This window comes from Geotrypetes seraphini, chromosome 15, assembly GCF_902459505.1.
Source record: "Geotrypetes seraphini chromosome 15, aGeoSer1.1, whole genome shotgun sequence".
Lineage (NCBI taxonomy): Eukaryota > Metazoa > Chordata > Amphibia > Gymnophiona > Dermophiidae > Geotrypetes > Geotrypetes seraphini.
Window position 1 is genome coordinate 35622943 of NC_047098.1, and position 130076 is coordinate 35753018.

The window sequence follows — 130076 nt, forward strand, 5'->3', positions numbered from 1 at the left end:
CCGGCATCGGCAGCAAACGTTATGTTGCAAGTGGTGCTCAGTCAAAAGCTTCCCCTCTGAAGCAGCTTCCTGTTTCTGCCTGGGCGGTTCGTGTCAGAGGGCAGCTTTGGCTGAGCAGCAGCACCACTTGCAACAGAACGGTTGCATTAGGGGGGGGGGAAGGGAGGGCGCGTTGCCGATCTTACTTGCTTGCTGATCTTACGTTAAGGCCAGGCCTGTAACCTGTCGCCGTTTGAAGACAAAAAAAAAAAAATCAGAAAGGTGAGTGATGTGAGTGAGTGACCTTCGCGGAGGATTTGCTCAGAGATGTTTGGGGGTTACATAGAAGAAAAACTATACACTGGCACTGGTATGGTCATTTTTGCTGTTTGTTTTGAATTTTAAAATAAAAGAAAAAAAGAAATACAAAAGGAAATAAAGAAGTAAAGTTTCAAGTTTATTAAAATTTTGATTGCCTATTGTGATTTCTAGGTGATGTACAATAAAAAAGGATATATATAATCATTTAATAAAAAGCATAAAAACAAATTTAAAAACAGGTAAATAAATGGGGCAGGCCAGGGGGCCCAGTATACTTGTGTGCCTAGGGGCCCTTGAAGAATTAATCCTGCCTGGACGTCCAGAAAGACGATTGGGGGTGGTGGGAGAGAGAAAAATTCTAGATGTTTTTCTTCGAGAATGGGCATTTTCCCACTGCTGACTTTGGGTGTCTAGCGCCATACAACCAAATTCGACTTAGACGTTTGTTTTGATTATGCCCCTCAAAGACTCCAGCTGTAAGAAGAGTGCCGTTAAATTGTAGGGTCATGAAATGGTTAACTGTTGTTTAAAATATTGCTCTGGCCTACATAGCTGAAGAAAGTTTACAATCTATTGACTTCATCTGCCTAAAATGTATGTCCCTGCCTTACCACATTGTAAGCTAAATAGATAAGAATTTGAGCCATGATGTACCCTGCCCTTCTGTACATTTAACATTTAGAACTTTAAGAGTTAGATAAGTGACCTGCTAGTGTGAGCTTAGGACCAATAATAATTGTAGAAAAGTTATAGAAGTAACAAATGAAAATTGTAGTTTTTGCATATATTAGTTTGCGAAAAGGGCATAAAAGTCCGTGTATTTCCTGTTTCTGACACTCTAGTAGGCAGGCTATTAACTGCACTAGAGTCCGGTATACCGTAATAAATCTCTTGTACTTTCTTCACGCCTCTGACTTTGTGTGTCCAAGTGACCTTTCATTTGGCTTCCGAACAGGGACTTGAAGGTCACTTGACCACTGGTTACTCGATTGGTCACTTGTTTCTGGTCCTACGGCTGACATGTCTGCTTAGCCGGCTGCCTTCCTTTTGGGGGGTTGGCAGACCTCAGGACGTTGGACCGCTTCAATTGACTTATCTAGTCTCAGTTTAAAGTACAAGAATCTGTATCAGTTTAATTCTGTCCTGGAGTGGCCACCATCTGGTAAGTGGGGATTGATCATCCCTATCCTGTCTCTATTCTCCTGCCTAGTAAGCCACTTGATCTGTCGCTGAAGTTGTGGGGAAGGATTCTAGGAACTGTTATTTTCTGTTTGAGTAACTGAACTGAAATCTGTTGTGTTTTGTGTGTTTGAGGACGAAGCGAGTGTGGACCTGTTAGTATTGCGTTTCCCTAGTCCGGAGACGGGCAGGGCCAGGAATTCAGGGAAGTGTTTTTGTCCTCCATTGCACAATGGGGGGATGTCTACCTGTGGGGATCCCTTGATATCTTTAGCTAATTTTAAAAAGAGATTTGTCTCTGATTACACTTAACAAATCAACCCTTATTTGTCTGTGCCAGTTAGAATGGCCGATATTTGGTGTGGGCTGGCCCCCTCTGTCTCCCTGGAAGAGGACATAACCCATCAGGTTTTTATGCATTCGTTTGCTGTCGGTTCCTCTTCCAGTCAGCCCATTTTGCATTCCAATGGGAAAACCCTTCCACTGGACAAACCTCCCAAACCTGGACTCGTCTACCCCAGGGCTTTAAAAATAGCCCCACTCTATTCAGCACCGCCCTTGCTTCAGACCTTGCCAATTTCTTCCCTTCATCTGATTCCCAAGTCCTGCAGTATCCCGGGTTCTTTATGAGTTCTGTCTGTCCAAATGTATCAGTGAAGTTTAAACTGCCAGTTGTTCACAGCATGAGAGGAGAGTACTTTTCCTTTTGTGCTGATAAGGGCCATGAAGTGTGTGGCACTTCAAATGCGGTTTCTCCTGAAACAGATAAGTGGTTTTGCATTTGAAGTTTTTGGCTATGTTATAAAATTTTTATGTATATTCAAAAATGTATGTAAACGAAAAATATGATTTCTGGAACTTATATTCCATGCTAAAAAGTAGTTCTTTGTCTAAATTTAGAAGTTATTTGTCTAAATTTAAAAATTCTGAAAAAGACTACATCTGTAATTTAATCTCTTTGATCTTTAAGCACTTCTCTCTCTCTTTTGTGAAATTCTGTTGGAAGGGGGAGTAAGTCTCTACTGAGACCCATGTTGATTATAAAAAATAAAAAAAATGAACAATGTTTAAACTTGTGAGTACAGTAAAACCTTGGTTTGGGAGCATAATTTGTTCCAGAAGCATGCTTGTAGTCCAGGGCACACGTGTACAAAAATATACATACTTGTATTGCAAGCCCTTGCTCGTTTGGAACAGTCACTGCATTCCTGCAGCGTCATATAGAGGAACCATTGGCTCAGTTGTGAAAATGGGATGCTTCTATACAGTATGTACGTGTATTGCAAGACGTTGCTGGTATAGCAAGTTAAAATTTAATCATTGCTTGTCTTATAGAACACTTGCAAACCAAGTTATTTGCAATCCAAAGTTTTACTGTATATTCCAATCTTTATTTTGTATTTCTGTTTATAAATCATGTAAGTTTAGGTATAACAATGTAATTTTTAGGAATGCTTTTGTATTGAAGTAAATATTTTTGCCAGTCAGCTGATAGTGAAGGGACTACTGCTTTAGAGAGCACTTGTGTCAGACTACCCTGCTTAGTGGGTGGATCCAAAACTGCATTTTACTTAATTTTTACAAGTCAGCTCTTTGGGGTAGGAACCTGATACAGATAGTGGGTCTGCCTTTTAAATTTTCCTGTGGCCATATTTACATTGATTTCAAGTATGCCTTCCTCGTGTCACCTACCTTGGCTTTCAAATCTCCCAGGGTACCAGGTCCCTTCCTACACCTGTGTCCAGGCTGTCTGTAGTCTCCCTGTCCCTGATAACTGCAAGGCTCTGAGCACCTTTCTCAGTATTGAAGGATACTGTCCCATCTGGATCCCTGATTTCTCTCCTATTGCCCACCCTCTGTATGATGCCTCAAAAACTTCTGACTCAGGCCCCTGCCCTCTGGCACTTCCGCCCAAGAAACTGAGCTGTTTGCTCTCACTTCTGCCCTGCGATATTCTGCTTCTTTAGTCTTGCAACATCTACACTGACTCCAAATATGCTTTCTTTACCTTGCATTCCCATAGGGCCATCTGGAAATATCGAGATTTCATTACAGCCTCCGGCCGCCTGATCCATCATGCTCCCCTCATTCTTGACCTTCTTGAGGTCGTACAACTACCCTCACGTGTTTCTGTTATGAACTGCCATGCTTATAGATGCGTGACGGACCTTGTCTCTCGTGGCAATGCCCTTGCCAACTGCACAGCCCGAGCTGCCAGTCTCTGCCCCCTCCTTTGGCTCTTCTGTATACCATCATTCCTTTTCTGGACTCCCTTACATCCCAATACACTTCTCAGGAACAGACTTGGGCACGCACTCTTTCGGGCCAGTCTGTCCTGAAAGGGGGGTGGATACAAAATGTGCCAATGCGCCAATTCAAGTGCCAGTCTGATACTTCAAACGCAAGCACAGCGGGTACCTTCATATTCATTCTTCAACACCTGGCCCTCACGATTGTCACAAGATGCATGATTTGGCACACTCTGGAGAACCCGCTATAAAATTGACTCTCAAGAGACATTTCTTTATCATTCACCTTGATCAGCTAGTCCGGAATATGGTCCAACAGTGTGTTGTCGGTTCTAGAATAAAATTCCCAATCAGATGACTGCCACCTCTTGGATACCAACCTATTGGAACATATCCGATGCAGGTTCTGTCTGTAGATTTTACCCACATGCCCATTTCCCGTTCCCTCAGTCACTTCCTAGTCTTCACAGACACCCTGACTAGATGGGTCAAAGCCTTCTTTACTTGCACTGAACGCGCCAGAGACGTAACCAAACACCTCCTGAATAATTCCGTGCTTTGGTCTCCCTGTGATAGGCAGTGATAATGGCCCTGCTTTCATTGCCGATGTTGTCCAACAAATTGCTCAGGCCCTCCAAATTGAATAGAAATTATATGCTGCTTACCATCCTGAGAGCTCTGGTCAGGTCGAAAGAATGAACAGAACTCTTAAGACCATTCTCACGAAATGAATTGAAGAAACTAATCTGTCCTGGCCTGTCCTGCTGCCTTCTGTTCTTTTTCAGATTAGATGCACCCCATCTAAATCCCCATTTGAGCTCATGTTCGGCCGGCCACCACCCATTGTGAACCCAGATCCTGGTTCCTTTGCTACTCTGGGATCAGATATCCTCCAGAGTCAGGTCCAATCTTTAGCTAAGGCCCTTCAAGAGCTCCACAAATGGGTCCTGGAAAGGGCCCCACTATCGATAGCTACACAAGTCCATGGATACATCCCTGGAAATACAGTATGGCTAAAACTTGGAAGTCAGATCCCCTGAAACCTAGGTGGATAGGTCCTTTTACTGTCCTAATTTCTTCTCTTACAGTTGTCAAGGTGTCCGGACATGAAACTTGGTTCCACTACAACACAGATCTTCAGCTGAAGCTTTCTAAGACCTCAAAAGTTCTGAATATTTACCACTGTACTTAGCAGGTGTTCTGAATATAATTCTTTATAAGTGTTTGAGTTTAATTGACTGCCTGTGGTTCACCACTGCCTTTAGCAAGTGTCTTGAGTATAACTGTTTGAAGTTTTCAAAGTTGTGCCTGAAAGAAAAATGAGTTTCCTCTGTTAGTATATATAGATATTTGTGTTGCCCTCACTTATGTTTCTTTCTTCTGTATTTTGTACTTAACAAGTGCCCCTAGCCCTTTGCATGATGTTTGTTTGCATGAAGGAGTTAAGTACAGAAAGTGTCAAACATCAGAGGGTATTTTCTGTTTCCAACCTACTGGTGTTGAAGTTTAAAAGTGGGCGGAAATCTGCATTGATAATGTTGAGGGTCCACTTATCAACTAGACTCTTATTGTAGACCCCACTCGCCCGGTGTCTTTGTATTATGATACATGTGTGTTATATGATGTTTCTCAAGGTCATGGTACTACCCCTAATACAGTTTTGTGTGGCTCCCTAGATTGACAGCGTTATTATACCAAAAGTGCTAAGTATATATGTCTGTATAGCCTTTAAGAACTGCCCCTATGAGGAAACCTTCACTAATGGTGGAGCCTGTCCTTCATGAGAAAGTGTCTTGTGGGCTACCTACGATAACCCACACAAATATCCCCCTAATACCCCCTCTGCCTCCCTTACTATAGGTCCTAGCTCCGGCCCCTTGTGTACTACAGGCTACTGTAATCCCATGGTTTTCACTCTCACTGACCCATATAACTGGAATGCCAATGTCCAAGTCCAGAAGGCCAGAGACCGCATGGTATTGTATATTGATGGTAAAAGGTGAGACCCAGGTACTGTTGTATATGTCCGAATTGTATCCCGCTCATGTGCTCCTGTCTATCACTCTGTGGTGTTTCCCCAGTTTTATGAAAGTAGATACTGATATCCTGTAATCACTAGAAATCTGTTTATATAGTTTGCTGAAACTATATGTCAGACTCTTAATGTTAGCAATTGTTTTGTATGAGGAGGGACTGGTATGGGAGAACAGTGGCTATGGGAGGCAATGCAGCTGGACATGTTAAACCTGACTTCAAAGACCCTCACTTTTACATCAGATCCACGACCTTCACGATGAGCCTTGTGAACCTCCATTGTTGCTTCCCGCTATCTTCAGCGCCCTTCAGACACTGCTTAATGGAACTTCCTATGAATGATGTTCAGCTCCTGATATTTGATATTGGCTCTGTGATCTGTTTGCCTTCTCTTGGTTGCCTGCTAACTAGACTGGTACATGTGTACTTTGCATGATCCGTCCCAGCTTCTTCCTGTTACCGCTGGCCGATGGTGAACACCTGGGAGCCCCTGTATTCAACACCAGGGGTCGCCAAAAGCTGTCTACTTCCACCAATTCCCTTAAAATAGGTGAATGGGGTAATGACTGTCCTGCAGAATGGATCATTGTTTACGGACCAGCCACATGGACCGAAGATGGCACATGGGGCTATCGGACCCCAATCTATATGCTGAACTGCATTATTTGTCTACAAGCTATATTCGAACTGATAACTAATGAGACCACCTGAGCTTTGAGTACCGTTGTCAGAGCGAATGCTAAAATGCGCACTGCTATCTATCAGAACTGCCTAGCTCTAGACAGAAGGTGGTGTCTGTGGTAAATTCAACCTCTTCAACTGCTGCCTTGAACTTGAGTAAAGTAATTGAGGACGATGTGGATCGTCTCACCAAACTGGCTCATGTTCCTGACCAGACCTGGCGTGACCTTACTGCAGACTGGATCTCTGGTACCTTCAGCTCCTGGTTGCCCTCTGGTTCAGCACTGAAGATCATCTTGCTGGTTGCCGCCCTGTCTTCTCTGCTCCTTTGCTGCCTGACCTGTGTGGTCCCCATAGCCATAAAGCTGCTCCACTGAACTATGGACTCTGCTGTCAACTGTTCCACTGCTGCATTGGCCCTTGTCCTCTCCCAGTATCGTCCCTTACCCACTGGGGACCCAGACTTTCCTGACCCCTAACTTTATTTTGTCAGGCTTGGCTCCTTAGGTATGCCAGCCTGAAAGGGGGGAATGTAGGGTCATGAAATGGTTAACTGTTGTTTAAAATATTGCTCTGGCCTACATAGCTGAAGAAAGTTTACAATCTATTGACTTCATCTGCCTAAAATGTATGTCTCTGCATTACCACATTGTAAGCTAAATAGATAAAGAGTTTGAGCCATGATGTACCCTGCCCTTCTGTACATTTAACATTTAGAACTGTAAGAGTTAGATAAGTGACCTGCTAGTGTGAGCTTAGGACCAATAATAATTGTAGAAAAGTTATAGAAGTAACAAATGAAAATTGTAGTTTTTGCATATATTAGTTTGCAAAAAGGGCATAAAAGTCCGTGTATTTCCTGTTTCTGACACTCTAGTAGGCAGGCTATTAACTGCACTAGAGTCCGGTATACCGTAATAAATCTCTTGTACTTTCTTCACGCCTCTGACTTTGTGTGTCCAAGTGACCTTTCAAAATCACTCTTCCCCCCCCCCCTCTTAATTTGCAAAACATTCTGTGAATTTCTTTCTGTAAAAAAACTGGGAAAGCAACCAGACAAACAAGTTTAGACTAACTTCCTTTTTCTAAGAAACTTCGACGACTTTGTCGCTCTTACTTTCGAGCCCAATTAAAGCCCCGGAGACAGGAAGTGGCGGTTGCTAGGCGAAGGCCGGAAGCTGGGAGGCGGGGCCGCTGCAGCCCCCGGCGCTCGCTGGCCGAGTCCGAGGCGAAAGAACAATGGCGGGGGGTGGTTTTATGCTTTTGGTGGTCCTGCTCTCTGATGTTTACGCCAGCCCGCATATTAAGAAGGAGATGGCGGAGTCTCCGGAACTTTATAACCGCTACTATCATTATGAGGAGCTGAGCGAACGGCTGCACTCCCTGGCGGAAACGTACCCGCACCAGGCCCGGCTCTTCAGCATTGGAAAGTCAGTGCAGGGTCGTGAACTCTGGGTGTTGCGCATCACGGGCGAGCCGGAGGCTCAGATACCCGATAGGCCGCAGGTTAAGTATGTGGGGAACATGCACGGTGACGAGGCTGTGTCCCGCCAAGTGCTGATCTATCTGGCTGATTACCTGCTGCGAGGCTACGGCCATGAGCTGCGCCTCACTCGTCTCTTAAACACCACCGATATATATATCTTGCCGAGTCTCAACCCCGACGGCTTTGAGATCGCCTCCGAAGGCGACTGCACCAGCAGCCGAGGAGGACGTGAGAACGCCCGGGGTCGAGACCTGAACCGCAGCTTCCCTGACCAGTTCTCGCCCGACGCTCACCCCGACCTGAGCGAAGTGCCAGAGGTCAGCGCCATGATCAATTGGCTCCTGAATAACAGGTGAAACTCACAGTTTGGCCGAAGGACCATGATCTTGAAACTCGGCAGCTTAAAATGTTTATGGGAGAGTGTGTTCAATATGTAAGACTAAGCTGGCTTCATAAGGCCCCAGGGGGTGGGTAATTGAGGGCAACAACCTAGTCGAGTTTTCAAGATTTCCACCATGAATATGCATGAGATTGATTTGTATGTACTGTAGTGCTTTCATTATATACAAATAGATGTCATGCATATTCATGGTGGAAGTCTTGAAAACCTGGCTGAGTTGTGACCTTGAGGGCTGTGGTTGCCCACCCCTGGGCTAGACATGTATGTATTTAACTGACTTATGAGGCTTGGCAGTCATTAAAATAATGCAACAGGCACCATTAGTACTGTCCATAAGAACATAAGAATTGCCGCTGCTGGATCAGACCAGTGGTCCATCTTGCCCAGCAGTCTCTTTCTATTAGTACTGTATATACTCAAATATAAGTCAAGACCCCCCAAAGGAGGTAAAAAAATAAATGGTCGACCCGAATATAAGTCAAGCGGCTTAATATTCAAGTGTCCTGCCCTGCCAAGCTCTGCACCCAGCCCCCTTCCCTCCCCTGTCAGGCACTGCACCCTTCCATCCTCCCCTCCCCTGTCAGGTTCTGCACCCAGCACCCTTCCATCCTCCCCTCCTCTGTCAGGCTCCTCACTCAGCACCCTTCCTTCCCTTGTCAGGCTCTGCACTGTCCCTCCCAGGCTCTTCCCTCTGTTCCCCCCTCCCTGCCCCATTTCAGGTAACTGTTGGGAACTCAGTTTGGTTGGAGAGCGTTGGCGGCAATTTCCCATACAGGAGAGCTGAGGCCGCTTTCACAAGAACTGTCACAGTCATGCACGGCCATGTTATTCCACATGGGGCGACCAGGGGGTGCACCAGTTATCCGTTTGACTTCGGTCAGTGGGGGGTTTGAATAGTTTCTATTTCCTGCTTGGTCACTATACGGGTGCTGTGTGTGGTGGTTGGTTGCAGCGTGTTCTTGGTTGCTTGAGTGTACCGGCGCTTACCAAGTTTTCTGTGGCACCGGCCAGTTTCGGGTGCATTTCGGCAAGGTGTGGGTTCAGATCCCATGCTGCTACTTGGGTCCCTGGGCAGGTCACTTACTCCCTCGTTGCCCCAGGATATCGGTAGGGCAGTCAGTTCCTCCGGTCCCACCCTCCCTAGCTATTTTGCGGAGGGGGGGGGTTCTTTCGGAGGTGATTTTCTTTTGCCTTTGGAATGTGCGGGAAGTTTTTCCTTAAGGCTTCGTAGATGGTCCCTGCGCCCGTCTGGGTAGGCTGTTGTGGTGGCTACATGGTGTGTGTATGTGTGCGGCAGGCGGCTGACAGCTGAGGGCTCTACCTCTCCTGTTTCAGCAGGAGCTCGCTATAAAGTTGGGCTCGGGTGCATTGAGGCAGCTCTTGCCAGGGGTAGGCCGTATAGTTTTTCTGCTGTGAGGTTCACGGGCCTGCCGGCGAGCAGCAGGCGTTGAGTGAGAGGGGTACCTTTAAGCATGCCTATGGAGGTTCCTTTGGCTTCAGTGGCTTGCTGCTAGCCAAGACCTTTGGTAGTACAGGGGCCATGGGTCTTGTCCTGTCCTGGCTCGGTGTGGGCAGGTCTGCCATCAGACAGGGCGAGCATGTAGCATTATACTAGTAGCTCTTGGTGTTGTTTTGGACGATTGGTGACATGCTAGTGGGCAATGAATACACTAATGGTTACTGCTTCCCTGGGTCTTAATGGGCTGTTGTTCTGACTTGGGGGGGCATGAAGATTTTCTTTCATATACATCATCTTTGGGACTCTGATGGGTCTCTTGGTCCACCGTTATCCCATGTACATCCCTTAGATTGTATTCTCTCTTTAAGAATTTACAGTGCTATCTTCCTTAGATTTTTTAGGAGACGGACGTGGGTGGCACTATGTGCTTGACTCTTCGTTTATCAGTTTTAGGGTGGTGCCCTTTCTCTGGAGTTGGCGCTGGATTCTGGCAGTCTCTTTAGGGGCAGTAGCTGCCTCCGACACACGGGTGAGGCTGGATGTGTGACATTTACATCTGGGTATCTTCTTGATTTCCAGGATTGTTTGCCTTAGAATCTTCAGGTGGCAGTCTCACAGAGGGCTGGTTGCACGTGCTCTGTTTCAACATAGCACCCTTTCTCTATCTACATGATCTTGGGATTATGGGCTACTGCTAGAGGGGCTGTTATTTTCTACACTCTTATGATGGCATGTTATGTCACCCTACTCGTTCATTGCAAGCTTGGTTACCGCCTGTCTTTGAACAGTTCTCTATGCGACCTGGTAACCAGGGGGAGGACTCTTGAGTTTTTGTCTCTTCTCCCTCTTTGGCAGGTCAGTGTTTCCGTTTGATGCTGGCTAGCACCAGGTTCATTCAGGTGCTTTCATGTTATTCATGCAGGTCTTCCCTCTTGGGGGGGGGGGGAGGTTTGGCCCTTCTTACTTCAGATAAGAAGTAAGAAGGCCAAACCCCTTTGGGGCTTCAGATAGGACTAGGTATTTTGGATCTCTGGTCCTTATCAAGCTAGTTCTCTCCAGGTTGTTCCCTGGCTTTCCCAGGTTCTCTGGTGTCCGTTCCCTGGTGTGGCCAGGGGACAACCTCTCTGTAAGTTACCTGATGATTCTTTGGTGAGAGGACACTCCGGTGCTCTGGCGTCTTGGTTGTGATATAGCAGCTTTATCTTTCTCTATCCAGAAAAAGTCGACTCCTACGCCGTCGCTTTGGACATCTTAGTTGGGGCTGTTGCGAGGAGTATGGGCCTAGCAGGTACTTTCTTTTCTGGATCTCTGGTCTGTGTATTTGGGTAAGTTTTTCTTACCGTTTTCTCTCCTCATTTTCTATGGAACTTGGGGTTGGTTACCGTTGGTACCATCTTACCTGGTACTGTTCTACTGTTTTATATAGCTCATACTTTGGTAAGGTCGGGGATTGCAGACCTTCTCGGCACAGCTAGTTGAGCTCAAGGGATGGTTTACCCTGTGTGTGTTTGTGTGTGTGTGTGTGTGGGGGGGGGGGGGGGGTTTCTCCATCTGCAGGTTGTACCTTGGATTTTCTGTGCCATTTTCACAGCATAGCCGATATAGGTAGACTGCATTCTACCCGCTCACTTCGGATATGGTCTAGCCAGTCCGTACGATTTTACTTAAATGGAAGTTATTTCTTTCCAGTAGTATCACAGGTTCTCATTTTAGCTGGGTTGGTTTCTCTATGTTAACCATCTTTCTTCCATTATTATTCTCTCAGTTGCAGTGTATCAGCCATTCTCCATGTGACCTCATGGGCATCTTGTAAATCGCCTTGAACCTATACTGGGAAGGTGAGGTGCTGAAATTCAGGTTCAGCCATACCTCTTCTGTAGCATTTGGGGTATACGGGTATGGGTCATTTTCTCGCTTAGGTGAGGATTTCTACTTGAATTTGTTCAGCAGTTAACCTTTTTTGAGAGATCCGTTGACCTCGTACTTAGAATGGCATCTTCTTTAGGTGGTGTGCCATCGCTTGTTGTATTTACATGCTCGGTGTCCTAGAACCTTGCAAGGGGAAAGGGGTCTGGTATGCGGTGGTGTTTTTGTTTTCTGAATGACATGGCTTTGCCTTAGTCTAGGACCATTGCCAGATATAGCGGATTCAATCAACAGGAATTTTGTACGGAGCCTTGGAGTCATGAAAGTCTGGTGCTCTGCAGTCATACTATTCATGGAGGAGCACTGCAGCTGTGATTTCTGCAGCTGTGATTTCCGCAGCATACTGTTCTCAGGCGATGATTGCTTCTGCTCACATGTGTGCTGAGGGTTATCCTCTGTATAATCGTGGGATACATACACTCTGTGTTTGCATATCTCCCTGGACGTTGCTGTATGGCATGATTTGGAAGCGGAAGATTTCACAATAGCTTGTTTATTGTTCTCTTAAGTGTCCACAGTGGTGGTCTGGATGTAGGGCTACTTATGGAGTGGGCCGTTGGTGCGTTAGGTTTGAGAGAGTGGTGTTTATTTCCTTCCCTGCGTTAGGACTGCTTTGTTACATCCCACTAGTCTCTGAATTAATCTGCTGTTGATGACAAGGAAGGAAAAATTATGTCCTTACCTGATAAATTACCATCTAGAACGATCGTTCATAATTGGTTAGTTCAAGAAGAGAGTGCTCCGTGAAATGGTGTTGACGGAAGCCGATTTGGCGTGGATGAAGAGCATGAATGTACTCAAGATATTCAGACAATTGCGCAGCTACTACTTTCTCTAAGATTTTGGAAAGGAAAGGTAATTGACATCAGCTGGATCAGACTTCAAAGATTTAAGAACAGGTGTGATTGTTGCATGTTTCTAAGTTACAGGAAATGTTCCAGAATCAAGACTATTAGAGACCATAGCAAGCAAGGGATGCAGTAGACAATCCAAAAATCTTTTAACAAGGAAAGATGGAAATGAATTATTTGGGGAAGATGGAGTATGTGAGGAAGAAACCACCTTCTTTACCAGGCAAGCAGATGGTAAATTGAAAGCTGAGAGTTTGGAAACAGGAACCATAGCAGTGGATGAATCAGTACTGGAAGACAGAAAAGGTACCTTTACTAATAAGGTCTCAAGCCAAGGAACTCAGCAGAAAAACCTTTGTGAAGTCATCAGAACTTAAAGTTCTGAGGTTGGGATGTTGAGTTACAAGTCTTAGAAGAACCAGAAAGGGAATAGAAAAGACGATGCAACTGGGAGTTGTTCGTGTCACGTTATGTAAGGAAAAAGAACAAAGCCTTGAGAGATATTTAAAGCATTTTTCGGATGACACTGAAGGCTTTTTCCTCCATAGGTGTTGTGCAATTACTCATACCTGTTGGAAGAGATTTACTATGGCTGTGAATAAACTGGCTGCCTGTCTTACAGCAATTCAAGAATGGGCCAAACACAACAAATTGTCTCTAATCCCCAGTGATCACGTCTGACATCAAAATCCCTTTTGGAGAGTTATGAGTCCCCTCTCCCCAAACCACCCCCCCTTAAATCATAGGTCAGAAGTCTTGGAGTAAAGCTGGATTCAATGCTTATGAGGATAGTCAAATTGAAACAATCTTCAGGAGCTGAGTCTATCACTTATGACAACTATACTGTCTTAATACACTGAGAAGGCAAAACTAGTCACAATGGTTTATCCTGTGATACCTTCAAGGCTCAATTTCTGTAATGCACTCTATATTGGTGTGACTACAAAGGGTTTGCACTAGTTCCTGTTGATTGAGAATGCCAAAGCATGTGTAATGAAATGTTGTAAATAAAGTGCTCACATTATACCATTTCTGCAAAAATTTTGAGCTACCAGTACAGACACGGTTAAATTTAATATTTTATCTCTGATCTTCAAGGACCTTAAAGGAAATGGTCACAGAACTTGAAGAACAGGATTTCCTTCTATGCACCATTAAAGTTTCTAAAGTTTTCCCAAGCAGCATCTGTAATGACATCCTTTCTAAAGGAAAGCAAGTGTTCTTAGGAGTAGTTTTCACAATCTGGAACACATTCCTAGAAAGGCTTTGCCTAACCCAAAACTATATCTACTTTAGGAAGCAGGTGAAAATCTGGTTCTTTTCTTAAGCATTTAATGAAACTGGAAGCCAACTAGCTGGTTACAAAAATAAGGACTGACATTGACTTCACATGCTGCAGCAAGATTTGCTTACCATATGTAAGGTAGCTGATATTAGTTGCTTGCACTTTTTCTGACTGCATGTCAGGATGGATCTCATTTAAGTCAAACTGATTTTAAATAAGACTTAAATCACTAGTCAGACTTGATTTAAATCATGGTTTTCTATAGACTCATTCTTACTGGTATAATCTTAATATTTACAACCAGATGTCATCAGTAGTTCAGTTCTTGATATACTGCTTGGTTCCACTCATTCTTTACAGAGCTGCTGCAAAATTATTTTTATGGAAGCATTTAGCAATTTCAACTATATTAGTCTGTTTCTGGGACACTAAAGTCTTTGGCTAGGAAGTGCAGCAACTGAACACTGCAACCATATATTATTAGTTTGGTATTCTCTTCATGCTCTTCTTAAGATCTCATCTTAGATACATTTGCAGCATTGTCTATGACTAAACGGCATACTAGATGTTTGAATTTTTGCTGATATTTTATTATAGTTTTTGTTTCTACTTCCTATAGATATTGTGCTGTTTATGCATTTCCTGAAGTATCAATTGTTTCTGCAAGAAAGACATTCCTTTGTTATACAATCATATACAGCAGGATCATTGTGGATATTACTCCACCTATCAAGATTTACTTAAAAATGTAAACATTGCTTGAATATACAGCCTTATGCTAAATAATAAAAAAATAATCCTTATTTCATGATGAATAACTTTTGGTCTATAATGTATCTTAAATAGAAAACTATCTTTAGACTAGTGTTTAAGCCCGTTACATTAACGGGTGCTAGAATATATGGCTGTCTGTCTTTCTTTATTTATGTCTCTCTCCCTGCTCCTGTCTCTTTCTTCCTTTCTTTCTGTCTCTCTCCCTCCTGCAATTTTTCTCTCTCTCTCCCTGGCACCCTTTGTCTGTCTGTCTTTCTTTCTGTCTCTCTCTGGTCCCCTGTCTGTCTTTATTTCTGTCTGTCTCTCTCCCTAGCCTCCTTTGTCTGTCTGTATTTCTTTCTGTGTCTCCCCCCCCCCCCCCACTTTCCTTTGCAGAAGCAGCAGTGATATTTCCCTTCCCCTCCAGATCCCTGTGAAGTAGTAGCAGCATTTCCCCCCACCCACCCCCATTCCCTTCTCTCCCCCCCCACTTTCCTTTGCAAAAGCAGCAGCGGTATTTCTCTTTCCCTCCAGGTCCTTGCTGAAGCAGTAGCAGCATTTCCCCCCACCCCCCATTTCCTTCTCTCCCCCCCCACTTTATTTTGCAGAAGCAGCTGTGATATTTTCCTTCCCCTCCAGATCTCTGAGAAGTAGTAGCAGCATTTTCCCCCACCCACCCCCCATTCCCTTCTCTTCCCCACCACCACTTTCCTTTGCAGAAGCAGCAGCGGTTTTCCCTTCCCCTCCAGGTCCCTGCTGAGTAGTAGAAGCATTTTCCCCCATCCCCCATTCCCTTCTTACCGTGAGCTGCCCTGCTCCATTCGGCCCCTCCCCCTTCCCTTCCTGCATGCTGGCCTGCTGCGGCTGAAGGTTTTTTTTCGGTGACTCCTGTTAAAATTGTAATCCTGTTAAAACTCACCCCCCCCCCCCCTTTCCGCAAACGCTCCTGTTCAAAGCGACCTGCTGAGGTTCGCGGCCGCTGTAACGAACCTCGCAGGCCGCTCTCCAACTCGGTAGCATGTTCCCTCTGACGCGATCGCGTCAGAGGGAACGTGCTACCATGTGGAGAGTGGCCTGCGAGGTTCGTTACAGCGGCCGCGAACCTCAGCAGGCCGCTTTGAACAGGAGCGGTAGCGGCTGTTGCGGGAGGATGGGGGGGGAGTCGTTGACGTGCAGGCCGCTGTGAACAGGAGCGGCGGCAGGACCATGAGGCGGGAGTGAGTTGTTCGGCTTCCCCTATTTGGGGAAACCGCCGTGCCGAACTGAGCTGCGCTTCGGGAGTGAGTTGTTCGACTTCCCCTATCTGGGGAAACTGCCGTGACGAACTCAGCTGCGCGTGGGGCCGTAGTAAGCGCGGGGCATGCTGCACTCTTGGCGGCCACGGACATACGGATCATGGAAGCACGCCGATAAGAATGCGCATGCGCTGCCTACGGTTTTATTATATAGATAAGTGGAGGGGCATAATCGAAAGCGTGCCTGTCTGAGGTTGGACGTTTGTGCAAGACGTCCAGAAACCCAGTAGGAAAAATGGCCATTTTCAAAGCTGCCAAACATCTATCTGTTATTTTTTGAAAATGAACTAGGTATAAGTTTTGGTCCTTAGGATGTCTACCTTTTTTTTTTTTGCCTATTTTCAAAAATAAAAATGTCCATGTGAAAAACGTACAAAAGCAAGTTTTGTAGATGTACCCACCAACTACTTTGTCTGATTGCAGCAGAAGGAATTCTCATCAGCTGAGACGGTTTTAGGAATTTCTAGCGGCTCAGCTGATGGGGATTCTCCCTGCCAAAGCCCTACACCCCTCCCTCTGACATCTTCGCCCCCCCCCCCACACACACACGTACCCTCAACATTCTTGGGCCTCCTCCCACATCCCCGGACCCCTCTGTACCTTCAGATGAGAAAATGGCAGAAGGGAAGCCTACTCCCTCCTGCCTACAGTGCTGCGTGCTGCAAATGATGGAGCTTGGGATGCAGTGGAAGGGACTGAAGGCCCTTATTGGCTCGAAATGAAGCCCACCCGATTCCCGCCCATAACACATCTCCCAACACGCCCCTTTGATCTCTGGATGCACAGCATATTAGAAGTGCTGCTGCTGCATGTCCAGAAAGATGGTTTGACGACCAGGCTGGTTGTTGGACATTTTAAAAGTTTTGATTGAGTCCCATATTTCCTCAAAGAAGCATTGTATTTAAAAAAAAAAAAAATCTCATTTTTATATATATATATATATATTTTTTATCCATCCTGCTGCATGTGCAACTTTTCCTCAAGTTATTCACTCTTATCTAACTAAATTCCTATTACTCTATCTAAATTCCTGTTGTGCTCTTTTATCTGTTTACTCTACTTTGTCCCCTTTGAGATGTTTTAATGTGTGTCATGTTGATATTATAAGTAGCATACTCTCATATGCTGCAATGTGCACAATTTTGACTAATTTGCTGTTATAATTGTGACCTGTGTCTGGATTAAACTTGACATACATTGGCCTTGGGATGAATTTCTTTAAGATGATGATAGACAAATCCAAATAAATTTCAGTTAGTGTGGATTGCTATTTTAATATCCAGTGTATTAATAGCTCTCCAACTTCAAGACAAAGTGTAATAGTTTACTGCTGCACTAAGTTGTAGTCTGATTTGAAAATCAAGACTTTGTGCCGTGGTGTTCAAGGTTCTTTGATGTTTTGCCAGGTGCTTTATTTATAATATTTTTACTATTTCTCTATCCTGTTTTATGTACTCTTATTTTATTTTAGGTTTTTGCTCTCTGGTAACTTGCATGGTGGCTCAGTTGTGGCCAGCTATCCTTATGATGATTCCCCATCGCATCCAACTTCTGGTTTCTACAGCAAATCTACAGATGATGAAGTGTTTAAATACCTGGCAAGAGCCTATTCTGCCAACCATCCCATCATGCGTACAGGTGTTCCTAACTGTGAAAGTGATATGGAAGAGACCTTTAAGGATGGAATCACCAATGGAGCACAGTGGTATGATGTACCAGGTACACTTTGTTATAGTTTAATTTTTAAGCTCAACTATTTCAGTATGGAAATACTTTGATTGGTCATATTTATAACAGTTAAGTATTTGATCTTGCTTTTAATTGCCAGTGTAGCTGAAGCTGCATTAATGATTACTAGTGTAAAATGTATATTATCCCAGGACAAGCAGGCATGATATTCTCACATGTGGGTGACGTCATCTACGGAGCCCTGATGCGGAAGCATTTTCAAGCAAACTTGATTGAAGATTTAAGTTTGCTCTGCTGCTCCACGCATGCGTGCCTTCCTGCTCCACTAGGGGGTGCATCCCCTCGTGGTCTCCAGTTCAAAATTTTCCGCTGAGCCTAGAAGTCGTGTTTTTTCAGGCTCTGCCCCAACTGCCTTCTAGCACTGCGATTTTTCTTGTTTTTCCTCGATTAAGTCGCTGTGCGCGAAATTTTTCTTTTTCAATTTGATTCCTGCTTCGTTTTTGACCGACCCGGAGGCTTCCGGGTCCCCGTGGCCGCGTGGCTACTCGAGCCGCGGCCACTTTCGATTCTATGTCCCGGCCTTTGACCGGCTTTAAAAAGTGCACCCGGTGCGAGCGGCTTCTTTCCATCACAGACCCGCATCGCCGGTGCATCCTCTGCCTGGGGGCCGCTCATCCAACCGACTCCTGCCCCCAGTGCGCTACTTTCCAGAACTGGGCCCTCCGTCGAAGGAAAGCCCGCATGGCGGATCTTTTCGCCCCAGACCAACCCTCTACCTCGGCCTCGAGGTCGGCCCCGGCCTTGACCTCGAATACCTTGGCATCGCCTCGAGACTCGACTCCGAAGTCCTCGGGACAACAGAAAGCCTCGGCTCCGGGTAAGTCCCCTCTTCCCTCTTCAGGTTCTGTACTAGCGAAGAAACCAACCTCGGGGACACCGGCGACGCATGGCGGAAGTCCCATGCTTACAGCCCCGGCGAAGCCCTCCAAGCCTTCGGGCCGTGCCTCCACCACACGGGAATACTCTGATACGAGGTCGCCCCCGGTGGAGTGCACCGAGGCAGTGGACATGCCTTCGATGCTGTCCGTGCCCGTCTTGCAGGACCTACTCCGAGCAATGATCTCGTCGGAGCTGTCCGCTGCAATGGCCCATCTACAACCGGCCTTGACCTCGACCACGCATGTGCCAGACCAGCCTGAGCCTCACGTCGAGCCACCTCGGGGAAAAGTGCGCAAGCTTCGCCGCATCTCATCCTCCTCGGACTCCTCGCCGAGGCACCCGAGGCGCTCTCCCTCCACAGACCGCCACAGGGCAAAACGCCGTGCTAAATCGACAGAAACCTTGAACCGCCGTACCTCCAAGAAGGCCCGGGGTTCCCCCACTCTACGAGGCCGTTCCCCTACACCTCGTACGGGACCGCTCAGGGTGGCGGAGTTATCACTCTCCAACCCGCGCATCCTCCGAACTCCCCCTCGGACCGGGGCTCCGATCCGAGGTGCCAGGCTTTCACCGAGGGAGTCCGGGTCGAGGTCACCGACTCGACATCGATCGGTACCCCGAACCCCGGCATCGTCTACGAGGGGCTCCTTGAGATGTCGGAGATCTCCGACCCCGGAACACTTTCACAGTGCTTCCCCGGTCTCGGAACGTGGATCGGAGCAGGAACCTCGATACTCGAGGGAAGCCTCCCCGTCCTTCTCCACCCGACGGATGTCTCGTTCACTGACCCCACACGGGGCCTCGGGAACATCCCGCCCATCCTTCACTCGCTTTATCCAGGACATGGGCCACGCTTTGGACTTAGACCTCCAGTCCGACTCCAGATACTCAAAAGAGTACCTAGCGGAGCTGGACATGCCATCACTGCCCAGAGAGTCCCTTCGCTTACCGCCTAATCCGGTACTCCAACAGGCTTTCTTCAGGAACCTGGAAACCCCCTATATGGTCACAGCCGTCCCCTCCAAAATGGAGGCCAAGTACCGTACGGTACCCTACCCGGGGTTTGAACAACCGCAGCTCTCCCACCAGTCGCTGTTGGTAGAATCGTCCCTGAAAAAGGCTCACCCCTCCCGGGTCTCAGCCACGGTCCCCCCAGGTCGGGAAGGCCGAACCCTAGACAAGTTCGGCAGGAGACTATATCAAAATGCGATGATGGCCTCTAGGGTGCAAAGCTACACTTTCACCTTCACATCCTACCTCAAACACCTCATCGGACTACTGAGAGCCTTTGAGACTGACTTACCAGCCTCTCGCCAAGGAGCGTTTAGCCTGCTTGTAGAGTCCCTCTCCAACCTACGCCTCCATCTATTCCACGTGGCCTACGATGGCTTCGAACTCTCCTCCAGAGAGGCAGCCTTTGCTGTTGCCATGCGCCGACTAGCTTGGCTGCGCCTGGTCGACATGGACCCCATCTTGCAGGACCGGTTGGCTAACCTCCCCTGCGTGGGAAAAGAGCTGTTTGACGACACTATCGAGGCGGCTACAAAACGCCTCTCTGAACACGAACGCTCATTTGCCTCCCTCGTCCGGCAAAAGCCAAAACCGCCCGCGTCCAGGCCGTTCAGGGCCCCTCCGCGCCGCTACCCGCAAAAATCCACTCTTGCCTTCTCCAGGCCTCCGCCCAGGCGTCCGCAAGGCCACCATCGGGCCCCACCCAAATCCCAACCGCCTGCATCTACCAAACCATCCCCGTCCTTTTGACAGAGTTCCAGGCTCCCTGCCCATCGGGGGCCACCTCAGAGCTTTTTACCCTCACTGGGAACAACTCACGTCGGACGCATGGGTCCTTGGCGTGATCTCATCAGGATACTCTCTCAACTTTCGAGCCATTCCTCCAGACAGGCCCCCAGGGAAGTGCCCTCCCAACCGAACGCTGCTACCCCTACTCCTCTCAGAAGCTCGAGATCTGCTTCACCTGCGAGCAGTGGAGGAGGTTCCTCCCGACCAATGGGGGAAGGGCTTCTACTCCGTTACTTCCTGGTACCGAAGAAAACGGGAGACCTACGCCCAATACTAGACTTGAGACGACTCAACAAATTTCTGGTACGGGAAAAATTTCGGATGCTTTCCCTACCGATCCTCTACCCCCTGATCGAAAAAGGCGATTGGCTCTGCTCCCTCGATCTGAAGGAGGCGTACACACATGTTCCAGTGCACCCCGCTCACCGCATGTTCTTGCGTTTCCAAGTAGGGGACCTGCACCTACAATACCGAGTCCTCCCCTTCGGCCTAGCATCGTCACCCCGGGTCTTCACCAAGTGCCTCGTGGTGGTCGCAGCTGCCTTACGCTCCCAGGGTCTTCAGGTATTCCCCTACCTGGACGACTGGCTGATCAAAGCACCGTCCAGGGAAGGGGTTATCTCAGCGACCCAACAGACTATTATCTACCTACAGAGTCTGGGGTTCGAGGTAAACTTCCCAAAATCCCAACTGAGTCCCTCGCAGTCCCTGCAGTTCATCGGGGCCACGCTGGACACGGTTCGCCTCCGTTCCTTCCTCCCCCCTCCGCGTCTAGAGGCGTTAGTAAATCTGAGTCGAAGGATCTCACTGCTACCCTCGGTATCAGCTCGACAGATGATGACTCTACTAGGCCACATGGCCTCCACCGTCCACGTCACACCATTCGCCCGTCTCCACCTGAGAATCCCTCAATGGACCCTAGCATCTCAATGGCGTCAAGATCGGGACTCGATCGATCGCCCCGTGACAGTGACTCCTTCCTTGCAACGATCGCTCCGCTGGTGGGCCGACTCTTCAAATCTTTCCAAAGGTTTGATCTTCCTCGCCCCCCCACACAACAAGGTACTCACCACGGACTCATCGGAGTACGCTTGGGGAGCCCATCTGGATGGCCTACGCACTCAAGGGATGTGGTCAGCAGAGGACCGTCGCTGCCACATCAACGTGCTAGAGCTTCGGGCCATCTATCTCGCAGCTGTAGCTTTTCAACATCTGCTCCACGACCGGGTGGTTCTCATCCGAACCAACAACCAGGTAGCAATGTACTACGTAAACAAACAAGGGGGAACAGGGTCTTGGCCCCTCTGTCGGGAAGCCCTGCGCCTCTGGAAATGGGCAATCTCCAACAACACCTTCCTTCGAGCGGTGTACATACAAGGAGGACAAAACTGTCTGGCGGACAGACTCAGCCGCCTCCTCCAGCCACACGAGTGGTCACTGCACTCTCAGACCCTACGACAGGTGTTCGAACAGTGGGGGACACCTCAAATAGATCTGTTCGCATCCCCCCACAATCACAAACTGCCTCTCTTCTGCTCCCGGATGTACTTCCCGGACTGGCTCGAGGCCGACGCCTTCCTCCTCGACTGGGAGGGAAGGTTCCTGTATGCGTTTCCTCTGATACTGCGGACGCTTGTCCACCTGAAAACAGTACAAGCCACCCTGATCCTGATTGCTCCTCGCTGGCCACGCCAGCCTTGGTTTTCCCTTCTACTTCAACTCAGTGTCAGAGATCCACTGCCTCTGCCTCGGTTTCCCTCTCTACTATCACAGGGTCAGGGTTCGCTGTTACATCCCAATCTTCAATCTCTTCATCTGAATGCTTGGTTTCTTTCCCCCTGACTTCTCTCCTCGTGTCTCAATCAGTCAAGGAGATATTGGAGGCCTCTAGAAAGACCTCGACGAGAACCTGCTACTCCCAAAAGTGGACCAGATTCTCAACCTGGTGCTCCTCCCACAGCCAGGACCCAGTGTCGGTCCCTGTCCCTCTGGTCCTTGACTATTTACTTCAATTATCTCATTCCGGCCTAAAGACCAACTCCATTCGAGTACACCTCAGTGCGATTGCGGCCTTTCATCAGCCCCTGGAAGGGAAAGCCCTCTCGCTCCATCCCTTAGTCTCTCGCTTCATGAAGGGTCTTCTGAATGTCCACCCTCCTCTCAAACCCCCTTCGGAGGTTTGGGACCTTAATGTGGTTTTGGCTCAACTAATGAAATCTCCATTCGAGCCCCTAGACAAATGCCATCCAAAATTCCTCACTTGGAAGGTAATTTTCCTGCTTGCACTCACTTCCGCTCGGCGAGTTAGTGAGTTACAGGCTCTGGTAGCGGACCCACCCTTCACGGCATTCCATCACGACAAGGTGGTACTCCGCACTCATCCAAAGTTCTTGCCTAAAGTAGTGTCTGATTTTCATCTCAATCAGTCCATTGTTTTGCCTGTGTTTTTTCCCAAGCCCCACTCACATCCCGGAGAGGTGGCGCTCCACACTCTTGACTGTAAGAGAGCGTTGGCCTTCTACCTCCAACGCACTCAGTCACACCGGAAATTCCCGCAATTGTTTTTGTCCTTCGACGCAAACCGGTTAGGTCACCCAGTTTCCAAGCGCACCTTGTCCAACTGGTTGGCCGATTGCATCTCCTTCTGCTACGCTCAGGCTGGTCTCACACTGCATGGTCAAGTAACGGGACACAAGGTCCGAGCGATGGCAGCCTCCGTAGCGTTCCTCAGGTCCACACCTATTGAGGAAATCTGCAAGGCTGCCACGTGGTCTTCGGTTCATACTTTCACCTCCCACTACTGTCTGGACTCACTGTCCAGGAGCGATGGCCGGTTCGGCCAATTGGTTTTGCGAAATCTATTTGCTTAAATTGCCAACTTCCCTCCATCCGTTTTCAGTTAGCTTGGAGGTCACCCACATGTGAGAATATCATGCCTGCTTGTCCTGGGATAAAGCACAGTTACTTACCGTAACAGGTGTTATCCAGGGACAGCAGGCATATATTCTCACAACCCGCCCACCTCCCCGAGGTTGGCTTCTTTGCTAGTTAAGTGAACTGGAGACCACGAGGGGATGCGCCCCTTAGTGGAGCAGGAAGGCACGCATGCGTGGAGCAGCAGAGCAAACTTAAATCTTCAATCAAGTTTGCTTGAAAATGCTTCCGCATCGAGGCTCCGTAGATGACGTCACCCACATGTGAGAATATATGCCTGCTGTCCCTGGATAACACATGTTACGGTAAGTAACTGTGCTTTTCTTGAATTGGTATTTTTCAACTTTTTATCCTAATCTTGCTGTAGTGAACTAATAACAAACAAATATACAAAAAATGAAGAAAAGGTTCAGCAAATGTCTAAATCAGTATTGCTAGTATCTTCAGGTTTCTACCATTTTATGTTAGCTGAGTAGGCAGTAATTTATTAGTGCTGCCTTTTTAAGATGATACCATTATAATGCACTTGTAGGAAGGCCTCCTTCAGGTACCAGATTTCTTGAGTGACTAAAGCTATGCACACAGGGAGCAATTCATTAACTGGACACCTTCATGTAGGTGCCCCAAGGACATGTGATGAGATCCTATTTTATACTGCCACCTGGATGCCCCCATTCTGTTACAGAATACTAGTATTAGCATACCTTATGTTTGTGTCTGAGGTTTCCTTAGCAACAGCAGCAGATGAATCCAGAGACTAGTGGGTTAGCACACATCTACCAGTGGGTGGAAATAGAACCGATTAACTGGTGCACTTCTTGGATGGCATGTTCCCTGTACCTTCAGTATCAACTATCTCCAGCAAGTGGATGGTCGCTATTTCACAAGCTCCTGGCTTTTGCTGTGCAATTCCAATTTTTATTCTTGAGGCTCCTGTTGAGTGTTTCTCTCCAGTGAGATAGGGGTGTCTGGCTGAGCGGTGCCAGCTTTAAGAGTTACACCTGCCCCCCCCCCCCCCCAGGTCCCTATTCCACCCTCCCCTCCAGTGGATTGAGGAGTTTGGTTGGTACTTTTTTTTTTTTTTTTCTTTTAAAAGGAAAGAGGAAAAATTAGAGTCCAACATTTGTTTAGCTGGGCTGTACTTTTCTGTCAGCTTACAGCATATAACTCACTCGGTAGGTGTAATAGTGAAATTAATACTTCTAGAACACACACTTAGAATTCAAAAATATGCTCAGAGACATGAAGGCAAAACCATAGAGCCGTAGCCCCAAGAGAAAATTGCCTCACCATCCAATCATTGCATATTGTAAATTCCAGTGGAAAACAAATTAATTGCTGCAAACTAAAATAGAAAAAGTTCTTATACTTTGAACTGTCACAAGCAAGCACTTAGCTTGATCAAAGGTTTCTATACCGTTTACAACTAAACGGTTAACAGAATATGCATACATAATTTTAAAATAGACATATAAGACATACTTCATAGTACCCAAGAAAGGGGGATTGGTAAGGCCGGTGCTGGATCTCAAAACGGGTCAACCAGTTTCTCAATATCAGACATTTCAGGATGGAAACTGTGAGATCAGTCATTGTAGCGGTTCAGCCAGGGGAATTCCTTATGGTGCTCAAAGGGCAGGTAACAGGTGCATCCATCACAGTGGCCTCAAACTCAAACCTTTTGCAGGACCACATTTTGGATTTGTAGTTAATGTCTTATTAAAGAAATGATATTTTTGTATGAGGTAAAACTCTTTATCCCAGGACAAACAGGCATGATATTCTCACATGTGGGTGACGTCATCTACGGAGCCCCAGCGCGGACAGCTTTTCAAGCAAACTTGATTGAAGTTTCAAGTTTGCTACACTGCACCACGCATGTGCATGCCTTCTTGCCCACTAGAGGGCGCATCCCCACCTCGTGGTCCTCAGTTCAGTCTTTTCCGCGGAGCCAGAAGCCCTGTGGAAATTGTGCTCTTCTTGTTTAGCCTTCTGACACAGCGGCTGAGTGTTTCCCTCTCGGTCGCTGTGCTTACTTTGTTTTTTTTCGTTGATTGTGTATCGGTTTTCGTCAAAAAAAAAAACAACTTTTATTTTTCTTCCGTTCGGCTCCGGGGGCTCCCGGGAGCCGCGGCCGCGGGACCTCGTTCGTTCCCGGCCGGGTTTCGTGTCCATGTCCCGTCCCTTGACGGGTTTTAAAAAGTGCACCCAGTGCGATCGTCTCCTTTCGATCACCGATCCTCACCGGTGGTGCTTACTTTGTCTGGGCCCTGAGCACCCGACCGACTCCTGTACTCGGTGCTCTACTTTTCAAACCAGGGCCCTCCGCCGCCGTCGCGCTCGTATGGCGGATCTCTTTGCGGTGGACGCCGGGGCGGGGAAGGCCTCGACGTCGGCCTCGGCCCCGGCCTTGACCTCGGCCTCGTCTCCATCGACCTCGCCCCGACAGCCCGCTTCGTCGAAGCCGGTCTCCTCGACCCCGAAGTCGACGAAGGTCGAAGAAGCCATCCTCAGGATCATCGACGGGGGCGGGTGGGTCGTCCTCGGCCCCGCCCCAAGCGTCGAAGTCGGGTGCCCCGCGGGAATACTCGAGACCGAGGTCCCCCTCGAGGGAGCACCCGCCAGCCCCGGATCTACCTGCCATGATGGGGGTGCTGGCCTTTCAGGACTTACTCCGTGCGCTCATTACCTCGGAGCTGTCCTGTGCCCTCGCGCACCTCCAGCCGCCTTCGGCGGCCCCGGCGTCGGCGGCCTTGGTCTCGGTACCCTCGACTTCGGCCCCCGGGACGGCTTCGGCCTCAGCCCCGGCCTTATCCTCGACCTCGGCTGATCAGCCTGAGCGGAGCGTGCGGCCTCGGGACAAGGTGCAGAGGGTTCGGAGGATCTCCTCCTCTTCCTCCTCGTCGAGATCCTTCCGGGGCTCCTCGCCCTCGGGTCGGCCTCGGGCAAAGCGTCGGTCGAGGAAGCCCAAACGTCAACGGGTCTCTCCTCGACGACGCGGTCGCTCCTCGCCGACCGGGGCCGAGACCCTTCGGGTCTCCGAGCTTCGCCTCGATAATCCGAGACTTCTCCATTCCTCCGAGGTTGAGTACTCGAGGGACTCTTCGCCAAGACGGAGGGGGCGTGCCTCGGTCCCCCATATCCCGGGGACCTCCCGAAGGGGTTCCTTGGGGCATGGCCGGTCCCCGACCCCGTCGAGGTCGCTTGGTGCGGCCTCTTGGGGTTCGGGTTCGGGCACGGGGAAGGAACCTCGTTATTCTCATGAGGCTTCCCCTTCCTTCTTGGCGACGAGGGCTTCTCGTTCTCCCTCGCTGCCTTCGAAGCCCTCCTCCTTTTCACGATTTGTGCTGGATATGGGGAGGGCTTTGGACCTTGATCTGGCGTCAGGGTCGCAATACACGAAGGAATTTCTGGAGGAGCAGGATTTGCCCTCTCCTCCCAGAGAGACTCCCCGGCTGCCTCTTAACAAGGTTCTACACCAGACCTTCCTGAGGAATTTGGACTCCCCTCTTACAGTCACAGAAGTTCCATCTAAGATGGAGTCTAAGTACCGCACAGTCCCTTGTAAGGGCTTCGATAGAGCGCAGTTGTCTCACCAGTCGTTGCTGGTGGAGTCGGCGTTGAAGAAGTCCCAGCCTTCTCGGGTCTCTGCTGCGGTTCCCCCCGGGCGGGAGGGGCGGACCCTGGACAAGTTTGGTCGTCGCCTCTATTCCAACTCCATGATGGCTGCCAGGGTCCTTAATTACGCATTCACCTTCTCATCCTATTTAAGGCAGATGGTGAAGGCGTTGCCCAGTTATTATGGGGTCATGCCGGATTCCCATAAGGAGGATTTTGGAGCCTTTATGGCCAATTTATCTCAGCTGCGTCTCTATCTTTTTCACGCAGTTTACGATGCCTTTGAGTTGGCCTCTCGCATATCCGCTTTTGCGATGGCGATGCGCCGTCTCGCATGGCTTCGTACTTTGGACATGGACCCGAACTTGCAAGAACGTCTGGCCAATCTCCCCTGTGTTGGCTCCGAGTTGTTCGATGAGTCCTTGGAGGCGGCGACCAAACGCTTGTCCGAACATGAGCGCTCTATTGCCTCATTGGTCCGTCCTAAACCCCGGGCTCCGCCGCAGAAGCCGTTTAGACCTCCTCCGCGGCGGTACCCGCAGAAGTCGACGCTGGCCTTCTCGAGGCCTCCGCCCCGGCGTCCCCCGCAGCAGGGCAGAGCGTCCCAACCAAAGCCTCAGGCGCAAGGAGCGTCTAAGCCCGCTCCGTCTTTTTGACGTGATGCGCGGTTGGGGGCGGGCCCCCTCCGCACTGTCGAAGGACCCCCTTCCTATCGGGGGCCGATTGCAGGCCTTTCTTCCAGCCTGGGCCGAGATCACGTCGGACGCTTGGGTGCTCCGGATCATCTCCGAAGGTTACTCGCTAAACTTCTTAGCCAGTCCGCCGGAACATCCGCCGGGGGCTTCTCTTGGCTGTCGAGACCAGCTTCCTCTTCTTCTGTCGGAAGCCAAGTCCTTGTTGAGCCTTCGGGCGGTGGAGCCTGTTCCCCCGAACCAAAGGGGACGGGGGTTTTACTCCCGGTACTTCTTGGTCCCGAAGAAGACAGGGGACTTACGCCCAATTCTGGACCTCCAAGGGCCCAACAAGTTTCTTGTCCGGGAGAAGTTCCGTATGTTGTCCCTCCCAGTCCTGTACCCTCTGTTAGACTCGGGGGACTGGATGTGCTCCCTGGACCTGAAGGAAGCATATACTCATGTTCCGGTGCATCCCGCCTTCCGCAAGTTCTTACGGTTCCAGGTGGGGGAGTTGCACCTCCAGTATCGCGTCCTTCCCTTCGGGCTGGCCTCGTCTCCTCGGGTTTTCACGAAGTGTATGGTGGTGGTCGCGGCTGCCCTGAGATCCCAGGGGCTGCAGGTCTTCCCCTACCTGGACGATTGGCTGATCCCCTTCTTCCCGGGAGGGGTTATCTCAGCGACCTGACAGACTATCATTTTTCTTCAGCGTCTGGGGTTCGAGGTAAATTTTCCCAAATTGCAGCTGTGCCCGGCTCAATCCCTTCAGTTTATCGGGGCCGTGCTGGACACGGTTCGCCTTCGTGCGTTCCTTCCCTCGTCGAGACTGGAGGCTCTGCTTTGCCTGGCCCGTCAGATTTTGCGGCAGCGCTCCGTTTCTGCACACAGGCTGATGATTCTGCTCGGCCACATGGCTTCGACAGTTCATGTCACGCCGTTTGCCCGATTGCATCTGAGACTCCCTCAGTGGACCTTGGCCTCCTAGTGGCGTCAGGATCGAGACCCGCTCTCCCTTCCTGTAACGGTGACTCCTTCCTTGAGACGATCGCTCCGTTGGTGGACCAACTCTTCCAATCTTTCCGGGGGTTTGCTCTTTCTCGTCCCTCCACATCGCAAGGTCCTGACCACGGACTCTTCGGAGTACGCGTGGGGAGCTCACCTCGACGGTCTGCGGACTCAAGCGCTATGGTCGGCGGAGGACCGTCTTTGTCACATCAATGTGTTGGAGCTTCGTGCCATTTTTCTGGCAGCTCGAGCGTTCGGTCATCTGCTGCGCAATCAGGTGGTCCTGGTACGGACGGACAACCAAGTGGCAATGTATTATGTCAACAAGCAAGGGGGGACGGGCTCTTGGTCCCTGTGCAGGGAAGCTTTGCGCCTTTGGGAATGGGCGACCTCCCAGAACATCTTCCTGCGGGCGGTTTACATTCAGGGAGAGAAGAATTGCCTGGCCGACAAACTCAGTCGTCTTCTCCAGCCGCACAAGTGGTCGCTAAACTCCCGAGTCCTGCGCGAGGTCTTCCACTGCTGGGGGACTCCTCAGGTGGATCTGTTTGCCTCCCCGGAGACTCGCAAACTGCCCCTCTATTGTTCACGGATTTACTCCCAGGACCGTCTCGAGGCAGACGCCTTCCTTCTCGACTGGGAAGGGAGATTCCTTTATGCGTTTCCTCCTTTTCCTCTGATCTTGAGGACGTTGGTTCACCTCAAGTCATCCAGAGCCACTATGATTCTCATTGCGCCTCGTTGGCCTCGTCAGCACTGGTTCTCCCTGCTTCTTCAACTCAGTACCAGGGAGCCTCTACTTCTGCCTGTGTTTCCCTCTCTGCTGTCTCAGAGTCGGGGTTCGCTGTTGCATCCCAATCTTCAGTCATTACATCTGACGGCTTGGTTCCTTTCCCCCTGACTTCGGCGGTCAGGGAGGTGTTGGAAGCCTCGCGCAAGGCCTCGACTCGGCTTTGTTATTCCCAGAAGTGGACCAGATTTTCATCCTGGTGTGCCTCGCACCATCTGGATCCAAGTTTGGTTCCGGTGTCCTCGGTTCTGGAATATTTGTTGCATTTGTCCAAGTCTGGGCTGAAGACGACTTCCATCCGGGTACATCTCAGTGCTATTGCTGCTTTCCATCGGCATCTAGAGGGACGTTCTCTCTCTCTTCATCCTCTGGTGGTTCGTTTCATGAGGGGTTTAGTTAATGTTAATCCTCCTCTGAAACCTCCTCCTGTGGTTTGGGATCTTAATGTGGTCTTGGCTCAGCTGATGAAACCTCCTTTTGAGCCGATTGATAAGTCTCTTCTTAAGTTTCTCACTTGGAAGGTGGTCTTTTTACTTGCGCTCACGTCGGCTCTTCGGATTAGTGAGCTACAGGCTTTGGTTGCGGACCTGCCCTTTACTGTGTTCCATCATGACAAGGTGGTTCTTCGCACCCATCCTAAATTTCTACCTAAGGTTGTGTCTGATTTCCACCTCAATCAGTCTATTGTTCTTCCGGTGTTTTTCCTGAAGCCCCACTCTCATCCTGGAGAGGCGGCGCTTCACACGCTTGACTGTAAGAGGGCGTTGGCTTTTTATCTCCAACGTACCAAGTCTCATCGGAAGGTTCCTCAATTGTTTTTGTCCTTTGATCCTAATCGGTTGGGACATCCTGTTTCCAAGCGCACCTTGTCCAACTGGTTGGCTGCTTGTATTTCTTTTTGCTATGCTCAGGCTGGTCTCACGCTCCATGGTCGAGTCACGGGGCATAAGGTCAGGGCTATGGCAGCTTCTGTTGCTTTCCTCCGGTCTACTCCTGTGGAGGACATATGTAAAGCTGCCACTTGGTCTTCGGTTCATACATTCACCTCCCACTACTGTCTGGACGCTTTGTCCAGAAGCGACGGCCGGTTTGGCCAGTCGGTGTTACGTAACCTGTTTTCCTAAATTGCCATCCTCCCACCTGCCCTTTTTTGGTTGGCTTGGAGGTCACCCACATGTGAGAATATCATGCCTGCTTGTCCTGGGATAAAGCACAGTTACTTACCGTAACAGGTGTTATCCAGGGACAGCAGGCATATATTCTCACAACCCGCCCTCCTCCCCGGGGATGGCTTCTTTGCTGGTTATGGAACTGAGGACCACGAGGTGGGGATGCGCCCTCTAGTGGGCAAGAAAGCTTGCACATGCGTGGTGCAGTGTAGCAAACTTGAAACTTCAATCAAGTTTGCTTGAAAAGCTGTCCGCGCTGGGGCTCCGTAGATGATGTCACCCACATGTGAGAATATATGCCTGCTGTCCCTGGATAACACCTGTTACGGTAAGTAACTGTGCTTTATAGTTTATAAATCTTTCCTTTTGGCTAAGTCTTAATAATAATATTGTAATTTATAGCTAAAGAGACATATGATCAAGAAATTGTTTTATTTTTGTGATTATGAAAAACATACTGAGGGCCGGGAGTTTGAGACCACTGATCCAGCAGGATGTGTACCTAGGGTGGAGGTTGTCTGTGCATTTCCATTTGTTGGAAGAACTGATAATGATGATTATGTGGCATAAGAGAAAGGTGTTTGTTTAGTTAGCAAAGTTTGAAATACATCCAAAACTAACATAAGATTTATGGACTTAATCTTCCTTAAACTCAGCTGCATTAATTGGCTCACACTTTGTTGTAGAAATTTACACAAAAGATTCTTCTGCAATATTTTTAGTGCATATGTCAGTTTCTGTAAATGGTGAACATTGAGCTAGCAACAGTGAACCCCTTCTCCCAAAATAAACACAGAGGCCCCGATGCTCAAAAGCTTTCTGTGCTGGTAAGACTCATTAAACTAGTCTTACATGGCACCGAAGCTCTACCTCCGATGCTCAAAAGGGTAATGCACAGCAAGGAACTCCCACCTCTTACTATGCAAACTTTCCAGCAGGACTGGAGTTATTTGGTGACTTCCCTGCTAGACTTCTGAACTTACCACAGCAAAAGAGGTTTTAGCTGTAGCTGGAAGGTTTTCTTATCCTTGGACAAGCAGGCAGCATATTCTCACATGTGGGTAACGTCATCCATGGAGTCCAGTACAGTGTACTGTCACTTTAAGCTTTTTTAAGAAGAGTTGAGATTGCCCACACCGTGCATGTGTGAGTGCTTTCCGCAACTGAAACTTTGGGAAAGTTGTACCAAAACCAGAACGAAATGGAAGGCTTTATTTATGATTTATAAACAGTTGTACAGAATATTGTCCTTTTTTATACTTTAATAAAAAAATCTAAGATATAAAATCACAACTGTTCAAGGCTTGTGCAAATGAGGACAGAGTCTTTGGGGATGGGGCAGAACTCACAGGGACAGAGCCTGTGGGGAACAACTTTGTCCCCATGTCATTCTTTAAATTTGTGATATCCTTAACCAAATGAGAAAACATGCAGAAGCTAGTAGAAAATGACAAATATTGGGTACATCAGATTTAATTTTTTGTCCAATGTTCATCTATAAGCTTGTTCAGTGAGCAATTCTAGAGGAACATGAAAAATTTTACTTTTCCTTCTTTGATGCAGGTGGAATGCAAGACTACAATTATGTGTTTGGTAATTGTTTTGAGGTGACAATTGAATTGTCCTGTTGCAAGTATCCAGCAGCTTCTCATCTGTCACGGGAATGGCAATATAACCAGGAGTCTCTGATCACATTCATTGAAAAGGTAGAGAGCGGGAATGTTTGTTCATTGTTAACAGTCATCATTTTTGTGTCCCATTAATATCACTTAAACTGCAGGAAAAATGCTAACACTGATATAAACTGAGCATTGTATTAGGGCATTGTTTTCACTCTGCTATGGATAAATGGTTTTAGGGTTTTTTCCACTGGATTATTACATACAGAGCTGCCAGAATTAAAAGGCCAGTATTATGTTTTGTTATGTTACTCAGATTTTTTTATTCCGTCTTTTATATATTCAGTTAAGAACAGATTACAAAACAAGATACCAGACTAACTTGTCAAGGAATTACAAAAACAAGTTTGAAATCCACTTACTCTGATATTAACTCAAAGATAAATCATAACTTTGAAAATTTCTAAATTTAAAATAATGCCCACATGAAAGCTAACTAAATGGAAGTTAGTTCCATAACTTTGCTATTGGATACAGAAAAAGTTGCCTCATGATGTTGGTTCTGGTCGTTATCTTTTCTTGATTTATAAGACCGTTGGCTAACCGGCATAGATCATTATCCCAGGACAAGCAGGCATGATATTCTCACATGTGGGTGACGTCATCTACGGAGCCCCGATGCGGAAGCATTTTCAAGCAAACTTGATTGAAGATTTAAGTTTGCTCTGCTGCTCCACGCATGCGTGCCTTCCTGCTCCACTAGGGGGTGCGTCCCCTCGTGGTCTCCAGTTCAAAATTTTCCGCTGAGCCTAGAAGTCGTGTTTTTCAGGCTCTGCCCCAACTGCCTTCTAGCACCGCGATTTTTTCCTTGTTTTTTCACGATTAAGTCGCTGTGCGCGAATTCTTTACCTTTTAACTTGATTCCTGCTTCGTTTTGACGACCCGGAGGCTTCCGGGTCCCCGTGGCCGCGTGGCTAATCGAGCCGCGGCTACTTTCGATTTAATGTCCCGGCCCTTGACCGGCTTTAAAAAGTGCACCCGGTGTGAGCGGCTTCTTTCCCTCACAGATCCGCATCGCCGGTGCATTCTCTGCCTGGGGGCAGCTCATCCAACCGACTCCTGCCCCCAGTGCGCAAATTTCCAGAACCGGGCCCTCCGTCGAAGAAAAGCCCGCATGGCGGACCTCTTCACCCCGGACCAACCCTCCACCTCGGCCTCGGCCCCGGCCTTGACCTCGGCCCAGGATACCTCGGCATCGCCTCGAGACTCGACTCCGAAGTCCTCGGGACAACAGAAAGCCTCGGCCCCGGGTAAGTCCCCTCTTCCCTCTTCAGGTTCCGTAACATCAAAGAAGCCAGCCTCGGAGACAACGTCGACGCATGGCGGAAGCCCCATGCTTACAGCCCCGGCTAAGCCCTTGAGCCTTCGGGCCGTGCCTCCACCACACGGGAATACTCTGATACGAGGTCGCCCCCGGTGGAGTGCACCGAGGCAGTGGACATGCCTTCGATGCTGTCCGTGCCCGTCTTCCAGGACCTACTCCGAGCGATGATCACGTCGGAGCTATCCGCTGCAATGGCCCAATTTCAATCGGCCTCGACCCCGAATGTGCCAGACCAGCCTGAGCCTCGTATCGAGCAACCTCGGGGAAAGGTGCGCAATCCTCGCCGCATCCCATCCTCCTCGGACTCTTCGCCGAGGCGCCCGAGATGTTCCCCCTCCGCAGACCGCCGAGGGGCAAAACGTCGGGCTAAAACGACAGAAACCTCGAACCGCCGTACCTCCAAGAAGGCCCGAGGTTCACCAACTCTACAAGGCCGTTCTCCCACACCTCGTACGGGACCACTAAGGGTGGCTGAGTTATCACTCTCCAACCCGCACATCCTCCGAACTCCCCCTCGGACCGGGACCCCGACCCGAGGTCACAGGTATTCTCCGAGGGAGTCCGGATCGAGGTCACCGATTCGACATCGATCGGTACCCCGAACCCCGGCATCGTCTCCGAGGGGCTCCTCGAGACGCCGAAGATCGACAACCCCGGAACACTCTCACAGTGCTTCCCCGGCCTCGGAGCATGGATCGGAGCAGGAACCTCGATACTCGAGGGAAGCCTCCCCATCCTTCTCCACCCGACGAAGGTCTCGTTCACCGACCCCGCACGGGGCCCCGGGAACATCTCGCCCATCCTTCACTCGCTTTGTCCAGGACATGGGCCACGCCTTGGACTTAGACCTCCAGTCCGACTCCAGATACTCTAAGGAGTACCTGGCAGAGCTGGATATGCCATCACTGCCCAGAGAGTCCCTTCGCTTACCACCTAACCCGGTACTCCAACAGGCCTTCTTCAGGAACCTGGAGACCCCCTACATGGTCACAGCCGTACCCTCCAAAATGGAGGCTAAGTACCGCACAGTACCCTACCCGGGATTCGAACAACCACAGCTCTCCCACCAATCGCTGCTAGTAGAATCCTCCTTGAAAAAGGCTCACCCATCCCGGGTCTCAGCAGCGGTCCACCCAGGCCGAGAAGGCCGAACCCTGGACAAGTTCGGCAGGAGACTATATCAAAACGCAATGATGGCCTCTAGGGTGCAAAGCTACACTTTCACCTTCACATCCTACCTCAAACACCTCATTGGACTATTGAGAGCCTTTGAGACTGACCTACCGGCCTCCCGGCAAGGAACGTTCGGCCTGCTTTTGGAGTCCCTCTCCAACCTGCGCCTTCATCTATTCCACGCGGCCTACGATGGCTTCGAACTCTCCTCCAGAGAGGCAGCCTTTGCTATCGCCATGCGCCGACTAGCTTGGCTGCGCCTGGTCGACATGGACCCCAACTTACAGGACCGGTTGGCTAACCTCCCCTGCGTGGGAAAAGAACTGTTCGATGACACTATCGAGGCGGCTACAAAACGCCTCTCGGAACATGAACGCTCGTTTGCCTCCCTGGTCCGACAAAAGCCCAAACCGCCCACGTCCAGGCCGTACAGGGCCCCTCCGCGCCGCTACCCACAAAAGTCCACCCTTGTCTTCCCGCGGCCCCCACCCAGGCGTCCGCAAGCCCACCACCGGGCCATGCCCAAGTCCCAACCGCCTGCGACCACCAAACCATCCCCGTCCTTTTGACGGGACACGCGGAAGGGGGCGGGCCCCCTCCGCCATAATCCCAGGCCTCCTTCCCATCGGGGGTCGGCTCAAAGCCTTTTACCCTCGCTGGGAACAAGTCACGTCGGACGCATGGGTCCTTGGCGTGATCTCATCAGGGTACTCTCTCAACTTTCGGGCCATTCCTCCGGACAACCCCCCAAGGAATTGCCCTCCCAACCGGACTCAGCTACCCCTACTCCTCTCCGAAGCTCGAGACCTGCTTCGCCTGAGAGCAGTGGAGGAGGTTCCCCTCGACCAACGGGGGAAGGGCTTCTACTCCCGTTACTTCCTGGTACCGAAAAAAACGGGAGACCTACGCCCAATACTAGACTTGAGACGCCTCAACAAATTTCTGGTACGGGAAAAATTTCGGATGCTCTCCCTACCGACACTTTACCCCCTGATCGACGAGGGCGACTGGCTCTGCTCCCTCGATCTCAAGGAGGCGTACACACATGTCCCAGTGCACCCCGCTCACCGCAAATTCTTGCGTTTTCAGGTAGGGGACTGGCACCTACAATACAGAGTCCTCCCCTTCGGCCTAGCATCATCACCTCGGGTCTTCACCAAGTGCCTCGTGGTGGTCGCAGCAACCTTACGTTCCCAGGGCCTCCAGGTATTCCCCGTCCAGGGAAGAGGTTATCTCAGCGACCCAACAGACTATTACCTACCTACAAAGTCTGGGGTTCGAAATAAACTTCCCAAAATCCCAACTACGCCCCTCGCAGTCCCTACAGTTCATCGGGGCCACGCTGGACACGGTTCGCCTCCGTTCCTTCCTCCCCCCTCCGCGCCTAGAGGCGTTAGTAAGTCTGAGTCGAAGGATCTCCCTGCTGACCTCGGTATCAGCTCGACAGATGATGACTCTCCTGGGCCACATGGCCTCCACCGTCCATGTCACACCCTTCGCCCGCCTCCATCTGAGAATTCCTCAATGGACCCTGGCGTCTCAATGGCTTCAAGACCGGGACCCGATCGACCGTCCCGTGACAGTGACTCCTTCATTGCAACGATCGCTCCGCTGGTGGGCCGACTCTTCAAATCTTTCCAAAGGTTTGCTCTTCCTCACCCCACCCCACAGCAAGGTACTCACCACAGACTCGTCGGAGTACGCTTGGGGAGCCCATTTGGATGGCCTACGCACCCAAGGGATGTGGTCAGCACAAGACCGTCGCTGCCACATCAACGTGCTAGAGCTTCGGGCCTCTATCTCGCAGCTGTAGCCTTCCAAGATCTGCTCCACGACCGAGTGGTTCTCATCCGAACCGACAACCAGGTAGCGATGTACTACGTAAACAAACAGGGGGGGACAGGGTCTTGGTCCCTTTGTCGGGAAGCCCTGCGCCTCTGGAAATGGGCAATCTCCAACAACACCTTCCTTCGAGCGGTGTACATACAAGGAGAACAAAACTGTCTGGCGGACAGACTCAGCCGCCTCCTCCAGCCACACGAGTGGTCACTACACTCTCAGACCCTACGATGGGTGTTCGAACGGTGGGGGACGCCTCAAATAGACCTGTTCGCATCCCCTCACAACCACAAGCTGCCTCTCTTCTGCTCCCGGATACACTCCCCGGACCGGCTCGAAGCCGACGCCTTCCTCCTCGACTGGGAGGGAAGGTTCCTGTACGCGTTCCCGCCGTTCCCTCTGATACTGCGGACGCTTGTCCACCTGAAAACAGTACAAGCCACCCTGATCCTGATTGCCCCTCGCTGGCCACGCCAGCCGTGGTTTTCCCTTCTACTTCAACTCAGTGCCAGAGATCCACTGCCTCTGCCTCTGTTTCCCTCTCTACTATCACAGGGTCAGGGTTCACTGTTACATCCCAATCTTCAATCTCTTCATCTGAATGCTTGGTTTCTCTCCCCCTGACTGCTCTCCCCATGTCTCAATCAGTCAAGGAGATATTGGAGGCCTCTAGAAAAACCTCGACGAGAACCTGCTACTCCCAAAAGTGGACCAGATTCTCAACCTGGTGCTCCTCCCACAGCCAGGACCCGGTGTCGGTCCCCGTCCCTCTGGTCCTTGACTATTTACTTCAATTATCTCATTCCGGTCTAAAAACCAACTCCATTCGAGTACACCTCAGTGCAATTGTGGCCTTTCATCAGCCCCTGGAAGGGAAAGCCCTCTCGCTCCATCCCTTAGTCTCTCGCTTCATGAAGGGTCTGCTGAACGTCCACCCCCCTCTCAAACCTCCCCCGGTGGTTTGGGACCTTAACGTGGTTCTGGCTCAACTAATGAAACCTCCATTCGAGCCCCTAAACAAATGCCATCCAAAATTCCTCACTTGGAAGGTAATTTTCCTACTCGCGCTCACGTCCGCCCGGCGGGTTAGTGAGCTACAAGCTCTGGTAGCGGACCCACCCATCACGGTATTCCACCACGACAAGGTGGTACTCCGCACCCATCCAAAGTTCTTACCTAAAGTAGTGTCTGATTTCCATCTCAATCAGTCCATTGTCTTACCTGTGTTTTTCCCCAAGCCCCACTCTCACCCCGGAGAAGTGGCGCTCCACACTCTTGACTGCAAGAGAGCGTTGGCCTTTTACCTCCAACGCACTCAATCACACCGGAAAGTCCCACAACTGTTTTTGTCCTTCGACCCAAACCGGTTAGGTCACCCAGTTTCCAAACGCACCTTGTCCAACTGGTTGGCCGATTGCATCTCCTTCTGCTACGCTCAGGCTGGTCTCGCGCTGCATGGTCGAGTAACGGGACACAAAGTCCGAGCGATGGCAGCCTCCGTAGCGTTCCTCAGGTCCACACCCATTGAGGAAATCTGCAAGGCTGCCACGTGGTCTTCGGTTCATACCTTCACCTCCCACTACTGTCTGGACTCACTGTCCAGAAGCGATGGCCGGTTCGGCCAATCGGTACTGCGAAATCTATTTGCTTAAATTGCCAACTTCCCTCCATCCCTTTTCAGTTAGCTTGGAGGTCACCCACATGTGAGAATATCATGCCTGCTTGTCCTGGGATAAAGCACAGTTACTTACCGTAACAGGTGTTATCCAGGGACAGCAGGCATATATTCTCACAACCCGCCCACCTCCCCGAGGTTGGCTTCTTGGCTAGTTAAGTGAACTGGAGACCACGAGGGGACGCACCCCCTAGTGGAGCAGGAAGGCACGCATGCGTGGAGCAGCAGAGCAAACTTAAATCTTCAATCAAGTTTGCTTGAAAATGCTTCCGCATTGGGGCTCCGTAGATGACGTCACCCACATGTGAGAATATATGCCTGCTGTCCCTGGATAACACCTGTTACGGTAAATAACTGTGCTTTACTGGTGAGTAATGATTTTTAGGTCAGCTGTGTGCTTCAGGGACGGTCAGGTTATAACCCACCGAACCCGGATGTTGAGAGGTTAAAGCGCAGCAGCAGAATCCTGTAAAAGTAATTTTTAATTTTATCTCTCTCGCTTTGCACGATCTCTTTGTTAAACTGACGCATTGCTGGCAGGAATCTGAATTACGTTGGGAGCCTAGGCATTTTAAGCAGGCTTGATGCGGGTCTGTGATAGACTTTCTTGCTGCACAGTTGGAGCAAGCTTTAAATCCAGGCTTTTTTTCCATTCCCAAAAATTATCGGAAAGAAAAATAACTAATCTAAATAAAATAGTGATAAAGAGACAAGGGCTCGTTGACATCCAACCGCTGAAGGGATTATGTAATGTAACGTCTCTTTCCAGACAAAAGTATTGTTTAGGACCCATCCAAAATTTCTACCAAAGATTGTTTCTTCATTCCACATTAATCAACTGGTTGTGCTACCAACCTTTTTTGATAGCACATCGATTCCTCATGTGCTAAACTGTGGCAACATTCTACAAGCCTATCTCCATAGAACATTGATGACAAATCGTCCATCTCAATTGTTTTTATCATTTGGTGCTTCAACATTAGGTAAACCAGTTTTAAAAAGAACAATGTCAAACTGGTTGACAGACTGTATATCATTCTGTTATAGCACTCATTCTTCTGAAACAATTTCTAAAATTACAGCACATAAATTGAGATCAAAAGTTGTTTCTCTTGCTTTTTTGACAAATGTTTCTTTAGTTGACATGACGAATGTTTCTTTAGTTGACATTTGTAGAGCATCAACATGGAGTAATCCATGCACATTTATAAAACATTATTGTTTAGATCAGTCATTTCAGATTGATTACTTACCAATTGTTGATTATAAACAAAACCATTCTTAAAATGTGTTTATTTGTTACAGTAAAGTAAACTTGTTCTTGAAATTCAGCTAACCTTCTTCTCCTTATTATCTGGTTAGTGATACAACCCTTAGCTTGAAAATCTCCACATGTGTGGCTGTTGCTATCCTGCTTGTCCAAGGAGAAGGTGAATGATGTAAACCTGTAACAGCTGTTCTCCATGGACAGCAGGATACACAGCCACACAATCCCGCCCTTCTCTTGCTGAATTATGGCTTTGGAAATTTAACTGAAAGGATTCTCTGATTAGAATTTATACATTAGGGAAGGAGACTAGTGTGCATAATGTTTACTTATATACCGCATTAACCATTCGGTTCATGGCGGTGTACAGGATAGTGAAAAATGTCAAGGAACAGTAATTTTTAACAAATTAGAATACAGTTTTACAAACACATGAAAAAAAACAATAAATCTCAAGTTATCCAGCATCCACAGGTTTGATGGATACCGGATAACTGTTTGTTTTTGTGGTTAATTGAGAGTATGTTAGAAACCTTGTCTAACAGTCTCAATTCCCTTCCCTCCCTGAAGCACTAGCACGGCTGCAGTCCTGAGCCACAAAGCCTCTTTCTCTCTCTCTTGCTCTCTTCCCTTAATGGCAGAAGCAGGTGGCATCCTGAGCCACAAGCCTCCTCACTTCCTCCATCTTTCTCTTCCTTATCCAAGCACAGCCGGTCAGCAGAAGGCAGCCTCAAAACAGGCTGCTCGTGGCCAGCCTCGGCAGGGCCTTTCTTCCGATGCGTTGGAAGCGCTTTTTTTTTTTTTTTTTTTTTTTTTCTGCTTGGGTCTGAGATTGGATTAACTGAGATTCTTCTGTACTAAACTGTTTCTTTTATTTCTGCATTGTAGGTGCATATTGGTGTGAAAGGCTTTGTTGGAGATGCAGTCTCTGCCTCTGGAATTGAGAGTGCCATTATCTCAGTGGCTGGCATTAACCATAACATCTCAACAAGCAAAACTGGACATTTCCACCGGTTGCTGGCACCTGGAACCTACAACATCACAGCTACTGCAAGGGGGTGAGCTGCAAAGGAAATGTGTATAATTGCTATGATAGTTCTATGTTAATAATCTTTGCTAGGGTACTGAAGATTTTGGAAGAGATGATTTTATTTCTTTTTTGATGGTTAGTTCTTGCATATAGATAGTTTTTATTTGCTTTTCATAGCTATGATTTCATTGTGACCAGGTGCACAGCTGTTCCAGTTTGAATGCTCCATTTTCCTGCTCAAAATTTCAACCCATGTACTACAAAGCTGTGATGACCATTTGGCCACTCAGAGTACTGTGTTTTATCTGATTTTTAGAGAACAATTGGAGGTAGAAGTTTACAATGGAATAACACTGATTCCAGTGCAATAGGTGAGATATTCTAGACCATAGGGTTATTTTCCTTTACTTGCATGGGTTGCAGAAGAAAATTATAAGTTTTTCACTCAGCCTCTAGGGTACATCACAGGCTGGCTTAGCTCCTCCCATCAGTCTTTTTCTTATGTATGTGGTTGCAGTGGGTTCTGCTTTCTCTAATTTATTGTTTTTAATTCAACATAGTTTTGTTCCCTTAAACAGTTTTTTTATGTTCTACGGACATTTGAAGTGCTGCCTGCTTGAAAATTCACAGACTTCAGTCTGTAGCTGACAGGCCGATCCCTTCAGGGTACCTGTCAACCAGTCTGCTAGTCTTCTTTGGATGTCAAGGCTGTCCTTGACCTTATCTCACTCCCTGTTAAATGGGGGGGGTCAAGCGCAAACTGTTCAGCATGCTTAGGGGGCTCAGTGGTGTTCTGCAGCATGCAGGCTGCGTTTTTGTGCCTCTGTCTATCTCCGTGTGCAGTCGGTGGGCGGCAGGGGTGGAGGCAGTCAGACCGGCAGTCCAAAGATCTAGAGAGCAGCTGCAGTTTCTGTGACTAGTGTTTGTTAAGTAAGAGCAGCTGACAGGTTCCAACGACGATTTCTAAAACTTAATTTTGAGGGGTTTTGAATGGTTTTTTTTTAGTGATCCTCTGTGTTCCCCCAACTAAAAAATGCTATTTTGGTAAATTTTTAAGTAAGTGCCATTTTTTAAGTAAGTGCATTAGTAAGTGCCATTTTTAGCGCATTTTGGGTGCAAATTCAGGTCTAGCGGCCATCTTGGATTTTGAGCTATCTTTTTTTTTTTTTTTTTTTTTTTCAACTTTTCCCTGCTTTTTTTAAAATTTGGATTTTTGCCAAGAAAACTGCTGGAATGGAGTCCTGAGGGTCTCCTAGTTTGGGTTCATGCCAAATTTGAGCAAGTTTGCCAATTTATGAGCGTTTATATATCGTGTGGCACAGTTGGGGGTGGGGTGGCGATAACTACTGGTTCAGCCTCCCCGTCACAGAAGCAGGTGATTACACAAGATTTTTGGATCAAATTTTAGCATTCCAGGCTAGTAAAATGAACACCTGGTGGAGTATTCTAATTCATAAGAACATAAGAAATGCCTTCACCGAATCAGACCTTTGGTCCATCTAGTCTGGCGACCCGCACACGCAGAGGCCAATCTAGGTGTTCCCTGATGGAGACCTAGGTGTTCCCTGATGAAGACCTTATTTACCCGTATCCCCCAATGTGATTTGCAAGGAGGTGTGTATCCAACTTGCACTTGAATCCCATAATGGAGGTTTCCGTCACATCCTCCTCCGGGAGAGCATTCCAAGCGTCCACCACTCGCTGTGTGAAACAGAACTTCCTGACATTTGTCCTGTGCCTGTCGCCCCTCAATTTCAGTCCATGTGACAACGTGAATAACGATGCTTCTTGCTCTATTTTGTCGAATCCTTTTAATATTTTAAAAGTCTCTATCATATTCCCTCGCAGTCTTCTCTTCTCAAGGGTGAACAAGCTCAGTTTTCCGAGGCGTTCTTTTTAGCTCAACTTTCCCATACCTTTTACTAGTTTCGTGGCTCGCCTCTGCACCCTCTCCAGCAGGGTTATATCCTTCTTTAGGTAAGGAAACCAGTGTTGGATACAGTACTCCAGGTGTGGTCTGACCATTGCTCTGTAAAGCAGCATTATGACGTCCGCCGATCTACTCGTGATACCCTTCTTTATCATGCCCAACATCCTGTTGGCTTTCTTTGCCGCCGCTGCACATTGAGCCGACAGCTTCAGGTTCCTGTCTATCAGTACCCCCAGATCCCATTCCTGTTCGCTCTTGCCCAAAGTCACACCTAGCATTTTATATTCATGTTCCCTGTTCTTCGTGCCCAGGTGCATCACTTTGCATTTGTCCATATTAAACTTCATCTGCCACTTTTCCGCCCATTTCTCTAGCTGGTTCAAATCTCTTTGGAGTTCTTCGCTGTCCATTTGTGACCCAACTGACCGACATAGTTTTGTGTCATCTGCAAACTTGATTATATTACTCGTTGTTTCCTCTTCCAGGTCATTTATGAATATATTGAATAAGATTGGCCCAAAAACCGAGCCCTGGGGCACACCGCTTGTCACCTTTTCCCAGTCTGAGAACTTCCCATTTATGCCTACCGTCTGCAATCTGTTCTCCAGCCAATTGCCTATCCGTCTTAGTATATCCCCTTCTATTCCATGGCTTTGTAGTTTCCTCAGAAACCTAGCGTGTGGAACCTTGTCGAACGCCTTCTGGAAGTCCAAGTATATTATATCCACCGGGTCTCCGCTATCGATTTGTTTGTTCACCTTCTCAAAAAATTGAAGTAAATTCGTCAGACATGACTTCCCCTTCCTGAAGCCGTGTTGACTAGCTCTCATCAGGTCGTGATTTTCCAGGTGTTGCACTATGCTATCCTTGATTAAGCGTTAACCATCTTCCCAGGAACCAGGTCTATAGTTGCCTGGTTCTCCTCTCGATCCTTTTTTTGAAGATTGGAATGACATTCTCTATCTTCCAGTCGTCTGGTATTCGCCCGGTTCTAATTGACAGATTAGCTAGGGATTGTAATAGCTCTCCGATTTCTACCTTAAGTTCCATTAGCACTCTCGGGTGAATTCCATCCGGTCCAGGGGACTTGTCACTTCTTAGTCTGTCGATCTGATAGTATATCATGTCCAAGTCCACATTCACTGTGGTGAGGCTATCCTCAACTACACCCTTGAATACTTTCTCTGGTTCGGGCATTGATGCAGTGTCCTCCTTGGTAAAGACAGACGCGAAGAATGAATTTAGCATATCTGCAATCTGTTTGTCTTCCTTGATGCACCCTTTTCTTCCTTGGTCATCGAGAGGGCCCACTGCCTCCTTTGCTGGTTTTTTCCCTTTTATATATCTAAAAAAGGGCTTGAAGTTTTTAGCTTCCTGCGCTATCTTTTCCTTTGGGTCACGGAGATCCCGTGGGGACGCCCCCTAGGGTCGCGGGGATCCCGTGGGGACACCCCCTAGGGTCGCGGGGATCCCGTGGGGACGCCTCCGAGGGTCGCGGGGTTCCTGCGGGGTTGGATCGCAGTGCACGACTCGAGCCGCGAGGGTAGTCTCCTTCTCCTTACCTGCCCTGCCGCAGCACACAGCCGACCGGAAGTCTTCCCGATGTCAGCGCTGACGTCGGAGGGAGGGCTTAAGCAAAACCCTCCCTTCCTCCAACGTCAGCGCTGACATCGGGAAGACCTCTGGTTGGCTGTGTGCGGCAGGGCAGGTAGGGAGAAGGCAATGGCGTACGAAAGAGGGGGGGAGGCGGTCCGCCCCGGGGAATGTGCACAGCCGGTCAAGTCCCCCGATGACCGACAACAGGACCGGCCGACAAACCTTCCTGCCCTGTAGCCGTGAATCTAAATTACCTCTTACAGCAGCTTCAATACTCCAGCTGCTGTAAGAAGGTAATTTAGATTCACGGCTACAGGGCAGGGAGGTTTGTCTGACCAGGCCTGTTCTGTTGTCGGTCGGGTGGGGAAGCGCCACAAAGGTAAGGGGCAGGAAGGGAGAAAGGGAGGAAAGGTGGAGTGGAGAAGAAAAGATGCTTTAGGGAAATGGGTAAAACTGAGGGGGGAGAAGGCCGCTGAAAGCACTGGGGAAGACAGAGGGGGGAGAAGGCCCCTGAAAGGACATGGGGAAGACGGGAGGGGGGAAGTATGCTGAAAGCACACGGGGAAGACAGAGGGGGGAGAAGGACGCTGAAAGCACATGGGGAAAACAGGAGGGAGAAGGACGCTGAAAAGCACATGGGGAAGGCAGAGGGGGGAGAAGGATGCTGCCTGACAGGACATGGGGAAGGCAGAGGGGGGAGAAGGATGCTGCCTGACAGGACATGGGAAGATGGGGGGGGGATAAGGACGCTGAAAGGAAATGGGGAAGAGAGAGTGGGGAGAAGACGCTGGCAGGGAAGAAGACAGAGATGCCAGACTATGGGGGGAGCGGAGGGAAGAAGATGGGTGCCAGACCAATTTGGGAGGGGGGAGAAAGGGAGAGGCACAGTAACAGAGCAAATGGAAGACGCAGAAAGAAGAGAGACAGTGGATGGAAGGAATTAAATGAGAACAAGAGGAAAGCAGAAACCAGGCAACAAAGGTAGGAAAAAAATTCTTTTTTTTTTTTTTTTTTGCTTCAGGATAAAGTAGTATATTAGTTGTGTTGATAAAAATTTCTAAACATTAGAGGCTCTGGTAGAAACCCGTTTACAAAGTATGTATTCTTCCCAATTAATATTTCCAAATTAATAAAGTCTTTTTGCTTATTTTTAAATGGGTTTCTACCAGAGCCTTTAATTCAGTAGCATAATTAAATGAAATAACTATTTCTGTAGTTTATAGGGACGGGCGGGGACTTAGGGGATTCCTCGCGGGGATGGAGGGGATTCCTCGCGGGGACAGGTTGGAGTCCTCGTGGGAGTCCTCACGGGGACGGGTGGGATTTCTGTCCCCGCGCAACTCTCTAGTTGTGATCGCTCGTCCCTAGCGGGACCGTGACTTCCATGTCTGTTGTCCTTCCAGTTATGCCATTTAGGACTAAGTCCAAGGTTGCGGTTCCTCTTGTCGGTTCTCCCACCATTTGTTCTAGGAAGCAATCTCCTATTATTTCCAGAAACTTTGTTTCCCTGCCGCAGTTTGAGGTTCCTAGGTTCCAGTTTATCCCCGGAAAGTTGAAGTCTCCCATGATCGTTACGTTACCTGTTCTACATTCATGGTTGATTTCCTCTATCATTGATTGCTGTGTCTGTTTCTTCCGTCTGTGCTGGGGGTCGATAATAGAGGCCAATTTTTATGTCTGCTCCGCTCTGTCTAGGAATCTTTATCCAGAGGGACTCCAGTTTATCCTTTCCTTCCATCATCCCTTCTCTGATGGACATACAGGGCAATACCTCTCCCTCTTTGCCCTATTCTATCTCTTCTGTATAGTTTGTATCCCTGCAGTACTGTGTCCCATTCATTTTCTTCATTCCACCAAGTTTCGGTTATTCCAATGATATCTAGTACTTCTTGTCTTGCTATTTCTTCCAGTTCCCCCATTTTGTTTGTCAAGCTTCTGGCATTTGTGTACATATATTTGAGCTCCCTTTGTGCTGCTTTTTAGTCTTCATAACCCTTTTTGTATGTTTTTGCGCTCTTTCTCTGTCACTTTTGACTTCAACATGATCTTCCCGTTTATCTGAGCAGTTGTTTGTAGATCTATCTTTGGGATCACTTGATGCCCAGGCCATCGACTGGATGTCGACTGTCGGCTCTCCCCGTTCCTTAGTTTAAAGCCTTCTCAATGGTCTTCTTCATGCTTTCAGCCAAGACTTTTGCTCCTTGCTTGGTGAGGTGTAGGCCGTCGTTTCTATAGTATCTGCTTCTTCCCCAGAATGTCGTCCAATTTCGCACGAAGTCGAATCCTTCCTCGTCGCACCATCGTCTCATCCAGACGTTGATTGCTCACAGCTCATTCTGTCTCTTTCCATCCGCTCTCGGTACTGGGAGGATTTCCCTTCATTTCTTCCCTGTCGTACTTCTGTCCGCTCACATTGTTGGTTCCCATGTGGATAATCACAGCAGTGTCCTCTCCTCCCGCACTGTCTATGATCCTGGTGATCCTGCTGGCCGCATCCTTCACCCTAGCACCAGGCAGGCATGTGACCAGTCTTATCTTCTCTTCCTCCTGCGATGTGGCTGTCCACATTGCGTATGATGGAATCTCCAACGATGACCCCTGTCTTTTTTATTCGGGGGTTCTTAGGAGGTCGCAAGTCTGTATCCAAGTTGTAGGACCTGTCCTCTCTCTTCTGTGGTGGATTCCCAGACGGGCTCTCATTTCTGCTAAGTGTGTAGTCATCTTTACCTCCGCTTTAGTCTCTTATTCAGTTGTAGCGGTGCCTCCTTCCATATCGCCTGGGATCTCTTCCATGGTTGTTGGGATCTCCAGCCCTGGGAACTCCACATGTTGCTGGTGGGCTTCCTCTATGAATCTCTCCAATTCCACGATCACTTCGCTGGTATTGGACTCCCCTAGCAACTTCTCCTGCGGTTTTCTTCTTTCCTGGCAAGGAGTTCTTCCAGTTCTATCACAGTTCCCTCCAGCAGCCGGACTTGTAGTTTCAGGCTGTCCAGCTCCTTGCATCGGCTGCAAATGTATGCCCTAGTCCCCGAGGGGAGATAGTCATACATACTGCAGCCGGTGCAGAAGACTGGAAAGCTCATCTTCTGGCTTTCGTGGGCGCTCTTATCCTGTTCTCCTTCTCAGTTGTGTCCTGACCTCTTGTTAGCTGTCCTCCTGTTGGTTGTTGGTCGCGAATTGTGTTGGTGCTGCTGAGTTGATTGCGAGTGCTTGTATAGGTGTGTGTTGTGTGGCTAGGTAAAAAATAAGAAAACAACAAACAAACCGGAATGTATCTTACGTTTTGGAGCTCTCTGTTAGTCGGCCTAGCTTCCTGGCTCCTTCTACAGGCTCCTCGCTGCGTGCCGTTGGCTCACCCCCTTTTAAGAGGGGAGTCCAGGCACTCTGGTGGTGACGCTGGCGGTGATGCATTGGGGGTGGGCGGAGCTCCCTCTCGCTGCTACCCCACGCTGCGTGCTTCCTTCAGTCTCTCTCCCGCTTCACCTCTCTCCCTCCTGCCGCTGTCTTCACCGGTGCCCGCTGCCTCCCACACCGGCTAAAGCTGAAGTTGTAGCGCCGCGGTCTCCTCCTTTTAAGGGGGAGTCCGGGTGTTCTGGTGGTGATGCTGGCGGTGATGCATTGGGGGTGGGCGGAGCTCCCTCTTGCTGCTACCCCACGCTGCCTGCTTCCTTCAGCCTCTCTCCCGCTTCACCTCTCTCCCTCCTGCCGCTGTCTTCACCGGTGCCTGCTACCTCTCGCACCGGCTGAAGCTGAAGTTGTAGCACCGCGGTCTCCTCCTTTTAAAGGGAAGTCCGGGCGCTCTGGGGTGACGCTGGCGGTGACGCGTTGGGGATGGGTGGAGATCCCTCTCGCCGCTACCCCACGCTGCCTGCATCCTTCAGTCTCTCTCCCGCTTCACCTCTTTCCCTCCTGCCGCTGTTTGATAAATTTATATCTTGTTTAATATTGTATTTATGATATGTATATGTGGTGTATTTATATGAATTGCTGATTGTTAAGATTTTCTTGATGTAAACCACCTAGAACTCATTGCTATGGTGGTATACAAAAATAAAGTTTATTATACGTTCAGCTAGCCTATTGGGATGTACATTTTTTTTATTTCGGGGCTTGATTCTGTGGCGACAGTGGCCAGCTGCGAGACGGACCCTCCACAACCTAAAATGCGCAAGTTTTAGTCATCTAACGGTGACTCTATGCCCCAGGGTTCAGATACCTTTTCTGAGTGCGTGAGATTTTTGTGCTACGAGTTTGCAGCCGAGGATTCAGCTGCTGGCTGTTCTGTCCCCTCTGCACAGTCTCTGCCCGACGTTTCTTCCTTAGGGAGTTCAGCGTCTGCGCCAACTCCGTCTGTTTCTTCTTTGCAACCAGTTCAGGGGGCGCTAGTGGCGAATCCGGTCCTCGATGAGCATTTGGTTGCAAGGCTGCACTGCTCGGATTGGAAGATCTGGATTTGAATGCTGTTTCAGTGGATCCCTTAGGGGCTCCAGATCCTGGTGCTGATCAGATTGTGGTACTCTTGTTTAACTTTGCGGCACTGCTTGATCTGATCGCTCAGTTTTTGCAGAGCTTGAGCTTTGATGCTAAGCCTCCTCCTATTTCTGTTACTTCTCCCTGGCTTTGTAGCATGCACTTGCAGTCTGAGTCCTTTCTGTGTCATCTGGATATCAGTCTCATAGTTATGGAACAGTTTGATTCTCCAGATGGGCTTTTCCAGAATGTTAGCGCTATCTCTCGCCAGTATCCTGTGGCGCAGGAGTGACAGCAGCTGTTGGGGTGGCCCTCAGGTGGCACGTCACTGTTTAGTAACAGTTTTTTTACTCTGCTTATTTAGGAGTTACAGCTGCTATGGCGATGTCCTTTGTGCAGTGCCTGCCTAGCTTGCTATGTAGGCTAGAGACTGAGGCGGTAGAGCCTCCTCAGCTTCTGATGGTTGGGATGGACTTCATGATGGATTATTCTATGACCTTTTGAGAGGGCTGGCTTCAGAGTCTGCGTATTCTATGTCAGCCTGCTGAATGCTTTGGTTTCGGCAGTAGGCTGCTGATATGTCCTACATGGCAACTCTAGCCTGGCTGCCTTTTGAGGCAGTTGCTATTGGGTAATTGACTGGATTCCCTCGTGACTTCAGTGATGGATTGTCATCTACAGGTGCTGCCGGATGGTATGGCGCCCCCCCCCCCCCTTTTTTGGAGCTCCTGAAGGATTTTTTGTGCCTACAGACCATGTTCTCCTTTCTTGTCAGGGAGATCCATTCAGGGTTCCAGGGGTTGGTTTGCGAACTACAGGCATTCACAGCCTGCCTCTGCTCGACCTGCCTGTAGAAAAGAAAAAAAAAAAAAAAAGCAGAAGGTCTTTCTGCAGATACGAGGTCGGATCTTGGAGCATCTGCAGGCCTGGAGGCACATTGAGGCAGACCAGTAAGTCTTGGAATTTCTTCAGTCAGGCTACTAGCTGGAATTTGCCCAACCCATGTTAGATTGGTTTGTGGCTTCTCCTGCCAGGAGACCGAATGCATTGCGCATAGTCCAGGCTGCTGCTCAGCATTTCCTGCATATTTGAGCAATAGCGCTGGTGCCAAGTGCCTTTTCGGGCTCAGGCAGATACTCTGTATTATTGATCATACTAATGAATGGATCAGTAGACTAGAGATCTCTTCTGGATCTAATGTAACTGCAAGTGGCTTTCAAGCTTACTCGGTTCCAGATGGAGACCGTGAAATCAGTCTTTGCGGCAGTGGCTCAGGGGGAGTTTCTGGCTTCCCTGGATTTTGTGGAGGCGTATTTTCAGATTCCTATTTTTCCAGCTTATCACTGTTTTCTGGAGTTTCATGTGCAGGCTCAGCGCTATCAGTTATCGGCTCTGCCATGTGGTCTGATGACAGTGCCCTGGACCTTCACCACTGTGCTGGTGGTTAGGGCGACTCATTGGAGGAGTTCACCCATATCTGGATGACTGGTTGCTCAGAGCGCCCTCATTGGAAACTGGGCGTGCCACGGTGGAACAGGTATTCCGGGTTCTGGAGGACCTGAGCTGGTTTATCAACTTCATCTTCAGCAAAAGTCATCTGTCACCAACACATTCGCTGGATTTCTTGGGCGTGCTGTTCAATACGGCAGCGGATCCTGTAAACCTGCTCAAGGCTCGGAGACAGAAGCTGTGTTTGCAGATTTCTGAGATCTTTAAAAAAAAAAATAAAACCACAAGTTGATGTCTTCAGCTCATGACTACCTACATGTTCTAGGCTCCATGGGGGCCCACCGGAGGTGGTTCCTTCGGCAAGAGCATATTTGCATCCTCTTCAGCAGGCCTGGCTCTCTCGCTGGGTGCCTCACTGAGGTGTCTTAACCATGAAGCTGCCATGGACTTTGGAGGCTTCGCCCTCAGTCGCTCTGCCAGGGTGTTCATTGCACATTGCTTCTTGTTTGGTGGTAACCATGGATGCCAGCCTTTGGGGCTGGTGGGGCTCGCTGCCCCCTTCTCCTTCAGGACAACTGGACTCGTTACAGAGGAAGTGGTCCATCATTCGTCTAGCCCAAAAAAACTTCCTGAGGTTTCTGGAAGGGCTGGCGGAGTCCCGCCTTCTTTTCCTTTGGACGGAACATTATCTCCCAATGCCAACGGCGGCGCATGTGGCCAGAATGGACTATATTCAAGAGGGCTACTTCATCAGATTCTAGACACTGAGAGTAGACCCTGTTGCCTCGGGCGCTTCGGGTGATTGTGACGTGCTGAGGTCAGCTTCGCATCAACTTCATGACCTTGGCGGTCAGTGGTAGTGGGGGGGGGGGGGGAGGGGAAGTGCACCACATTGCTTCAGACGCAGATTCGAGCCCAGAAGCGAGGAGCTTGAGGCTCAAGTTCAGCCGTGGCCTCCAGCCATTCTTCATTACGTCTTTCCACCTGGGCCGAGGTCCTTCGGTGCTTGAGATTCATCCACGCTGCATCCTTCTAATGGCTCCAGATTGACCTCAAAGACTGTGGTGTGCGGCTCTGATCTGGTTGCGAGGTTGGCGCCTGAGCGTCTACCCAGTCCTTTTTGCTTGGACCCGGTTGTCATGGAAGTTCTGGGTCGCTTTGCTCTTCTGGCTTGGCTCTTGAGTGTGTGACCTTAGATTCTACAGGCTATTTGGAACTTGTGTTTGATCTACTGCTCAAATCTAAGAAGTTGTTAAAGGTGTCTGCCTACATTAAGACATGGAACACTTTTTTCCTTTGAGGTGACCAGACCTTTGTTTGGCTCTGGGTCACGGATCCTTCCTTTTCTTCGAGCTGGTCTGGATAAACTCACAGTGGCATCTTTGTGTGCCCTGGGGATCGGTCTGTCCTGTTCCATCTCAGGATAGTCGGTTCTAGTTAACATCACATCCGGTTATTGCTCATTTTTTGAAAGGGGCTCTTCGGTCCGGTCACCCGTTAAACTAACTAAACTAAACCTTAAGTTTATATACCTCATCCTCTCCACGGAAGTTAAGCATCTATTTTCGCTGTTGGACCTTGCCAGAGCTCCTTTTGCGCCTCTTCTGGATGCACTTCTATTGGACTTAGCTCTCATGACTGTTTTCTGAATGCCATCACATATGCCTGTGGGCATTGTCTTGTCAGGATCCCTTTCTCTACATTTCGGAGATACAAGTTTCTCTATGGACAGTTCCTTCCTTTTTGCAGATGGTGGTTTCAACTTTCCCTGTCATTCAGGAAGTATGTTTGCCTGTTTTTCAGCCGATGAGTTCCAAACATCAGGATTGGCTTATGAGGAAACTGGGCATTCTCTGGATGGCACTAACAAGTTTCGTCTTTCTGCCTTCTGTTTGGGCTGACTCATTTGTTGAAGTGTGGTGTTCCCGCTTCTAAGACCACGATTTCCCCTGCAAGAATGTAGGTGTGCGAAATGGCTCTACGGATTTGCCTGGAGGAGTCCTCTGTTTCTGTTCAGGCACATTTTGCCAGGAGTGTGGCTTCTTTGTGGTTCAAAACTAGATCTTTTCCTCCTGAGGAGTTTTGCAGGGCGGCAACATGGTTGTCTTTTCTACGTTTGCCAAATTCTACAGAGTGGGTACTGGGTTCTCTGTTTCAAAGGGCGGTGCAGCAAGTCCACCCTGACTACCGTATTTTCACATAGATAACGCGCACCGTGTAAAACGCGCACACGGGTATAGCGCGCGAAAAACAAAATTATGTACAGAAATTTTTATATACCGCGCACACCCGTATACCGCGCATGCCGCCCCGACTCTCCCGTCGCCGCCCGACTCTCCTTTTGCCCGTCCCGAGTCTCCTCTGGTCCCGCCTGCTCGTTTCCAGCCCTGCCCTGAGTCTCCTCTGGTCCCACCTGCTCGTTTCCAGCCCTGCCCCGAGTCTCCTCTGGTCCCGAATGCTCGTTTCCAGCCCTGCCCCATGGAGAAGCTGTCTACCTTGTTTTCGGATGCCAGCGAGCCCAGCTGTTTCCTCTGCCGGCGGTCCCGCCCCTTCTCTGAGCCCTGCTGCGCTGCTTCCTCTTCCGGCGGTCCCGCCCTTTCTCTGATGTCAGAGAAAGGGCGGGACCGCCGGAAGAGAAAGCAGCGCAGCACAGGGCTCTGAGAAGGGGCAGGACCGCCGGCAGAGGAAGCAGCTGGACTGGCATCCGGAAACAAGGTAGACAGCTTCTCCATGGGGGAGGGGTGGAGGCTGTGGGGGTGCGAGAGGTCCTTCGGGTGGGGGTGCGAGCGGTCCTTTGGGGTGGGAGTGCGAGCGCTCCTTCCGGTTGATGAATTGGGCGTCGGGGGGGGGGGGGGAAACTATGTAAAAAAAATTTTGTACAACGCGCTCACGCGTATAACACGCAAGGGTATGCGCGGTTCGTAAAAACCACGTATAACGCCCGCGTTATATGCGAGAAAATACGGTAGTTGGGAGACTGCTTTTGTACATCCATGTGGTCTAGAATGTCTCACCTATTGCACTGGAAAAGGAGATTATGTACTTACACTGGTGAGCTCTTTCCAGTAGATAGGTGATACATTCTAGACACCTACCCTGTCCTTGCTGTGCCTGCTTGCAGATTTTTGAGTTTAGGTCAGATGTCTTTCTCCCTGTGCTTCTCCTATCTGTTTTGTGGAGACCGGTTAGCCCTTTGGGGCTAGGGAGAGTTTTGTGAATGTGTTCTCCAAGTAGTGGCTAAGTGGTTAGAGCTACAGCCTAAGCACCCTGAGGTTGTGGGTTCAAATCCCACACTGCTCCTTGTGACCCTTGGCAAGACACTCAATCCTCCACCGCCCCAAGTGCATTAGATAGATTGTGAACCCACCAGGACAGATAGGGAAAAATTCTTGAGTACCTGACTGTAAACCGCTTAGATAACTTTAATAGGCTGTATATAAATACCTAAAATAAATAATTCCTGAGCTTCTTTGAAGCCTATATTGATGATTGATAGTGCTGTTTATTGTTTTGAGCAGAACACTATTGTTGCCAGTGCCTCTACTTCACAGATGGTAATGCCTCTCTATACTAGGGTACATACTGATTTGAGGAGCTAAGCCAGCCTGTGATGTACCCTAGAGGCGGAGTGAAAAACTTATAATTCTCTTCTGCAACCCATGCAAGTAAAGGGAAATAACCCTATGGTCTAGAACAGTGGTTCCTAACTCTGTCCTGGAGGACCACTAGGCCAGTCGGGTTTTCAGGATAGTCCTAATGAATATGCATGGAGCTGATTTGCATGCCTGGCACCTCCATTATGTGCAGATCTCTCTCATGCATATTCATTAGGGCTATCCTAAAAACCTGGTGTTGGGAACCACTGGTCTAGAACAGTGGTCCCCAACCCTGTCCTGGAGCACCACCAGCCAGTCGGGTTTTTGGGATAGCCCTAATGAATATGCATATGAGAGAGTTGTATATAATGGAGTTGACAGGCATGCAAATCTTCTTCATGCATATTCATTAGGGCTATCATAAAAACCTGAGTGGTTGGTGGTCCTCCAGGACAGGGTTAGGGACCACTGGTCTAGAATATCTCACCTATCTACTGGAAAAGAGCTTACCAGGGTAAGTACATAATCTCCTTTTAGAATGTTGAGAGGCAAAGAAATGGGGTGTCTGCGCTTAAAAAAAAAATTTTTAGCTGTATATTTTAAAACACATGCTTCTGTTTTCAAAAGAGTGATTTTACTGTTCTCAGATTTTCCAAATTACCCAGTTCCATTCAGGTCTAGCCCTGCCATGATGTGGATTAGGTGTCCACCTAAAGTGTCAGTATTCATGAGGTGGCAATGTGGCAGGAGAACATTCTCATCCATTCCTTTCCTGGGTCAAGCAGTGTCTCCCCTTTCACTTCCCCATGTGGTTGTTGTCACACTATCTTTTCTGGGACCACTCCAAAAGTTACACTTGGGGAGGGAAAATAGGAAGGAGAAAGAGAGATGCTAACCACCTGAGGTGGATGGGAAGGGAAAGAGAAATTCTGACCACTTTGGGGGAGATGAGCAGGGAATAATAGATATGGGGGTGGAGATATTTTGGATGGGTGGGGGAGAGAATGACCTTGATCTACCTGTAAAGGTAGTGGTCACTAAAGGTTCCCCTAGCGCAGGAGTCTTCCAAACATTTTGCCACGAGGGCCACATTGGGTACTTCAACACTTTTTAGCAGGCCTTAGTAAAAAATAAATAAATATGAATAACTCTAGATATGAGTTTTATTGAAAGCAGAAAATTTTATAAACTAATTACAGAGTATGAGATTAAATTATTGTATATTAATGATGATGAACACTACCAGCAAATTCTCATATTTTCATCACAAATTATAATAAAACATTATTAAAATCAGGAGAACTCCATACAAGCAAATATATGAATAAGTGAATACGCACACACCTTTAAATATAAATTTATGCAATTGCAAATTGAGTATTACACTGCACCACTGCAAGTATTCTTATGGACAATTAACCATAACAACTAGTAACAAACTTCCATATTCAATTTAAAGATTAGTCAAAGCGCCAGAGCTACCTAGAACGCCGCAAATTGACACTGTTGATCGAGGCCAAACAAGTATGAAGAAATACAGCAAAATATACAATTATGATTCAGTATTAAAGTTGTGAATATTATTAACATAATATGGAATATCAGTATATTTTGAGCACAATTTTGATTAATGCATTTGAAATCTATCAACACCCGTATTTTGGGTTTTTTTTGTGGATTCTCATTGGAAAATTAGTCCAAATGGTGCATTTCTGCACAACACTTCCACGGGCCGGATAAAATCATATCAGGGCCAGATGTGATCCACGGGCTGTACTTTGGAGAACTCTGCCCTAGAGTATTAGATACCTTGGGCCAGGCCTTATTCCAGGAAGGAAACTTTTGCCAATCCTGATTTTGAACTTACATCACAAAGTATTTGTTGTCCCTGCTTCTAAATATGGAAATCAGTTTCACAAATCTCAAAATGCATAGGGTTTCAAAAATTCATGATTGGCCCATAATCTCCCTCCTGGAACTGGGTACCTTGTCAGCTCTGTGTTCTGTAATATGAAGCCTATTAATATGCCTGTAGTTTTTTAATTTAAATCATATATAGCAATATTATCACATCAAAAATGCAATTGAAATGCTAGTTTAAAGATTTTTTTGAGACTTATAGGATCTGTTTTAAGAATGCTGCTCAGATCATCATCGATCCCTTGGGCTCCTTTTATCAAGGTGTGCTAAGGGGGTTAGCGCGTCAGTCATTTCATCACGCGCTAACCTCCACGGCAGCCTAAAATCCTAACACCTCGTCAATGGAGGTGTTAGGTACTAGCGCGGCAGGCGGTTTAACGCACGATATTCCGCACGTTAAACCGCTACCGCGCCTTTGTAAAAGGACCCCCTTATCTCATTTGTTTTTTTCTTTTTTACTTTTTCTTTATTTACATTTTACTTATTTACTTTTTGTTTTTTCATCTAGAAAATAATAAATAAATCTTAATATTATCATTTGGATTATTAAAATCGCCAAAGTAAGACACTTATCTTGTTATGTTAAGGTTTTGTCAGCTCAGGACTTGCCAATATGTTTCACCTCATCAGCTGTTCCCTAGACACAAATAATAAACAATTACTACACTCAATCTATATTTATGCATTCGTGTTAATGATATTTAAACAACTAATTGTTTTAGTTACCTTAGTAAAGTTGTCTCCACCATCAAGCCTAATAAGTTTTTAAGGACAAGATGGCGGCCACTTGATGGTGGAGACAACTTTACTAAGGTAACTAAAATAACTAGTTGTTAAAATGCACTAACACGAATGCATAAACATAGATTGAGTATAGTAACTGTTTATTATTCGTGTCTAGGGAACAGCTGATGAGGCGAAACATATTGACGAGTCCTGAGCTGACAAAACCTTAACATAATAAGATAAGTGCCTTACTTTGGCGATTTTAATAATCCAAATGATATAATGTTAAGATAGTATAGCTTTATCTATTATTTTCTAAATGAAAAAACAAAGTAAATAAAATAAGTATCATTCATTTTTAAAACAGAATGATAGATTGCTGCGCTCAATTCTGAAGATCCTATAAGTCTCAAAAAATCTTTAAACTAGCATTATGATTGCATTTTTGATGTAATAATCCTATATAATAAAAAGCTAGCCGCGCATGCGCACTTCTATTTGCGTGTTCCGTGTGCTGTAGGTCTGTGGCCGAAGGAGTGCGCATGCGCGCTTATACGTCACCAGCCGATCGCCTCCACAAGCAGGACTGCAGCCAGCCACCGATCTCCGTTCCTCCTGCACCATGGCACGCCAGGCATGTCCCTGCCTCCCCCGCCGCCGGCCTTGGGCTTCTGGGGGCCGGCGGTGCAAGCCGCCCGGCCGGTGCCGAGGCCCTGCCTCCCCGCTTCCGCCCTACACGGCGCCACCAGACCCGACAAAACGGCCCTACACTCACAGACCCGCGAGCAGGATTGCCATGGAAACCCAGCCGGAATAACATGCAGTCGCGCAAAGGTCAGTGAGAGGGGAGCAGGAGCTAAAGAGAGATTGAAAAAAACAAACAAACAACAGTGGACAAGGAGAGAGAGACACACAGACAGTCACAGAAGGACAGGGGGCTAAAGAGACAGATTGAAAAAATAACAAAACACAGAGGACAAGGAGAGAGAGAGAGACACAGGAAAAAAATGATAAACAGACATACAGCAGCCAAGGAGACAGACATACTTACATACAGCGTCCAAGTAGACAGACAGAGAGACAGTGGGCAAGGAGACAGCAAAAAAAAATACAAACAGCCAAGGAGACAAACAGAAAAAAATAAAAAATACAATGCCCAAGGATAAATTCAGGAAAAAAAAACATACAGACATACAGTGGCCAAGGAGTAAGACTGCAAAAAAGACATACAGACATACAGCAGCTAATGAGACAGACAGACTGACAGCGACCAAGTAGACAATCAGCAAAAAAACACAAACAAACACAGAAAGCAAAAAAAGAGAAACATACAGCGGCCAAGGAGACCGGCATGCAACAAATAGGAAAAATATAAAAACTTTTAATAAATCAACCATACGTAAAGAAGGAATAAAAAAAAAAAGGAAGAGACACCTACAGGGAAACACAGGATCAAGAGAAAACAGAAGTTTGCAGGAATCAGGAACATATAGAGAAAGGAGAGCAGAGACCCCTGCAAGAAGAGAAAAATAGCAAAGAGACTGGGGATGAGAAAGAGAGCAGAGATGCTTGCAGGGAGAAAAAGCTAAGCAGTAATGTTACAGCTTGAGAGCGCAGACTGAGGAAGAAAGCAGAGACAGCGCTACACAGGGAAATGGAGGGAGGAAAGAGACAGAAAGAAAAATACAGACAGACATAAATTCTAGCACCCGTTAATGTAACGGGCTTAACGACTAGTATTACTATAATATTAAGAGACATCACCTGTAATTAAGGTCCTTTGTTATCAGTTTAAACCAGTTGTCACTCTATGTTAAGACTTCCTAAAATAGTGTTTTTGAAAATCTTGGTCATGGTTCTGGCCCTGACTCTTACCCATTCTGGCTGTCCTAGGTAGCAAGGATAGGCAATATTGTGCTGCTGATGCTTGGCTATGTGGGACTCGTTTGAGCCTCATGGTATCCATAATCCTGTACTGTTCTTGAGATGGTTGATGAGAAGAGTGGAAGTACTGGCTTGGTGTGTCACAAAGTGACAAGTTACGCAAGCTAGTGGCAATCAGCAGGGACTTGAGAAAAGTAAAGAATGGGAAGACTGAGCAGTGGGGGCCAGGGAAGAGAAGGGTGAAAGTGAACAAGGAGGAGATGAATAAGGCTGACTTAATCTGCATAGCTTTTGGCCATCCTTGCTTTTGTCCACCAAAATAAACTCTAGCATTTACCCAGAAAAATTAGTCATTTTCTCCATTGTTTTTTTTGTCATTAATGAAAATAAAATAACTGAAAATGAAGGTTACTAATCCATTAAGGAAGAGAATTCATTAGGATATTATTACCTGTTGAGCATTCTGTTTCTCTGAGCTCTTTTTCTTGCTTCACATGAATGTTGAAAAAGTATCTGTTTTGCGATTGTGGTGCAGAAGGATGTGAATTTAGCAGCAGAATACTTGGCAGGCAACCAGTGGTAATTTTGATATATACTAATTTTGTGTGCAGGTACACAGCAATGACTAGGGTAGACATTAAAGTGGCAGAAGGACCAGCTGTGGTTATGAATTTCTCTCTGCAGCCTGTGGAGTTTATGCCTGCTGCTGACATTATACAGAAAGTGACCACTGGCCTAGCTTCTACCACCACATCCAGGCCTAGCACAATGACAACAGAAAGTACACCTTCCCATCATCAGCCCATTCAGCCGGAGGATTTCCGCCACCACCATTACTCTGATATGGAAATCTTTCTGAGGAAATACTCAAATGAATACCCAAACATCACACGGCTCTACTCTGTGGGCAATTCAGTGGAGTCACGGGTGTTGTATGTAATGGAAATTTCTGACAACCCAAACATTCATGAACCAGGTAAGGTGTTATGGCACATAAAAATAAATTTTGTAATATGAGCTTCTGTCTTTGCACAGACAACAATCTCTTCTGAATAGAAAGGAAGTATGGATTAATGTAGAGATCACAAACCTGCATTGTGCATGTTTCTATCTGATCTCCCTTCTCCTGATATTCCAGAATCCCTTAGGATTGGCAGTTTCAGTATTGCTATAATGGATAAAATGTGCAGTCCTTGAGTCATTCTAGATTCCAGCCTCTCCCTGAAACACCGTATTTCAAGAATGGTCTCTGTGATTTTCCATAAGTTAAGGTTTGTGAGACATTTATGTGAGGCCCCATCCTTTTCAACTTTCGCTCAGTAGTTCAGGCCTGCATTTTACCTTGCTTTGACTAAAATGGTTAAGGGGCTGGAGGAGTTGCCATACAGTGAGAGATTAGAGAAACTGGGCCTTTTCTCCCTTGAAAAGAGGACACTGAGAGGGGACATGATCGAAACATTCAAGATAATGAAGAGAATAGACAGTAGATAAAGACAGGTTGTTCACCCTCTCCAAGGTAGAGAGAACGAGAGGGCATTCGCTAAAGTTAAAAGGGGATAGATTCCGTACAAATGTAAGGAAGTTCTTCACCCAGAGAGTGGTAGAAAACTGGAACGCTCTTCCGGAAGCTGTTATACGGGAAAACACCCTCCAAGGATTCAAGACAAAGTTAAGACAAGTTCCTACTGAACCAGAACGTATGCAGGTGAGGCTAGTCTCAGGGTACTGGTCTTTGACCTAAGGGCCGCTGCATGAGCAGATTGCTGGGCACGATGGACTATTGTTCTGACCCAGCAGTGGCAATACTTATGTTCTTATGTACTGTAATAGCCTTTTAGTGTGAACCTAAAAGAAGCATCTGAGAGCCCTACAAATTGCTCAAAATGCCACAGCTAGAATCATTGCTAGTCCTGGGAAATTTGACTAACTGGCTTTAATCTCATTTTACTGGCTTCCAGTTGAACAAAGAATCATCTTTAAGCTTCTCTGCCTAACTTACAAAGCTCTTCATAACTTAGCCCCCCCTCCCCCAATTTCCACATTGTTGCAGCATTACCTGCTTACCAGGATGCAACATTCCTCTGGTGATCATCTTTTGGTAGCTCCCTCCATACGATTGGTCAGCTAGAAACTTATAGAAGATCTCTCTTCAGCATCATGGGACCTAAACTTTGGAGTGCTATGCTTTCACTTTACATACATTGTCTAGCTTTGGATCTTTCAAGAAAAAGCTCAAGACTGTGTTTTCCTTTGTGTCTATGGGGATTCCATGAATGTACCCACTGTCTTGGTTCGCAGTTTTTGTTAATTATGACTAACTGTTCATTGTCTATTGTTTCATTCAGGGCTGTGGAGTCTGAGTCGAGGAGTCAGAGACAATTTTGGGTACCTGGGTGGGTACCAGAAACTGAGGAGTCGGAGTCAAAGGATTTATCTACCGACTCCACAGCCCTGGTTTCATTTAATGCTGTGTATGTTTGTTGTAATCCACCTAGAATTTTGGATATTGCGAAATAGAAATGTAGAAAATAAAATAAATAGCAGAAGATGTGCACAGGAGTGGGTCAGGAGAGGATACTATAAAAAGTATATATAGAAGCAGTAAAGAACAGTTAATTTGACAAAAAAATCAACACTCGGCTTCTTGAAGTTAGGATAACACCAAGAAAGGAAATAATGTAAGGGTTTGTAATTTAAGAGGCTTGCGTGCATCTAAGCTGAAAGCTATGCCGTTGGTAGTTTCACTACCATCAGGGCCTCCCAAGGCAAACGGGTTTCAGTGGAGATGTCAGACAAACAGTGACTTGGCTATAAAATATGTCTGTCAGTACTGTAAATGCAAACTTAACCTTTTTTTTAAAAAAAAAATCTGACACCAAATAAGCACAATCAACATGTATAGAGAAATGCTGTTCCCCGGAGACAAGCAGGGGAGATGTAGGCACATTTGTTGATGAAGTCTTCTGATTGAGCCTTTGTGTTGGTGCTCTCCCCTAACAATAGTAAGCCTTTGGGCTTACTGGGCATGAGCAGAGGATCCCACCAGTGGCTCCTCCCCTCGCCCTGTCAGTTTTTCCTTTGCTGCTCCTGAAGGGTTACAGCTCTCCCTCTCTCTCAACGAAAAACATAAAAGATGGGAAAGAGATTTTACATAGTAACATAGTAGATGATGGCAGATAAAGACCCGAATAATCTATCCAGTGTGCCCAACCTGATTCAATTTAAATTTTTTAAATTTTTTCTTCTTAGCTATTTCTAGGTAAAAATCCAAAACTCTACCCGGTACTGTGCTTGTGTTTCAAATGCCGAAATCTCCGTCAAACTCCAGCCCATCTATACCTTCCTAGCCATTGAAGCCCTCCCCAGCCCAACCTCAACCAAAAGGCCACATACAGACACATACCGTGCAAGTCTGCCCAGTACTGGCCTTAGTTCAATATTTACTATTATTTTCTGATTCTAGATCCTGTGTATTCATCCCACGCTTCTTTGAACTCCGTCACCGTTTTCCTCTCTGCCACCTTGTTTATTTTCAGAAAACTTCATAAGAATTCACTAGGCAAAAAAAGGAAGTTTCCAGAGGGAAAGAAGATGAACATTTTCTCATTAGATCTCTCAAAAAAGAAAGACGTGTAAATATATATAACAAAAACTCTGACCAATGACAGAATCAATGGACAAATCTGGCAGACTTTGACCGTCTCAAATCCCTTCAACTTTCCCACCAAATTTCAATGCAGTCAGTGCTGGCCATCCTGTTCACAGTTCATCGCATTGCCTGTGAGATGTCATCACCAAATTCACAGATAGCATCACTTGCTCAATCCCTCTCTCCAGGGAGGTAAACTGATGTCCCAGGGCAGATTGGTAGAGCCAATGGGTAAGAACCAGAAGCTGCGGATGGCGGCAAGGTATGCTACTCCCTCTCTTCTGGCCACAACAACGATGGAACAACATGCAGAGAGAGAGAGAGCTCCTTCAAATTGAGGGAAGGAACCAGATAGGAAGGTTCCCGAGGGCCCAGCTCCAGTCAAAAAGCTGCTTCAAATTCAGCTAAATCAAATAAAGTTAAAAAATCATGGCCCTCTACCATTCTTCAGACTCCTTCAAAGTGCCATTCTAAAACAAAGCATCCTGTTCCTGAGGAACCTAGTGTAAACTTATCTTTTCTTTCTATTTAAATTACAGTACTTTATTTTGAGGAAAGTTTCTTTATATAGAGGATCCGAGTTACATGCAAATTCAACTTAAGAACAGTTAAAAAAAAACACAAAAAACCGTTCTTATCCTGGAGACTGCCTGTATGTCACTAACTGTTAGCCACTAACATGTCGCTAAAATGACAATAGTACATAGTTATACTACCAAAGAAACCACACTTAAAGCTCAAGTGCTATATAAATTGTACATATTGTTGTGGAATAAAATTACCATTTACAAATGATACACACTAGATTTCAAAGCCCTTTTTGCACACTACTACTACTTCATACTAGTATTGGTATCTGTATTCTTTATATATATCCCACCATTCCATAAGGTGGGTAACAAAAAAAAAAACCAACAACAACATATATAACAAAAAGCAATACACAATTCAAAAATGCATCGAATGAGAAAAAATTTTAAAAAACAACCCAATCTGCTCAGCAGTTAGCGTCTTGGTGCCAGAGGTTTCATTGTTTTCAAGGCCTGAGACAACTTATTCTAATCCAACGGGCAAGCCACAGAAAGGTTCCAGACCAAGTTATGGCCAAATGACTTATTTAAGGTGGGTATTACCAGATCACAAGAGGTCAAAGAGTGAAGAGTCCTCTGAGGAACATAAGTCTGTACAGCAATCTGAACAAACAAAGGGAACAGCATGATACAGCTGCAAATGCATCAAAAGCAAAAGTTTGAACTGTATCCTCTGTGCCATGAGAAGCCATCCCAACCTCTTTAAATATGGTGCTGTGTGTTCAGTTTTTGACAAACCAAAGAGCAACTGTACTGTCAAGTTCAACACCACTTACAGTTCTTGCATACTGGTTAAGAAGCCCTGGCTTAGGGTGTGCACTTTTCTATTTTGCCTTTTATATTGCAAAGATTAGAACTCTAAGATGAGAGAGTGAATTTTTATTTTTATCCTGATTAATGCAGAACTTAAGATTTCACATGCAAGCTGTGTGCAGATGTAGAAATTCTAATTTGAAGTGTTCTTTCAGGTGAACCGGAGTTCAAGTACATAGCAAATATGCATGGGAATGAAGTGGTGGGCAGAGAACTGCTCCTCAACTTGATTGAATATTTCTGCAAGAATTTTGGAAGTGACCCTGAAGTTACATATCTTGTTGAAAACACTCGGATTCACATTATGCCCTCCATGAACCCTGATGGGTATGAAAAGTCAGTGGAAGGTAATTGACAAGCTTTAGACAATTAAAGAAGCAGTGATGCAAAAATACATTAAAGTCCTTGTAGATTCAAACTATATACATGGCAGGGATAGTGCTGCCCGATTCACGATTCGAATCAGGTGAATCGATTCGAATCGGTTCAGTTTGGAAAAAAAATTGGCCTCCCGATTCAATGGCCGACCCTTCCCCCGTGCCTTCCTAAAGCAAGAGCTGCAGCGCTGGCTGTCCGCTGCTGCTCCTGCTTGAGAGGGGAGGGTCGGTCAGAAAGGCCTCTCCCAGCTTCCTTGCTCTTACTTCCCCGCTCTTACCTCCTTAACGCTAATAGGGCAGCATGCAGGCTCGCTGGTGTTATAGCGATCCCTTCAGCTGCCCATGGTCCTCGGCAGCACGTTCTCGCTGCCACGATCCTGCCCCTTCTCTGATGTCAAGATATCCAGAGATCCCTACATAGAATTTTCCTCCTCTCAACTACCACCTGCCTTCATTCTAACCCTTTGAGGCTTGAGTAAAGGTACCTGTGCTGTCAGGTATGGATGATTGGGGGGGATAACCTTTTTTTGCTGATTTGTTGAAGATAAATGGTAGAGATAATTGTAATTATCCTGATCTCATGAGAAGAGTTGGAGGTGTGTTTGCCATTACATTTCTGTTCAATGTTTGGCTTTGCTTCAAATACCAAGGACTAAGAGGGAGGTAAAATCCCTTTAAAAAGAGTAAGAGAAGAGGGTATCCTGGCTTTAGCATCTTAACCATTTACTTAAATTTAGAGAAAATTATGAATTTCCATCACCTCGGTTTGGAACGTTTTTTAGTATTAACATTTAAATTGTAAGAAACTTTGCCATTTCTTTTTGTCTGAGTTTTGAAACTTTATTGTGGCTCAGTAGTTGTGTATATGGATTGTCATTCCTGTGTAGGAGATAGTGAGAGTGTCCTTGGAAGAAACAACACCAACAATTATGATCTGAACCGCAACTTTCCAGATCAGTTCTTTACCATCACAGATCCTCCCCAGCCAGAAACCTCAGCTGTTATGAGCTGGATCCGATCCTATCCCTTTGTGCTGTCAGCAAATATGCATGGAGGTATGTTTGGCAGTTTGTTCTCAGCTTATTCATAGGGGGTCACTTCCTCACCAATTTATTACCAGCAGGGTTAGAAAAATATTCAGAAATCTGACTTTTCATTTAAGGCATGTTTGCTGTTGGAGAGTCAGTTTGTATACATAGGTTTGTCGGCTCTATCACTGATCACCTTAAATAGATAATAATAAATATAATATATATAATAAAATTACACTATCAAACTGGCTTCAAAAAGTGCTATTAAGTGAACGCTCAGACCCACAACCTGAACTCTAGTGATTTTTCACGGAGCCAGTTGCAAATAAGACCATCATAGCATGTTCACTGTCTATGCCACCTGCTTCCCATTACACCTAAAAACTCTACATAGATAAGAAGATTACTTACCTGCAAAAATTCAGCTCTGCAACTGCTCCGGGTATGTTCTCAAATTCTAAACTGCTGTCATACTCTCTCTGACCCCCCCAAACTAGGTTTCACAGTTGGCTTCTTCAGGAGAGGACATTTGGCACTTCTGCTCTGTGCTCACCGGCGCTGGCTCCGTGAAAAATCACTAGAGTTCAGGTTGTGGGTCTGAGCGTTCACTTAATAGCACTTTTTGAAGCCAGTTTGATAGTGTAATTTTATTATATTATATTTATTATCTATTAAGGTGATCAGTGATAGAACTGTTAGTTTATCACCATTGGGTAATTTAAACCTCCCTAGTATATAGTGTAGTTTACATAGATTTGTCTTCACATGTACAGACTTTCTATCCCTTTATTTATTAGCAGAAATGAGGAGTTTTTTCAATGAAATTTAGAGTACAGGGTCTGTGGGGTTGTGCAGTTTTTCATGCAGTTTCATTGAACTTCTTAACCTATTCGCAAGTCTTTGTCTTCCAGTAACGTTTCCAACTGAAAGTGTGTTCTAAACTATCTATTCAATATAGTCATAGTCAGTAAAGTAACCATAAGGCTGGTCTTTTTCTGGATTAATAGAATAATCTCTGTAAAGTATGATACATTTTATGATATCCCTTTTTGCAGGCTCCCTGGTAGTTAATTACCCCTATGATGATGATGAGAGAGGATTAATTGTGTACAGTAAATGTCCTGATGATGCCATATTCCAGCAGCTTGCACTTGCCTATTCCAAGGTAAGCCTCTGAATACAATAGCAATAATTTTAAAAAGGGGAAACATTCCGTTTTGTTTGTTTGCTGAAATCAGTTGAGTAGTTCATAGGAGATGGAGCTACCAGTGTTACTTGTGAGTTTTGTGTTTTCTTTTTCCTTCGACCAATGACTTTTTTCCCAGACTGGCTTAGGATCAGATTGTCTGTTTTATTGTCATGCAATTGCAAGCTGAAAGGTATTTAGCATATACTGTATATTTGTTTTATGCCATGACATTACTATAAAAATTCAAAATTCAATAATAGGACAGAAAGATCCATAAAATAGACATGGGACCAAAGGAATAACACCAGACAATACCATATGATAGAATGAAACTTACCTGACTCAGAATCTCAATTTCCCGATGTGCTTCATATATCCTCAGGAGTCCTTTTCTTCTGTTTGTTTCTAAAGTTTTAATGAAATAATGTAACTCTTGATTGTTGAGGCTTAGAACTTTTTTAACATCTCTTGGCATTTGGGGTTATTATATTATATTGGCTATATTTCTGATTCTTTGTGTCCTTATGAACAAGTCAATATACAGTTGAATATTATTTATTTTTTTGACTTTCAGCAAAATGCACAAATGTACAAAGATGTTCCCTGCAAGGACATGTACCCTGATGAACATTTCATACATGGAATCACAAACGGTGCCAAGTGGTACAATGTTCCAGGTACAGCACCCACTTTCAGCAATCTAGCTATATGTGTCAGAACAGGGGTGGACAACCTTTATAAATAGGGCTACATGCAGCCCTAGTGGGCTGCAACATTATATAATTTGTTATAAAACATATCAGAACTGGAAATATACAGAGCTCTAAAGATCTGTGATAAATAAGTGAAAATTTAATAAAATCTAAACAAATTGCTAGATGACTGTTGTGAAAACATATGTAAAATACAGTATTTAAGGTCAACTCTGGTTAATGACGTTTTCGGTCCACATGCCACAAAAGATTCAATGTTGATCTGCAGGTTGCCCATTCCTGTGCTAGAATGATGCTCTCTATATCCCATATTCATGTTGCTTGGATATTCTTGTAAGGAAAGGAATAAACTTGAATATGCATTACCTTTTGAATCTGTTGGATGAGTGAGAGACATTGCTTTGCCTAGTGTGTCATTTGCACAGACGAAAAGAGACGTTTCTCAAATTGTTTTTATTAGTGCATATGAATGGGCTAAACTTTTATTTTGCTTTGGATGATCTTTTTGTTTTACTGTGATTGACAAAGGGTGATTGACTCCAGAAACACTTCATCCTCAAAGGATGGAGTAAAATTAAAAGTAAGTATAACACAATTTTTAACATAGCTCTCATCTCTACCTGGTTATTGTATCCCTGTGCAACTGCTCCTTGTTACACATTCAGACAAGACATAGAAGCCCAATTCTAGTGCAACAGACACTTTGTTCCTGAACCTCCTGGTAGTCAACACCTTTCTTATAAAGAGCTTCATTAGCATTCTTTTACTCTGCCTCCCATCCCTCTAGGCTAATCTCCAATTCCTCAGTTGTCTCTACAAGCGAGATGGTAGGAACCTATTTTTTTCTGGTTGTATTTATTTTTCTTTTAAATTGGGTTTTTACTTGCCGTTTACGAGACTCTTTTTGGTGCTGCAGAGGTTCCATATCATGGGACATCTCTGGCTGCAGGAGAGCACAGACTCTCAGGTTGGATGGAGGTCTGCATTAGAGAGCAGAATGGGGACGACGGGAATCCCGCGGGTTCCCCCTTCGGATCCCGGGGATCCCGTGGGGACGCCCCCTAGGATCGCGGGGATCCTGTGGGGACGCCCCCTAGGGTCGCGGGTATCCCGTGGGGACGCCCCTTGTGCTCTCAGGGATCCCACGGGGTTCAATAGGAGGCTCGTCTAATTTTCCTACCTGCCCTGCTGAAGCACACATAGCCAATCGGAAGTCTTCCCTGATTTCAGCGCTGATGTCGGAGGGAGGGCTTAAACAAAGCCCTCCCTTCCTCAGACGTCAGCGCTGACATCGGGAAGACTTCCGATCGGCTGTGTGTGGCAGGGCAGGTAGGGAAAAGGCAGTGGTGTAGCGAAGAGGGGAGGGCGGTCCACCCCGGGTGCAGCCATGGGGGGAAGTGTGCACAGCTGGTCAGATCCCTTATCTTTGTGGCGCTTCCCCCGATCGACTGGGGATTTTCAGAAAGCTTTCGGCTAAGATTTAAGTAGTGCATCGCATTTTTATTCTCTATGTGATATTTTATGCTCTGTTTATTATCTTTTAGGATTTTTTAAAATCATTTTTGTTAATCTCTCCAGTGGTCAATCACCAGTTAGGGCACCTGTTGATTCTTTCCGAGTATCAGATGGGGTTCATACCTGCAAAATAGTAAGTTTGTTTAACCTGGAGTGTTTCTGGAATGTTGCCAGAAGTGCCTTGTATGGCTAAAACCCACCCCTGCCATTGTACATCTTGTAGGGCTGTGTCTACCCATATGTGTTTACTTACCCTGTTGCTAATTATGCCCCCCCCCCCCCGGGTAATGGAGTGGGAGTCATCTATGAGGGCAAAGTTTACTTTGGGTTTAAAAATTCTCTTTGAGTATTGTGATGATCTGTGTGTTCTTGCAGTAGGCCTAACTGCAAATTCAGTAAAAGCCCAATTGTCAATTTTATTTGGTGTGTCATAGTCAATGGCAGTAGTGTAAAGGTAATTTAGATTCGCGGCCACAGGGCAGGGAGGTTTGTCGGACCGGGCCTGTTCTGTTGTCGGTCGGGTGGGGAAGCGCCACAAAAGTAAGGGTCAGAGAGGGAGGAAAGGAGGAGTGGAGAAGAAAAGACGCTTAAGGGAAATGGGTAAAACTGAGGGGGGAGAAGGACGCTGACAGCACTGGGGAAGACAAAGGGGAGGAGAAGGACGCTGAAAGGACATGGGGAAGACGGGGGGGAGAAGGATGCTGAAAGGACATGGGGATGACAGAGGGGGAAGAAGGATGCTGAAAGGACATGGGGAAGACAGGGGGGAGAAGGACACTGAAAGCACATGTGGAAGACAGAGGGGGGGATGAGGATGCTGACAAGACATGGGGAAGATAGGGGGAGAAGGATGCTGAAAGGTAATGGGGAAGAGAGAGTGGGGAGAAGACGCTGACAGGGAAGAAGACAGAGATGCCAGACTATGGGGGGAGCGGAGGGAAGAAGATGGGTGCCAGACCAATTTGGAAGGGGGGAGAAAGGGAGAGACACAGTAACAGAGCAAATGGAAGATACAGAGAGAAGAGAGACAGTGGATGGAAGGAATTGAATGAGAACAAGAGGAAAGCAGAAACCAGGCAACAAAGGTAGGAAAAAAATTATTTTTTTTTGCTTCAGGATAAAGTAGTATATTAGTTGTATTGATAAAAATTTATAAACATTAGAGGCTCTGGTAGAAACCCGTTTACAAAGTATGTATTCTTCCCAATTAATATTTCCAAATTAATAAAGTCTTTTTGCTTATTTTTAAATGGGTTTCTACCAGAGCCTTTAATTCAGTAGCATAATTAACTGAAATAACTATTTCTGAAGTTTATAGGGGCGGGCAGGGACGGAGGGGATTCCTCGCGGGGACGGAGGGATTCCTCGCGGGGACGGAGGGATTCCTCGCGGGGACGGGTGGGAATCCTCATGGGGACGGGTGGGATTTCTGTTCCCGTACAACTCTCTAGTCTGCATCCAAGGGGCAGGCTGCTTTGTAGTGCACCTACTTGGACAGCCTGCACTAGCAATCCAGGAGCTTAGGGACCGGTCTCTTGGGAGCAAGTTTACCCCTGGGTTCTGTCCACAGTGGGCTTGAGCCAGTCGCTGAGCCTGAGAGGCAGTCTGAAGAGACAAGCAGTTCAGTTTCCAAGCTTGTTTGAGGAAGAAGTTCTCCTTGTAAGCTATCTTCAGCTTCACTACAAGAGGCTCCCAGCATAAAACATGGCACAGTGAGTAAAGAGGCTGACAGCCTTTAATGTAGAATCGGGATAGGGGGGGTGGGTGCGTTACAAGTGGGATATTTTAAGTTCTGGGCTTAGAGCCAGAGTCCCCCACCTCTAAAATCCCAAAATTTCTGGTTTTATGAACTCCAGCTTAGCTCCCACAGGCTGTTTTTGGTGCTAATATCGCAGTGGCGGTGGCTATCTTGGATTTCCCAATTTGAAAATAAAAGCCTCTATCTGCCTCAAAACACAGATCTAGAGTTTACTCAGAAACAGGTGTAATGAACTCCTCAGGCCAGGATACCTTGGATTCATGCCAGATTTGTGCTGTATGGCCATCTGCGGATCGTCTCTGTCGCATGTGGCGGGGGGGGGGGGGGGGGGGAGCCACTGGCTTAACCTCCCCTGGTCCATTGGGGAGAGTTGGTACCCAGATGGTGCGAGGGCCAGGGAAAAATGTTGAGGTTTGAGCAATGCAAGTGCATCCCTGGCGAAGTGCAGCTGCTGCAAAACCTCAGAAGGGAGTGAGTGTCCAAAGGGGCTGTCTGGATGTTCTGGACAGGGGTCCTTCTCCCCCCCCCACAAATTCATCAATATGATATTTGAAGCTAACATAATAAGGTCCACATAGAACCCTCTGGATTGTGGCCATGCTGGTACCAGGGGTTCCCCCCCCCCCTTAAGAGCAGGGCCATTACCTGGTACTTGCATACATTCACCAAGTTTTACAGGGTCGATGTGGCGGCCAAGCAGGATGCTATTTTTGGTGCCTGTGTTGGCAGCGGGCTCATCAGTCCCACTCTGAATTTTTGGGACTGCTCTGTTATGTCCCACTGATCCCGGAATAAAGTGGGATTGTACAAGAACAAAAGATTAGGTTCTTACCTCTGCTAATCTTCTTTCCTGTAAATCCACAGTTTATTCCTGGAACCCGCCCTATACTTGCTGATTCGCCAATTGTCTGCCTTTACAAATACTGACTGGTAAGCTGTGTTTCTGTCCAGTTTTATTAGAATGCCATCAGAATAGGGTTACCACTCAGTTTGGGGGGTCCCCAGTTAGGGTGCCCTCTTCTGTCAGTGAATTTTGTTTCTATTTCTAGCACTGTTATGTAATTCAGGTTACTGATGTTTGTTATCCTGATTTTATCCCTTCTTGCTGTTTTGCGTTATAATTGTGAGGAGAACATACTTATCAGGGAGTGTCCCCGTACCACTCTCTCTCTTGTTCTTATCCTCTATAGATGTTTCTGGCTGCTTTCAAACTGACTGATGAACATGTTCAGGGAGAAGGTTTGTAAGGGAAGGTGGAAAAGCCTCTGAAGTTTTGAGGCTTCCTACAGACCCTGGCAAGTGGAGGAAAATAACCCACTGGTCCCGGAATAAAGTGTAGATTTAACAAGAAAAAAGATTAGCAGAGGTAAGAACCTAATCTTTTGTTCAAAGCTCCAGTAAAAGATTTGGAGGACCCAGGTGCCCCCAGTCTTCAGGATCCTGCTCCGTAACAGCTCCCAGGAAGCAGTTAATGACGCCAAGCCATCAACAAAGCCTTGGAGGAAGGTTTTCGGTCTACTGGGGAGCAGTGATTATAATAGGCGATTTATCAAATTGTGTTAATAAACTTGATAAACTTGATAACTTGATCACTACAGACTGTTGGGTGCTAGATATTATATAGGAGGAGTACAAGCTCGAATTCTTTTGTCCCCTCCAGGATGTTTTTTTTGGTGTGTTTTGGTTTTTTTTTTGGACTCTCCAACTGTGAAGCTGAAAAATGCAGTCAAAGTCCAAGCAACCAGTGAAAAGGTTGCCGGATCTGGAAGCCATAGAGCCCGTATTAGAGGAAGACTCGGGCTCCAGCAGATACTCAATATACTTCATAGTACCCAAAAGAGGCTCAGAACACTGGAGGCCAATTCTAGACTTCAAGGTGGTAAATGCGGCTCTCAAGATACCCGTTTGAGATGTTGAGGTTAGTAATTGTTTCAGTGGTGCCTGGGGAAGTTCTTGCCTCACTGAATTTGATGGAGGCCTGTCTGCACATTCCCATTTTTCCAGAGCACAAGAAGTTCTTGTGTTTCCATGTGATGCAGCTGCGCTTTCAGTTTGTGGCCTTACCCTCAGGTTGGCCAAAGCACCACAGACCTTCACCAAGGTGATTGTTGTAGTTGCAGCACACCTACTCAGAGCAGGTATACGAGTATATCCTTATCTGGACGATTGGCTGATAAGAATCTAGTCCAAATCCAAAGGCAGGCTGACTGTTCACAGAGTGATTCAGTTGCTGCAGAAACTGGGCTGGGTGGTCAACTTTCAGAAAAGCCATCTGGAGCTGATGCAGATCTGGAAGTCTGGTTCAACACAAGGGAGAACAAGGTGTTCCTCCCAGAAGCTTATAAGTCAGATTTGGGAATTTCGAAGCGAGACAGCTCCGATGGCCTGGTATTATTTACAGATGCTGGGATCAATGGTTGTGTCTATGGACATGATCCCCTGGGCAAGGGCACATTTGCATCCACTCCAGAATGTGCTCCTTTTCAGCTGGTGCCCGCAGAGGGATGCACTCCAGCAGCAGCTCCTTGGATAGTGGATTCATGTTGCAAATTTAGCCTGGTGGTTGGAGCCTCAGTCTCTAACCAAAGGAGTTCCCCTGGTGGTTGAAGCCTCAGTCTCTAACCAAAGGCATTCTCCTTCATATCTCCGTATGGGTGATCCTGATGATGGATGCCAGCCTATACAGGTGAGGTGCACATTGCAAAGTGTGACTGGTGCAGAGACACTGGTCCCCTTCTCAGAGGAAGTGGTCGATCAAACTTGGAACTTCAAGCTATCCGTCCGGTGCTTCAGATGTTCAGGAGTGTGCTGCAGAGCAAAGCGGTATGAGTTTTCTTGGACAATCGCAGGGGTGGGGAGGGCACCAAGAGTACTACTCTATGCTTGGAAGCCAAGCTGTTTCGATGGGCAGCAGCTCATCTCTTGAGGCTCTCACATGCTCATTTCTTCATACATTCACAAATTTTTATATAATGGCCAAAATGGACTCCACATTCAGAGCATCTGTACTGTCAGAAGACTCATCTGCCCCGCCCTAGACTTTGGGGACTGCATTGATATGTCCCGAAGTTTCAGGAATAGTGTGTAGCACTAAAAGGAGAGATAAGGTTCTTACCTCAGTAATCTTCTTTCTAGTAGACAGACACTGTATTCCTGAAGCCTGTCCTGTCATAGGTTCATTTGCCTGTTTATTGCCTCAAATGTGCTGGGGAATCTTGTTTCTTTCCTTTATCCAGTTGGACATCTTGTTTTTTTCATTTATCCAGCTCTAACGAGGATAGAGGACGTGACTACCGCGTTGAAGAATATAAGGGATATCTGTAGAATCTCCCATCTCTCAGTGGGGGTTATGCTTAGGTTGGTTGTTTTTACATTGTTATGTACTGCAAATAGTTGTTTTTTTATGTTTATAATTTTTATTCATTTTACAACTTATATCAAGTGTATCAAGAAATAACATTTGAATTGAAAAAAACATCACTTGTATTACTATTATTATTATCATCAACTGACATTCATGAAAGTTACCCTCCCCTCCCATCCCTATCACATCAAAAATATTCATTTATATTATATTATACAATATACATTCTATTAATATATCAAAAAATCATCCCTCCCACCCATCCCTATCCCCTCATTTCAATTATCTTATGAAGGGAAAATGTTTACTACTCATTACAAAGTCTGTTAATGGTCCCCAAACATCTCAAAATTTACCAAAATATCCTCTCTGTGTGGCTAATGTTCTTTCCATTTTATAAATATGACATACAGAACTCCACCAAAACTGTAATTTAATCTACTCTGATTTTTCCAATTGAATGTAATATGTTGAATGGCAATTCCAGTCAGAATAAGTAGAAGCTTATTGTTTTTTGAAGAAATCTGACTTTTCGCTCTCATTGACATGCCAAATAAAATAGTATCATATGTCAAGGCTAACGGATTTTCTAATAACCTATTTATTTGGCCCCAAATTGATTTCCAAAAAGCCAAAATACATGGACAATAGAATAATAAATGATCTAAAGTCCCAGTTTCTTTATGAATTGTCAATGTGTTATCAACCGGAGCCATACCAGAACTATTTGGTTGAAATAAACCCAGGCACAGTATTTTCCATGACGCACTTAAAATATATTTACTCGTACTGAAGTGATCTTCCTCTGAAAATAAAGTTTTTCACCAGAGACTAAGTAAATTAAAATATATTTTCCTTTTGGCTCAAACTAAAGTCACAAACATCGTAGAAATTCCAATGTCTGAAAAATCACTTGTAATTATGTCTTACTTCACAGTACTATCGATTCCTCTCTCTCCCTCAATGACCACCTCAACTCCTTGGCAAAATCATGCTTTTTCAGCCTTCACATGCTGAGGAAAGCTAGATCCTACTTCAGCCAACAACACTTTGCCATCCTTGTCCAATCCATCATCCTCTCCAAACTAGATTACTGCAACGCCATCTACTTAAATCTATCAAAAAAAAGTATTCTAAGACTCCAGCTAATCCAGAATACTGCAGCCAAACTGATCTTCTCAAAACGCAAGTCTGACCATGCCTCCCCACTCCTTGCCAAACTTCATTGGCTCCCAATAATCTCCAGAATCCATTTCAAATGTTCCTGCCTGGCTTTCAAGATCATTCACGGAATCCTGCCTCCTCTTATCCCACTGTCTTTCAACTCCTCCAGTCCCGACTCCTCCAGAACTGCCCAAAGGCTTAAACTATCCTTCCCCTCTCCACGCGGCATCCACTATTCAGGCAAACTGGGAAAATCCCTTCTCTTCAAAATCACAGGTCTTTGGAACGACCTCACCACCCCGCTGCGGAACCTGAGCTCCCTTCAGTTATTCCGCAAACAACTGAAAACCTGGCTTTTCAGCAAATTGTAGCTCTATCCTTCCCCCCTTTCTCTCCCCCCTTCTACACATAAGTTCATGTAATCCTTTTTCTTCTTCTCTACCCACTATTTTAAGTTCTTGTAAACCGTGTCGAGCTCCATTCTCATGGAGATGATGCGGTATATAAACTTAAGGTTTAGATTAGATTACCGTATTTTCGCGGATATAACGCGCACCTGTGTAAAACGCGCACAGGGGTATAGCGCGCAGAAATCACGATGATATGTACCAAAACTTTTCTATACCGCGCTCAGGCATATAACGCGCATGATGCCCGACGCTCCTTTCGCCCGCCCTGACTTTCCGTGCGCTGTCCCGACTCTCCGTTCACCCCCCCTGACTTCCGTGCACTGTCCCCCCTTGAAGGCCTGTCCCCCCTTGAAGGTCTGTCCCCATCCTGAAAGCCTGATGCCCCCCCCGACGTCCGATACATCCCCCCCCCCCGGCAGGACCACTCGCACCCTCACCCCGAAGGACCGCCGACTCCCCAACAATATCGGGCCAGGAGGGAGCCCAAACCCTCCTGGCCACGGCGACCCCCTAACCCCACCCCGCACTACATTACGGGCAGGAGGGATCCCAGGCCCTCCTGCCCTCGACGCAAACCCCCCCCCCCCCCCAACGACCGCCCCCCCCCCCCCCAAGAACCTCCGCCCGTCCCCCAGCCGACCCGCGACCCCCCTGGCCGACCCCCACGACCCCCCCACCCCCCTTCCCCGTACCTTTGGAAGTTGGCCGGACAGACGGGAGCCAAACCCGCCTGTCCGGCAGGCAGCCAACGAAGGAATGAGGCCGGATTGGCCCATCCGTCCTAAAGCTCCGCCTACTGGTGGGGCCTAAGGCGCGTGGGCCAATCAGAATAGGCCCTGGAGCCTTAGGTCCCACCTGGGGGCGCGGCCTGAGGCACATGGGCCAAACCCGACCATGTGTCTCAGGCCGCGCCCCCAGGTGGGACCTAAGGCTCCAGGGCCTATTCTGATTGGCCCACGCGCCTTAGGCCCCACCAGTAGGCGGAGCTTTAGGACGGATGGGCCAATCCGGCCTCATTCCTTCGTTGGCTGCCTGCCGGACAGGCGGGTTTGGCTCCCGTCTGTCCGGCCAACTTCCAAAGGTACGGGGAAGGGGGGTGGGGGGGTCGTGGGGGTCGGCCAGGGGGTCGCGGGTCGGCTGGGGGGGCGGTCGGAGGTTCTTGGGGGGGGCGGTCGTGGGAGGGAGGGGGATTTGCGTCGAGGGCAGGAGGGCCTGGGATCCCTCCTGCCCGTAATGTAGTGCGGGGTGGGGGTAGGGGGTCGCCGTGGCCAGGAGGGTTTGGGCTCCCTCCTGGCCCGATATTGTCGGGAAGTCGGCGGTCCTTCGGGGGGGGGGGATGTATCGGACGTCGGGGAGTCGGCCGGGCAAGAGGGCTTGAGCTCCCTCTTGCTCCGATCGTGGATGCGGGTGCGGGTGGGAGCGCGTGCGAGCGGTCGTTCGGGGTGGGGGTGCGAGCGGTCCTGCTGGGGGGGTGAATCGGGCGTCGGGTGGGGTGGGAACTATGTTTAAAAACTTTTCTATTCCGCGCTCAGGCATATAACGCGCGAGGGGTATGCGCGGTAGGTAAAATCGCGTATAACGCGCGCGTTATATCCGCGAAAATACGGTAGATTAGTACAGAGCTATCAAAGCTTCAGGGATCCCATCGCACTTTTCTCCTTCAGTGAAAAGAAAACCCATCCGTCCACCAAAGACATCTCTTATTTCTCAGAACAAAAGTAAGGCGGACACACCTCCGATCTTTCTGCCATTGAGCAAATCCAGAAGTGCCGATCACCAATCAGTGTCCGCGGAGATGCGCAGCCAATCCAAATCCATGCGGAAGAAAAACAAATCTCCCATTTAAAGTCCAAAGAGCGCAACACAGTTGACTATCGCATAACCCGATGAAATCGCCAGGACATTCTTATTCACAGTATTATTCATAGTAAGTTGTTTCTACAAAAGACCAAATCCAAATATTGGCTTGAAATAAGAAGTGTGCTGTTCTTGCATCACAGAGTTCTTTTACAGAATCAATCAGCACTTGCTTGCACTAGGATTCTAATATTTTCAAATATTAACTGGAGCTGCATATTTAAAAATTAAATATTCTCAATGCTGCTTTCATATTTCCATTACATTAAATCATAAAAATATAAGTAATAAGTTTAAAATGTAATAAAGAAAATCTAAAGTAAAATGAATAAAATGAAAACAAAGGTATAATGAATTTCTTTATTAGAAAGACATAGACTGTTCACTCTGATCTATAAATTCTTGCATTTTTCTTGGATCTTCAAAATTCAGTGTTTTGTTTTCATAAGTGACACGCATTACTGCCGGGTACATAAAGCCAAATTTAGCTCCCAAAGAGTTGAGCTGCGGACGCAGATCAAGTAACTGTTTCCTTTTAAAAGCTGTAGCCTTAGCAAAGTTAGGCACTATATGTATCTTCAAGTCCTGACATTTAAGATTTCTGTTTTCTTTTGCTAATTGATAAATTTCTATAACTTGCTGATGTCTTAGCAGTTTAAAAATTAATGTCCTTGGTCCTCTCTGTTTGTCCTTTGCGCTGGGATCCTGTGCGCTCTTTCAAACTCAAGCGGGAATTCTGTTTTTAGTGGCAATATTTTTGGCAAGACTTTTTCCAGGAAAGATATTGGGTCATTCTTTTCCACCCCTTCCGGGAGCCCAATAATTCTCAAATTATTCCTCCTCTCACGGTTAGCAGTATCCTCAAGATCCCTCCTTAAAGATTCAATTTCTTTATGATCTGCCTTACATTGCAGCAATTCTGTCTCCACTCCATCTGCCCACTTTTCCAGCTGATTCAATTTTATATCAACCACATCCATTCTCTTCGTGAGGCAGGCAACTTCATCTATGACCACCTGTATCTTTTTAGCGTTTTCTGCCACAATTGCTTTGATTTGCCTAATCTCAGTAATTAATATCATTACTGACATTTTCATGCATTGGTAGTGGAACTTTCAATGGAGTTGCAGGTTCTGGCTTTGATCTTTTAACACTGCCAGTTCCAGTACCTATTCCAGCCAAATCATTTTTGTTATGCTTGCCCGATGCCATCTTGAGTAGAGATTTTCACTTTTAAACTTTGAAAATCAAATTTTGTAGCTTATAATATAATATACAAAAATAGCTTGTCTTCACAGAGCTCTTTCTTCACCCGACCATCCTGTTACGTGTCCAAACCACGCCCCCCCTACTGCAAATAGTTAAGTTTTTGTTTCGTTATGTGTTAATGATTTGAGCAGAACAGACATGTTTCTTGGGGAGCATCCCTGTACCCATCCTATTTCTTCTCCAGGGCTGACCATCTGCTTTGGTACAAACTGATGAATTGGAGGACAGCCCAGAGGGATGGGTGGCGGAGCAAAAGAACACTAATGAGGCTCTCTATAAGAATTCTTGCAAGAAGGGGTTGACTACCTAAAGATTCATGAATAGAGTGTCTGTCTACTAGAAAGAAGCGTACTGTGGTAAGAACTTAAATCTTTCCATATTGTGAATTATTTGTTTGAAGCACGGTTTTTAAAAGCTTATGAGAGCTGTAAATTTTCCTAGGTGGTATGCAGGACTGGAATTATCTAAACACAAATTGTTTTGAAGTAACCATTGAGTTGGGTTGTGTGAAATACCCCTTCGCTGCTGAGTTACCTATATACTGGGAGCAAAACCATAAGTCTCTCCTTCAGTACATCAAACAGGTGAGAATTCAGTGATCTCCAAAAATGTATTGCTGTGCTGTTGCACAGATCCATCTGATTTTAAAATGTTTTTCTTATAGCAATCCAGCCCTTGGTATCTACTGTATATTGGAAAAAAAAATTAATGCATATAAAATCCTGAACTGAGATTGCATCTGTTGATCATCTGTATAGGTTCATCGAGGTGTCAAAGGATTTGTGTTGGATGCTACTGATGGACAGGGTATCCACAATGCCACAATTAGTGTTGCTAACGTGGATCACCCTATCACCTCTGCCAAGGATGGAGATTACTGGCGTCTCTTGGTTCCAGACACATACAAAATCACTGTATCTGCCAAGGGGTGAGTAGACTACATAATGTGAATGGGCTACTATTAGAAACTCTTAAATATACTTCTCTTTCTCTCCCCTAGTCTGCCCACTTATCTTTTCTCTTTCTGTACCACTTTGAGTAAATAAGCATATAGATCAATTTGGATCAACTTTCTCATTCGTCTTTTTAATATGTTGTAGTAAATTAGTCATTTTAATTAATTTTTGATACTCTGTTTAGAAGGATACTTGTGCCTTTTCTGTTACTGCTTGATGCTGTAACATTTTAATATATTCTTGTGGTTGAAAAAAACGATATGCCGCTTATAAGTTCTGAAATAAAATCCTTCCTCTTCTATTTAATTGTCCTGTTAATTAATAGCTGTGGTTTTGATCAGAGAAATCTGACCTGTTTTGATGTTTGGTGTCTTGTACTGATGTGCAAGTTGTATGGTGGCACTAGTTCACTCTAAGAATGTACACTAACGAGAAGCTGTTTGCGGTGACAGCTCTCACATTTTTCCTTTTATTCCTCTATTTCCCATTCCAGATGCTCTAGAAAAGGGATGTCCAACCTCAGTCTTTGAGGACTGTAACCTAACCGGATTTTCAGGATTTCCCCAAAAATATGCACAAGGTATATTTGCATATTCATTGTGGAAATCCTGAAATCTGATTGGGAGAGGGGTAAGGTTGGACACCCCTGTTCTGGAATACTTGCTGGCCTGATGAAGGGAGTATCAGGATAACATTATGCCCCTAACCATGCCCACTTTTAGGTAATAATAATAAATGTATTTATATACCGCAATACCTCACAGTTCAGTGCGGTTTACAATAGGAGGTAAGAACTATAAAAACACAGCAAATTTACACCACAAAGCACAGTATATTGTATATAAAATGCAAAATTAAGAAATTATCTTATCTAGATTACACACATTTATCTCTTTATCTTATCTCTAGCTTTCCTATCTCTAATGGAGTTCCTTTCCTAGTTTATCTATATTTTATTGTAAACCACTTAGATCTGTAATATGCTTAAGTGGTAAATCAAATGTTAATAAAACATAAACATTAGATACAAGCTTACCATCTCTGCAGCATGCCTAGACCTAATTGGCTGACAGAAGGTGGGATATGTCTGGATCCCCCATGTTGCACTGTACAGATCTGTAACATTAGCCACTTAACTCTCCATTGACTCCAGTCCAAATTTATAACCTTGTTTACTGATGTGCATTAATGTAATTTAATGTACATTAATAAAGCTCCATATACATAACTTGAATTAATTTGCATTAGCTGCTTAATATGTTAATAAATGTCCTTACATTGTAAGCACCCTTAGGTAGAGAATGGCCTACCATATATACTCAAATTTAAACCAAGATTTTTGGGCCAAAAAACTCCCAAAAATGTGAGTTTCTGTTTATATTAGGGTCAGCGCTGACCTGCCCCTCCCGAATCTGTTGCAGGCCTGTCATAAGATCAGGTGGGCCAGCGGTAGGCTAGGACAGGAGGGATCCCTTCCATCTCCTGCCCCGGGTGACTTTGAAAAACTTTTATTTCCCTCTCTCCCCCCTCCTGCTTTCCTGTAAAATCCCTGGTGGTCCAGCGGTGGGATGGGTCAGGAGCTTTCCCTTCCCTGGCTGACTTTGAACTTGCAGCAACCAATCAGCTAGCGGCACTGCACGGGCAGGAGTGAAGGAAAGTCACTCCTGCCACAGTTCACTGCTGGACCACCAGGGATTCGAAAGGTATACGAAGGATGGTGGAAGGAGGTAAAACTTCAGAGAGTTGGCCGGGACAGGAAGCAGGAGGGAACTCTCCTATCCCGGCCCACCACTGGACTACCAGGAGTTATGCCAGGCCTGTAAGGCATCGGGAGGGAGAGGGACAAGGTACAGAACCTTTCAGGGCTGGGTGCAAAGACTTGTAGGGGAGGGAATGAGGGCAATGCACTTGAATATTAACCTCCCCGGTTTATATTTGAATCAAATTTTTTTTCCTCCTGTTTGGTGGGAAAAAAGATTACCTCAGTTTATATTTGAGTATATACGGTACCTACTGTATACTTGGTTATACCTTGCCTTGAGCATGGTTATGGAAAAGCAGGTAATTTTAAATCCAAAAAGTCCTTTTTAGAAATAGTTTTCATTTGCATGTTATGTTCAAGCTATTCTAGCCTTAGTTCATCTTACTGGATGGACTGTTCAGGTCTTTATCTGCTGTCATTTACTATGTTAATATGTTAAAACACTGCATGGACTAGAGCAGTTATAACAAAACTGATTTTTACTTGGTTTTTACCATCTCTTCTACTCCATTTTCTCTCCAGTTACCTCCCTGATACCAAAACAGTGACTGTACCAGCTGGACTTGCAGTTCAAATTAACTTTACCCTGGCTCGATCTACAATCGATTCCAGTAAAGAGGAAATGGGAAAAACACTAGCAGTAGACCCCAAATCCAGTGACCCCAATGCAAAGGAATTTGAGGCTCTAATCAAAGATCTGTCTTCTGAGAATGGCTTGGAGCGCCTTCTCTTAAGTTTTTCTGTGGATTTTCCTCCTAATCGTTATCATTCATTCAAAGATCTGTCGGAGTCTCTGCGTGCACTGTACCTGAACTATCCTCAGATTACTAATCTGACCAGGTAAAAATCATGAATGGCAGGCTAGAAAGATAAGTGTGGTTGGTATGGACCAGCAGGTGAATTTGCTCAAGTACAGAGACATCTATTATTGGTAGTTTTTCTTACATAGACTTTTGAACTAGTCAGATCCCTATAACCTATTTAAAAAGTGTCCATATTAACCAAGAAAATAAATCTAGCCTTTATGCCTTACCATGTTTAACATTTTTCTCTAGTGTCTGGTTGCAGTCTGAATATCAGCTTACAAAATCAAAGTGCCTCCTGTCATTCTCCACTTTTGTTTCCCAGCAACCTTTTAAATTTGTTTCCATCTTGTGAGGAGCTATAAACCTCAGTTTTAGTTAGTGTAACCCATATGTGGCTCATTATTCAACTCGGAATGATTTCATTATGTATGTGAGGCATTCTTTAATATGGTGGCTACAGCTGCCTGATGGTATCCAGTAGAGGAATATCTTCTGTATGATTTGATTTTAGCCCTCTGATAATTTGTATTTATTTTTAAAGTTTGGGCCAGACTGTTGAATATCGACAAATATGGTCCTTGGAAATCTCCAATAAGCCTAATCTTTCTGAGTCTGAAGACCCAAAAATCCGATTTGTTGCTGGTATTCATGGAAATGCCCCAGTTGGCACAGAGCTTCTCCTAGCATTTGCTGAATTCCTCTGCATGAACTACAAAAAGAATTCTGTGGTTACCAAGGTAAGAGTATGCCTGCAGGAAGTATTACATTAATATAAGAAGTCTTTATTTTTTTGATACTTTTAGTGTTTTGCATGCTGTCTTGAATTTAATGTGTCTTGTTTATAGCTGATTGACAGGACAAGGATAGTGATTGTACCTTTGCTGAACCCTGATGGGAGAGAGAAAGCACAAGAGAAGGCATGCACCTCTGAAATTGGGCGAACAAATGCTAATGGCAAGGACCTAGATACTGATTTTACTGGTGAGCCCTGTTCCTGACTTGGTGCAAGAAATGATTCTAACTGCTTAGCCAAGGGAAAATTAAAATCAAATATTAACATCCATGTTGAAGTATGTGGCAGGAGCCAAAGTCTGCATCTCTATTCTTTTTTCACATCTCCTGTGCACACCAGAACCATGGCCACTGAACCAAAGCATTGACACAGGAAAGAAAACTGTAATATAAATATGATAAAATAGGAGTAGCCTATTGGCTAGTGCAGGGGGCTGAGAACCTGGGGAACTGGGTTTGATTCCCACTGCAGCTCCTTGTGACCCTGGACAAGTCACTTAACCCTCCATTGCTCCAGGTACAAAACTTAGATTGTGAGTAGAGAATGATGCAGGGAAAAAATTTGTTCACGAGCTCAGTCCCCACCCTTTGAAGATTGTTCTGCTTGGCAGCTGAGGCTAAAGGTAAAACAGGCATGAGCTGAGGGGGGAGTTGAGGAGAAATGTTTAGATGTGCCAACTTGCATGGGGGGGAGCTGCTGGACTCGCAGAAATGCCAAGCAGGGTGCAATTTTTTTTTTTTTACCGGGAGAGCAAGACCTTTCACTGCTCCCATGGGGCAGTAAAAGGCCTTGTTTCCATTCCGGCGGTAGACTGCTCAATTTTTTTCCCATCCACGTGGTTAAACCACGGTTTGCCGTGGTGTTCACACCTTGTCAATCTCTAATTGTGAGCTCATTAGGGCCAGAAAAGTATGTGCATATAATGCATATATAAACCATATATAAACCACTTAGATTGTAGCAACAGAAAAAAGTGGAATATCAAATCCATGATCCTTTGAAAGAAGTATAGAGTGTGTCAGCAGTTAGTTTAAAATAATGAAGTACCTTTTATCCGAAAAGTTCCGGAAACCAAAATTTGAAACTTCATTTATGTTTGAAGATATTGCTCCAGTCCCAGTTTGGAATATGTTTGTGTTTGAAGTGCTTGAAGTTTTGAAGTGTTTAATGTTTGCCTTATTTTGAAATAGAGCCTGGTGGCAATTTTATGGTCTTACAAAATCTGAAGAGTTCCAAAAACTGAAATATGTTTGGTCCTAAGGATTTGGGATAAAGAATCTTGTACCTGTAATTATTGGAAAGATGCCTTCTCTGGAACATTCTATACTCCCTCCCCTTTTTTTCTTCTTTTTAGGCAATTCTTCTGGATTTGTTGGGGGAAGACAGAAGGAAACACAAGCCATCATTGAGAAATTGATCCAAAAAGGAGATTTCAGCTTGTCCGTAGCATTAGATGGGGGATCGGTGCTCGTTACTTATCCATATGATAAACCAGTACAGACAGGTAATAAGACGCATGTTTTCAGACTTTCTGAAAATTAGATTTAGTCCTTAATGGAATGCAGGACATAACAGTACAAGACATAACTGTGTTGGGTCTGCTGGAAACAGAAAACAGCCAAAGGAGCAAAGTAGAAAGTACTTAAAAACAAGAATACACTCTCTTTATTCACATTTTTCATCTTTATTCACAGTTCTCTCAACACAGCCTATCCTCTCACCTCTTCCCTTTAATAACCACAAGATCTGACTTAAAAAGTGTCACCTCAAGAACTTGATCTATTTCTTATTGTAAACCGCATAAATTCCTTTTAGAGAATTGTGGGATATAGGACACTATATTGTATTGTATTGTTTTCAAAGTTGCGGACTTTGAAAAATTGCAGGAAGACTTTAGGAAATTGGAAGACTGGGCATCCAAATGGCAGATGAAATTTAATATGGACAAATGCAAAGTGATGCACATTTGGAAGAATAATTCAAATCATAATTACCTTATGCTAATGTCCACCTTAGAGTCGGCACCCAAGAAAAAGATCTGGGTATCATTGCAGATGCTATGCTGAAATCTTCTGCCCAGTGTGTGGCTGCAGCAAAAAAAAAAAAGTAAATAGGATGATAAGAATTATTAGGAAAGGAATTGTAAATAAGACCAAGAATATTATAATGTCTCTGTTCACTTCATGGTGCATCCTCACCTTGAGTATTGCATACAGGTCTGGTTGCTGTATCTCAAAAGTTGGACTTTATCATCCTGCTAGATGTGTCCAGACCAATGGATTGTCCTCATCCTACCATATAGGAGGCATCGCCATCTTACTCTCTATGGTAACTGAATTCAAAAAAGCATGGGATGAATAGAGAGGATCTCTAATTAAGATATGAATGGTATAAATTGAAGAACTAAGGCCAGTGCCAAGCAGACTTGTACAATCTTTGTCCTGTAAATGGCAATTCAGTTTAGGATGGGCTTGGGAAGGCTTCAATGGGAGCCCCAGCAATTAAGAAGGAGGAAATATTATTTTTCCTCAAACAATAGTTAAGCGCTGGAGCTCATTGCCAGACAATGATGTGGTTACAGCAGTTAGTGTAGCTGGGTTTAAGAAAGATTTGGACAAGTTCCTGGAGAAAAAGTTTATAGTCTGCTATTGAGGCAGACATGGGAGAAGCCACTGCTTGCCCTGGTTTGTTAGTATGGACTGTTGCTACTATCTTAGTTTCTGCCAGGTTCTGTGAGCTGGTTTGACTACTAGAAACTGGACTAGATGGACTATTGGTCTGACCTAGTATGGTTATTTCTTATGTTTTTAAGACCTGATCCTGGTGGGCCTCCAGAAGTCCTCCTAAGCTATTTTCCCTCCATAGGACCCTCTTACAAATGATCATAGTAGAGCTTCTGATTTGGTGTTCAAGGACATCAAAGTGATGGGTAGATTGTTTTCCTCTTCTGTGGCAGGATCTGGAGAAGATTTTACCATTTCTAAAGGTGGATGCCTTGGATCCACAGTGACAAAAAAAGACCATTATCCCTGTTGAGGGAAGGGTGGCATTAAAAGAAACACATGACAGGAAGGTGAGCAGCTTCTTAAGGTAAACCTTTGGCTCTTCTGGCATTCAGATGGTGACCTAGAGGTTATGTGGCAAGAACTGTGCTACTTTAGGTACAGCAGCTTCCAGCTTCTCATGAGGCTGTGAAGCTTTATTTGTGCATAGCTGTTTTGGCTGATGTCCTTTATGACTTTATCAGGGTATCTGGTTGCTCAGTGGCTGCAATAGTGATGGCCTGGCACTAGCTGTGACTGTGATATTGGTCTGTAAATGTAGTCTAAATCTCACCTCAACAAGCTCCCTTTTAAGAGACATCTTTTATTTGAAGAAGCTAGTTAAGGATTTGAGTAAATCTTGTCTGTGGATATGGTGCAGTGTTCAGGTCCTTGGATATTAGGTCATGCTCCAGACACTGGAGCTGCTGGAGTTCAAGCTGTAAGGACTCATCTTGAGGCAAAATTTAAGGAGTTAGTCCTTTTGAGGGGTGAAGAGGAGCAGGAATGGTGATCCTTCCTCTTCTGCTTTCTCTGCTAAAGGTCCTCAGTGAAGAGGTATGAACCCACTCTCAGGAGGTGCAGGTGAGTGGTTGGCTCAACCTGTTTCACCAGGAAGGGGCCCAAGTGACCTCGGACCAGTGGGCTTTGAAAGTCATACATAGAGACTTTGCCGGAGATGACAAATCTAGTTTCTAATGCCATTTATTTATTTAAAAAAATTTATCAACCGCCTGTTCCTAGGCGGCATTACAAAAGTAGCATACACTCCCCCCTCAATAACTTTTGGGCCGACTCTGACCCCGCTTTCCCCCCGGCATCCTGGACCTTATCTAATGGTCTAGTGGTTTTTAGGGGCAGGAGCGATCTTCCTACACTCCTGCCCTGTGCAGATCACTCATCCAAAATGGCTGCCGTGAGTTCATGTCATAGTCTCGAAAGACTATGAGAACTCACGGTAGCCATTTTGGATGAGTGATCTGCACAGGGCAGGCGCATAGGAAGATCGCTCCTGCCCCTAAAGACCGCTAGACCACCAGGTATGGTCCGGGAGGCGGGAGGATGTGGGGGTGATTCTGGTTTTAGGAAATCGCGAGTCCTAAAACCGCGAATCGGGAGGGGGATGTGTACACAGAATAAAAAAAATAGGACTTATACAGACATCTTAAGTTACAAATACATAATTACATCTTAGGGAGCCTTGATTTAATAGATCTTCAAAGTACCATTCATCCTAAAACCAGCATTAAACAGCACATATTTTATTGAAAAGCTTCTAAAAATAATGTAGATTTAAGAATTTATAGCGTTTCCCTGCAGTTTGGCTTCTAAATAGATGGGCAATCAGCAACAGAGTGCAATTGTTGCTTTCCTTGGGATCGATCAAGCTTGTGCTGCCTGGCTGAGCATGGCATGGTTCACTACTCCATCTGTTTCACATATGCCAACCACAAGACCTGCCTGGCTGTTTTATGCGGCCCACGGGGACTGCGCCTTACACTACATCAGGCCACAGGCGGCCAGCTTGAGGGCAATGCAGTGTTTTGCTCATTGCCGCCCCCGGATGTTTACCTTCTGGCTGGCTCCCTCCTCCTTGAGTGGCGGCTTCTTGCGCATCCTGCGGCTGAACTGGAAGCCTTCCCTCTGACATTGCAACATCAGAGGGAAGGCTTCCGTCTCAGCCGCGGGACACATGTAGTAGCTGCCACCCGTGGCTTTGTGCAGAGAAATGAGTGCGGCAGTGAGGAGGAGGGAGCCGGCCAGAAGGTAAACACCTGCCGCAGGGACACACAGAATGGAGGAAGGGAAGGGAGATGGTGCACATGGGGAGATGAAAAAAGAGGAGAATTGTTGGGCAGAGTTACAGGGAGAGAGAATTGGACATAGTGGTGAGAGAGGAGTGAGGTAGAGATGCAAGGGAAAGAGAGATGTCAGATCACTGGAATGAGAAGAAGAAAGAGAGAGATATGCCAGACCACAGAATGGAAGGGAAGGAGGGGAGAGATGCCAGACCGCAGAAAAGAGAGGAGAGAGATATGTTAGACCTCGGGAAGAGAGAGGGAAGGAGAGGGATATGCTAGACCGTGGGAGAGGAGAGAGATTCCAGGCTATGGGAAAGAGAGGAGAAAGATGTCAGACCATATGAAGGGGGGGGGAAGGGGGAAGATAGTTGTCTGATCATGGGAGAGGGATGAGATGATGCACTGGGATGGAGGGGAAGGGGAGACAGGGAAGAGATGGTGCACAGCAATGGGTACGGCAGGGAAGAGATAAGAAGAAATGCTTCTTTTGGATAGATAGAAAAAGGGGAGGAGAAAGAGAGAGGAGATGTACACATGGATAGATGGGAAGGGAAGACATGGAAAAGTAGATAGATTTTGAGAAGAAAGCAAAAAAATGGGAGAAAATTGAATGTTAAAAGTTAATACTAAAGATGGATGTATGGCAGAAAGTAAAGGAGAGAAAAACAGCAAATGGATAAGATGGCCCTGGATACACATTTAAGAGCACAAACAGAAGGAAGTGCAGCCAGTGACTGGGAAAAGATGATTTGAAAAATAAAATCACCAGACAGCAAAGGTAGGAGAAATGATTTTATTTTCAATTTAGTGATTGAATTGTGTCAATTTTGAGAATTTACATCTTCTGTCTGTATTTTGCACTGTTCAGGAAGAAATGCATTTTCTATTTCTCTGGGGTTGTACTGCATGCAGAATCTTAAATCTTAGGGTTTTGTTTGTATATATTAGTACTTTTAGTTTGTGGTCCCGTATTTGCATAGGGGTTATCTGTGGTCTGGTAGGAATGAATTTTGAGTAGCATACAGTGTGCTTTGTGTAGTTTAATTTTGTGGTTAACCATTATGTGGTGTTAATAAGATTATATTGTGTGTGTGTGTGTGTACAATATATATAAAAAAATGGTATTACAAGTAGTACTATTATGGGGGCGGGGTCTGGCCAGCAACTTAGCCTGTGTTTTAGATCTTGGCCCCTTAATGTGATTGTTTGACACCCCTGATCTATTTCAAAGTGCCTAAAAATAGAGGGTCATTTTCAAAACATTTTAGATCTCAAAGGGGTGAATGCCTCCCTGTGAGTTCCCATTTTCTCATGGGTACTCTGTGTTCAGTAATTACTTTGGTGCAGCCCGGAGAGTTTCTCATTATCCCTGGATAAGCAGGCAGCATATTCTCACAGATGGGTGATGTCTTCCACGGAGGCCAATACGGGCAGTGCTAAAGTGTACTGTCACTTTAAGCTTTAGAAAGCTTTGACACTGCCCGTACCGTACATGTGCGAGTGCCTTCCCACCCAACGCCAGCTCATGAGGTCATCTGTTTTCGTTTTCCACAGAGTAAAGATGATGTATCTGAACTTTGTCCAGTGAAGTTTCTTTCCCACTTCATTTTTCATTGTTTTCTTCATCTTAGTTGTGTTTTTCTTTTAAACCTTTTATTTCCTAACTAAAATTTATTTATGTTCCTCATTGGGGCCTGTAGGCAATTTTAAAGCCTTTACCCCTACCTACAACGTTGATGGCTTTTCGGCCTACTTTTTGCTTGACCTGTGGTACTCTGTATTTTTTTTACTTTCCAGCTGGATTTGTTCTTGGTCTTCCAGGGCTAAAAAAAAAACCCACTCCAACAATCAACAAAATGTTTTGTTCCTTCATATTTATTTTTCAAAGAAGATATTAGGCCTGGTGTTGGATACCCAACAACTTGGACTTCTATGTGGTACCGATCCCTATTGGTACCGGTGGACATTGACATTGTCATTAATATCATCACATCATCATAGGCATTAACAGCATCGAGCACTTGTTGTATGCCTGTCATTGACGCTATCATTTGACACAGGCTATCATTTCTGAAGCGTGCCCCCTCTTGGGGTTACAATGCTTTGATACCCTGCTGCACCTGTGGTACTGCCTGCATGGCATATGGTACCAGTGCATTCATCATATGCAGTCGTAACTGTACGGTGTAGGGCTGGCCATGCGATTATAATGAAGTTGGCTTTGATACCATCTCTATTTGGTGCTGGCCCAGCTTAACCCTTTAATTGGCAGATGGTTAAATGGCTGCTTTACGTAACAATGTTAAACAGGCATTTGGAGATGCAGATCTCTCATAAGAGCCATAGAAACAGAACATAGACTAAATCGCGTGAGACAGTCGCACACGGACAATGCTGGGCAGATAATCACGCGCAGGACATCAGCGCACTGGATTGAAACTATTTTAAAGATCTCCAAGAGGGTGGGAGGGGGGAACCTTAGAACTGTTGGCACTCCCATTGGGGGGGTGTTGGGGGGTGGGAACCTCCCCCATTATAGAGGAAACAGCCTTTTTCCCTCTTTATTTTAGGGAAAAATTAGTTTCCTCTATAAAGGGGGGGTTCCCCCCCAACAGGAGCACCAACCCCTCCCCCCTTGGAGCGCTTTAAAATACAGTGGTGCCTCACACAACGAACTTAATCCGTTCCAGGAGCAAGTTTGTTATGTGAAACGTTCGTTGTGTGAAACGCGTTTTCCCATAAGAATACATGTAAAACAAAATAATTCGTTCTGCAGCCCTGTTTTCCCATAAGAATACATGTAAAACAAAATAATTCGTTCTGCAGCCCTACATTTCCCTCCCTCCACCTCACCTTATATGCAGAGTTTGCCAGCTTTCTTTTTCACCCAGCCGCACGCTTTCAAAAAGCTGTGCACGCGCAGCTGCTGGAGTTGATCAGTGTTCTCCTCTCCTGCAACTTCCGGTTTCCGGTTGCATCAGAGGAGAAGATTGAACAACAGAGCATGCGCGCATGTGCTGCTCTTTGAAAGTGTGTGGCTGGCCGAAAAAGAAAGCCGGAAAACTCGGCATCTAAGGTAAGGTGGAGGGAGATGATGGAACACTGCATTCAGACAGGAGGGTGCTGCTGTTCCCGGCTCACATTAGGAAGCGGCGAGAGTAGTTCCGCCCCCCCCCCCGGGCCCCTCGGGCGACTTCGTTGTGTGAAACGAAGTTCGTTATAGGGAGCAAGACAAAAAGTTCGTTATGCGCAGCGTTCGCTGTACGAGGCGTCCGTTATGCGAGGCACCACTGTAGTGTTTCAATTCAGCATGCTGAAGTCCTGCGTGTGATTGTCTTGCACGGGTTTGACTCATCACCCATAGAAACATATGTTGCTTCTGAGCAACAATGCCAAATAAAGGGCTCGTTCTGTGCTCTTTGAACTCCATTGACCTTGGTACTGTTGCTATTTCAACTACATCGAACAGCATCGGTGCCTCCACTATGTCCCTCGGTACCGGCCTATCCTCAGCATAGTACATTACTGCGGTACCAGTCATCAATCTATATACTGGTACTGACAGATCACGACTAGCAGACAACATTCATCTTTCTGGTACTGAAAATCCTCAATGCATATGGCTTTAACGATCTTTTATAAACATCAGGCCCACACAGAAACTTCAGAAGCCTCAGACTTCAGCTTCTCAAAAAAAATTTAAAAATCAGCTCAATCTTTTTGGCATGCTTCTAGAGAGCATAGCCGGGGTAGTTTCTAGAGTTTTCAGAAGCCTATTCATAGCCTTCTCCAAACCAGTAAGTTTATGGCAAGATCAGCTTTTGATACATTGATGTGACATCCAGAGCATCAGCTATGTCTTTTGATATGAGACGTCTTTCATGGCTGCAAGTCTCTGACATGGACATTCACATTCAGGATAGTTTGCCATATATTTCCTGTCTTTGTGCAGAGCCTATTAAAGATGAAATGCTTCTTCTATTTCTTACTCCCAGAGCTGTTCCTTAGAGGAATCTATCATGGGTGTAGAATCTGTTAAAGATGGATCACTTCTACCCATCACCAGCAATTCTACTTATCACAACAAGAAGATACTGAATAGAGTGAAGAGCAGGGATCCACTGTGGGTGCAGAACCTATTAAGTTTGGATCACCTCATCTACTTCTCGTAATCTCGTGGGACATTTGCCTTTGATTTCTGTGACAACACTGTTTTTAACCAAAGGGATCCACTATGGGTGTAGTGCCTTTTAAAGTTGGATCATACTCCTCCAGACCATCTCCATGACCCAGGGACAATGCCACAGCACAAGCTTCCATAGGGAAGGAGATGGGGGGGGGGGGGACAGAAAAAAAATCAATGCAAGTAGACATTCTCCATCAACAAATTCTATGGATCTAGGGGAATGGGAGTTGGATCCTGTGGCATTCTATTGATTTTGATTTTACGGTGATGCACTAGAATTGCAATCACAGAAGAGGAGAAAGAGTAGTTGTGGTTGGTGCATTCATCCATGTTTTGCCTGTTGAACCTCTGTATTTCTTTTCCCCTGTGGTCATTAATCATCCTTTTCTAATGATCATGGTAACTCTAGGTTGGTTGCACCATCCCTGGTGTGCACACCTAGTCAAACTTCTGATACAGCTGCTTTTCCTTCTTCCTAGGGGGCCAGGGCTTCTGTGTTGGGGGCTAGGACTCCTGGAAGATATGGATCCCTTCTGGCTTACTACTTGATTTTTGAGATGCACAGTCTAATATGCAGTGGCTATGGTCCTGTCATGTTAGCTGCTCTGCTTAAGGCATGTAGGTCCTTGACATCCTTTGTTTATATTCATGTCCAGACACATTTTGAGCACTGTTGTGAGGAATGGGATGTCATGGTCCTAGAGTTATCATCCTCTTATCCTGCCTGTCTTGTAAAAAAGACAAAATAAAGATTTGGCTCTCAACTCTGCTGCACTTTGAACCTTACAGGGGACTTTGGTGTGTTATCTATCCTTTAAAGTAATACTCCTGGTGGTGATTATGTGGCTCATAGGGTCTCAGAGTTGCAAGCCCTTTCATGTTGAAATCCTTTCTTATATATATTTCTTTTTTGGGGAGGATTTTGTTTCCATTTTCATGTGTTTTGCCAATGTTAGTATTATCATTTCATCTGAATCAGTTTGTCTCTCTTCCAGCATTTATGGCACGCAAGAAGGTGGATTCTAGGAGAGTTTTAAATGTTTGCAGAGCTTTTATTCACTATCTGGATATCGCCAATAGTTTCAGAAGATCATTTGTGCATTTCAGTGGCCCATGTAAGGAGCAGGCAGCCTCCATGTCAACTGTTGCCCATTGGATTAAAAATGCAATTGAGTCTGCATACATTTCTAGCCACATGGTGATCCCAGAATGTCTCTGAGCACTTTCATGAGGTTGCAAGTAGCTTTCTGGGTAGAAGCCAGAGCAGTCTGTACAGAAGATAACTGCAAAAGAACATTGTGGTTGTCACTGCATTCCTTCATGAAACACTACAGGATTGAAGTTATGGTATGGGAAGATAATGCCTTTTGCAGGGCAGTTATGGAGGGGACCTTGTCTGGACTGGTCTAGCAGAACAATAAGGATGGTCAAATTTATTCTTACCTGTTAATTTCTTTTCCTTGAGTCCTGCTAGATCAATCCAGTACCCGTCCTGAGAAGACCATAGCTCTGAGTTATATCAAGTGTTTCCTAGCTCATACTTCCTAGCATATACTGTGTGTATAATTGTTTATTAAAGATAATATTCCTGACAGAGTTGTCTTGTGGGTCCCTAGATTCTTGATCATATTCTAATTTTTCCTTTTGGCTTTGGCATCGGCACACTGAATATTCCAGGCTGCACTACTCCTTATATCATTGATGTCACTGAAATATCAAGTCTTTATGCCTCCCCATCAATTGATATGGGAAAACAATCCATTGGCCTGGACTAGCCTAGCAGGACTTATTAAAATTAAATTAAGATGTAAGCATAGAGTTGTTTTATTTGAAAGCTTAGGTCTTGATCCCACATTTGTAGTTCATGTACATTGACAGTGCTTCATAAAGGCATCTGACTCTTTTTCTACAGTAGAGAATCGAGAGACCCTACATCATCTAGCATCAGTGTATGCAAATAATCATCCTACAATGCACATGGGCCATCCAAGATGCCCAAATAAATCAGGTAAGTTCATGCAGCCTTGCTGCATCCGTTCTTACGTGTGATGAGAATCTCTTCAGCAAATGACCGGGTCTAATGATCATTGTGTGTTCTTGCAGATGAGACCATTCCAGGAGGTGTAATTCGTGGGGCAGAGTGGCAGAGTCATATGGGTAGCATGAAGGTACTACTATCTTCATTTACAAGCCCATTAAATGGATTAGAATAAGAAACTGAGCATTCTGATTTGGGACTATTAATTTTAAAAATATGCCAAATAGTGAGTGTTTAGATTCCTGAACTGAATCTTTAATTAGGGGACACTCATATGTAATATAGTGGTGGGGTGGGTCTTCTAGCAGACAGCAGGGTGTTGTCCAACTGCGCACTTACCCAGAATTCCTAACAAAAAGTTCTACCATCATTCACTCCTCCATATCCCTCACTAGTGGAACAATGTCTTCATATGTTAGACTGCAGAAGAGCACTATTGTTCTCCGGAGACAGGCAGGGGATATGCATCCCACTTGAAGGTGAAGTCTCTGACTGAATCAGTCAGGTCGGACTCTCCCCTAGCTATAGTAAGCTTTTGAGCTTACTGAGCATGTGCAGGATTGCCCTACTCCACAAGCCCCCTCCCTTCCTCCTATCAGTTTTTTTCTGACCTGCTCTGGTTCTGTCCCGGCTCTCCCCTTCTCAGAGAAAAACAAAAAAGATTAAACATATCAATGTAGTTTTAGTGAGGAAAGCCTTTGCTTTCTTGCCCGTAGAGCTGTTAAAAAAAGAAATGATTTTCAGTGTAATTTCCTGTCATAGCACTGTTCAGTGACAGGGAGTCTGTCTCTTCAAACCGTCAAACTCTGTCAACAAACTGCAAGTATATTTGATTTTCAATCATCCTTGAGGTTGAGGGCGGCCAGCCAGGTGTTGGGTCTCAAAAGGAAAACAATTGGGAGTGAGATCATTCTGAATTTCTCTCCCTGCCAGGCTCTCCACCCTGTCTCCCCCCCTTGCCTGGCTCTCCACCCTGTCTCCCCCCCTTGCCCGGCTCTCTACCCTGTCTCTCACCCCCCCCCTCCCCTCCCCTTGCCTGATGTCCTGCAGTCCTCCACCAGGCTGCCATATGACTTGGTAGGCCGGAACAGGATGGATCTCTCCTGTACTGGCCGACTGAATTTTTTTTTTTTTTTTTGCCTTCCCCCGTGTATCTTTTTGAATCCCTGGTGGTCCAGGGATAGCTTGATCATGCCCGGTACACCGCTGGACCACCAGGGATTCAAAAAGGTACATGAGGGGAGGTTGGAGGGAGGTAAAAAAAATTGGCAGTCAGCTAGAATAGGAGACGGGAGGGATCCCTCCTGTCTCAGCCCACCCTACAAAGCCATACTGTAGGCCCGGCAGAAGCCTGCAACAAGTCTGGGAGGGAGTGGGTGGGCATTGACCCGAATACAAGCCGAGATCCCAAAAAACTTAATTTATATTCAAGTATTTATGGTACCTTCTACACCTTTCTGACTTGGGTTTTAAAACAAATTCAGTGCAGTACCACTTGTCATAGAAACATAGAAATAGACGGCAGATAAGGGCCACGGCCCATCTAATCTGCCCACCCCATTGACCCTCCCCTATCTTTCTCTGTGAATAGATCCCACGTGTCTAACCCATTTGGCCTTAAAATCAGGCACGCTGCTGGCCTCAATAACCTGAAGTGGAAGACTATTCCAGCGATCAACCACCCTTTCGGTGAAAAAGAATTTCCTGGTGTCCCCGTGCAGTTTCCCACCCTTGATTTTCCACGGATGCCCCCTTGTTGCCGCAGGACCCTTGAAAAAGAAGATATTTTCTTCCACCTCGATGCGGCCCGTCTGCAATATCAACTTTTCATTCGATAGTTTAGCAATCTCACATCATCCTCTTGTATCGTGCTTTGTCAGAGGGCTCACCAATATCCATCCTCTCATTCGAGACCCACCACCACCATGGAATCTCAACATGGTACTGGACCACCTGATGGACGCACCTTTTGAATCAATGTGTTCTGCCTCACACAAGTACCTTACGTGGAAAACAGTTTTTCTCACAGCCATCATGTCGGCAAGACGAGTTGGCGAACTTCAGACTCTGGTAATCTTTTTTCCATATACACAGTTCTTTCCAAACTGTGTCTACCTACGCACACACCCAAAATTCCTTTCTATGGAGGTTACTGACTTCCATCTTAACCAAAGCATTATTCTGCCATCCTTTCCCCCCCCTCCTATATGATTCTCCAGCAGAGCAACACCTTCATTCTTTGGACTGCAGAAGAGCACTCCTTTTTTACTTAAAAACAATTGCTTACCAATCAACTTTTCATTACCTACAACCCAGCAAATCTGGGTTATCCGGCCTCTAAAAGGATTTCACGTTGCATTGAATTCTGCTACTCAAAGGCAGGTCAGCCATTCCCTGGCAGAATAGCAGCTCAGTTTGCATGTGACAACATCTTCAGTAGCTAATTTTCGTTCTGTGCCAATTTAGGATATCACTATCTGCACCGTGATGTTTCTTTTTAAATCACCTTGTCTTGTGATCACTTAAGCCTAGGAAAATAGGAAGGAGAATCAAGCAATTAGTTCTGTTGAGCTGTTTTAGGAGAGGGGAATAAGCTCTTCAAATTCTAGAGAGACAATAATACACACATTATAAGCTAAGCTTACATAGCAATGTATGCATTACAGACAGAGATCTTCTTCTTATGTGTGTGTTCAAAGAATCATTTCTACATTACTTATACAATCCACTTCTTCTTACAATATAGATCAGGGATGGTATTAATAATTGTCCTGCTTTTCCTTATTGGTCTAATAATATAAGAGATGTCTTTTTTACTTGGCATTGATTTCATAAAGACATTACGCATCCTTTAGCCAAACGTGGGATAGGCAGAGTAGAATATAGAGAATGGCACAGCTGCAACTGAGTAGATATATTTGACTGGACTGTAATTTGCTTCTTGCTGTCTATTCTCCAGGATTACAGCATTACCTTTGGTCATTGTCCAGAGATCACAGTGTACACAAGTTGCTGTTACTTTCCTGGTGTAGGACAACTTGCTTCTATCTGGGCAGAGAACAAAAAGGCTCTTCTCGGTATGCTTGTGGAGGTGAGACATTGGTGAATTGATCAGCTGTTACTTAATAGCATGCTGTATGTGTGAGCTTTCAATCCAGACAAAAGTACTGGAGGTGCCCCTGGATAGTAAACAATTGATAACACATTGCAATATCACCACTTATACTTCTGTGTACAGCTTGCTAGATTATCTATTTTACTGATATAACAGATGCTTTATTTGGTTGCACAAAAAGTGGATATTGAGAGGAAGGGTACCAAGAAAGCCCTTAGATATCTGGCTGAGCCTGTATTTCAAATGCACATCATGATTAAGGATGCTGTGCACCAGACTTAACTATTTGATGTGTTTATAATCAAACTGCATTATTTGTACAGTATATTGCATGAAAAATCTTAGTTGTTCTTGCCACATCAAATTGTTTTGATTGCATTCTGCAAGATATATTGCTAACTTGGAGAGGTTTGTGATGGTTTTAGGTACACAAGGGTGTGCATGGGATTGTGAAGGATAAAAATGGGAAAGCGGTATCCAATGCAATCATTGTCCTGAGTGAAGGCACAAAAGTCAACACAAATGAAGGTGGCTACTTCCATGTACTGCTTGCTCCTGGCTTCCATTACATCGATGTCATTGCGGAAGGGTATCAGAAGCAGCACACTCAGGTGAGACACATAGAAAGTACAGTCGAGGGAGAAATTTACTACTCTTGTAGTATAGAAAACAAGAAAATTGTGGATTTTTTTGTGTGTGATTCTGTTTCTGTTAAACTGTTCATTGCTACCAGCCCTGGGCAGTGATTATAAATGCTGTCTGTAAGCTAGTTTTTTAGGCTGTGTATGTTAATTTTTCAGGTGTTTGTTCGGGATTATGCTGCAGACTCTGTCGTTATAGTATTTGACTTGGATGACAGGATATTTGGTCTTTCCAGGGAACTTGTTGTAACTGTTGCAGGTAAAGACACATGGTTTATATGAAATAGAAAATATTCTATCTTAGCGGGAAGAATGAATTACTCCATCTGCAAAGCCTTTGCTCTGCGTTGTCTGGACTGTGCAGCCATAGGTTTCCCCCCTATCACACAGCCCATTTTTTTACTCCCAGCAGATAGTGTGCACTAAAACTTAATAAATCATCCTGCACCTTATGTGCTAGGGTTCAGAGATCCTGCCACTGCCCCACTGTGCAGGAGAGCAGTAATATCTTCTGCAGTGGTATTGGCTGCTGCCACTAGTTTTCATGAGTGCCACAATTCCCAGGATAGGGTAGTGTGGTTGGATACACAGAGCTAATAAATAAAGACAAAAAATAAAAGGTGACAGCCCCCAAAAGCTTTCAAAAATGGATTTACATAGTCCAGTTAAAAAGCATCACCATCTATTTTTTTTGTTCATTAACCTTTACTTCTTCACTTTCTAGAGCATACACATTTCACTGGATGCAGGTGGAAAGAGTACCACCTGCTTAACAATGCCCATTTTTGACTGCACTGTTGGCCCGCTTTAAATGGGCTTTGGAGTACAACAGTGATGCTAGTTTTTAGACTACCTTGCCTTTCTTATTTCAGGTGCAACTATGTCCGCCCTGATCCTGACAGCCTGTATTATTTGGTGTGTCTGCTCCATCAAGTCCAACAGGCACAAAGATGGTTTCCATCGACTGCGGCAGCACCATGATGATTATGAGGATGAAATCCGTATGATGTCCACTGGCTCAAAGAAATCCCTCCTGAACCATGAATTCCAGGATGAAACGGACACAGAAGAGGAGACATTGTACACCAGCAAACAGTGAGGCAGAGCTGCTGTGCAGAAGAGATACTGAGGCTGGAAAAATTCTTCCAAAGGAAGAGCTGGCAGTCATGAAAGCTGCAGTCCTGCAGTTAGTTGATGGCTGTGGATAGGACCTTTCTGACCGTCCTTTTCTACAAAGCTCATTCTTGTTTTCTGACCATTTGGTTCAATTCACTGGATGGTCTTACTTATAAGAAGGGCTGTGCAGATGCTGCAACCTTTCCTGAATTGCACTTAGGTCAAGAGGAGGTCAAAAGTCAAGCACTAGGTTTAATGATGAAATTTAATTCCAGAAGATTTTAGAATAGCACTGGGGAGGGGGGGGGAGGGCAAGAGGATGGGTGGAGTAGGGTAGAGTTTTGGTTTTATTATTTAACAAAAATGCATTAATCAAGCTTTGGCCTATGGACATTCTCAGCTGATTTTGATAATGATGAACCTCATTAACATGACTTCTGTATTTATGGGTGATGTACCTGTGTTTTACAAAATTGTGATGTGACTTGGTATAGAATTAATGCTTCTTGGCCTGATCATGCTGGGTGTGTAGGGAATCTTGGCTACCTGGACTTCTAAGGAAACATGGGCAGTGGCAAGGTTGAATAGAGCTTAAAGATGGATGTCTTATTTCCTAGGACTCTGAAGATCTGCGCACAGCATTGAGTTTGAATAAATGTGTGGGATCTTGTTGCATTTGAGAAGCTTTGGAGGGAGAAGATCTTAGTAGTGTACAGTGCAGAATTTTTGTGTGAAGAGATCACAGCCAGCAGAAAGTTCAAAAGAAAAAAATTTCCCTATATGATCCTTTTTATTAATGAAAGAAAAGTCTGTTACAATTTGAAAAACTGCAGCATAAATCTCCTTTTCATTTCTGGGAGACTGTGACATATAAGGTAGCGATATCCTGGAGTGTTTGCTCCAAAGGTGAAAATTCAGGCCTGGAAACACTTACCTCCTCTTCTACAAAGCCACGCTAGCAGCTGCCGCGCAGTATCGGTCCTGAAGCCCATAGAGATTTAAATGACTTTGAAGTTGTTGCCGTGCGGCAGCCGCTAGCGCAGTTTTGTAGAAGAGGGGGGGTTAGTTATAGTCATCTTCAGATATCCCAAATGCTGCCTTATGTGTAACAGGCTCACTTGGCCATGTTGGAAGTCTGGCACTTGTTTACAGCCATGGGAATGCATTCTATTCATGGTGCTGCAGGGCTTAAAGCATAGTTCTTTTTTCAGGGTTGTTGGTTTTTTTTTAATTGTTTGAGGGTGATGATTAAATGTTTAGACTAATTTCTAAATAAGTAAAGAGTAAATGGATTTGGATTTAGCTCATGCCTTTTTCAGTTAAGTTACAGGCAGATACAGTAGTTGGTGACACTTAATATAGTACTATGTGTAGAAATGAGCTTGCAGGACAGATAATTCATCTGCTTCCAGCAGTGGGATTTCTATAGAAGTGATAGTGCAGCCTCCCTCTTCATTCAAATGCAACCTTGAGGGAGGACTGAATCAAGTGTAATATTGTGAAAAATACATCTGCTATGGGCAGTGGTCTTCCTCTTTTATGGAGGGAGAGCAATTTTAATACAAATAGGTGATCATATTGGTTAATTTTACAGCTGTTTTAAATTGGCTGCTTAAACTCCTGCCAGATGTTATCTTGTTTAAATCATGGTCCTAGTATTTATTCTTGTTGTACAGTGACATGAAATGTGTTTCGGTGAATAATGAAGTTTGTCTTGTGTTTCCAGGGAAAGAGAACTTTCTCACTGATTGCATGGACAAAGCTGTTCCCTTCCCTAGATTTGTAGTTGTGTGTACTGTGCCACTTAAAAGGAAGGTGGTTACATGTGCTGCTGTTCAGGAGGAGGCAGAAAACCCCCCAACAAAATTGCCTTTGTTGTGGACAAAATTGTCACAGCACATGTTCAATAATAGCCAGATTGCAGTGTGTGGGCGAGTACCCTAATCAAGGCATGGACTTGTTCTAAGAATTGTAGCACCAAGGGCTCAGGTGGCCTGAAACAGTATGAAAATCCACTCACATTATACTTTTGAACAGCAGAGACCATTACAATAAGAAGTTTTATGAATAAAGCCATCCTAACTTCTGTTCTTAGATCCGTGGGCAATTAGTGCCATATAGAAACCAATTAGTGAGCAGAACCAGAGTTTTATACACAGTAAATTTGGAGATGGCATTTGTGTTTTCTTGATAATTTATCTCTATTCCAGAATACCTTGGAACCTCCTGCGAGAGCAGTGTGGAACACCTAGCTTCAGATGTAAATGTGGCTGGGCTGCTTGTACAAATAGAGCAGCAAAGCGTTTTGGAGGCTCAAGCTTCATTTGCATATATGTAGGATTCTCAGTTGATGCTGCTAGGGAGCAGCAGGAACCATAGACACCTTTATTGTGTCCTCTGGGACTATATTTGCTGTTGGCAAAGATGGGTTGTTGTTTTTTGATCTACATTATAAGCAGTTGCATTACCCACCACCCTGACATGAGACCCACAAATAAAGCTTCGGTGCTTAGAGTTGTTTGCTTTTCCCGGGGAGAGAACTTTACAAAAAATAAAGGTGGTTAGAAACTGTGCTAAATCCATTCAAAGGCAGCAAAACTTGGATATGCCCTGGTCCAATAACACACCTGGGAATGGTAATAGACATGCTTTTCTGTGGAGAGAGGTGAGGGGGAATAGAGACATTTTAGTACCGGGGAAAAGAAATTCACCTTGATTTGTTTCTCCTTGGAATATAAATAGTAAAGCATAAGTGTGGTTCAGCTCTCTTTACCAGTTCAAAATTCAGATGGAGAATGACCATACTAACTCTCTCAGACCAGCCAAATATAAAGCCTTACTACAAGGAGGCCCAGGCCAGGCAAGGTTCTTTGGTGAATGTGGCATAATTTCAGAGGCATATTACAATTACACCAAAGTTCTGTTCATTATACTGTAACTGAGGCTGCACATGGTTCTCTATCCTCAGAGACATTTTGTGCTGTATAACTGAGAATAGTAGCTAGTTCATTGTACATGAAATAAATACAGAAGAAGAGGGGACATGAGAGAAGAGCAAGCTTTATTCAGAACAATGTTTCCATGTATTGGACCTGCTGCAGCACATTTTTTCCTCTTCTCTCCTTATTGTATGATACTCCCTCTACTAATACACTGAATTAGATTGAAGCTGGACTTGTAAATAGTTGATATCACTAGCAGACAATTGTGATTTAGAGTGAATGTGATCTATCTGTAAAGAAAGAAAGATTCCTCACACAGTAACTTGATGCACACACTGGATGCTGTGACATTTTAACAGCTTGCTGATGCTAACTGGTTGGTGGTGTGGGGCAGGAGGCAGTTGTACATTGGGAGGGTCTGAGGTGTGTATCAGCTGATTGCAAAACCAAGATCTTCCTGGACAGCCTTCTGACTACATCTTATTTGGGCTGGCAGCAGATGAGTTGTAAGGAGCAGCATTTAGATTTTTATTAATCCATGATGAAAACAAAATGTGAAATGGAGTCTTAAGGAGAGTTGCTAACCCATTTTTCACATCTGAGGTGGTCGGCCCAGTTGTCCACATAGCTAATAGGGATAGTTTGTTTAATCACATTAAAAAATCTGTGAAATTCATTGGCTTTTAGCTTAGTGCACTTGTCCATAGGTAAATGTTGATTTCTTGATGCACCAGATAAATAAAGCCGCAAATCGGCAAAATTGAGGACCATCCCACTTGTCCATAAGACTTTCAAAATATGAGATTAGCTTTTCTAGAATATTTTGAAGAGGTGATAATATGAAATAATGTGATGGGTGAAATGTGAACTGTAAGCAGTGCTGTTTTCTCTGGAGAGGAGACTGTACTCAGTGGTATTAATCTGGACTGGCACTCTTGTTTTTTGCCCCGATTGTCCTAGTAGCCTTGCAACCACAAAGACAAGGATGGCTTTTCTCATAATGGGCTGAAGATAGCACCTGTCCTTTCAGGATTATTCCTTTCCTTCTCAGAGATAGAAAACGGATTGTGTGTTTCATGCCTAGATACTACTTCCTGCAGAGACTCCTGAGATTCCACAGTAGATGCCTTTGGATAGAACACAGGCAACGGTAGCACAATAAAGTTGTGTTCATTAAAAAATCTGACAGCTTTTTCATTACATTTTTGCATTCAGTTTTTTACCAAAAAAATAGTTCTCGCTATAGAAACTGTCAGTTTTGTGGAGCTTTGTATTTGGGTTTGATTTTTCTTGTGTATATGGGGTTTTTACTATTTAAAAATATTACAGGGTGTATTCAGATATCTCCCTCACAGCAATAATGGTTACAACTTTTGTTATAAACATGTTTTCTAAAATTGTGAGGATACCTTTTTACTGTTTCAGAGAATATATTTTCAAATCTCGATGGGTTTGTTAGAGTAGCTGAGTTGAGAGCAGATCAGGCAGACTGAATCCAAATTTCCCTGTAAATGTGAGTGTTTCAGACTTGCAGGTTGTGTGAAATTAGGTATCGTAGGTAGGTTTTTAATAGCCAGCTCACATCCTTTATGATTGTGTTAGAATGAGATGTGCACATTTGGAAGGCAAGTCCTGTGTGTTCTGTCCACTTCTTGTGTTCTTCAGCTAGCCTGGGGTGTGATGATTGCTTTACTTTTCCTAATTATTTTCAGTAGTACTGTATTTGTATCCAACATGTAAGAGGAGTATGCTGCCATATACCTAATGACAAATAGCCTGCTAGTACATGTAAATCCCAGATTCATAAAAGCAGCCTACCAGCAGTGTACTGGTTACTTTAGAATTGTAGTAAAAATTGGAGATCAGAATGCATTTCTTAAACCAACAGTTCTTCACTGTACTAGTTTCCCCATTTTTTTGTCTTTTGCACTCATCCTTGATTGTGGGATAGGCACAGTAGAATATAGAGAACAGTGTAGCTGTACCAGAATAGTTGTATCTGAACTCTCCGGAGAGCAAGATGCAGTTCAAATGCATCTTTTTGTTCTACTATAGTTAAAGAATCTCCTCTCTTCAGTTTTGTGCATTATAGTCTTTAATTGCATGGAGGGCACAGCAGCATTCTGGGTTATTGAGGCTTTTAAAACATAGGAATACCTAAGCTGGAACAGCTTTCAGAAACTTGGTAAGCACTAATATATCTTTTTATGGGAAATAAAAATAAATAAATAAATCTATATTTAAATAAAAGATCTGAAGGAATTAAGTGCTACAGTAACAACAACAAAATGTTCCTAACTCTGTTGGTTTAACTGTTTTCAGTCTTGCTGAAGCCATAAAGGACTGCTTGAATTAACATGAATGCCATATTGCCCTGTGATATTAAGTAGGGAGGTTCCTGGGTCTCAGGCTTTCCCTCCCATTTCAGTTTAGAGCAAACGCTTGGAATGATTGACATCTTTTATTAGTAAATTTTTGTATAAATTATTTCTCCATGTTTTTCCAGGTTAAAGAGAAACATGTATTTACAAAGTGTTAACAGTTTCTTTGGATTGTGCCTTCAAGATAAAAATCTAAGGACTCCTTTTACAAAGCAGCAGTTTAGTGATTCCAGCGCTGCAAATGTGACTTAGCCTATTAAGTTCCTATGAGTTTTTTTCACATTTGCCATGTCTGGAATCGCTACTATGGGTTTGTAAAAGCAGCCCTAAGTGAATTAAAAAGAATACATTCAAAATTTGAGCTAGATTGCCCTTGAATTATGTTTATGAAATGAAGTGTATATACTATGACAGGATCCTGTTAAGTCTTTTTTACAAGTATGCTGAGATTTAATATGCTATATATATATTAAAAGTTATTTTAGCAGTCTCCTGTAGTTTTTTGGTTTGTTTTTTTTTACTCAGTTTATGCAGTGACTAAGTGCTGGAAACTGCAACATGCACACAGCTAATGACACATGTATAGCACAGGCAGTAGCTAAGTATGATACTGAATTTTTATTTCATCTTTATGTTCAGACTATAAACAAGTTTAGTAACAACTACAGTGAGTTTAACAAAGTAGATTTCTGTCACTGGGTACATGATGGAAAATGGATCTCAGTGTTTCCATATTTAGAGTTTTTAATGTATTATGAGTCTTCTGTGGCAAATGTATCCATCATCATTCTGACATAAAATCTGTAAGGACAGATCTGCTGTTTTCTGTTCCAAAAACTAAAATAAGTCAAATTTAGCAGTCTGTCTATTCCAAGAGCCATTTAACAGGATGAGCTTTTCTAATAGCTAGAGAATCATGCAGTTTATAAATGTCTTGTCACTGATTTTATGTATTTGGATTAGATACCAACCAAATATCCATTTTGGTTACCCCAAATCCTTTTTCTGCTTGGATTCGGTGTCAGCTAAAAGACTGCAGCCATGGTTTTTGCAGAAACTGACTGTGTTTTCGGTGGAAGCTAAAAATTTGTGTTCTGTCCTGTCTCCCTTCCTCCCCCTCTTCCTTTTTCCCCTCTGCCCATTATCCCCAATCCTATTCAAATTATTCATGAGCTCGCTGGGACACATCAGAATGGAAGACGAAACTGAATTATCTTATGCCGACATCCTCCTCCTCTTCCCCATAACCAATAACCAACCTAATATTGCCAAAAAAAATCTCAAACAATATAGTTAAAATTCAAACCTGGGCAACGAACAACAAGCGGAAACTGAACGCCACTAAGACCAAAGCCATTGGCTTCCACACCGCACAACAGAATGTCATATCTAATCTCACTCTTTCATCAGGCATCACTCTCATAATGGAAAAATCCACCAAGGTACTAGGCTGAATCTTAGACGACACTCTCACAATGGAGCCACAAATATCTAACCTTCGGAAAAAGACCATCTACACTATGCGTCAACTGCGACTCACAAGATCATACTTCCACCCACACCACTTTGCTCTGATCATTCAGGTGATGGTCCTACCTCAACTGGACTATTGCAACTCCGCCTACCTTAGCATCAATTCTACACTTCTCCCTCCATATTCGCGATTTTAGCAATTGCGGTTTCGATTATGCGTGGGTTTTAGCTTGCAGGCTCCTCCCCCGAAATTGTCAGCTTGCATAGAGAAAATCGCTGATTCCCGGCACTTTCTTCACCGTGTTTTGCCTCTCCTTCAGAAATAAGCCAGGTCTCCCACCATGTTATTCACGGTTTCACCATATTCACGATGGTTTTTAATAGAAAACAGCAAATAACATATGAAAAAGTTATTCACAGTTTTTCTATATTCGTGGGTCTGTTAATCCCCTATCAGCGAATACGGAGGGAAAAGTGTACTCTTATCCACAAACTGCAACTCATCCAGAACATAGCCGTTAGACTAATCTACAAATTAAAGAAATTTGATTCAATCACAACCATCATCAGGCAACTACAATGGCTCCCAATATCATCTCGAATAATTTTCAAATCGTCATGTATCTTACACCAGATTCCATACGGAAACTCAGCAGCCCCTCTCATCCAACTATTCTGTACTGTTTGGTCGACATAAAAAAGAATCCTTAACAGAATCCAACTAAACCTGCCATCCACAAAATACCTCCACTACAAGCGAATCTTCCACTCTATGCTAACTTATCTGGGTGTAAAAACCTGGAATGACCTACCAGAAGCTATAAGGAAAGAGACAAACTACACCACATTCAGAAAAAAACTGAAGACTCACCTCTTTGACAATTAACTGTCTTAGTTTCTGTAAAGCACCCCCTACTTCTAAGTCCCTCCTCTTGCTTCTCCTTGCCCCCTTCCCCTATTACTTACCCCTTCGTCGTCTTGAGCCTGTATAGGTATATGAGACTCACAAATGGAAGATTAGATTAGGTGCCCCCTTGAGCCTATTTTACAATCCCTGGTGGTCTAGGGGTACAGTCAGGGCAAGATTGATTCCATTTCGCTCCTGCCCCTGCTGATTCTTTTCTCAAAATGGCTACCATGACCTCTATTTACAATTTGCTTTTTTATTCCAGATTATGCATCAGGCTGGTATAATGCCTACAGTGTAGACCAGTATCTGGTCTCCTTTATTCTATATTGGTAAGAAACTATATCATGTTTGTCCTTTAAATACAAAGCATGAAATATCTCAGTGCTACTTTCTCACAAAGGTCCTGTCTCAGAGACTATTTAACTACATATGCATTGACTTAGGAACCTAAATTGCCAGACTTGAAAACATATTTTAAAATGACTCTTCCAATTGTCAGCTTGTGCTTGCGGTTCTGGGAATAATCTCATGTGAGTTTAGCAGAGGGCTTCTGACAGTAAGTTCTGACAATTCCCAGTGGGCCTCATTGGTTCACATTCATAGAACTAAACTTTAGATTTTGGTTTTAGTTTCAGCCAAAACCAGGCAATAAGGTTCAGCTGCAGTAGTTTTAGTTTAAAGTGGTTAAGACAGTTTATTGGGCTCTAATCTGCAGAACTCTCTTCTACCTTAGGGGGTGCTGAAAAGTTCTCAGCCCAACCAACTTCATAAATTCTGAACATTATTTTGCCACTGTAGCTGAAAGGTGTTATTTTATTTTACAAAGTGCCAATTTGCAGAACAGAACAAGTCATTTCTATACTGCATAACTGATAAGTTTGATGCGATTTACAAGAAAATTGATTAATTTGTGAACAAATGTGTATTCGGTTGCTTTCAAAAATGATTGTAAGACATAAAGGTTTCATTTCCTTGTCCCAGAAAGCCGCCTGATAAGAAAGCAAAGATTGGTGGTATTTTGTTTAGCGACAGCCTTTGACAGATGGAAAAGTAAAAAGGCTGTGTGCACTGTGTGAATGCGTGGATTAAGTAAAGGAAAATAATTCAGATAGGTAAGTGGGTGCCATGCCAAAGAGGACTTTGTAACAAAGGCAACAGTATTTAAATTTAATTTGAGCCTCCACATGAAGCAGAATCGCGATGCTATGTTTTGACATTGTTTCAGATCATTGATTGAACCATGTCAATTAAAAGTGTGGAATTTTTAAGTATGGCGCTCCAAGCTTTCATGAAGTTCCTATTCCTGCAGAAGAAAACGCCAAAGGAAATCTATGACTATATGATGCAAACACTGAGTGACGAATGCTCCTCATACTCCACAGTGAAGAAGTGGTGTGCAAACTTTGGAGATTTTGAGACCAAAGATGCAGCAAGGTCTGGGAGGCCTCAAACAGTGTCAGCTCCTGAAATTATTGACCATGTCCATGACCTGATTTTGGCAGATTGGCAAATATAAGCTAAAACAATTGCTGAGACAATACAGGTATACAGGGAATGTGTTGGGTGTATAATTTACAAGCAGTTGGGTATGCAGAAGCTGTCAGCCAAGTGTGTGCCCATATAAGTACATAAGTAGTCGCCTCCGCCGGGGCAGACCAGAGGTCCATCCAGCCCAGCGGTCCGCTCACGCGGCGGCCCATCAGGCATATTGCCTGATCAGCGGTCCCTGACTAATTTTATGCCTACCTCTACATTTATCTCTAAACCTTCCACTGCTCTTATCTGTACCCCTCAATCCCTTTGTCTTCCAGGAACCTATCCAGGTCATCCTTGAAACCCTGTACTGTGCTATTTCTTATCACGGCCTCCGGAAGGGTGTTCCATGTGTCCACCACCCTCTGTGTGAAAAAGAACTTCCTTGCGTTTGTTTTAAACCTGTCCCCCTTCAATTTCATCGAGTGACCCCTTGTTCTTGTGGTTTCTTTCAAATTGAAAAATCTGTCTTTGTCAACCTTTTCGATGCCCCTCAGGATCTTGAAGGTCTCTATCATATCTCCTCTGAGTCTCCGCTTTTCCAGGGAGAACAGCCCCAGCTTCTTCAGTCTGTCAGTGTATGTAAGGTTTTCCATACCCTTAATCAGTTTAGTTGTTCTTCTCTGGACTCCCTCAAGCATTGCCATGTCCTTTTTGAGGTACGGTGACCAGTACTGTACACAGTATTCCAGATGCGGGCGCACCATAGCCCGGTACAGTGGCAGGATGACTTCCTTCGTTCTGGTCGAGATACCCTTCTTAATGATACCTAACATTTGGTTTGCTTTCCTCGAGGCTGTGGCGCATTGTGCCGACGCCTTCAATGTCGTGTCTACCATCACTCCCAAGTCTCTTTCCAGATTACTGACCCCTAGCATTGATCCCCCCATTTTGTAAGTGAACATCGGGTTCCTTCTCCCTATATGCATGACCTTGCATTTCCCTACATTGAAGCTCATTTGCCACTTTTTCGCCCATTCTTCCAATGTCGTAAGATCCCTTTGGAGATTCTCGCAGTCAACCGTGGTTTCAACCTTGCTGAATAGTTTGGTGTCATCTGCGAATTTGATGATCTCGCATTTTGTTCCCGCCTCCAGGTCGTCAATGAATATGTTAAACAGGAGCGGTCCCAGCACCGATCCTTGAGGAACCCCGCTCGTGACCCCTTGCCAGTCCGAGTAATGGCCCTTTACACCAACCCTCTGCTTCCTGTCTGCCAGCCAGTTTTTGATCCATCGGTGGACCTCCCCGCGCACCCCATGATTCCATAGCTTCCTGAGCAACCGCTCATGTGGTACCTTATCGAAGGCTTTCTGGAAGTCTAGGTAAATTATGTCTATGGGTTCACCTTTGTCCACCTGGTTATTTACCCCCTCAAAGAAGTACAACAAGTTTGTGAGGCACGACCTACCCTTGCAGAACCCATGCTGGCTCGACCTTAGCTGTCCATTTTTTTCGATATGGTCACAGATGCTGTCCTTAATCAGTGCCTCCATCATCTTACCCGGGACCGATGTGAGGCTTACCGGCCTATAGTTTCCCGGGTCGCCCCTCGAACCCTTCTTGAAGATGGGCGTGACATTAGCTATTTTCCAGTCCTCCAGGATCTCTCCAGTTTTTAGGGGTAGGTTGCATATTTGCTGAAGTGTCTCTGCTATTTCATTCCTTAATTCCTTGAGCACCCTTGGGTGAATGCCGTCCGGACCTGGCGACTTGTCGCTCTTTAGCTTGTCTATCTGCCTGAGGACATCCTCCTGGCTCACCTCTAATTGGACCAGCTTGCTATCTTGATCTCCATTTTCTATTTCCTCTGGTTCCGGAATGTTGGATGTGTCCTCCCTCGTGAAGACCGACGTAAAGAAGTCATTTAACTTGTCAGCTATTTCTTTTTCCTCCCTCACTACTCCCTTTCTATCCCCATCATCCAAGGGCCCCACTTCCTCCCTCGCTGGTTGCTTTCCCTTTACGTACCTGAAGAATGATTTGAAATTTTTTGCCTCTCCCGCTAGTCTCTCTTCATATTCCCTCTTTGCTCTCCTAACCACTCGGTGGCACTCCTTCTGGCTTTCCTTGTGTTCCTTTTGGTTGGCCTGCGTTTGGTCCTGTTTCCATTTTTTGAACGATGCTTTCTTGTTACTGATCGCCTTTTTTACAGCTGCCGTTATCCATGCTGGGTTCTTTATTCGATTTTTCTTGCACTCTTTTCTGAACCTGGGGACGTACAGGTTCTGTGCTTCGTGCACCATACGCTTGAGCAGGGTCCAGGCGCTTTCTACGGACTCTATCTTCCTTGTGCTGCCGTTGAGTTTCTTCCCCACCATTTTCCTCATTGCATCATAATTCCCTTTTCTGAAGTTGAGCGCTGTTATTGTGGTTCTTTTCACCCTGGATGATCCCAGTTCTAGTCTGCACTGGATCATGTTGTGATCGCTGTTCCCCAGTGGGTCTAATACCGCTACTTCCTTTGCAGGTCCCCCCAGTCCACTGAAGATTAGATCAAGAGTAGCTTCTCCTCGTGTAGGTTCCGTGACCAGCTGTTCCAGGAAGCAGTCCCTCGTGGCTTCCAGGAATTTGGTCTCTCTCTCGCAACTTGAGTGCCCGATACTCCAGTCTATCCCAGGGTAGTTGAAGTCCCCCATCACCACCACACTTCCATTCTTGCCTACCTGCCGCAGTTCCGTCTCCAGGTCCCGGTCGATTTCTTCCGATTGGCCAGGCGGACGATAGTATAGACCCAATTTGATGTCTGCTCCAGATCCTCCTGGTAGCTTAACCCATATTGATTCCAAGCCTTCCGACCTTACTGCTGTTTCCATTTTGGTTGAGGGTATGGAGTCTTTTATGTATAGCGCTATTCCTCCACCCTTCTTGTGTGTCCTGTCTCTCCTGTAAAGTTTGTACCCTGGTATGACCACATCCCATTTATTGTCATCAGCCCACCACGTTTCTGTGATTCCAATTATGTCCAGGGCTTTTTGACTGGCTATAATTTCCAGCTCTCCCATTTTGGCCCTGAATATGTCTGAATGCTGATGAGAAACGATTTCCAAGTTAATTTTGCAGCATTTTCAGTGAGCTGGTGTCAACCTTTTGTAACTACTAGTTACTGTTGATGAAACATGGTTACACCACTATGATCCTGAGTCCATGCAATGGCGATACTCAGGTTCTCCAAGGCCAAGGAAATTCAAGACCCAAAAGTCAGCTGGAAAGGTCATGACCACGGTGTTTTGGGATCAGGACGGTGGTATAATGACCAGTTAATGCAGAATTCTGCTGTAACTTGCCGTGCTGACATTGAAAGAAAAGAGTTCTCCTTTTGCAAGACAATGCACCTGCTCACAAGGCTAGCAAAATGATGGATGTTTTGACACAGTTTAGATTTCAGTGCATAGACCATCCACCCTGCTCACCAGATCTTGCTCCTTCTGATTATTTTCTGTTTCCAAATCTTAAAAAGAGTTTGAAAGGATAACAATTTCCGAGTTATTCAGAGGTGAATGCAGCAGCGGAGCAGTATAAGACAAGAGTATTTTTTGGACACGATGTGCCAAGTGTGTTGAACTTAGGAGTGAATATGTGGACGAACATGCAAGTTTCATGGTTCCATGTCCCTTCTTAGTTGGGCTGAGAACTTTTTAGCACCCCCTCATCGGTTCTTACAGGAGCTATTCTACAATTGTGGATGGAGGGGCAAGGAACCAAGCAGGTGAAAGTAATAGAGAACCCAGTAATAAGAGCTTTTGTTTGCGCATAAATGCTTGCTGTGCCATCCCCTGTTCTTTTCCTCTTTTCTGACCATCTTTCAAACTTAATATTCCAAGAGAACTTCAATAACCTCATGGGCATTAGATAAGCACTAGCTATTCTGCATGACAATTTTAACTTACATGTGGTGTATTCTGAGGCAAAAGGGTAAGTAATATCTTTAAGTTGTGTTAATGCTTATCCTTGGAGGAAGTAGGGATTTTTTTTTTTTTTTAAATCTGTGGTGTTTATTGCACATTAGTACATAATATATGCTGTGGAGTCTGTAATCCTATGACAGCAGTCATCTTAGATCAGGGATCTCAAAGAGGGCCGCATTGCAGTCGGGTTTTCAGGATTTCCCTAATGAATATGCATTGAAAGCAGTGCATGCACATAGATCTCATGCATATTCATTGGGGAAATCCTGAAAACCGACTGGATTGCGGCCCTCAAGGAGGGACTTTGAGACCCCTGGCCTAGATCAGCAGGAGTACTTAGCTGTTCTTCAAGGATTAGATCCATTCCTTGTTGCATACTCCAGGGATAAGTGAATTGCCCCACTCTACTTGGCTAATAATTGTTTATGGACTTCAGGGAACTTGTTCAAGAGGAAATTTCTGTTAATTTCTTTTGCTAGAGTTCTTTCATACCAGTCTAGACACGTGGGTTATGTCACACTGCTAGCAGATGAAGCCAGAGCAAACCAGCTCAAAACTTACCCATACCCCTTATAGTGAGCTCCTCACTATATCAAAGCTAAGATTACTGAAGATAATGCTTATGTTTTGGGTTTCCAGTTCACCCCAACAGCCAAACCTGGTACAGTCAAGTTGCCAATATGCACATGGGCTTAAGGAACCAGCTTGAGTATGGCTGCCATCAATCATAAGAGTTGGAGCTAATTCCAGGCCATTAGTCTCACTTTCTTAAGCAAACTGCTGCCCTAACCTTGTACCTTGGTACTTTCCTGAGTTAGAAAAACCTTCCCTTGACAGTTATAGAATCAAGCTCCCAAATACTCTTTTCTCCTGCAATAGCTCTAGTTTGCTCTTGACTGTATTGACAATTCAGGTGAGCTCTTGGAGAAAATCTACATAGGCAGTGGATCCTGCCTGTCTTTGGAAGACTTATATTAACTGATAGACTAGATCAGTGGTTCCCAACCCTGTCCTGGAGGAACACCAGGCCAATTGGGTTTTCAGGCTAGCCCTAATGAATATGCATGAAGCAAATTTGCATGCCTATCACTTCCATCATATGCAAATCTCTCTCATGCATATTCATTAGGGCTAGCCTGAAAACCCGATTGGCCTGGTGTTCTTCCAGGACAGGGTTGGGAATCACTGGACTAGATCAAGGTTTCTTAACACAGTCCTTGGGACTCAGGTTGTCCAAAATGAGTATGCAGGAGATGAATTTGCACTCAGTTGAGGTAGGGCATGCAAATTGCTCTCCTGCATATTCATTGTGGACATCCTGAAAATCTGTCTGGATAGGTGTGTCCCTAGGACTGGGTTGAGAACCTTTAGTCTAGATATAAATGAGCTAGCATGGCTGATCTATATAACACAAATGCAACTACCGTCATTACTTTTGAAAACATCCTTGATGCTATCACTTAACCCACATAGAAGCACATGAATGCGCTATCGAGAACTGCAGATCTCAAATAACGTAGATTTAGCTCAGTGGCCTTCAAACTACTCTTTAGGGATCACTTGGCCAGTCAGATTTTCAGGAACGCCACAATTAATATGCCTGAGAAAGATTAGCATGCACTGATATCTAGATCAGTGTTTTTCATGTCAGTACTAGAATACCTAATTGCTAGTCAAGTTTTCAGGATATCTACACTGAATATGCATGAAAGAGATTTCATATATAATGGAGGCAATGTATGTAAATCTTTCATGTATATTCATTGTGGCTATTCTGAAAACCTGATTGGTAAGGTGCTACACCAGGACCCAGTTGAGAAACTGCTCTAGACAAGAATATGTAAGTACAGTTCTGTCAAGTTTGAACAGTTTTGCTTTGGCATGACTTGCCTAAATGTATTCAAAATAATGCTTTGTATTGTCAGTTTGGCAAGCATCTTAAGGCTTTATTATTTCAGAAATTCATTACACCTGAAATTCTCTTTATAAGGAAGATGTGGTATGCAAGGATTGGATTAATAACGTGAGGAACTCTCCTTGCTGCACCATAACTATTACTGACCATACAGTTTCTATTTGGAATCCAGGAATAGTTAAGAGACCTGTATACTCAAGCTCTGAAATTATGCCTGCATACACCTTTTTTCTTTGGTACCACAAAATAGATGGACTACCTCCCAGTTTCTCTTTCCAGCTCCGCCCCCGAAGCCCCCTGCAGAGCAGCTCACACAGCCTCTTCTCTTCAGGGCAGCCCCACTGAAACTGGGAGCTGCCCCAACGAAAAACAGACCTCCTGCCGCAGGGAAGGAACTTTGGGCTGCGTGGGAGTCCAGCTCCACCCCCCAAAGCCCCCTGCAGAGCAGCTCACACAGCCTCTTCTCTTCAGGGCAGCCCCACTGAAACCGGGAACTGACCCAACGAAAAACAGACCTCCTGCCGCAGGGAAGGAACTTCAGGCTGCGTGGGAGTCCAGCTCCGTCCCCCGAAGCCCCCTGCAGAGCAGCTCACACAGCCTCTTCTCTTCAGGGCAGCCCCACTGAAACCGGGAGCTGCCCCAACGAAAAACAGACCTCCTGCCGCAGGGAAGGAACTTCGGGCCGTGTGGGAGTCCAGCTTCGCCCCCCAAAGCCCCCTGCAGAGCAGCTCATACAGCCTCTTCTCTTCAGGGCAGCCCTACTGAAACCGGGAGCTGCCCCAACGAAAAACAGACCTCCTGCCGCAGGGAAGGAACTTCGGGCTGCGTGGGAGTCCAGCTCCGCCCCCCGAAGCCCCCTGCAGAGCAGCTCACACAGCCTCTTCTCTTCAGGGCAGCCCCACTGAAACCGGGAGCTGCCCCAACGAAAAACAGACCTCCTGCCGCAGGGAAAGAACTTCGGGCCGCGTGGGAGTCCAGCTCCGCCCCCCGAAGCCCCCTGCAGAGCAGCTCACACAGCCTCTTCTCTTCAGGGCAGCCCCACTGAAACCGGGAGCTGCCCCAACGAAAACAAAAATCTGATCGCCTGCCGCAGGGTAGGAACACCGGCCGCGTGGAAGTCCAACTCCGCCCCCCCATCCCCCCCCCTGAAGTCCCGAACAGGTCAATCATTTGATCAGACATATAGCATAACCCATCTACCACAAAACAGCAAGATCTATCTCCCTCACCTATAACAATAGGACAAACGGCTTTCAGAACCAGTCCAGACCCCCACCCACTGCCACTAAAGATGAAGCTATCCCCACAAACACATACTCAAGCCACCCTAATAATAATCCTCCTCATCACCAGCTGGAAAGTAGTAGCAAACAACTTATACACCACACCCACAAGCTCCTCTGTAATCAATTTCCAACTCCACAATGGCAGAACCTTTTTAACAAGAAACTCGAACCACCAGACCAGCACCCAACATTCCATCACCACAACCTGGAGAAAAAGAACAACTCTTCCCAAGACCAAACCTCAACCTCCTCCTAAAACACTCATCTACCCTGAAACGACCCACAAGAATCAAACAGAAACCACTACTCTAACTTGTGCCTACCTAAACATCAGAGCCTTAGGATCTAAAACAGAACATATAAAAAATTGGATAAAAACCGAAAACCTAGACTGTCTCTTCCTCACAGAAACCTGGTTAACCTCAGACACAGACCCAAGAATAACAGAGGTATGCCCGCAGGGGTACAAAATAACAGTGACCTGCAGAGAGAAAAAAAGAGGAGGAGGACTAGCAATAATATTCAAAGACTCCCTAACCCTAAATGTACAAGAAAAAACATCCACCACACAAATGGACTTCCTTGCCTGTCATCTCACAAGCTCCACACTAAAAAACTCACTAACCTGCATGCTCTGTTACATAACACCGGGTAACTGGACCACAACGAGACCTGAATTTGAAAACTTCATCTACCAAAACTCCTTAACAGCAGAATATAACCTTATCCTAGGAGACCTAAACCTCCACCTAGAAGACCCAAAATCCACACCAGCAAAAAACTGTCTAGCATTTCTCAATGCCTTATCCTTCCAAATCCTAGACCCACAAACCACTCATGAAAAAGGACATCAACTTGACATTGCAGCCTTCATGACCCACCAAACAACCACCCCAGTAATTCAAACACCCAATGGAACCTGGTCCCCATCCCTCTGGTCAGACCACTACACTTACAATTTCAGCATTAACTGGACCAAGAACAAAACCACACCTAAATCCCAAAAAATAACATACACCTCACGCAAACATATCGAGCCAACTGTATTCTGGAAAAAAATAGATGAAACACTCCAGAACTGCGACCCAAAAGACTTCATCTCTCACTGGAATATTCTAGCCACCAACATCCAGGATGAACTAGCCCCACTACAAACCAAAACTAGAACCAGTAGAAGATCAGACCAATGGTTTGACAACGATCTGCTCCAACTTAAAAGACAATGCAGAAGATTAGAAAGAAAATGGAGAAAAACAAACCTAGATCAAACGAAAACCGCCTGGAAAAAAATTAACAAACAATATAAAATCCTACTAAAAGACAAGAGAAAAACTCACTACACAAACCTTATAGGCACAGAAACCCAAGATACCAAAAAACTATTCAAGTTTATTAGGATTTTTTATATACCGCCTATCAAGGTTATCTAAGCGGTTTTTACAATCAGGTACTCAAGCATTTTCCCTCTCTGTCCCGGGGGGCTCACAATCTAGCTAACGTACCTGGGGCTATGGAGGATTAAGTGACTTGCCCAGGGTCACAAGGAGCAGTGCGGGGTTTGAACCCACAACCCCAGGGTGCTGAGGCTGTAGATCCAACCACTGCGCCACACACTACTCCTAATATTCAAAATATTAAAAGACCTAACTGACACCAAACCCTACACGACCACTAACAACAACCCAACCCCCTCAGCCACCCTCCTAGCAGACTATTTCAAGAACAAAATCACTAACGCCAGAGCCACCCTCAACTTTACCCCATCCCACCTAAACGAAATCACAACTCAACCCACGGATAAAGAATCTACTGCAGCGGACAGAACATGGTCTCAATTCCCCAACATACAATGGTCCGAATTCAATAAACTCTACAAAAAATACAGCCACGCCTCCTGTGACCTCAACCACTGCCCAGCATATCTCCTTACCACCTCCAGTGTAAAATTCCGTACTCTACTTCTGCAATGGATACAAACAACACTCACAGATGGCTTTTTCCCTACTGACCTCAGCGAAATTATCATCACCCCAATTCAAAAAGACCCAAAAGGACCAACGGACCAACCATCCAACTTCAGACCCATTGCCTCTATACCGCTATATGTCAAAATTACAGAAGGCCTAGTAGCCAAACTCCTCACAAACTATCTAGATGACCATAACCTACTCCACCCCATGCAATCAGGATTCAGAACCAACTTCAGCACAGAGACACTCCTGGGCTCCCTTATGGACACAGCCAGACAACACCTCAGCACAGGAAAAAAAATGCTTCTCATACAACTGGACCTGACTGCAGCATTCGACCTAGTTGATCATAACATCCTTCTCCAAATCTTGGATGCAATAGGTATCTCAGAGACAGTATATTTTTGGTTTGAAGGCTTCCTAAAATCCAGAACCTACAGAGTAAAATCAAACAAAGAAAAATCAGATCCTTGGTCAAACCCTTGCGGCGTACCACAGGGATCCCCACTATCCCCTACTCTCTTCAACCTATACACTGCCTCTCTCGGGGCATACCTGGATAACCTAGGCATTATCACCTATAGTTATGCGGATGACATCACCATCCTCATACCATATGATCAGCCAAAGACCACCATGACAAACATAATACACCAAACAATAGAAACAGTTACAACCTGGATGAAAGAACACAAACTAAAACTCAACCCAGATAAAACTAAATTCATCCTCCTCGAAAATGACAAAGTCCCAACTATAACCAATTTAGAACTTAACTCAATCAACTATCCAATCCAAACCACCATAAAACTACTAGGAGTGACAATAGACAGATGCTGCACTATGCAACTGCAAATAAATAAAACCATACAGAAATCCTTTGCAATAATGAGAAACCTGAGACAAGTCCGGAAATTCTTTGAAAGAACACAATTCCAGCTCACAGTGCAATCCCTAATCCTAGGATTGCTAGACTACTGCAACATCCTCTACCTCCCCTGCCCTGCCACGATGACCAAGCAACTACAAACAATCCGAAATACTGCTCTGAGACTCATCTACTCACTGAGGAAACATGATCATATCACAGAGGCCTACATCAACTCACCCTAAATGGAAACAGCCCAGCCTACCTAAACAATCGCCTCATCCAAGCAACCTCAACCAGACATAGAAAAACGCACTCCCCTTTCACACCTCCCCCGATCAAGGAAGTAAAACGGTCAAAACAATACGACGGCCTCCTAGCCACTCGAGCTGCAAATCTGGATAACCAAATCTCCAACCTACTGTTAACCACCCCAGACTACAAGATTTTCAGAAAAGAAATAAAAACTATACTCTTCAAGAAAGCCCTGAAACAGTCCTAACCACACCTACTCTTAAAATCTCTTACTCTTAACAACACTTTTATCTATCAAATGTTATCTAAAACCCATAATTTCACCATATTCTTACCTCCTAAAGACCTCCACTTCCCTTTGGTAACTCTTTATCCAATGTTTATTACCTTAAAAAATTCTATGTCATCGCTTATTCTATTCCTTTTAATTTGTATGTAATTCTTGTTTTTAGTTTGAAAGTAATCCGCCTTGAACCGCAAGGTAATGGCGGAATAGAAATCACTAATGTAATGTAATGTAATATAGATTCAGCTGAGGTCAGCCATTCTGGTCATCTCTCTAGGACATATTTGACTGCTGCTGCTTTGTGGTGGCCTATACTGAGATGCCAAGGGGGCATACAACTCCAAAGCATAGCCTTAACTGACCTTTAGAACCCATTAATCTGTCCAGTAGTACTCCTTCTCCATTACCTGCTCCCCTGTCCAAGATTCCTACTTGTTCCAAACCAATCATACCCCTCCCTCTAAAGCAAAGCAAGATTGTTCCCTGTTCCCAACAAATCACACCATTCCCCCCCCCCCCCAAAGTAAAGCAAGATTGCTCCCTGGGCCCCTTCCCCAGCACACACCCCTTTACCTAAGCCAATGCAAGATAGTTCACAGCTCCCCAGCACACCCTCAAAGCAAAATAGCTCCATTCCCCAAGCAGGCTTATCTGAGAAGTGTCACTTGTTTTCGGAGGCAGCTGGGGCAGGGTCCGCTGCAGGCTCCTTTTTTCTGCTGGGGAAACCGCCGCAGGCTCCTTATTTCGTAAACCACAAGCAAAACACAACTGTCTGGGGGATCCCGCCGCGCGGAAATTGACACAGGCTCTTTCTAATGCACATGTGGGAGCACGGCACCACAGAAGCACGGAGCCACAAAGATTGAAGTGTGCATATGTGCTAAGCGTTTTATTATAGCAGATTTTTAAAATTTATCAACCGCCTATATCTAGATGGCGTTACAATAATAACATGCACAGAATATAACAAACAAGACTTTTACAAACATCATGAGTTACAGATGAATAATCACCTCTTAAATAGATCTTCCCAGTACAGTTCATCTTAAAACCAGCATTCAATGTTTCAGCTTTATTGAAATGCTTCTAAAAATAATTAGCTTTCCAGTATCTCTCTCTGACACCTGGCTTCTGTCTGAAATAATGGCTTTTGATGGACACTATCTGGCTTAGAACATGGAACTGGGCCTATTCTTTAAGCACTGGACCTTAGCACATCTATGAACACTGTGGATCCACCCAGCCTTCTATCTTTTCTGAGACTTAATGACCAGAAACCCTAAGGTTTATCTGCTATCCCCAAAGCCTGCTATGATATGGGCTGAGGTGGAAGGAGGAAGCCTACCAAGCATGGGAATTACTTGTGCATGCTTAGAGGAGCAAAAAGGCTTTCCTGCGCTAGGAGAGAACAGCACAGCACAGTGGGGGCTCCTTTTATGAAGGTGCGCTAGACATTAACGCCTCCATAGAGCTGGCATTAGTATTTTCTGTGAAGCGCAGGGTTAGCACATGCGGCATTGTAGCACGCGCTAAAAACACGCACCTTCGTAAAAGGAGCCCTGGGTTTGCCATGAAGCCAGCAGCGTGGCTGCATTTCCCTGCTGTGTACAGTAAGTTTCCATTAAAGGTAAGCAACTCTCACAGACCAGTTCTTTTCAGCTGAAATCTCAAGCATCTTAACGTCATCTAGTATTTTAAAAGATGCCCTACCATTGGTTCATTTCTCTGTTAGCGTGACTCCATTTCTTGCTCAGTTGTGAATAATGAAGAACCTTATCTAATGTTTATGTAAGGATAAAGGATCATGGATTTGATATACTGCCTTTCCATGGGTACAATCAAAGTTTATATATACCTAAGTAAGGTTATAACCATGTGAAAATTTCTATACAAAAAGAGGGTAGTAGGTTCCATGAAATATTCACACATCCCCTTTATGATGGCAGATAAAGGCCGAATAGCCCATCTAGTCTGCCCATCTGCAGTAACCATTATCTCTTTCTCTCCCACACCTTCTTGAATTCAGACGCAGTCTCTGTCTTCACCACTTCTTCTGGGAGACTGTTCCACGCATCTACCACCCTTTCTGTAAAAAAAAAAAAAAAAGGATTTCCTTAGATTGTTGGCAAAGTGGACTAGAAGAAGCTTACCCTGAAAAACAAATGGCCTGCAAAAATGTATAGTTCAGAATGTGCAAACTTGTTCTTAGATTGTTAAAATGTGGTTTGATGTATGTGGAAACAAAGGTCAACAATCAAGTTATGTGATACTTTTTTTTATTGAGCTACCTTAATATAGCTGTAGACAACTTTTGTGAGCTCCTTCACCAGATCACTGCATACACAATCTTAACAGGACAGTGTAATCTAATTTTTAAGTTCCCTGGATCTGCAATCATAGCTCAGTAAAGAGGGAGAAGGTAAATGTTGGCAGAAGTGATAAAACATTAATACAGTTGGAAGGTCTGTGGCACAGTATATTTATTTCTACCCCAAAGTCATGTGTTGCCTGTCTTCGAAACTTAGCCAACACATCATATAGCAAACTTTTTTTAATGGCCTTTTTGTAATATGGAAGAAAACTTTTAAGTTGGTTTTGGCTGATAATATGAAGGGTTGATGCCATGGTTACTGTGTCCTTCATTTAGTGAGTGTCTGTCTTCATGCATGCCTCTCTAATTTTTACTTTATCACTAATGAGCAATAAATGCTAGAGATTTCTGTTTTCAAAGTAAAGCACAGTGCCTCTCAAATGAGGACTAATAGCTGTGCTTTGTGTCCCTAGTTTAAAAGATTCATTTATTTTTATGTAGTTTTAGTTCGCTTACCTTTGAAAAACATTAACAAATAAATGATCTATTTGTCATTATTTACCTTCCATGTATTAGAGAACCCAACACTTCATATTTGAACAAAGAAATGCATATTTTACTTTTGAGATTCCCCTTACTCTTTAGCTAACTTTTTAAAACTACATTCTGATAAACAGCTTAGATTCACAGTTACTGCATTCACAGCATTTCTGCATCTGTCACCATTTATCATGGTTTGTTACCAAATTAAAATTCATGCTATCTTTGAAGTAAAATCCAAATTGAAAACTATAGAATGCTAGTGTAGGATAAATGACTAATACACTCCTGCTCTCAATAAAGAAGGCATGCAGTCAGCACATCAAACCCCTTTTGCATCACCAGATGAGGTCCAAGCAACATTTCCCCAAATGCTGTTAAATTTTTCATATTTTTTTAAATTTGTGAATATTTATGGTACATTTCAGAAAGCAATATTTAAAACAGATTCCAATCAATCATTTATTTTTAAAAAATCTCAAAAAAATACACCATAACAAAATTACTCCTACTCCACCCTAACCAGTGGAACTGTCCACCTTTAAATTTACCTAAATGCTTTGCTAAGGGATTTTTTATTTATTTATTTTTTTACAAAGCTGCAGTAAAGCGTGGATTTAGGGTCCTTACATGTTTCCTGCCCGTCTGCTAAGGTCACTGTTATTGTGGCCATAAAACCTCTAATTTTCTATTTTTAATGGCCATGCTCTAATGTTGTCTTTAGAACATGCTAATTTTTTACAATTAGCATGTAAGCACGTATTACCACCTATTTGTAAGTGTTAAGAGCTCATGTGTCATCTGTGTGCAAAGCAATGGTAATGTAGATGTGCTAAGTGGGTAGTGTAGGAATGCCCTCTTTCTGCCTTGACACACCACCTCAAAATAATTTTTAAAAATATATTTACGATGTAGATATTTTAAAACTAGTAATCTAGCGCACTTGTGGCTATTGAGTGAGACTCTTCTTGCTGAGGTCTTTCCTCAAATTCACAGAGGCCGGAATTTCTTTGTGCACCATTCTATTCCATCCTTTTTTTGCTGAAGGTTGTTTCAGCTTTCCATGTCAATCAAGAAGTCATATTGCCAGCATTCCAATCCACAGGTTCTAAGACAACAGATTCTGAAAAAGTTGGATTTGAGAAGACTGCTTCTCCAATATCTTGAAGTCACCAATGAGTTCAGGCTATTTGACCATTTTTTGTGCTCACTAGTCGGGCTAGACATGGTGCACTGGCCTCCAAAGCCAAATCTCCAGATGGATCTATAGGGCCATTTTGTCAGCATATATTGCTTGTGGAAAGTGGTCACCAGTCTCTATAAAGGCATATTCAACTAGAAGTGTGGCTTTTTCATGGGTGGAAACTTGGATGGTCTCCAAGAGATTTGTAGGGCAGCGACTTGGTCCACTCTACATCCATATTCCAAGTTTTACAGAGTGGATGTAGCGGCAAGAGCAGACTGTGCCTTTGGGTTTTCAGTGTTATGGGCTGGCACAGTGGTCCCACCCTAGATTTCTGGGACTGCTTTTGTATGTCCGATCTGTTCAGAATGACACACCTATTACACTAGATAAGGAGATTGGGTTCTTACCTTGCTAATATCTTTTCTAGTAGGTAATTGACAGGGCAGGGCTCGAGAATGACACTTATCTCCTGCACCTGCCTACACACCTATCTACTAGAAAAGATATTACCATGCTAAGAACCTAGTCTCTTTTTCTTACTATTTTAGTAATGGATTAGTGCTTAAAGCAGCTGAGTAAAAGGATCACAAGTAAATGGGTCTTAAGCAAGTTCGAGCACTGGAAGTAACTCTCTTCTAAATACAAAGGTCCTGAGAGAGAGTTCCTTAAAGTCAATCACTCAGTGCTTACCAAACATTTTATGCCCATGACCTCTTCGTTGCATGCAATGCCAGCTTCTTTTTTGTAACTGGTAACAATTAACCATGTACACTGTCCAGCTTCTGGTCCATACCCTTTAACATGAAAACAAGACATTCTCTGAGAACAAGCAGGTTTAATATTTTCACCTGTGGGACTCGCGTAAGAAAGCTAAGAAGCATAAACATGTCTTCCCTTGCTAATATCTTTTCTAGTAGGTAACTGACAGGGCAGGGCTCTACTTAGGATTCTACTTACTATAATTTCACTGACAATCTACATATTGTAACTCGCTGATTGTCCAGCTCTCTTTGATGTAAACCGCCTAGAAGTCAGGCAGGGCTCTACTTACTTAGGATTCTACTTACTATAATTTCACTGACTATCTACATATTGTAACTCGCTGATTGTCCAGCTCTCTTTGATGTGAACTGCTTAGAAGATGCAAGATTATGGCGGTATAGAAGAATAAAGTTATTATTATTATTCCCCTGCCAGATGTGACTAGAAATCTTGTAAACGGCATTGACACCTTGTTGAAGCTTGTGGTATAGAAAAAAAATATATAGTATAGTTCAGTGTTCTCCCAGGTTCCTTCTTCCTCCACGCAGGCCAAGTGTTGACATGTGGATGACTGCTTGCCTTCACTCGAACTGGTGTGTCTGCAGAAGTGTGCCTTGACAGGGAGATCTGCTTCAGTACTCTTGTCTTCTTCAGTACAAGCTCCGACACTACAAGAGCAAATTAGAGCACTCCAACAAGAGCTTGCAAGGCTACTGCAGTCGCAGCCTACCCAGGCTCCTACAGCCTCCTTACCAGCCTCAGCTTAGCCCAAGGATGTATTGGTGTGTCTATCAAGACAATGCTCCAGGACTATCCACTCAATGTCCAGCATCAACATCCAGGAGATGCTCAAAGCATCCATCATCCTTGAGGGAGTGTGACACACCTGTTTCACCTCGATACTCCTTGATGGTCACCTTGGCACTCCACATCGGAGATATCTTAGAGAGAATACTTTGATGAATCTGATCTGACTTGTCTATACAGTCCAGTGAAGACCTTTGTACATCAGATGGGCCAGGCTATACCTATCAAGATAGAGTCTCAGGAAGAACCTCACTCAAGAGTTATATGAAGAGTAGTCTAGTTCACAAAAAGTAGGCAAAAAAGTGGGTGGAAATCTCGGTGCGGCCTATGAAGTGAAGGTACAAATTTTGTTACCTTGCCGCACCACCTTTTCCATACCACCTTTATTTTAAAACATATACCCCCAGTTGCTCCCATGACCACCGCACCACCTTTTTTTTTTTTAAACACCCTGCTTGCCAGCCCTTTTTAACCTGGTGGTCCATCATGTATCCTTCGCTTTTTTCCCAGACTGCGACACAGAGATCAGAAGCATGAACATCAGGAGCAAGCTTTATGCTCTCCTGCTCGGCCCCGTGCTGCTTTCCAAATGGCTGCCATAGGTTCTCGCGAGAACTTACGGCAGCCATTCAGAATCAGCATGGGGATGAGCAGGAGAGCATAAAGCTTAAACCTGATGTCCGTGCTGCTGGGCCCATGAGCAAGGGAGGTGGGCTGGAGCCGATGGACCCATGAGCAGGAGGCAGGATTAAAAAAGGTACAGGGGGCTGGCTAGCCTTTGGCTGGCAGGCTGGTTTGGGCCTGGCTGGCTGGCTTGGGCCTGGCTGGGTAGCTTGGGGCTGGCTGGCTGGCTTGGGGCTGCCTACCATTAGACATGCCCACCACTAGATGTGTCCTGTACCCTGTGTCCCAACCTACCACCAGAGGGGGGACAGGGTACAGGGCACACCATTTGGTTCAGAATTATTTTTTCTTGGTTTTTCCTTCTCTAGAGGTGGGTACATCTTATGGTCAGGTACATCTTATGGAGCAAAAAATACGGTAAATCATGCAAGCCATTGGCGAAGACTTAAAGAGAAATTGAGAATGGTGCCACTTGTTGCTTTGATGAAAAGCTACTTGGGACAGCCTTGAAACAGCATATCAGATAGAGACCCTGGCCTACACTTTTCAAAGATAACTTAGACTTTTTTTTAATGAGTGAAAAAGGGTATGATTAAATTTAAATGTAAAAAGAAAAAATACAGTGGATCGATATCAATTCCAGTGTGACTTTTCAAATGAGGTAAATAACCCGTTTGATGCACATCCAAAGATCCAGCTATATACTGTAGAAACTTATATAGATTGTTGAATAGAGCTTGTCTTCATTAAGAAAATTTATATTATACATAGAAGATATAAGGTGCACGGTGATGTTTATGATGTAGCCATCCGAAACAGCCATTAATAATACTCTGTGCTGTAATAGTGCTGAAAGCCACTCTGCCATTTTTGTAAATCCTCTTGGTTATGTACACCGACACGGCACACACTTCTCAAGTACTTTAATGGATGTTTATATTTATTTAAGATTTGATATACCACTCCTGCATTATACTGACTTAAGCAGTTTACAAAGTATCAAACTAAAATGAAATTAGGTACTTGAGAAAAACTACCCTATCTGTCCCAAAGGCTCACAATCTAGCTACAGTACCTGATTAAAATAAAAATATGTAATACATTTTCAAGATCAAAAATCAAAGAAATAGAAATAATGAAAGAAAATTAAAAATAAAATAAAACAACTTTAAGAGATAGAAAAGCCTCTAAGTAAGTTCAATCTGCAGAACCAGGTCAACCAGCTGCCACCAAAGAAGCAGAACCAGGAACCACGCCAATGAAGACCACCATGACACCAGTCACTGGATAGGCAAGGCGCCGCCAACAGCAGACCCCTGAAGTGAAGTCCAGTTTCCCTTCAATGTGTCGAACAATGCAGCTTCAGGAGTGCAAGTCTGCCAAGGAGAGGGGGAGAGAGGGCAGGCCACAGGAGATCCTCCGACGCCGGCATCAATCCACCGCTGGTGACCACATCGGGGCTGTGCTGCATCATGGCAATGACTTCCCCCTTCTCCTGCTGGACAAGAGCCCGGACAGGGAAAGCTGTGTTGAACCAGCTGATAGAATCCCCAGGAAGAGCAGCAGTTAGGAGAGATGAAAAAAAACACAGTTCCATCAGAACCTGGTGTGCTTTTTCTCAAATTACTTGGCACCAGTGAACAGCCTTATAGTGGCCCCTCCATGCTGCTGTGTTGAACCAGTTGATAGAATCTGCTAAATTAAACACCAGACAATAGTTACATGTCATTTAATTATCTAAACCACCATTCTAAAGCAACATAAAATTACAGTCCCACTAGGGCAATGCCAAAATTAATGAAGAAGCATTAAATAAACACATGGATAAGCTCAGCTTTACATACTCTGATTACCCTGTCTAAGCTAAATGCACCAAACTTCAAATTTCACAGATATTTCCAAATTTCCTCTGCCACTCTGCCCTTGAGGATACTGCCAGAAAACCCCTACAAAAGGTGGCTTCCATACCTACCCCAATTCCCATGGGCCCTCCCCCACTCTGAGTTGACTGTAGGAATTGAATGGCCTTTGGTGTGTTTACCGTGGAAGCATCGCTACCATGTTTAATAAAAGGTGCACGTTGTCTTAAAGAAAAATATCAACTTACCAAGTAAGACAGAAAAAAAACCAACCTGGAATTCCTTCCCCAAAGAGTTTGTTATGTTATGTTTTACAAGTTCTTCTGTGCTGCCTTTATTCAGTTCAAGGATGGATTACAAAAGCAAGAGAGCAGACCAATAAGTGTGCAAATTACAGTGAATAGAATAAGTTCAATGCTTAATAAATTAGTCCATAATAAATTTGATATCCTGAAACAGAAAAGATTGTAATAATTTCCTGAATCTGAAATAATCACATAGACAGTTTCAGAAGAAGATAATTCCATAATTTTACAAGTTGATATTGAATAGACAAAAGATAACTGGTAAGATTTTAAATTCTTAAACATTGGAAATTTCAATTGGAAAAGATTTCTAGAATATTTAATGGAACCCTACAGTAATATTGCTAAATCAGTTAAATAACTATGAGCATTACCACTTAAGATCTTAAACTATAATGCATAGTTTAAATTTGTTTCTGGCTGTAATGGCAGCCAGTGTATGATGGATAAGAGAGGAGAAATCAGTAAACAAGTATCCTCTTGCTCTCCTAAAGAGAGAGGTCCTCTTTTTAGGTGTATTTTGCATCAAGTAATACTGTCTTGTCAAAGGTCAAATCTATCTACTTTTACTTATAGCTGTGTTTGTGCAGATAGAATGAGAAGAGTAAGGGTCCATTGTGCAAGAAGCAACAAGGTAGTGGGGGAAGACCAGGCTCAACCACTGAAAGTTTGGAGAAGAGCAGCAAGAGAATGATGGAAGCTCCACTGACTTGTGTCCATTTCCCTGTCAAAGACAATTAGAGTAGACCAGTGGCTCAATTCTAGTGCCAAGAGAGGCTAGCACACCTCTCCTCTAGCAATTTTTGATTTCATGGACTTGATATACTGCCTTTCTGTCATACAACCAAAACAGCTCACATATTCCATGCAGGTACTTTGTCATTTGCTGTGCTCACAATCTGTTTTTGTACCTGGGGCAATAGAGGGTCAGGTGGCTTACCTAGGGTCACAAAGGGCTGCAGTGGGAATTGAACCCAGTTCTCAACCACTGCACTAACCATTAGGCTACCAGGTGGAAACCTGTTGCACATAAGGCAAAAGGAAACATAGAACTGCAGTGGTGCTAAGGCAGTGAGAGGGACAAGTAGGGTGCATAAGAGAAGGGAAAGAGGGGGGAAGACAGGGGAAGAGAAGGGTACAAAATAGGAGTGTTGAATTCAAACCTTTCTTACAGTATCCAGTAACATAGTAATTAATGGTAGATAAAGACCCCAAGGTCCATCCAGTCTGGCCAACAAGCTGGTCAGAATCAAACCTGCCACATTGTACATTTAACTCCTTCATGATCACATACTGGCATAAATATGGCAGTCAAAAATTTGCCACAATTCCTATTATATTTATTTAAAATTATTTATAACCCGCCTATCCACAAATCTAAGTGGAGCACAGAAATCACAAACAAAGTAACAATAAATAACACATACCATTACAATACTTGCAAGACAGAAATAACATGAAAGAAGAACTACCATCGCTCAAGCTATCACAGAGCTTACACCAAAAAAGCACTCAAACACAGTTTTCACACCTTTCCAAAATTGCCAGAATGTGGAAGATTGGCGCAAGGACAGAGGTAAGATGTTCCACAACACTGGGCCCTGCACAGAGAACGTGGACTTGTGGTTCCCAGAAAGCTTCACAGCCGTTAATGAGGGAACTTCTAAGCTTAAACTATCTAAAGACCATAGCTCATGCAAAAGGCAATGCAACTGCAGCAAAGAACGGACACTCAATGGACAGTTATGCTGAAGCGTCTTAAACATCACACAAAGATCCTTAAATTCAATCCACATGCCTATCGGCAGCCAATGTGGCTCTCAAAGTATTGGTGTAATGTGATCAAATTTTGAAGCATAAACAATAAGGCATGCAGCAGCATTCTGTGCCAGCTGCAGTGCCTGCAAGATATATTTAAGCAGTCCTAAATAAATAGAATTACAATAGTCAATCAAAGGCGTTATCATCTGAAAGATAGTTACACAATCTCCATAGTAGATGCAGCTTGAAAAACACACCAGATACCACTGCCTCAATTAGGGCCTTTAAGGACAAAGTGGAATCAAACACCACCCCCCAGATACCTGCACTGCTGTCGCACTGGTACAACCTCATCTGCAAATGAAATATCAGATGGGCAAGATACCAAGTTCTGTCCACGACCGATGTTTTAGCAACATTCAACTTTAATTGATTTTGAGACATCCATTCCTGAATGACACAAAAGCAGTCATTCAGGTATATGATTGATCTTCATCCTGCAAATTTTCCACAGGAAGAAGAAATTGAATGTCGTCAGCATAAAGATGAAACCTAACACCCAACTTATGCAACACCTTACACAGCGGGAGCAAGTAGATATTATACAAAATTGCTGACAGGGCAGATCCTGGTGGAACCCCACAGGACAAAGATGCCCAGTCAGATTTCTTCTTTTTCACTTCAACACAGAATGATCTATTCCCCAAAAATGACCCAAACCAATCCAACACTGTGCCTGAAATACCCATGGCCCATAATCTCGCTAACAAAATCTGATGATTAATAGTGTTAAAAACCGCAGACACATCCAAAAATACCATGAAATATAATACCTCATGATCTAGTCCTTAACGTATGGTATCAAGTATGGAAAGGACAAGGAGCTCGGTAGAATGTTTTGGACATAAGACAGTTATATTTCTTAGAACCTTGACAGAGTGGTTTTATAATTTTGGTCTCCGCACAATCACATTCATTGTCAATTCCTAATTAAACTAATCATGTTGCAAACAGACAATATTGTTAAAGTTTCTCCTCCTCTAAGATACACTCATAGCAAGAGATATGAACTTGATATAAAATACACATACTTGTTCTTAATTTAGTTTGATTCTGTTTTGGGACAACAGATTGTAGGAACTGCCTGGCACTGGCTGTAAATTCCAACTGTTGGAGTTGCCATTGAAGACCACTCCAGCCCATCCAGATTTGTTTTTCCATAATCAGGATAGTTTGTAGAAGTCTGCCATGTTATGCCACAGTTGAGAAAGAATGTAAAAGTCTTGCCCAAGACTGGCCTTACTTCCTTTGGAACTGCAGTCTTAGCATTTTTTTTTATTTTATTCTCTATCCATATAGGCTTTTGTGTTTATCCTATGCATTTCTGAATTCCATCACTGTTTTTCTTTCTAGCACCTCCCCAGTATTTATTTATTTATTCAATTTTCTATACCATTCTCCCAAGGGAGCTCAGAACGGTTTACATTAATTTATTCAGGTACTCAAGTAGGGCATTCCAGACATCCACCATTCTCTCCTTGAAAAAGTACTTCCTGACATTACTCCTAATTTCCATAAAACCTTAGGATGATCAATTCTAATGATTTATAGATCTCAATAGTGTAGCCGTGTGGACTATAGATTTCAACACACACGGTATTCTATACACCTAGATCGTCATTGGTCCAGCATTTTTAGCTTAGCATATTTAAAGTGCAGTGTTATAAATAAGTTAAATATAAGTAGTACTCATCTTTGTGCAAAGAAACGCAAATCAGGGGGTTTTCTCTGACATAGAGCTATGTTTCGCCAAACGGCAGGAGACATCGCTCTGACAGACTTAATGGTTAGTCTTAAATCTTAGTAATACAAACTAATTTTAAATTTTGACTAAATGAATTATTTGATTGAAGTTGTAAGATAATTTATATATACTTATTTGTAGGGGGAATCCTTGATACAGCTGTTTGGCGAAACATAGCTCTATGTCAGAGAAAAACCTCCGAGTCATGTTTCTTTGCACAAAGATGAGTACTACTTATATTTAACTTATTTATGACACTGCACTTTAAATATGCTAAGCACTTTATAAAAAATGCTGGACCAATGATGATCTAGGTGTACAGAACACTGTGTGTTGAAATCTACAGTCCACACAGCTACA

At 45.1% G+C, this 130076-nt stretch overlaps 1 protein-coding gene across 1 annotated transcript; it reads left to right on the top strand.

Moving 5' to 3' along the window:
• The first annotated feature begins 7594 nt into the window (after positions 1-7594).
• Positions 7595-103843, top strand: CPD (carboxypeptidase D). The gene is made up of 21 exons (XM_033921703.1): positions 7595-8281; positions 17370-17617; positions 32077-32219; positions 40359-40528; positions 58686-59050; positions 63282-63473; positions 64391-64558; positions 65590-65699; positions 66298-66400; positions 78216-78358; positions 78533-78702; positions 81015-81332; positions 81840-82035; positions 82144-82279; positions 83446-83595; positions 93033-93128; positions 93224-93288; positions 96118-96249; positions 96699-96884; positions 97074-97173; positions 97787-103843. Exons 1-21 carry the CDS (start codon positions 7683-7685, stop codon positions 98011-98013), a joined length of 4017 nt encoding a protein of 1338 aa, XP_033777594.1. The 5' UTR covers positions 7595-7682; the 3' UTR covers positions 98014-103843.
• Positions 103844-130076: the final 26233 nt, after the last annotated feature.

Excerpts from the sequence above, each read along its gene's own strand:
- CPD (XM_033921703.1), top strand. The coding sequence starts at position 7,683 with ATGGCGGGGGGTGGTTTTATGCTTTTGGTGGTCCTGCTCTCTGATGTT. Across the intron at positions 82,280-83,445 it reads CCTAGATACTGATTTTACTG|GCAATTCTTCTGGATTTGTT; the intron begins GTGAGCCCTGTT and ends TCTTCTTTTTAG. Across the intron at positions 83,596-93,032 it reads TGATAAACCAGTACAGACAG|TAGAGAATCGAGAGACCCTA; the intron begins GTAATAAGACGC and ends CTTTTTCTACAG.